General features: G+C 44.8%; 4 protein-coding genes across 6 annotated transcripts in view; 2 read left to right on the top strand and 2 right to left on the bottom strand.

Moving 5' to 3' along the window:
* The first annotated feature begins 15,082 nt into the window (after nt 1-15,082).
* LOC138651801 (guanylate-binding protein 1-like) lies at nt 15,083-48,974 on the top strand. Of its 3 annotated transcripts, none has more exons than XM_069742305.1 (11): nt 15,083-15,181; nt 23,406-23,650; nt 32,825-32,952; nt 33,070-33,179; nt 34,574-34,761; nt 41,157-41,399; nt 42,197-42,480; nt 44,139-44,351; nt 45,918-46,020; nt 46,364-46,557; nt 47,911-48,974. In XM_069742305.1, exons 2-11 carry the CDS (start codon nt 23,458-23,460, stop codon nt 48,025-48,027), a joined length of 1,773 nt encoding a protein of 590 aa, XP_069598406.1. In that variant the 5' UTR covers nt 15,083-15,181; nt 23,406-23,457; the 3' UTR covers nt 48,028-48,974. The 3 variants fall into 3 exon arrangements, with proteins under 3 accessions (XP_069598406.1, XP_069598407.1, XP_069598409.1); XM_069742306.1 differs by having other exon boundaries at nt 15,165-15,237; XM_069742308.1 differs by lacking the exon at nt 15,083-15,181 and adding an exon at nt 15,188-15,267.
* A 2,691-nt stretch (nt 48,975-51,665) lies between these two features.
* LOC138651417 (guanylate-binding protein 4-like) lies at nt 51,666-66,527 on the bottom strand. Its single transcript, XM_069741600.1, has 11 exons — nt 66,289-66,527; nt 63,176-63,360; nt 62,598-62,725; nt 62,073-62,182; nt 61,711-61,910; nt 59,769-60,011; nt 59,393-59,676; nt 58,697-58,909; nt 55,990-56,092; nt 53,257-53,450; nt 51,666-52,523 (listed from the first exon to the last, which is right to left on the bottom strand). Exons 2-11 carry the CDS (start codon nt 63,348-63,350, stop codon nt 52,347-52,349), a joined length of 1,827 nt encoding a protein of 608 aa, XP_069597701.1. The 5' UTR covers nt 63,351-63,360; nt 66,289-66,527; the 3' UTR covers nt 51,666-52,346.
* A 3,530-nt stretch (nt 66,528-70,057) lies between these two features.
* LOC138651942 (guanylate-binding protein 1-like) lies at nt 70,058-81,037 on the bottom strand. The gene is made up of 11 exons (XM_069742565.1): nt 80,956-81,037; nt 78,293-78,482; nt 77,484-77,611; nt 76,562-76,671; nt 75,343-75,542; nt 74,686-74,928; nt 74,321-74,604; nt 73,066-73,278; nt 72,819-72,921; nt 72,426-72,619; nt 70,058-71,698 (listed from the first exon to the last, which is right to left on the bottom strand). Exons 2-11 carry the CDS (start codon nt 78,465-78,467, stop codon nt 71,528-71,530), a joined length of 1,821 nt encoding a protein of 606 aa, XP_069598666.1. The 5' UTR covers nt 78,468-78,482; nt 80,956-81,037; the 3' UTR covers nt 70,058-71,527.
* Nucleotides 81,038-121,199: 40,162 nt separating this feature from the next.
* LOC138651071 (guanylate-binding protein 1-like) overlaps nt 121,200-126,972 on the top strand; it is a 17,512-nt gene continuing 11,739 nt past the window's right edge. Inside the window, exons 1-2 of the mRNA XM_069741042.1 lie at nt 121,200-121,303; nt 125,522-125,727. Coding sequence (XP_069597143.1) covers nt 125,535-125,727 — 193 coding nt within the window. The 5' untranslated portion in view covers nt 121,200-121,303; nt 125,522-125,534. The remainder of the gene's footprint in view (nt 121,304-125,521; nt 125,728-126,972) is intronic.

Genomic DNA, 126,972 nt, shown 5'->3' with positions numbered 1-126,972 from the left:
AATGTACAGAATATTCAAGATTTAGTGGTTCAGAATCCTATGTTAGAACCTAAAATTCCTATTCCTGAGTTATTTTCTGGAGATAGAACTAAGTTTTTGAATTTTAAAAATAATTGTAAACTATTTCTGGCTTTGAAACCCCGCTCCTCTGGTGACCCAGTTCAACAAGTTAAGATCATTATTTCTTTATTACGTGGCGACCCTCAAGACTGGGCATTTTCCCTTGCGCCAGGAGATCCTGCATTATGTAATATTGATGCGTTTTTCCTGGCGCTCGGATTGCTGTACTATGAAGCTAATTCAGTGGATCAGGCAGAGAAAAATTTGCTGGCCCTGTGTCAGGGTCAGGATGAGATAGAGATTTATTGTCAGAAGTTTAGAAAGTGGTCCGTGCTCACTCAATGGAATGAATGTGCGCTGGCAGCTATTTTCAGAAAGGGTCTCTCTGAAGCCCTTAAGGATGTCATGGTGGGATTTCCTATGCCTGCTGGTCTGAATGAGTCTATGTCTTTGGCCATTCAGATCAGTCGACGCTTGCGTGAGCATAAATCTGTGCACCATTTGGCGGTATTATCTGAGCATAAACCTGAGCCTATGCAGTGCGATAGGACTTTGACCAGAGCTGAAAGGTGTCACGATCGCCGATACTTACCTGTCCGGCCGGCGCGCTCCTAACGTCCCTTCTTCTTCTGGTCGGCTCGGCTTCTCTGCTTCTCGGCGCAGCTGCGGTCCACGCATGCGCCGTAGGGTCTCTTCCGCCGCTCTGCCTGCTGGGAGGTTGTGACCCGGTGGCTCCGCCTCCAATATGGCGGCGCCCACCGGGTATTTCTGCTCGGCGCTTCCTCAGGTAAGCGCCTGTGTATCTTCGCTGTAGCGTTCCTGCTAGCGCCAGCGTTGTGTTTGGGCCCATCCTTAGGATTACTCTCTGTGTTCCGTTTCTCCGGTTTCTCCCTGTTCCTCCGGTTATCCCCTGTTCCCTGTTCCTGCTGGTTTTTTGGTTTTGCCTTGTCCTTATATTGTGTTTTTCCTTTTCAGCTCTCTGCCTCGTCTCCCTCTGCGTTCCTGCTCCGCTGCTTCACCCAGTCGTCCCTTTGGCTCCGGCAGTTGTGGTACCATCCTCCTTGGGCCTGCTCCTAACGCTCCCTGTATAGGGGGCGCATCCATCAGGTTTGCTCGCCCTGGGGGGCTCTGGGACCGTGACCCAGAGGGTCCACTATTGGGTTTACTACGTCTCGTCGTCTCACCTCCGTGTAGCGTAATAGTATACACAGGCCATGGATCCCGCTGGAGCCTCGGCTGCTCAGAAAGAATTACTCTTTCTTCGTGAAAATCAGTCCCGTATGATGGCCTTCATGAAGTCTATGGACTCCCGTTTGTCCTCACTTCAGTCTTCCGATCCCGGGAATGCGTCTTTGTTGCTTAATTTGCAGCAAGAACTGGCGCAGCAGCGTGACACACAAACGCAAATTCTGTCTTATATGGCCGCGATAGATTCTCGCCTCCTCTCTCTGCATCTACTCCCGCTCCGGTCCCCGCTTCTCACGCACCACCTCGTCTGGCCAAACCCCCACGTTATAATGGAGACCCCAAATTATGTCGGGGTTTCTTAAATCAGTGCCGTCTCCATTTTGAGCTCTTGCCCTTACAATACCCCACCGATCGGGCTAAGATAGCTTTCATAATTTCCCATCTTGAGGGGGATGCGTTGGCGTGGGTAAATCCTCTCTGGGAGCGAGACGACCATCTGATGTCACACTTAGCCGATTTCTTTGAAACCTTCCGTCGAGTTTTCGACGAACCTGGTCGTCTGGCCTCTACTACCGAGTCTCTATTCAGTTTACAACAGGGGACTCTATCTGTGGGTCAGTACGCAATTCAGTTCCGCACATTATCGTCTGATCTTGGGTGGAATAATGAGGCCTTGGTAGGGGCATTTTGGCGGGGATTGTCCGGACGCATTAAGGATGAGTTGGCGGGTCGAGATACTCCTACCAATTTGGAGGATTTGATATCTCTGGCTACCCGTATTGACCTCCGATTTCAAGAGCGTGCGCGTGAGAGAAGGAATCCTCGTCCTTCCCTGCCATCTCGAAGACCACCTAGTCCCAGACCCAGAGCATCTACTATTGTACCGGCGCCAGAGCCGATGCAAGTGGACCGGCTCAAGATGTCTGAGCAACGGCGCCAGGAGAGGCGCACCCAAGGCTTGTGTTTCTACTGTGGTAGTGCTTCCCATCTCCTCCGTGCTTGCCCTGATCGTCCGGAAAACTCCTCCGCCTAGGTCAGGTAAGAGAGGCCTCCCTAGGTGCATGTGATACCTCTCAACCCCTTACGCTTTCCGTTTTACTTCATGTCTCTGGTAAACGCTATTCTTTGCTTGCCTACATTGACTCGGGTGCTGCCGGGAATTTTATTAGACAAGAGGAGGTTGTTAGATTTTCTGTTCCCGTTAGGACCCTAGAAAGTCCTCTTTTTCTTGCCTCGGTGGACGGTAAACCCCTGCAGGAGACTGTAACCCAAGTCACTCAGATAGTAGAGCTGCAAGTAGGGGTTTTACATAAGGAGAAAATTGCGTTTTACGTTTTAGCCAATATTTCTCATCCTGTTCTTTTAGGTTTACCCTGGTTGCGGACCCACGAGCCCGCATTTGATTGGCATAATGGCAATATTCTTTGTTGGGGGGATTCCTGTCGGACTCGGTGTCTGTCGTCAGTACGTCCTGTGGGTGACTCTTCCTCTTCCCTTGTTCTTTCTGGTCTGCCTTCTGTCTACTCATCTTTTTCTGATGTTTTCAATAAGAAGGAAGCGGAGTGTCTTCCCCCACATCGGCCTTACGACTGTCCCATAGACCTGGTTCCTGGTACCATGCCTCCGCGAGGAAGAATCTACCCTCTCTCCCCTGCAGAGACTCAAGCCATGTCGGAGTACGTTCAGGAGAATCTTGCCAAAGGTTTCATTCGAAAATCCTCTTCGCCTGCAGGAGCCGGTTTCTTTTTCGTCAAGAAAAAAGACGGCTCTCTTCGTCCATGTATTGATTATAGAGGTTTGAACAACATAACGGTGAAGAACAAATATCCATTGCCATTAATCTCTGAGCTCTTTGACCGTCTAAGAGGAGCACGAGTGTTCACTAAGCTGGATCTCCGTGGTGCATACAATCTGGTACGAATCCGCGCAGGAGATGAATGGAAGACCGCGTTTAACACTCGAGACGGCCATTATGAGTACTTGGTTATGCCTTTTGGACTCTGTAACGCTCCAGCTGTATTCCAGGAATTCGTAAATGACATCTTCAGAGATTGCCTGTATGTTAGTGTCGTGGTTTATCTAGACGACATTCTCATCTTCTCTCCGAACCTCTCCACTCATCGACGTGACGTCCGTCTGGTTTTACAACTTCTCCGTGAGAATCATCTTTTTGCCAAGATCGAAAAATGTGTTTTCGAACAGTTAAGTGTACCTTTCCTGGGATATATCGTTTCTGATGCCGGTCTAAGAATGGATCCAGCCAAAGTGTCTGCGGCTCTGGATTGGCCACGACCAGTAGGAGTGAAAGCCATTCAACGTTTCCTCGGCTTTGCCAATTACTATAGGCAATTCATCCCACATTTTTCATCTTTAACCAAGCCCATCTCGGCTCTTACTCGCAAAGGGATTGATTCCAACAACTGGTCTACAGAGTCGCAAAATGCATTTCTCACTTTGAAACAGAGATTTGCTGAAGCTCCGGTGCTTCATCGCCCTGATGTCAACAGACCCTTCGTTCTTGAAGTGGATGAATCTTCCTTGGGAGTCGGAGCAGTCCTCTTACAAAAGTCAGCCTCTGGACGTATCGTCACATGTGGTTTCTTCTCCAAGTCATTTTCGTCTTCGGAACGAAACTACTCCATCGGAGACAAGGAACTGTTAGCCATTAAGTTGGCCTTAGAAGAGTGGCGTTATCTCCTCGAGGGGGCTGTTCACCCCTTCACTATATTTACGGACCATAAGAATCTGGCCTATGTGCAGTCGGCCCAAAGACTTAATCCTCAACAAGCTAGATGGTCCCTGTTTTTTGGACGTTTTGACTTTGAACTCCATTTTCGTCCTGGTGACAAGAATGTCCGAGCTGATGCTCTCTCACGGTCCTTTCAGCCGTTGGATGAACTGGAGACTCCTGCACATATTATTGACCCTGCTAGGATCATTTCCGTTACTCCTTTAGAAGTAATCTCTTTACCTCCTGGGAAGACCTTCGTGGCAAGCGAGGACAGAAAGAAAGTACTACTCTGGGGTCATTCTTCCAAAATTGCTGGACATGCTGGAGTTAAGAAGACTCTTTCTCTTATTGCTCGCCACTATTGGTGGCCGTCCCTTCGTCTAGGTGTCCAAGATTTCGTCGCTTCGTGTCCTTCTTGTGCTAAAAACAAGGTTCCCCGGCAATTACCTTCTGGACTCTTACATCCGCTACCAGTACCTTCTACTCCTTGGAGTCATATCGCCATGGACTTTATCACGGATCTCCCTCGCTCTTTTAATTGCTCCGTTATCCTGGTGGTTGTCGATCGATTTTCCAAAATGGCTCACTTCATACCCTTATCTGGTTTGCCATCTGCTCCCGAACTGGCGAAGATCTTCATCCGCCATATCTTTCGACTTCACGGCTTCCCTCTTCATATTGTTTCGGATCGAGGAGTCCAGTTCACAGCTCGATTCTGGAGAGCTCTGTGTGGCTTAATGAAAATAACTCTAGATTTCTCCTCCGCTTATCATCCTCAGTCTAATGGCCAAGTGGAGCGCGTCAATCAAATTCTCACGTCCTATTTACGACATTTCTCCAATGCTCATCATAACGATTGGGTTTCCTTGCTTCCTTGGGCGGAATTTGCCTATAACAATCATCCTAATGAATCTTCTTCTAAATCTCCTTTCTTTGTGGTCTTTGGGCAACACCCTGGCATTCCTTTTCCCATTTCCAGCACTTCAGGCGTACCGGCGGCTGATTCTCTGTCCCTGGAGTTCTCCAAGATTTGGCTAGAGACTAATGAGTCACTTCTAAAAGCTACTGATCGTATGAAAAGGTTTGCAGATAAAAGACGACTTGATGCTCCCCCATATCTACCGGGGGATAAGGTTTGGCTCTCCTCTCGGTACATTAGGCTAAAAATCCCTTCTCATAAATTAGGTCCTCGCTACATTGGTCCTTTTGAAATTTCTAGCCGAATCAATGAGGTGGCATATAAGTTAAAATTACCGGCTTCTTTGCGTGTGCCTAATGCCTTTCATGTCTCGCTTCTTAAACCTGCTGTTTTCAATCGTTTTCACTCTTCGTCATCTTTTGTCCCATCCTTTTCCTCTTCCGACGATCAGTTCGAGGTGAGGGATATTTTAGCTCAAAATACAGTTAGGGGCCGAACGCTATTTCTAATTGACTGGAAGGGATTTGGTCCTGAGGAGAGATCATGGGAACCTCGAGAGAACATCAATGCGCCCCATATTTTAAAGAGGTTTCTTTCCAGCTCTAAAAGAAGGGGGAGTAAGAAAGGGGGTACTGTCACGATCGCCGATACTTACCTGTCCGGCCGGCGCGCTCCTAACGTCCCTTCTTCTTCTGGTCGGGTCGGCTTCTCTGCTTCTCGGCGCAGCTGCGGTCCGCGCATGCGCCGTAGGGTCTCTTCCGCCGCTCTGCCTGCTGGGAGGTTGTGACCCGGTGGCTCCGCCTCCAATATGGCGGCGCCCACCGGGTATTTCTGCTCGGCGCTTCCTCAGGTAAGCGCCTGTGTATCTTCGCTGTAGCGTTCCTGCTAGCGCCAGCGTTGTGTTTGGGTCCATCCTTAGGATTACTCTCTGTGTTCCGTTTCTCCGGTTTCTCCCTGTTCCTCCGGTTATCCCCTGTTCCCTTTTCCTGCTGGTTTTTTGGTTTTGCCTTGTCCTTATATTGTGTTTTTCCTTTTCAGCTCTCTGCCTCGTCTCCCTCTGCGTTCCTGCTCCGCTGCTTCACCCAGTTGTCCCTTTGGCTCCGGCAGTTGCGGTACCATCCTCCTTGGGCCTGCTCATAACGCTCCCTGTATAGGGGGCGCATCCATCAGGTTTGCTCGCCCTGGGGGGCTCTGGGACCGTGACCCAGAGGGTCCACTATTGGGTTTACTACGTCTCGTCGTCTCACCTCCGTGTAGCGTAATAAAAGGCAAGAACACAGACGTCAGAATGGGCTGTGTTTCTACTGTGGTGATTCCACTCATGCTATCTCCGATTGTCCTAAGCGCACTAAGCGGTTCGCTAGGTCTGCCACCATTGGTACGGTACAGTCGAAATTTCTTTTGTCCGTTACTTTGATCTGCTCTTTGTCTTCCTATTCTGTCATGGCATTTGTGGATTCAGGCGCTGCCCTGAATTTGATGGACTTGGAGTTTGCCAGGCGCTGTGGGTTTGTCTTGGAGCCCTTGCAGTGTCCTATTCCATTGAGAGGAATTGATGCTACGCCTTTGGCCAAGAATAAGCCTCAGTATTGGACCCAGCTGACCATGTGCATGGCTCCTGTGCACCAGGAGGATATTCGCTTTCTGGCGTTGCATAATCTGCATGATGTGGTCGTGTTGGGGTTGCCATGGCTACAAGTCCATAACCCAGTATTAGATTGGAAATCAATGTCTGTGTCCAGCTGGGGTTGTCAGGGGGTACATGGTGATGTTCCATTTCTGTCTATCTCGTCATCCACCCCTTCTGAGGTCCCAGAGTTCTTGTCTGATTACCGGGATGTATTCGATGAGCCCAAGTCCAATGCCCTACCTCCGCATAGGGATTGTGATTGAGCTATCGATTTGATTCCTGGTAGTAAGTTTCCTAAAGGTCGACTGTTTAATTTATCTGTACCTGAGCACGCCGCTATGCGGAGTTACGTGAAGGAGTCTTTGGAGAAGGGTCATATTCGCCCGTCATCGTCGCCATTGGGAGCAGGGTTCTTTTTTGTGGCCAAGAAGGATGGTTCGCTGAGACCTTGTATTGATTACCGCCTTCTAAATAAAATTACGGTCAAATTTCAGTACCCCTTGCCGCTGCTGTCTGATTTGTTTGCTCGGATTAAGGGGGCTAGTTGGTTCACCAAGATAGATCTTCGTGGTGCGTATAATCTTGTGCGTATTAAACGGGGCGATGAATGAAAAACAGCATTTAATACGCCCGAAGGCCATTTTGAGTACCTGGTTATGTCATTCGGGCTTTCTAATGCTCCATCAGTGTTTCAGTCCTTTATGCATGACATCTTCCGAGAGTACCTGGATAAATTCCTGATTGTATACTTGGATGATATTTTGGTCTTCTCGGATGATTGGGAGTCTCATGTGAAGCAGGTCAGAATGGTGTTCCAGGTCCTGCGTGCTAATTCTTTGTTTGTGAAGGGATCAAAGTGTCTCTTTGGTGTTCAGAAGGTTTCATTTTTGGGGTTCATTTTTTCTCCTTCTACTATCGAGATGGACCCTGTTAAAGTTCAGGCCATTTATGATTGGACTCAGCCAACATCTCTGAAGAGTCTGCAGAAGTTCCTGGGCTTTGCTAATTTTTATCGTCGCTTCATCAATAATTTTTCTAGTATTGCTAAACCGTTGACTGATTTAACCAAGAAGGGTGCTGATGTGGTCAATTGGTCTTCTGCTGCGGTGGAAGCTTTTCAGGAGTTGAAGCGTCGTTTTTCTTCTGCCCCTGTGTTGTGCCAACCAGATGTTTCGCTTCCGTTCCAGGTCGAGGTTGATGCTGCCGAAATTGGAGCAGGGGCTGTTTTGTCGCAGAGAGGTTCTGATTGCTCGGTGATGAAACCATGCGCCTTCTTTTCCAGGAAATTTTCGCCTGCTGAGCGAAATTATGATGTTGGCAATCGAGAGTTGCTAGCCATGAAGTGAGGAGTGGCCGAGGAGTGGCGTCATTGGCTTGAAGGAGCTAAGCATCGCGTGGTGGTCTTGACTGATCACAAAAACTTGACTTATCTCGAGTCTGCCAAACGGTTGAATCCTAGACAGGCTCGTTGGTCGCTGTTTTTCTCCCGTTTTGACTTTGTGGTTTCGTACCTTCCGGGCTCTAAAAATGTGAAGGCGGATGCCCTGTCTAGGAGTTTTGTGCCCGATTCTCCGGGTTTGCCTGAGCCGGCGGGTATTCTCAAAGAGGGGGTAATTTTGTCTGCCATCTCCCCTGATTTGCGGCGGGTGCTGCAAAAATTTCAGGCTGATAAACCTGACCGTTGCCCAGCGGAGAAACTGTTTGTCCCTGATAGGTGGACGAATAAAGTTGTCTCTGAGGTTCATTGTTCGGTGTTGGCTGGTCATCCTGGAATCTTTGGTACCAGAGATTTGGTGGCTAGATCCTTTTGGTGGCCGTCTCTGTCGCGGGATGTGCGTTCTTTTGTGCAGTCCTGTGGGATTTGTGCTCGGGCTAAGCCCTGCTGTTCTCGTGCCAGTGAGTTGCTTTTGCCCTTGCCGGTCCCGAAGAGGCCTTGGACACATATCTCTATGGATTTTATTTCGGATCTCCCCGTCTCTCAAAGAATGTCGGTCATTTGGGTGGTTTGTGATCGCTTCTCTAAGATGGTCCATTTGGTGCCCTTGTCTAAATTGCCTTCCTCCTCCGATTTGGTGCCATTGTTTTTCCAGCATGTGGTTCGTTTACATGGCATTCCAGAGAACATCGTTTCTGACAGAGGTTCGCAGTTTGTTTTGAGGTTTTGGCGAGCCTTTTGTGCTAGGATGGGCATTGATTTGTCTTTTTCCTCGGCTTTCCATCCTCAGACAAATGGCCAGACTGAACGAACCAATCAGACCTTGGAAACATATCTGAGATGTTTTGTTTCTGCTGATCAGGATGATTGGGTGTCCTTTTTGCCTTTGGCTGAGTTCGCCCTTAATAATCGAGCCAGCTCGGCTACTTTGGTTTCGCCGTTTTTCTGCAATTCTGGGTTCCACCCTCGTTTCTCTTCAGGGCAGGTTGAGTCTTCGGACTGTCCTGGTGTGGATACTGTGGTGGATAGGTTGCAGCAGATTTGGACTCATGTAGTGGACAATTTGACTTTGTCCCAGGAGAAGGCTCAATGTTTCGCTAACCGCAGGCGCTGTGTGGGTCCCCGACTTCGTGTTGGGGATTTGGTTTGGTTGTCATCTCATTATATTCCTATGAAGGTTTCCTCTCCTAAATTTAAGCCTCGTTTCATTGGTCCATATAGGATTTCTGAGGTTCTTAATCCTGTGTCTTTTCGTTTGACTCTTCCAGCTTCTTTTTCCATCCATAACGTGTTCCATAGGTCATTGTTGTGGAGATACGTGGCACCTGTGGTTCCATCTATTGATCCTCCTGCTCCGGTTTTGGTTGAAGGGGAATTGGAGTATATAGTGGAGAAGATTTTGGATTCTCGTGTTTCGAGACGGAAACTCCAGTATCTGGTTAAGTGGAAAGGTTATGGTCAGGAGGATAATTCCTGGGTCTTTGCCTCTGATGTCCATGCTGCCGATCTTGTTCGTGCCTTTCATGTGGCTCATCCTGGTCGGCCTGGCGGCTCTGGTGAGGGTTCGGTGACCCCTCCTCAAGGGGGGGGGGTACTGTTGTGAATTCTGTGGCCAAGCTCCCTCCTGTGGTCGTGAGTGGTACTTCGGCTGGTTCTGTCTATGAGCTTCCTTTGGTGGATGAGAGTGGTACTGCGACTTGAGTTTCCTTCCTCAGGTGATGAGGTTAAGTCGTTAGGTGCTGCTCTATTTAACTCCACCTGGTGCTTTGATCCTGGCCTCCAGTCAATGTTCTAGTATTGGTCTTGCTTCCTCCTGGATCGTTCCTGTGGCCTTTCTATCCTGCATAAGCTAAGTTCTGCTTGTGTTACTTTTGTTTGCTATATTTTTCTGTCCAGCTTGCTTAATTGGTTTTTCTTGCTTGCTGGAAGCTCTGAGACGCAGAGGGAGCACCTCCGTACCGTTAGTCGGTACGGAGGGTCTTTTTGCCCCTCTGCGTGGTTGTTTGTAGGTTATTGTGTTGACCGCAAAGCTATCTTTCCTATCCTCGGTCTATTCAGTAAGTCGGGCCTCACTTTGCTAAATCTATTTCATCTCTGTGTTTGTATTTTCATCTTTACTCACAGTCATTATATGTGGGGGGCTGCCTTTTCCTTTGGGGAATTTCTCTGAGGCAAGGTAGGCTTATTTTTCTATCTTCAGGGCTAGTTAGTTTCTCAGGCTGTGCCGAGTTGCATAGGGAGCGTTAGGCGCAATCCACGGCTACCTCTAGTGTGGTGTGATAGGATTAGGGATTGCGGTCAGCAGAGTTTCCACGTCTCAGAGCTTGTCCTATGTTTTGGTAATTGCACTTTGTGTGCTCTGAACTTCAAGGTCCATTGTGGTTCTGAATTACCTGTTCATAACACCAGAGTCCCACAGCACCCTCCTGAAGGTGCCGAGAACCTCCCGGAGTCCTGATGGTCCCGATGCTGGTAGAAGTTGGCGTTGCATCTCTTTCTGTCGGAGCGCGCGCTTTAGAAAATGGCCGCCACCTCACACAGATCCTGCCGTCCGCCCCGGGCCTCTTCAGCTCCCGACGCTCCAGATCCTCACAGCACCCTTCTATAGGAGCCAAGAACCTCCGGAAGTCCAGGGGTCCCAATACTGGTAAGTATACCTTGCTGGAAGGGGGTCTTATGTGCAGGATAAGATCAGGATTCCAGGAGCTCTCTCAAGACGCGTCCTCTCTCCTCTTCTACATAGCCACGCCCCAATAATTACATATTTGATGTACTAATATTGTAGAAGGTAAAAAATTGAGTAAAAGTTTTAAAAAAATACAATAAAAATATTAAAGTATAAGTCTTTAAAAATGCATGCTGAGTTTGACGAGCCAAAGGTGTGCACTACACTGGTTTCACATCGGCTTCGGATCTTCATTGCAATGTGAATTTGGCACACATGCAGCCATCCTGGCCTGTTGCGAACACTAAGCCCTGACGACACCATAACATCACATGAAGCCTTGTCACTAGGAATCACATAATGTCATGATGTCATGGGAGCCTGGTGTTCACCAGAAGCCCCAGTGTGCTGGCATTCAGGTACCTTTAAGAGCAAGAGTTTGAGTCTTATATCAAGGCAGCAGAGTCCAAACAGAGTGATCTATTTCAAATGTTTATTTCTTTAGCATCAATTACTGCATCAATGCGGCGTGGCATGGAGGCGATCAGCCTGTGGCACTGCTGAGGGGTTATGGAAGCCCAGGTTGCTTTGATAGCCACCTTCAGCTCATCTGCATTGTTGGGTCTGGTGTCTATCATCTTCCTCTTGACAATACCCCATAGATTCTCTATGGGGTTAAGGTCAGGCGAGTTTGCTGCCAATCAAGCACAGTGATACTGTTGACAGATGACATGGCTCCCCAAACCATCACTGATTGTAGAATCTTCACACCAGACCTCCAGCACCTTGGATTGTGGCCTCTCTACTCTTCCTCCAGACTCTGGGCCTTGATTTCCAAATGAAATGCAAACTTTCAGTGTGGGGTTACATTATGGATAGGGGCAGTGTGGAGTTACATTATCGAGAGGGGCGGTGTGGGGTTACATTATGGAGAGGAGCAGTGTGGGGGTGGCATTATAGAGAGGAGCAGTGTGGGGTTACATTATGGATAGGGGCAGTGTGGAGTTACATTATGGAGAGGGGCAGTGTGGGGTTACATTATGGAGAGGGGCAGTGTGGGGTTACATTATGGAGAGGGGCAGTGTGGGGTTACATTATGGAGAGGAGCAGAGTGGGGTTACATTATGGAGAGGGGCAGTGTGGGGTTACATTATGGAGAGGGGCAGTGTGGGGTTACATTATGGAGAGTTTTGGCAGAGTGGGGTTACATTATGGAGAGGAGCAGTGTGGCATTATGGAGAGGAGCAGCGTGGGGCTACATTATGGAGAGGAGCAGTGTGACATTATGGAGAGGAGCAGCATGGGGCTACATTATGGAGAGGAGCAGTGTGGGGTTACATTATGGATAGGGGCAGTGTGGAGTTACATTATGGAGAGGAGCAGTGTGACATTATGGAGAGGAGCAGTATGGGGTTACATTATGGATAGGGGCAGTGTGGAGTTACATTATGGAGAGGAGCAGTGTGGCATTATGGAGGTTAGCAGTGTGGGGTTACATTATGAAGAGGACCAGTGTGGGGTTACCTTATGGAGAGGGGCAGTGTGGGGTTACCTTATGGAGAGGGGCAGTGTGGGGTTACATTATGGAGAGAAGCAGAGTGTGGTTACATTATGGAGAAGAGCAGTGTGGAGAAACATTTTGGAGAGGGACGGTGTGGTGGAACATTATGCAGAAAGTGTGAGGGGGACATGTTGGACAAGGGCAATGTGTGTTGGAGAAGGGATATTATGGAGAGAGGCAACATGGGGAGCATATTATGGAGAGGTAAAGTGTGGGTAGGATATTACTTTGGAGATGGGCAGTTTGACGGGAAGGGTATTTTCTGCAGGAAACACAGTGATAGGAAATTATTTATTAAGGAGAATAGCATGGGAGACATTTTTATTTATGGGGCACTTTTATTTTTAAGGGCACCATGTTTGCATGTGCTGCTGAAGATGAAGAAGAGAGAAAGTCAGGAGAGATGAGCTCTGGACGTGAAATATGATCTCAAACTCTGTACTACATGAAGACAAAAGAGATGGGAATGACTTCAATCAGAGAATATGTCATCTATAAGGTACCTGAAAGTAAATGTTTATTTGTGATACTGCCTGCATCTCATCTGTGCTGTGCTGTGGTCCCTATATGGTTCGTAGTCTGATAATGGCTAGCAAAAGCAACTCCTAGTATCTCCTTACCATTGCTAAGGACATACTGGGAGTTATAGATTTATACGATACAATTGTATATGAGGCTGACCTGACATTGCAATTAATCGCTCTATTAAGCTTGGTGGTGTATTTGTGTACTGATGGTAGTTCTGCTCATATGTTCATGTATTGATGGTGGTTTTGACACTGCCTTTATGTACTGAGGGTGGTTCTGGCACTGCATTCATGTAGTGGTTTTGGTGCTGCATTCAAGAACTGACAGAGCTTCTGGCACTGTATTCATGTACTGACAGTGGTTCATGTGCTGCATTCATATGCTGAAATTGCTTCTAGTACTGCATTGATGTAGTGATGGTGGTGATTCTGATGCTGCATTCACGTACTGATGGTTGTTCTGGTACTGCCTTCATGAGCGGATGTTGGTTCTGATCTTGTACACATGTATCAATCCAAAAGTATTTCATGACTATGCTAAAGCTTAAAAATCCTCAAAATTTAGAGTTTTGAAATTATGAGGAGGATTTGGAGGTTTTCTGTAAGTAAGGAAGTACCCCTTTATATTTTCTGCAGCCCTTGGGATCGGATCAGGACAGCAATGTAGCTCTTGGACCAAAAAATGTTGTGAACCCCTAATCTAGACTATAAACCAGATCAATCTATATGAAGACCCCAAGTAAGACTCCTGTGGATACAAATTCCATATCAGACAATTTATATGCAGACCCTAGACCAGACCCCACTGTATACAGACCCCAACTCAGATCCCTGCGGATAAAGACTCCATACCAGGCTTCTTTTAGATAGACTCTTTTGTATACAGATTAGATCTTCCTGTATAGAGACCTCAAAGCAGAGCCCCCTGTATGCAAACCCCAGACCAAACTCGCTGCATACAGAACCCAGACCAGACCCCCCTGTAAACAGACCCCAGACCAGAGCAACCCTCTACCAATACAGCAAGACGAGAAAAAAAGTGATACAAAAACGACATTACATACGGCGCCCCAGGGTCCTGGTCGTCGCAGTGGTATTGCTTTCCTCTCGGGGAGAGTGATGCTACGTTTGGAGGCAATGAAGGATAACTGCATTGAGGTACCACAAACATGCAACACAGTTTACACTCCAGGCCACCAGGGGGAGCTTCTGCTCCTATTTATTAGGTCACTCCCCACATAGGTAAAACTGGTCGACTGTAGGGAAAGTTAGTTAGTTGCTGGCTGAGCTCAGCTGTTACTTGGTCCCTGACAGGGGTGGGATCCTGTCAGAGAATTAAGGAGAAAGGACACGGAACTGTGCATGCCCTCAGAGCTGCAGCTCCCAGAAAGAGACATCGAAGGCAGAATTGTATTGCAGCGAGCGTGCAAGGAAGTCGTAGCAAAGGAGAGGATACCAGAAGGGGACCGGCCCTACACAGGCTGCCTCCTTCTGAGGCGCAGAATCCCGGTAGCCGGAACACCCAGGGAGTAAGGACCTTTATGCTTTGCTCCAGAAACCGTCAGGACCGCTAATCTCACATTACCTGTCCGCCCTACACCCAAGAGGCATGGTGGCACCCTCTAGAGGCTGGGGAATGCTAGAGTCCCTATAAACCGCCTCAAACCACCAGTCATACGGGTTTGTCCTATCCTATATGGGGGACAGAGAGAGATAACATCTGTGAGGACCTTATGTGAAGCCATAGGCAGTAAGGAACTACAACTCTGCAGTGCAAAGGAAGGCTAATGATTTCCACCTGGACAAGGGGACTCTGGATTTTCCTCCAAACCGGCCGGACTCTGCCTGCCCTGTGATCTGGTGCCCTGGACTGTGGATGCTGAAGCCTTCAGTAAAGGTAAAGAGACTGCACCCTTGTGTCCTCGTTCTTCTCTGTGCCTCTCACCATCTACACACTGGGAAGCCCTGGGAATACACTTCACCTGTGGGAAGGTGTACCATCTAGCTGCCATAACATCACCCCAGCGGACCCCTTAAAGCAGCGTCAGTCACCCTGACCGAACACCACAGATGGCGTCACGAACACAAACTTTATCCCTTTAAAGACCTTTCCCTTTTACACATGGACGTCCCAGGGCCACGGACCGTGTCAGCCACCGTGACATCCCCCTGTGAACCCGCAGGACCCGATACCAAGTACCCCACGGCCCCATGGGGCAATCCATATACACCTGTCCAGTCTTTTATTACTACTTTTAACTGCTCCAGGCTTCCCGATTGTAAAGAAATTCTGGAATTTTCCACTGTGGTGAAACCTGTATTTAGTGTTATCGTCTCATCTGTTTCACTTTCATTGTGAGTCGCAAGATTATTTTCTTTCAGTTTTGAGTCACTGCTATAATAGGAAAATGCAACTAGACGAAAAGACAAACAACCGGAGGCCGGAGAGGGAGCTGTGCTGTACGGTGAGAACCCGGTACTCCGCCACCCGGTACTCCACCACCCGGTACTCCGCCACCCGGTACTCCGCCATCCGGTACTCCGCCACCCGGTACTCCGCCATCCTGTGCTGTGTCATGTGCTGTGTGGGAAGGAGATGATCACTCCCATCATCCTCACACTTACCCCAGCGATAAGGAATGCTTAGATAATCTAGGAAGCATTGCAGCAAGGAAAAAATACACTTCTTATTATTTAGACACTGTTACATGAGTGCTATATACTGTAGCACTGTTATTATGTGGGCACTGTTATATGGGTACTATATGGCACTGTTATTATGTGGGCACTGTTATATGGGGCTATATGGCACTGTTATTATGTGGGCACTGTTATATGGGTACTATATGGCACTGTTATTATGTGGGCACTGTTATATGGGGCTATATGGCACTGTTATTATGTGGGCACTGTTATATGGGGACTATATGGCACTGTTATTATGTGGGCACTGTTATATGGGGACTATGTGGCACTGTTATTATGTGGGCACTGTTATATGGGTGATGTATGGCACTGTTATTATGTGGGCACTGTTATATGGGGACTATATGGCACTGTTATTATGTGGGTACTGTTATATGGGTGCTATATGGCACTGTTATTATGTGGGCACTGTTATATGGGGACTATATGGCACTGTTATTATGTGGGTACTGTTATATGGGTGCTATATGGCACTGTTATTATGTGGGCACTGTTATATGGGGACTATATGGCACTGTTATTATGTGGGCACTGTTATATGGGTGCTATATGACACTGTTATTATGTGGGCACTGTTATATGGGGACTATATGGCACTGTTATTATGTGGGCACTGTTATATGGGTGCTGTATGGCACTGTTATTATGTGGGCACTGTTATATGGGTGCTATATGCCACTGTTATTATGTGGGCACTGTTATATGGGTGCTTTATGGCACTGTTATTATGTGGGCACTGTTATATGGGTGCTATATGGCACTGTTATTATGTGGGCACTGTTATTATGTGGGCACTGTTATATGTGCGCTATATGGCACTGATATTATGTGGGCACTGTTATATGGGTGCTATATGGCACTGTTATTATGTGGGCACTGTTATATGGGTGCTATATGCCACTGTTATTATGTGGGCACTGTTATTATGTGGGTACTGTTATAGGGGTGCTATATGGCAGTTATTATGTGGGCACTGTTATATGTGTGCTATATGGCACTGATATTATGTGGGCACTGTTATATGGGTGCTATATGGCACTGTTATTATGTGGGCACTGTTATATGGGTGCTATATGCCACTGTTATTATGTGGGCACTGTTATTATGTGGGTACTGTTATAGGGGTGCTATATGGCAGTTATTATGTGGGCACTGTTATATGGGTGCTATATGGCACTGATATTATGTGGGCACTGTTATATGGGTGCTATATGGCACTGTTATTATGTGGGCACTGTTATATGGGTGCTATATGCCACTGTTATTATGTGGGCACTGTTATTATGTGGGTACTGTTATAGGGGTGCTATATGGCAGTTATTATGTGGGCACTGTTATATGGGTGCTATATGGCACTGTTATTATGTGGGTACTGTTATATGGGTGCTATATGGCACTGATATTATGTGGGTACTGTTATATGGGTGCTATATGGCACTGTTATTATCTGGGCACTGTTATATAGGTGCTCTATGGCACTGTTATTATGTGGGCACTGTTATATGGGTGCTATATGGCACTGATATTATGTGGGTACTGTTATAGGGGTGCTGTATGGCACTGATATTATGTGGGCACTGTTATATGGGTGCTATATGGCACTGATATTATGTGGGTACTGTTATATGGGTGCTGTATGGCACTGTTATTATCTGGGCACTGTTATATAGGTGCTCTATGGCACTGTTATTATGTGGGCACTGTTATATGGGGGCTGTATGGCACTGATATTATGTGGGTACTGTTATATGGGTGCTGTATGGCACTGTTATTATGTGGGTACTGTTATATGGGTGCTATATGGCACTGTTATTATCTGGGCACTGTTATATAGGTGCTCTATGGCACTGTTATTATGTGGGTACTGTTATATGGGTGCTGTATGGCACTGATATTATGTGGGTACTGTTATATGGGTGCTATATGGCACTGTTATTATCTGGGCACTGTTATATAGGTGCTCTATGGCACTGTTATTATGTGGGCACTGTTATATGGGTGCTATATGGCACTGTTATTATGTGGGTACTGTTATATGGGTGCTGTATGGCACTGATATTATGTGGGTACTGTTATATGGGTGCTATATGGCACTGATATTATGTGGGTACTGTTATATGGGTGCTATATGGCACTGATATTATGTGGGCACTGTTATAGGGGTGCTGTATGGCACTGATATTATGTGGGCACTGTTATATGGGTGCTATATGGCACTGATATTATGTGGGTACTGTTATATGGGTGCTGTATGGCACTGTTATTATCTGGGCACTGTTATATAGGTGCTATATGGCACTGATATTATGTGGGTACTGTTATATGGGTGCTATATGGCACTGTTATTATCTGGGCACTGTTATATAGGTGCTCTATGGCACTGTTATTATGTGGGCACTGTTATATGGGTGCTATATGGCACTGATATTATGTGGGTACTGTTATAGGGGTGCTGTATGGCACTGATATTATGTGGGCACTGTTATATGGGTGCTATATGGCACTGATATTATGTGGGTACTGTTATATGGGTGCTGTATGGCACTGTTATTATCTGGGCACTGTTATATAGGTGCTCTATGGCACTGTTATTATGTGGGCACTGTTATATGGGGGCTGTATGGCACTGATATTATGTGGGTACTGTTATATGGGTGCTGTATGGCACTGTTATTATGTGGGTACTGTTATATGGGTGCTATATGGCACTGTTATTATCTGGGCACTGTTATATAGGTGCTCTATGGCACTGTTATTATGTGGGTACTGTTATATGGGTGCTGTATGGCACTGATATTATGTGGGTACTGTTATATGGGTGCTATATGGCACTGTTATTATCTGGGCACTGTTATATAGGTGCTCTATGGCACTGTTATTATGTGGGCACTGTTATATGGGTGCTATATGGCACTGATATTATGTGGGTACTGTTATATGGGTGCTATATGGCACTGTTATTATCTGGGCACTGTTATATAGGTGCTCTATGGCACTGTTATTATGTGGGCACTGTTATATGGGTGCTATATGGCACTGATATTATGTGGGCACTGTTATATGGGTGCTATATGGCACTGATATTATGTGGGCACTGTTATATGGGTGCTGTATGGCACTGTTATTATCTGGGCACTGTTATATAGGTGCTCTATGGCACTGTTATTATGTGGGCACTGTTATATGGGGGCTATATGGCACTGATATTATGTGGGTACTGTTATATGGGTGCTATATGGCACTGATATTATGTGGGTACTGTTATATGGGTGCTATATGGCACTGTTATTATGTGGGCACTGTTATATGGGTGCTGTATGGCACTGTTATTATCTGGGCACTGTTTGGTACTCTTTAACCTCTTCTCACCCTGCGCTCTAAGTGCATGTAGCAACTTTTCTAAACTCTATCTTTAGACACATGCACTGGAACATGTTCCTCTATAACCATGCCCATTTTATAAGCCACCACTATAACACGGTCCCCTCCCTCAATGTGCACTTTGCCCCCTAATAAGTCAGGATTAAAGTCAAATATCAACAGGAACAACAGCCAAGTGAAAAATTTTAACCCCTCAAGGGCACAGACAATTTTTGTTTTTACTCTTTGGTTTTTTTCTGTCCCTTATTCACTTTATTTCCATAGACAGCCAGATGAGGGCCTGTGTTTTGCAGGATTGATTCTAGTTTTGAATGACGCCATTCAGTTTACAAAGTATTGTACTGAAAAGTGTCAAACAAATTAAAAATGAGGCGAAACAGTAAAAAAAGTACTTCCGCCATTGTTGTGTGTGTGTGTGTGGGGGTGGGGGGGGGAGGGATTGGGGGGTGTGGGAGCGTGGAGTCATTTTTACATCATTAATTGTATGGTAAAAATGGCATGGCAACATAATTCTCAGGGTCAGTTTAATTACAGCGATAACAAACTTTTATGCTTTGCTTTTAAATTTTTTTTTCAATATTTACAAAAAAAAAATTTTTTTAGTTTTATGGCAGCAACAGGCCCCCGATTATCGTGACAAACCATTGGCACCCCACCACTACTTTAATGGGTGACCAAGGGCTGCCTCTCCAGGATTGTTCAACTTAAATGCCGCTGACAGAGATTGACTGCAGCATTTGATTGCTTGCAAAGCAGAGATCTGAGCTACCTCTGATTGCTACTTTTAGAGGGAAGTGCTGGCTGTATCATACTGTCATGTATGTACTGTCATGTACTCAGTTTGGGGATTTCATCCAATGACCTGTTGCTCCGTGGTCAGTTCCTCTGTCTGCTGAGCTATTTTTTTCCCTGTCCAAATGCTGATGGTTCCATTTGTCTTTGTTCCCCCTTGTTGATTTGATCCTCTCCAGGTTTTTCCCATTTTCCTGTTTTAGTATGCACCATTCTGGGTGTGGTTTTATATTCACTGCACTTCCTTGCTGGCTATACTGGACTTTGGTTTAGGAGTTCCAGCCGTTCAGCTAAGGGGTTTGCATTGCATGGTAAACACCAGTTGAATTTCTGCTGTGAGTCTGTATATATTCCTTCCCAGTTCCTCTTCCTTTCAGCTCTTTAGATTTCTGGGAGGTTATACTTGTTCCGTTTAATTTTGCCTCGCCTTAGATTCTCCTGTCTACTTTATATGAACGTGTTTTAATTTCCTCACGCGGGTTTTATATCTTCCTGCACACTTTCCTCTTCTCTTGTTGGCAGTGTGTTGAGGCCTCCACTCTGAGGTACGAGAAACCCCTCGATGGACTTTTAGGGAGCCAGTTCCGAGGTGGTGTTTTTGAGATGTGCTACTACAGTCTTTCTAGTCAGTTGGGGATGGGTGCGGCGTAGGAGGTAGTCTCTTTTTCCATTACCAGTGAGTGTGTGTTACATTTGTAGACTTTCAGAGATCGGGATGTTGTCACGGACAGGAGGCAGATCAAGAGTTAGCAAATTTATTAACAGTTGAAAACTCCATGCAGGGAGGAAATGGATATGGGAGGCAAAGGTTATAACAATATGGGTGTTGGAGGGGAGAACGGGGTAAAAAGGTGTTAGGCGTATGTTCAGGAAGGGGAAAGAAGAGTACAACTTGTCAGTCTGTCAGCTTCTTGATTGCAGCGTCTCGGTTTCCAATGGTGGCACCGACAACAGCGGCACGTGATGTCTCAGGGTTGTCCTAGATAGTCGGAGATCCGGTCCCTTGATGCAGAGTCTTTGTTACACTAGGCAGGTTCCCGTGCCCGCGGTTTCCTCGTACTAGTCTCAGTTCTTTATATGGTATCACCGGAGTGTGGCTCTGCTCCGCAGCACAGGCGGGCAAGGGATAGGCATATACTGGCGCAGTCACTGGTACAAGGCTAGGCTGCACGCACGCAGCAGTCACAGGTCCCACGTGTGAGTAACCTCCCGACATGGGCACGTGGAACGTAGGGAGAGTCGCTGTCTGATGTCCGCAAGCAGTGGACACAATTACCGGGATTGCACTAGGTGGGCCTACGTTTCCAAGATGCCCTGCTACAAAGGCCTGTACCTCACCCTGCTGCGTGCTCTGCCTTCCTGCCAGAACTCCTACTTTTCTCCCGCGCGCAGTCCTTTTGTCCTTTTTATCCCTGACCCGCCCCCTGCTGACAAGTGCAAAGGTCGGTCCCGGCCAGAAAGCTCTTCCCCGTGCAACAATGGTGACAGTCCCGACAGTTCTGGAACCGGCGCAAGAGAGGTACCCCCGAATCGGTTCATCTTCTTACACCTTCATAACCGATACAGCCAGCACCTGCCCTTTGCGGGGCAGGCTTATCTATACATTATTATTATTATTTATTTATATAGCACCATTGATTCCATGGTGCTGTACATGAGAAGGGGTTACATACAAGTTACAAATATCACATACAGTAAACAAACTAACAATGACGGACTGATACAGAGGGGCGAGGACCCTGCCCTTGCGGGCTTACATTCTACAGGATTATGGGGAAGGAGACAGTAGGTTGAGGGTTGCAGGAGCTCCGGTGTTGGTGAGGCGGTAGCTCCGGTGTTGGTGTCGGTGTTATACATTAGCATCCCCTATATGTGGACAGAAGGGGCTAACATTAATTATCATTAATTGCAGCTAGGTCCTTTATATAACCCCTTAGCTGCTGAGATCAATAGCAGCTGTAGCATCTAAAGTATTTAAAAGTACTTTTATTCCTCTATGCACGCCTACAAAATAATTGCTAGGTACCAAATCTCAGAATGTCAGAATTGATGGATTTTTTGGTGGGTCAAGCTCGTGGGAAGGGAAAGTTCCAAAATGAACTTAAAAGAAGATGTGTCTCCATAGCTGGAACCAGCAGAGAAATGATTTTTCCAAGTTTATAGGGGCTTAGTGTGCGGTGCCACAGGGAGAGGCCTAAAGAAGAGGGAGAATGAAAATAAATGGGAAGGAACGGTGTGGGAAAGGGAAAAGAAGCTGGATGACTAGAGAGTGATAAAAAATAGTAATAATGATAAATAAAGAGGAAGGATTGGATTATTATCATTTTTATTACTCTCTAGTTGTAATGACCAGAGGTCCGAATAAGATCCAGTGAGTCACAAACCAAGACCAAGGCAGAAATCTCCAACGGTATTTACGCAAAGGCAAAATAATCAAGGTAATATGGAGAATATTAAGGCAGATGCACCCCAAAGATACACTAGCTCAGCAGCAGCTGAAATCACTGTGCCACTCCAAGGTCTCCTGAGAACTGTATACTCCAACAGGCTAGTAAGAAATTTACCTAACAGGCAACTAAAAACAGGAACAAGTGTAAATTGAATGTAGTGTTATCAAGGGAGCCCCTGGAATGGCACACTGAGTATAACTTACACAACTCTAATATAAGATACACCTCTAAAGTAACAATTTAACACTCTGAGCAGAGATACCCGGGTATCTATAACTATGGTACCGTATCCTGAGATGGATTTCCTCTCAGGCAGGAATCCGCACAGGCTGCAGCCAGTCCATATCTTCAGCGCCAATAAGTTACAGCAAGCTCCTCTTGTCTTGTCGGCCGATGCCGAGCCCAAACGCCGGGGACTTAGTTAGTGGTCTCACGATGTTGTCTCTGCTTCTGTAGCTCCTAGGAATGCTTCCACGACAATCCGTCCGTCTCTGTATCAGCAGTCTGTCCAGACTTGTTTCTCCACTCAATGCACAGGGAATCCACAGACTTCCAAATTCGTACTGGGTTCTTAGTAAAGTCTCAGTCTTTTCTTAGATAAAGGGTTAACTCCTCTCCAGGAAACGTTAGCAACACAAGTCTCTCACAGAGTTAAACAAAAGGTTAGCTCTTCTCCAGGGGAACGTTAGCAACAAAAAGTCTCTCAAAACCTTCTTTTCCTCCAAAAACACTTGCAGTAAATCCACACACAGTCTCTTTTTAAGATCTCACAGCAGCTTCTCCCTTTGCTTCCCGCCTTTTCTCTCTCAGCTCTCACTTCCTAGTTTCACTTTACACACGAGACACTAGACCCCACCCCCCAGCACACATTGTCTCTGGGAGTTTTGCACGGTCTGTCTTCTGCTGCAACAGGCAAAAACCACAGGGTCCTAGTGCCCTCTCAGTGGGACTACAGTTCACCCTCTTACATAGTCATACAGATTCTTTCCCCTTTCCAAGATCGGGAAAAGAAAAAAAAATTAAAACATTGATTACGCTTTATCTAATTGGAAGGGGATATGGTCATTGTAGCCAATATATTGGTAGTGGGAAGTGAAAGCGCCCTAATACATTTTTTTTCCACCCAGGAGCTCTAGTAATCTAGTGCTTTACTGTATGACTTTTTTGATATTACATTATGTGGAGATTGTGCAACCAATGTGAGCAAAAAAAAGCTGCAGTGTAAAGCATCTGGATGAATAAAACAGAAATCTGTAAAAAAAGAGATTTCAGACCACCGCAGACCCCTATAGACAGTGCAGCTGAGCCGGAGTCTCTGAGAATCGCGATGTCCTATAATCATTATGTTTCTGTCTTATAGAAGTAGACGAAGTAGAAGAATAAGAAATAGAAGGAGAAGACCCCCACTGACGATGGCTCCGCTCCTTCCTATGTCGCGGCCGATCTGCCTGATAGAAAATGTTGATGGGAATACGCTGGTTCTCAATAAAGAAGCCGAGAAAATCCTTCTGGAAATCTCACAGCCGGTGGTGGTGATCGCAATCGTAGGAAAATACCGGACAGGAAAATCTTATCTGATGAACAAACTGGCCGGGAGCAGAACGGGTGAGTGATAAAGGCGAGCGCCAAACATGTCCTATGTATGAAAAATGTATGATCGGGGGTCCGGTCACTGATCGGGGGGAGCGCCGCTCATCCACAGAGGTCACATGTCCATGACCGACCACTGCTCCACTCATTGTCTATGGGAGACCGGTCATACATGGACATTGCTGCTCCACTGACACAGAAACATCGCACGAAATGTACTTATCATTATGTGTAAGGTGTGAAAAGATGTAATGTATGTATGTCAGCAGGTGGGAAGATGCAGTAACGGACCGGAGGCAGAGCAAGGGTTAACGTGGGGTTTAATTTAACAGAGGATACTCAGCGCAGGGAGAAGAGGAGGTAGGGTTGAATTAAGGAGGGGTTTTGTAACTTGGGAAAAACAGATGCAGGTAAACAAGACAAAGAGTTCAGAGATATTACACTTATCAGTCCGACGTCGTCCGAAGTTGGATTCCTGGATTCCAGCGGTGGCGCCAAGGCCGTGGCGCGTAAAGGTATCCGATGTAGTCCTGGAATAGGTGGCGTCCTGCATCGCGGCGGCGGTGATTCCTCGTGATCCTGATGGGGTCCTGGGTCCGGAAGGTGAAGAGCAGGCAGGGCTAAAGTCTTTAACCTCAGCAGAGGCTAGGGCTGCTCAGCGGTTAAATGCAGGCTGACCAGGAAACCGTTCACAGCGGGTCACCCGGCTTCCCTGCCGGTACGTGCGTGCGTCTAAGCTCTGACCGCGGATCTTGTCACTACCGGTCAGCGGTGTCAATGGTGTTGGCGGCGTCAGCGGTGTGACCAGACCTGGGGCATGCTTCTGTTGATAGTCTCTAGTCGTCGATCTGAGGCCCCTCGGGCTTAGGCCTGCTCCGTCTCGATGCTCAAAGGTCGGAGTGCTGACACTGATCTCCTGCGCACTGTACATTCCCGACAAGTCTGCTTGGTTTCCCGCTTGCCGTGGCTTTTTTAGCTTAGCTGCACCCCCAATCACTGAGTGCAAAGGTCGGTCCAGGGCATTAAGCTTTCCCTCGTGCAACATAGGTGACAGCCCCGACAGTTCTGGATCCGCCACGGAAAAGGTACTCCTGATCCAGTTCTTCTCCTTACATGTACACAGTGACTGCACCAGCAGAAAAGTGAGTGCAGCTCTGAAGTATAATACAGGATGTAACTCAGGATCAGTAATGTAATGTATGTACACAGTGACTGCACCAGCAGAATAGTGAGTGCAGCTCTGGAGTATTAATACAGGATGTAACTCAGGATCAGTAATGTAATGTATGTACACAGTGACTGCACCAGCAGAATAGTGAGTGCAGCTCTGGAGTATAATACAGGATGTAACTCTGGATCAATAATGTAATGTATGTACACAGTGACAGCACCAGCAGAATAGTGAGTGCAGCTCTGGAGTATAATACAGGATGTAACTCAGGATCAGTAATGTAATGTATGTACACAGTGACTGCACCAGCAGAATAGTGAGTGCAGCTCTGGGGTATAATACAGGATGCAACTCAGGATCAGTAATGTAATGTATGTACACAGTGACTGCACCAGCAGAATAGTGAGTGCAGCTCTGGGGTATAATACAGGATGCAACTCAGGATCAGTAATGTAATGTATGTACACAGTGACCGCACCAGCAGAATAGTGAGCGCAGCTCTGGGGTATAATACAGGATATAACTCAGGATCAGTAATGTAATGTATGTACACAGTGACTGCACCAGCAGAATAGTGAGTGCAGCTCTGGGGTATAATACAGGAGGTAACTCAGGATCAGTAATGTAATGTATGTACACAGTGACCGCACCAGCAGAACAGTGAGTGCAGCTCTGGGGTATAATGCAGGATGTAACTCAGGATCAGTAATGTAATGTATGTACACAGTGACTGCACCAGCAGAATAGTGAGTGCAGCTCTGGAGTATAATACAGGATGTAACTCAGGATCAGTAATGTAATGTATGTACACAGTGACTGCACCAGCAGAATAGTGAGTGCAGCTCTGGGGTATAATACAGGATGTAACTCAGGATCAGTAATATAATGTATGTACACAGTGACTGCACCAGCAGAATAGTGAGTGCAGCTCTGGGGTATAATACAGGATGTAACTCAGGATCAGTAATGTAATGTATGTACACAGTGACTGCACCAGCAGAATAGTGAGTGCACCTCTGGGGTATAATACAGGATGTAACTCAGGATCAGTAATGTAATGTATGTACACAGTGACTGCACCAGCAGAATAGTGAGTGCAGCTCTGGAGTATAATACAGGATGTAACTCAGGATCAGTAATGTATGTACACAGTGACAGCACCAGCAGAATAGTGAGTGCAGCTCTGGGGTATAATGCAGGATGTAAGTCAGGATCAGTAATGTAATGTATGTACACAGTGACTGCACCAGCAGAATAGTGAGTGCAGCTCTGGAGTATAATACAGGATGTAACTCAGGATCAGTAATGTATGTACACAGTGACAGCACCAGCAGAATAGTGAGTGCAGCTCTGGAGTATAATACAGGATGTAACTCAGGATCAGTAATGTAATGTATGTACACAGTGACTGCACCAGCAGAATAGTGAGTGCAGCTCTGGGGTATAATACAGGATGTAACTCGGGATCAGTAATGTAATGTATGTACACAGTGACTGCACCAGCAGAATAGTGAGTGCAGCTCTGGGGTATAATGCAGGGTGTAACTCAGGATCAGTAATGTAATGTATGTACACAGTGACTGCACCAGCAGAATAGTGAGTGCAGCTCTGGGGTATAATACAGGAGGTAACTCAGGATCAGTAATGTAATGTATTTTTTTTTTGATTTAAATAGATTTTTATTAACAATATAAGAAAAAAAAGAACAACAGAATGCCATTTACATTGCATTATATCAGATACACATTTTCTTACTTTAATAAACCCCAACATTACCCCAACTACCCCCCTCCCCCATAAGACAGCTCAGTCTCAATCTCCACCCCATCGAGGCATTATCTGCCTCATGTAATTTATCCTCTTCCAGGTCTTAGGAGACACGACGCCTATACTCCTCAATCCAAATCAAGCCAAGGAGACCATATTTTATTAAAGAGTTCTATTTTCCCCCTTTTACTGTACACCCCCTTTTCCAATTTTAGACCATGTTGAACATATTGGAGAAATTCCCTTCTCACAGGTGGTTCCGCGTTTATCCAGTTTCGTGCTATTACTTTCCTGGCCATGTAGAGTAGCCTAGCGATTGCAATCTTCCAAGTATTGTCAACTCCAATTTCTTCCACATATCCCAGCACACATACTATCGGGTCTCTAACAACTCTGCACTTATATGCTGCTTCAACCCGGCTCAAAACCACCACCCAAAAGGCAGCCAGTCTCGGACACGTCCACATCATGTGATATATTCCTGCCTTCTCACTCGCACACCTCGGACACCCAGAATTGGCACGCAATCCCGCTTTGTATAACACTTCCGGAGATTTATATACCCTATGCAAAATGTATAGCTGCGAGAGCCTATATGGTTCACTCAAGGACAGTCGCGGAACCCACTCCATCACCGATTCCCAGGTTTCATTTTCCATCGGCCCCACTTCTCTCTCCCACTTAGCTCTCGCCTTTATAGGGAAATCTAGCAGAAATGTGTGCATAAGGTCCTTATACAGAGTGGAAATAACTCCCCTTGTAGTACCCTCACCACACACATACTCCAACACTATATCATCTTGAACCCTGATATCAGCCTTCTTATTCTGAGCTCTAAAGGCATGTCTCATCTGCGCATACTGATATTCCCCTGTGGATCGCAAACCAAATTCTTCCTGCAATTGGGAAAAGGACTTCAGCTCCTGCTGCTGGATTATCTGGTGAACAAAGCAAATTCCCTTATTCTGCCATTCCATCAATCCTCCCAGGGCCTCAAAATCCTTTAAGTTGTGGTTAGACCATATCGGTGTGAATTTAGTCAACCCTGTAACCCCACGAATCTGCCTTAGTCTATTCCATAATTTACGAATCAGGAACAGGGTTGGGTATATTTTCCCCAGCGCGCCCAATGAGCCATCCTCCAAACACCTGGCCATCGGTCGTCGGTCCGTCACCTCTTCCAATAGCTGTTGTACTGCACTGGATGACGCCCCTCGCGCCCAGCCCTTCAAATGCTGGCTCTGGGCCGCAAGGAAGTATATTTCCGGGTTGGGCAAAGCCAAACCACCATCTTCCTTGGGTCGTTGAAGCGTCTCCAAGCTAATACGTGGATATTGTCTACCCCATATCAAACTTCTAAAGAGGGCATTAATCTGCCTGAACTTCCCCCGAGGGATCCAAATTGGTGCGTTATGCAGAACATAAAGAATTTTGGGCATAAGGACCATTTTAATAAGGTTTACCCTACCGACGACCGATAGATGTAGCTTATTCCAGGCGTCTACCTTTGCCTTGAGTACCCCCATAACAGGAGTCAAATTTCTTTGCAGAAACTCCGCCACCGGCACCGAAATCCATATTCCAAGATATTTAAATTGGGAAACCACCTTCAGCCTCTCATCCCCAACATCCTCACTCACATTCTCTCCTACGTCATCCACTCTAAAAAGAACCGTCTTATCCCAATTAATTGTTAGTCCCGACACAGTACCAAATCTCTCAACAATTTCAACGGCCCCTCTTAGTGAATTGTCTGGATCCTCCAGGAACAGCAAAACATCATCCGCATATAACGCTATTTTTTCCTCTACTTTGCCATACCTAAACCCAGGGACCCCATCCGACTGCCGAATCTTAGCAGCAAGAGGTTCTACAGCCAACGCGAACAGGAGGGGTGACAGCGGGCATCCCTGCCTAGTACCCCTAGCCAGCCCTATAGGACGAGATAGCTCCCCATTTACTCTAATTCTGGCGGATGGTAATGAGTACAACAGCTGTATCCAGGCCACAAACTGCGGGCCAAACCCCATACATTCCAGCACCTGCCAGAGGTACCCCCATTCGACGCTGTCAAACGCCTTGTGTGCATCTAGCGATACAATCACTCTTCGACCACAGTTATCAGACTCTACCTGCAAATTTACATATAACCTCCGCAAATTGATCGCCGTTGATCTATCCGGCATAAAGCCAGATTGGTCCGAATGCACCAGACTCGCAATAACACTAGAGAGGCGGAGAGCCAACACCTTGGCCAGAAGCTTGACATCAATTGTTAGTAAAGAAATTGGGCGGTACGACTCCGGTTTCCCCAAGTCCTTATCCTCCTTTGGAATGACCACTATTATGGCCTCTCTCATAGAGGCTGGCAAGCGCCCACAAGACCTAGCTTCCTCCAATACCATTTTTAATCTAGGAATCAACACTTCTGCCAACCCTTTATAGATCTCAGCGGGTAACCCATCGACCCCAGGCGCCTTCCCATTGGCCATAGACATCAATGCCCGACTCAATTCCTCCTCAGTGATAGGGGCCTCAAGGCTCTCCCTATCTGCCTCACTCAGTCTCGGCAAATCCAGACCTTCCAAGAAAGTCAGTGCATCCTCGACCGATTCACCAACCCGAGAGGAATACAAATCTGCATAGAAGTCCGCAAAGGCTCTCAAAATTTCAGGTGTTTCCGTTATTTTACCTCCACTAGCAGAATCCAAAGAGTGTATATATGAAGAACCTCTCTGAGCAGCAGCCACTACCGACAGCATATGTCCCACTGTTTCTCCCTCCTGATAGAACAATACCCTTTGGAAATCTCGTTTCCTCTCAGCTTTACCTAGCAGAATTTTTTCCAAATGATTTTGTGCGTTTTTCATTCTTTTCTCTGCCTCAGGGGTTCCCAGTGTGGCCATCCCATCCTCTGCTTCCTTCAACTCCTCAACTGCCGCTTTTTCTACCTCTCTCGTCCTCCGCTTACACCTACTAATGTCCCTAAACAGTAGTCCCCTCAGGTACGCCTTCATTGCATCCCAAATTGTAAGAGCGTCGGCGCTTCCATCATTTAAGAGAAAGAATTCCGCCACCTCCCGTCCTATACTTTCCAACTCAATACTCTGTAACCAATTAGGATGAATCTTCCATTCTCTCCCACTTAGCGAGCGAGCCCCCTCCAATCTAACCTCTACTTCAATTGGACTATGGTCCGACAAGGCCCTTGGCAGATATCTCACCTCCCCAACCAGTGTGTCCAAGATCCTGTTACCCAGAGCCATATCGATTCTAGAGAGTGTGGCATGTGCCGGTGAATAACATGAGTACCCTCTCTCCCCCACATGTCTAACCCTCCACAGATCAATCAAACCTATCTCCTGTATATAGGTGCCAAATGTTGTTATGTGTCCCTCCGACCTATTCTGAGTATTTTTATTTTTATCCCAATATTCATCACAGATGTTATTTAGATCTCCGATAATTATTAACGGTGTCGGTCCCCATTTTTCCACTCGCTCCATTACTTCTCTAATCTTCCTGCTAGAGTAGGGAGGCGGAATATACATCGTGGCAACACACAGCATCACTCCATACATTATACACCGTAATAGTACATACTGTCCCTCCACGTCCACATATACCTTCACCTCCTCATACTGAACTCCCGCTGGAACCAAGATTGAGACTCCTCTTGCATACGTGGAGAAGGTAGAATGATATCCCCTCTGGATCCATCGTCTATTCAAAACATCCACTTTTTCCCTTACCAAATGCGTCTCCAGCAAGCATATCATTGAGGCCCTTTGGTCTCTTGCATATTGCAAACACGCAGCACGTCTAGATTTCTCCCCTAGGCCTCTCACATTCCAGCACAAAATCTTAAAACGGGTCCCCATCACTTGGCTCATCTTCACTATAAGTATCATCAATTTTGAGCTCAGGCTGTCTAACTACCCTCCCCCCCCCCCCTCCCAACTCCCCCTCCCACCCTTCCCCCCTCACATCTAACCATTCCACCTCTTTCCAAGAGTGGGGCATCATCGCCCATAGCGAACACTCCGTTTGGCATTACCTTCCCAACCCTCCTCCCACCACTGTACATAGCAGGATTTCAGACATTTTGAAAAATAACGTTCTCAAAACATTTTAACTTAGAATTATTTGCACACACAAGAAGCCTGCATACACTTAAAATATGCCGCATACCCTTCCTCCCCCTTTCCCAGCAACCATTACACCATCCCTTTAACTTAATACAATCCAGCTCCCTTCTTCACCACCCATACCCCCTGGTTTGTCAATCACATGACTCTTTTCCAACTGACAGATAAGTAAACAACTTCAGACTCTTCCCCCAGTTTCAGTCTCCTTTTCCTTTAAGCTTTTTAGCATTAATATCGATCCACTGGGTAGCGTCCTCCGGCTTCTGGAAAAAATGAATTTTATCAAACGCCACCACCCTCAGTCTTGCTGGGAACATCATGGAATACTGCACACCCAATTCCCTCAGCCGTCTCTTGATACCCGTGAACATCATCCGTTGTCTCTGCACCAGAGTAGAATAGTCCGGGTAGATAGCAATCTTCTGGCCTTCAACTGTCAGATCCGTCATGTCTCTGGCCTTCCTCAGTATAATGTCTCTGTCTCTATAGTTTAGAATTTTGGCGAGCATGGTACGGGGATTCGCTCCAGGGACAGGTGGTTTCGGCGGGACCCTATGCGCTCTTTCTACCGCGAACACTTTTGTTAGCGCCATATCTCCAAATGTCTCTAACAGCCATTTTTCAATATATTCCGTTGGATTCCTCCCTTCAGCTTTTTCAGGGATGCCCACTATGCGAATATTATTTCTTCTGGACCTGTTCTCAAGGTCCTCATTTTTCGCAGCCAATTCAGCTATTGCTTGAGTGAACTTTTTCTCTGCTTTTTGCAGCTGCACTATATGATCTTCTGCAGTGCTCACTCTCTCCTCTACCTCCCCCACACGTTTGTCAATCTTCTGCATGGCTGCGTTTATCTGGGCTGTGTCCCCCTTAACCTCCTGTATCTGTATGGTCAGAGATTGTTTACATGAAGAGACTAGCGCAAAAACGTCTCTTAGGGTAGGCTCAGCTTCTGGCGCCATTTCCTCGGGTCCCCCTTCTGCCACCGCCATTTTACTCTCCTTTCTCCCCTGTTGTACCTCATGTTCTCCTGCTGGGCTCTCCTCCTCCTCCTCCTCTTCGGTATCAGCTCCGGCTCCCTCCTCTGCGGCCTCCGCTCTCGCAAACTGCTGGAGCTTTGCCGCTACCTCCATGCGCTTTCTGCATGCGGCGTTCTCCTTGTCTGCCTTTTCCCTCAAGTCGGCGCCATCTTGGATTGCGCCTGCATCCCCGGCTCCCGCGTCCTTCTGCCGTCTCCTGGTCATGTTCGTCGGTTCCATCGCTACCGAACAGCACCGCCGGCCTCTCCAAGTCTCCCCGCAGCCAGTAAGCCCCCGCAGGGACCAAACAGCAGCGGCTCTGCAGGATTTTACAATATACAGCGGCGGGAGCTCACAGCCGCACGTCCGCTCACATGGACTCTCAGGCCACGCCCCCAGTAATGTAATGTATGTACACAGTGACTGCACCAGCAGAATAGTGAGTGCAGCTCTGGAGTATAATACAGGATGTAACTCAGGATAAATAATGTAATGTGTGTACACAATGACTGCACCAGCAGAATAGTGAGTGCAGCTCTGGGGTATAATACAGGATGTAACTCAGGATCAGTAATGTAATGTATGTACACAGTGACTGCACCAGCAGAATAGTGAGTGCAGCTCTGGAGTATAATACAGGAGGTAACTCAGGATCAATAATGTAATGTATGTACACAGTGACTGCACCAGCAGAATAGTGAGTGCAGCTCTGGGGTTTAATACAGGATGTAACTCAGGATCAGTAATGTAATGTGTGTACACAATGACTGCACCAGCAGAATAGTGAGTGCAGCTCTGGGGTATAATACAGGATGTAACTCAGGATCAGTAATGTAATGTATGTACACAGTGACTGCACCAGAAGAATAGTGAGCGCAGCTCTGGAGTATAATACAGGATGTAACTCAGGATCAGTAATGTAATGTATGTACACAGTGACCGCACCAGCAGAATAGTGAGTGCAGCTCTGGTGTATAATACAGGAGGTAACTTAGGATCAGTAATAGTAACAATATTAGAGATTAGCCATTTATTTGCTCTTTTGTGCTACAGAAATAAATTGTTTGGTTGTAAATGTCTCCAGGTTTTGCTCTGGGATCCAGCATCCAGTCGAAGACTAAAGGGATTTGGATGTGGTGCGTTCCTCACCCTCAGAAATCCGGACAGACACTTGTCCTCCTGGACACTGAGGGTCTCGGTGATGTGGAAAAGGTGAGTTACAGCCTCTGTCTCGTCTCCTATCGGTCAGACATTGATCAGTCTCTTGTCTCCTCCGTCCCTCTCCGGTGTTGTGGATCTGCAGTAATCTTTTCCTCTTTTCCTCTTCAGGGCGACTGTAAGAACGATGCCTGGATCTTCTCCTTGGCCGTCATGTTGAGCAGCTCCTTGGTGTTTAACAGTTTGGGGACGATTGACCAGCAGTCTATGGAGCAGCTGCAGTATCCAAAATACACTTCTTCAAAAACCTTTTTATTTACATTAAAAGATGGCTTGTCATCTTCTCCCCTGGTGTAAATGCCGCTGTTCTCCTGAATCCGGCGATTTTTTTTTTCTTTTCTTCATGCCCATCTCAATTTTTGAGATATGACCTCCTCTCTATGTAATTCTAGTTCTTTAAGCCAACTGGGCGTAGTTCTCAAAAACGCACCCACAGAAGAGTTGAGGATCACATCTACTTGGCTAGGAAAACTATTTTTATAGAGGGAAGTGAAGGCCATATCTCTGGGACGGAGAGGCACAGGAACAAGAGAAAAATATCGTCTTTTTCAGGAAAACGGCAGCATTTCCACTGGGTTAAAAAAAATACATTTCAAGGTGGACATATATAGATTATTTTTGCATTTATCAATAGCCGATGTGAATATATTAAAACTTATAATATAATGTTATGGGAAATTCTCATCTTCCAGCAGCTGAAATTCCCCTTTCTCTGTATGGATATTCTTAACAAAGGTTAAGCTCAGCTGCTCCATGGGATCTATAGTGAGTGACAATCCATATCTAATATGATCCTGCACTGTGCTGGGCTGTCAGGATTTTGATCGACAGCCCTACTGCTCAATCTGGTCTAGCCTACAGACATTTTCCCAGGTGTTTAATTATTTGCAACCTATTTATCTGGGTTGTTGTGTGCAGTCCTGTGTCAGTTGTAGCTTTGTTTAGTTAGGTGTGCCCTTGCTCTGTGTCTGACTTCTTCATCTTGTTGCTGACCTCAGATTTGCTTACACTATTTGTGTGTTATCCCTTCCGCTTTTGACGCTCTCTGACTTCAGGTATCTGATCCCGGACTTGGCCTCTGACTATCCATTTGTTGTACTCTCTTGTATTGACGTACCCTCCTGGCATTTGACCCCGGACTGTTTTCTGACCACTCCTTTGACTCCTGACTACCCTGTCTCACTGCTTACCCCTGAGTAGTGAGTGAGATGCACATTTGTCTATACATAGTAAATCAAGTGTATCGGGCCAACTAGTGCTCATAAAAGAGGATGGGGGCCCACTGGGGGGATTCATCTGTCCCCCTGTGGGCCAGTACAAGCCTGTAGGTGGGGAAGAGATGGATGGAGTGTAATATGCAGACCCTCTGTCCTCCTCCCAGCACGTTCTTTTTTTGCCAATTTCAACGCGACCCTTCCATGTGTCTTACGAGCCCCATTCACACACGGCAGGTTTAAAATCATGTTGCAAAACTTGCAATGAATTTTCATTGCACATTCCAGCCTACTCAATAGAAAAGCTGAAATCCGTGGATGAAAAAAATTGGGGCAAAATTAGCATTTTTTTAATAACTCTACCACCGATTTACATTTTCCATAACCCCAACGTCACCCAGTTACGTCACTGAACTGACAAAACTGATCAAGCTGAAATCGTCTACTGAGGAAGACAACACCGGGGAATATAAGAGATATTTCCCATCGTTTACCTGGTGCGTCCGAGACTTTACTCTGTTACTGGAGAAGAATGGAAAAATGATATCAGAAGATGAATATCTGATGTCTTCTCTGGAGCTCAAGAAAGGTGATAAATTTGGACGACTTTGTTTTAGACTAGTGCGGTTGGGGAAAGAACGGGATTTTTTTTTACTAAAAGAAATACATCCGTAAAATCACACTAGACTGATAATGCTAGCAACTTTTACTTCTGTTATTTTTTAGTAATTTCTGGATTCACTTACAATTCTGAGAATTGAATTAGACAAGTTGTGCAACTTTTATTGTCACATTGATATCTGCAAAGATTTCCCAGCCTCATAAAGACTATTTTATTGCTCCTTCACTTTCTATATTAAATGTTAAAGGGGTTGTCCAACACTGGGTAAGCCCTTGCTACAGGGTCCAGGGAAGTAAAATAAATTATATTTACCTCTTGAACAAGCTCTCCTCTTCTCCAGTTAACTCTGAGTCCCCGAATTGTCAACATCTGGATGGGGCATCACAGCCACTGGTTGGCTAGAGTGCCAGTCCAGGAGGTAAATATCATATTTTTTTAATTCCACCCACTAAACCCATTAATGAAGGATCATCGTCCATCATCCTTGGTGGCAGTGGTGATAATCATCTCTGCACTGATGCAATGAAGGCAGGAGACAGCATTACCTTTACACATCTGTTGTGAATTCTGTGGCTGAGTTCACTCCTGTGGTCACAAGTGGTATTGCAGTCTCTGGGCTTCCTCCCTCAGATGTTTTGGTGAGCTCGTTGGCTGCCTTGCTATTTAGCTCCACCTGAGTCTGTCTTCCTTGCTCCTTGTCAATGTTCAGTGTTGGATCTGAGCTACTGCATCTTTCCTTGGGCCTGCTGCTCTGCTAGATAAGTGCTTCTAGTTTGTTTTCTGTTTTTTCTGTCCAGCTTGCTATTAACTTTTGCTGGAAGCTCTGAGAAGCAAAGGGGTGCACCGCCGTGCTGTTAGTTCGGCACGGTGGGTCTTTTTGCCCCTTTGCGTGGTTTTCGTTTTAGGGTTTTTTGTAGACTGCATAGTTCTCTTTGCTATCCTCGCTCTGTCTAGAATATCGGGCCTCACTTTGCTGAATCTATTTCATTCCTACGTTTGTCTTTTCATCTTGCTAACAGTCATTATATGTGGGGGGCTGCCTATTCCTTTGGGGTATTTCTCTGAGGTAAGTCAGGCTTGTATTTCTATCTTCAGGCTAGTCAGCTCCTCAGGCAGTGCCGAGTTGCATAGGTAGTGATAGGCGCAATCCACTGCTGCTAATAGTTGTGTGAGGATAGTTCAGGTACTGCAGTCTACAGAGATTCCACGTCTCAGAGCTCGTCCTATTGTTTTTGGTTATTGCCAGATCTCTGTATGTGCGCTGATTACTGCACGCTGTGTTGCCTGATTGCCAGCCATAACAGTACAAGGAGCCAACCAATGATTCCCAATAGAGGGAAAAAAGAAATCCTGACATCATTTTTTTTTTCTTAGCTCTGTCTTCAGTCTTTTTTTCCCCCTAGACATTAGAGTGCTTCAGGACACAGCTGTGGACATGGATATTCAGGCTCTGTGCTCCTCAATGGATAATCTCGTTGTAAATGTACAAAAGATTCAAGATACTATTGATCAGAAATCGATGCTAGAACCAAGAATTCCGATTCCTGATTTGTTTTTTGGTGACAGAACTAAGTTCCTGAGCTTCAGAAATAATTGTAAGCTATTTTTGGCCTTGAAACCTCATTCTTCTGGTAATCCTATTCAACAGGTTTTGATTATTATTTCTTTTTTGCGCGGCGACCCACAGGACTGGGCGTTTTCTCTTGCACCAGGAGATTCTGCATTGAGTAATGTTGATGCATTTTTCCAGGCGCTGGGATTGCTTTACGATGAGCCTAATTCAGTGGATCAGGCTGAGAAAAATCTGCTGGCTTTATGCCAGGGTCAGGATGATGTAGAAGTATATTGTCAGAAATTTAGGAAGTGGTCAGTACTCACTCTGTGGAATGAATCTGCACTAGCGGCTTTGTTCAGAAAGGGTCTCTCTGAAGCTCTTAAGGATGTAATGGTGGGATTTCCTATGCCTGCTGGTTTGAATGAGTCTATGTCCTTGGCCATTCAGATCGGTCGTCGCTTGCGCGAGCGTAAATCTGTGCACCATCTGGCGGTATTGTCTGAGAGTAAACCTGAGCCTATGCAGTGCGACAGGACTATGACTAAAGTAGAACGGCAAGAACACAGACGTCTGAACAGACTGTGTTTCTATTGTGGTGATTCTACTCATGCTATTTCTAATTGTCCTAAACGCACTAGGCGGTTCGATAGCTCTGCCGTTATTGGTACTGTACAGTCCAAATTCCTTTTGTCCATTACCTTAATGTGCTCTTTGTCATCGTATTCTGTCATGGCGTTTGTGGATTCAGGCGCTGCCCTGAATCTGATGGATTTGGATTATGCTAAACGTTGTGGATTTTTCTTGGAGCCTTTGCGGTGTCCTATTCCGTTGAGAGGAATTGATGCTACACCTTTGGCCAAGAATAAGCCTCAGTACTGGGCCCAGCTGACCATGTGCATGGCTCCTGCACATCAGGAAGTTATTCGCTTTCTGGTACTGCATAATTTGCATGATGTGGTCGTGTTGGGGTTGCCATGGCTACAAACCCATAATCCAGTATTGGATTGGAACTCTATGTCGGTAACCAGCTGGGGTTGTCAGGGAGTACATGGTGATGTTCCATTTTTGTCTATTTCGTCATCCATTCCTTCTGACATCCCAGAGTTCTTGTCGGACTTTCAGGATGTATTTGAAGAGTCCAAGTCTGATGCCCTACCTCCGCATAGGAATTGTAATTGTGCTATCGATTTGATTCCTGGTAGTAAATTCCCTAAGGGTCGTTTATTTAATTTGTCCGTACCTGAACACACCGCTATGCGCAGTTATGTGAAGGAGTCCCTGGAGAAGGGACATATTCGCCCATCGTCGTCACCATTGGGAGCAGGGTTCTTTTTTGTAGCCAAGAAGGATGGTTCGCTAAGACCGTGTATTGATTACCGCCTTCTTAATAAGATCACTGTTAAGTTTCAGTATCCCTTGCCATTGATTTCTGACTTGTTTGCTCGGATTAAGGGGGCTAGTTGGTTTACTAAGATTGATCTTCGTGGTGCGTATAATCTGGTGAGAATCAGGCAGGGAGATGAATGGAAAACGGCATTTAATACGCCCGAGGGTCATTTTGAGTATCTGGTGATGCCCTTCGGACTTGCCAATGCTCCATCTGTTTTTCAGTCTTTTATGCATGACATTTTCCGTGAGTATCTGGATAAATTCTTGATTGTTTACTTGGATGACATTTTGATCTTCTCAGATGATTGGGAGTCTCATGTGAAGCAAGTCAGAATGGTTTTCCAGGTACTGCGTGCTAATTCCTTGTTCGTGAAGGGATCAAAGTGTCTCTTCGGTGTGCAGAAAGTTTCATTTTTGGGGTTCATCTTTTCCCCTTCTACTATCGAGATGGATCCGGTTAAGGTTCAGGCCATCCAGGATTGGACTCAGCCGACATCTCTAAAAAGTCTGCAGAAATTCCTGGGCTTTGCTAATTTTTATCGTCACTTCATCTGTAATTTTTCTAGCATTGCCAGACCATTGACCGATTTGACCAAGAAGGGTGCTGATTTGGTTAATTGGTCTTCTGCTGCCGTGGAAGCTTTTCAGGAGTTGAAGCGTCGTTTTTGCTGTGCCCCTGTGTTGTGTCAACCTGATGTTTCTCTTCCGTTCCAGGTCGAGGTTGATGCTTCTGAGATTGGTGCAGGGGCGGTTTTGTCACAGAGAGGTTCTGGTTGCTCAGTGTTCAAACCATGTGCTTTCTTTTCCAGGAAATTTTCTGCTGCTGAGCGTAATTATGATGTGGGCAACCGAGAGTTGCTGGCCATGAAGTGGGCATTCGAGGAGTGGCGTCATTGGCTTGAGGGTGCTAAGCATCGCGTGGTGGTTTTGACTGATCATAAGAACCTTACTTATCTTGAGTCTGCCAAGCGCTTGAATCCTAGACAGGCCCGTTGGTCGTTATTTTTTGCTCGTTTTGATTTTGTGATTTCATACCTTCCGGGCTCTAAAAATGTGAAGGCGGATGCTCTGTCTAGGAGTTTTGTGCCCGACTCTCCGGGGTTATCTGAGCCGGCGAGTATCCTCAAGGAAGGAGTCATTGTGTCTGCCATCTCCCCTGATTTGCGGAGAGTGTTGCAGAAATTTCAGGCTAATAAACCTGATCGTTGTCCGGCCGAGAAACTGTTCGTCCCTGATAGGTGGACTAGTAAAGTTATCTCTGAACTTCATTGTTCGGTGCTGGCCGGTCATCCAGGAATCTTTGGTACCAGGGAGTTGGTTGCTAGATCCTTCTGGTGGCCATCTCTGTCACGGGATGTGCGTGCTTTTGTGCAGTCCTGTGGAATTTGTGCTAGGGCTAAGCCCTGCTGTTCACGTGCCAGTGGGTTGCTTTTGCCCTTGCCGGTCCCGAAGAGGCCTTGGACACATATTTCGATGGATTTCATTTCTGACCTTCCCGTTTCTCAAAAAATGTCGGTCATTTGGGTGGTCTGTGATCGCTTTTCTAAAATGGTCCATCTGGTGCCCTTGGTTAAATTGCCTTCCTCCTCTGATTTGGTGCCTTTGTTCTTCCAGCATGTGGTTCGTTTACATGGCATTCCTGAGAATATTGTTTCTGACAGAGGTTCCCAGTTTGTCTCGAGGTTCTGGCGAGCCTTTTGTGGTAGGATGGGCATTGACCTATCTTTCTCCTCGGCCTTCCATCCTCAGACTAATGGCCAGACCGAACGAACCAATCAGACCTTGGAAACATATCTGAGATGTTTTGTTTCCGCTGACCAGGATGATTGGGTGTCATTTTTGCCGTTGGCTGAGTTCGCCCTTAATAATCGGGCCAGCTCGGCTACCTTGGTCTCTCCATTTTTCTGCAATTCTGGGTTCCATCCTCGTTTCTCTTCAGGACAGGTTGAGTCTTCGGACTGTCCTGGTGTGGATTCTGTGGTGGACAGGTTGCAGCAGATCTGGACTCAGGTAGTGGACAATTTGACCTTGTCCCAGGAGAAGGCTCAGCTTTTCGCTAATCGCAGACGCCGTGTGGGACCCCGACTTCGTGTTGGGGATCTGGTTTGGTTATCTTCTCGTCATATTCCTATGAAGGTTTCCTCTCCTAAATTTAAACCTCGTTTTATTGGTCCGTATAGGATTTCTGAGATTCTCAATCCGGTGTCTTTTCGTCTGACCCTCCCAGACTCCTTTTCCATACATAATGTATTCCATAGGTCGTTGTTGAGGAGATACGTGGCACCTATGGTTCCATCTGTGGAGCCTCCTGCCCCTGTTTTGGTGGAGGGGGAATTGGAGTCTATTGTGGAGAAGATTTTGGATTCTCGTGTCTCTAGACGGAAACTCCAGTATCTGGTCAAATGGAAGGGTTATGCTCAGGAAGATAATTCCTGGGTTTTTGCCTCTGATGTCCATGCCCCAGATCTTGTTCGTGCCTTTCATGTGGCTCATCCTGGTCGGCCTGGGGGTTCTGGTGAGGGTTCGGTGACCCCTCCTCAAGGGGGGGGTACTGTTGTGAATTCTGTGGCTGAGTTCACTTCTGTGGTCACAAGTGGTATTGCAGTCTCTGGGCTTCCTCCCTCAGGTGTTTTGGTGAGCTCGTTGGCTGCCTTGCTATTTAGCTCCACCTGAGTCTGTCTTCCTTGCTCCTTGTCAATTTTCCAGTGTTGGATCTGAGCTACTGCATCTTTCCTTGGGCCTGCTGCTCTGCTAGATAAGTGCTTCTAGTTTGTTTTCTGTTTTTTCTGTCCAGCTTGCTATTAACTTTTGCTGGAAGCTCTGAGAAGCAAAGGGGTGCACCGCCGTGCTGTTAGTTCGGCACGGTGGGTCTTTTTGCCCCTTTACGTGGTTTTCGTTTTAGGGTTTTTTGTAGACTGCATAGTTCTCTTTGCTATCCTCGCTCTGTCTAGAATATCGGGCCTCACTTTGCTGAATCTATTTCATTCCTACGTTTGTCTTTTCGTCTTGCTAACAGTCATTATATGTGGGGGGCTGCCTATTCCTTTGGGGTATTTCTCTGAGGTAAGTCAGGCTTGTATTTCTATCTTCAGGCTAGTCAGCTCCTCAGGCAGTGCCGAGTTGCATAGGTAGTGATAGGCGCAATCCACTGCTGCTTATAGTTGTGTGAGGATAGATCAGGTACTGCAGTCTACAGAGATTCCACGTCTCAGAGCTCGTCCTATTGTTTTTGGTTATTGCCAGATCTCTGTATGTGCGCTGATTACTGCACGCTGTGTTGCCTGATTGCCAGCCATAACACACATCTGTGGTCAAGCAAGAAGTCAAGTTCATAAAGCCCAAAAAACTTGTCAACAGTCTTCACATTTTTCCTGGCTTCACTTAATCTATATCAACACTTCTTATTTATGTCTTCAAGGCACTGACAAAAAAATTAAGGATTATAATTTACCCCGCGAGTGCATTCTGCACTTTTTCCACACACACAAATGTTTTGTATTTGACCGACCAGCATCAAAGTCAAAACTTCAGAAACTAGAAGAATTAGAAGAAAGTGAATTGGAAGAAGAGTTTGTGGAACAGGCTACAAGATTCTACAGTTACATGATACATCACAGTCGTGTTAAATCCCTGGCTGGAGGAGCTGAAGTAACTGGGAGAAGTAGGTACCATTGTATGTTATGAATAAATAAGGACACCCTTCTTTACTTACAGACAATTTGATCTTATTGGCTAATGTGATAAATGGACAATCAGAAAATCTTTGGATTTAAAAATGAGATCGTTTTACACTCGAAAAATTCCTCCAAAGTGCCGGCCATGAGGTGTCTCGCTTTGGTCTAACTTATAGTTCACTGCCTGTTGTAAAGTGTAATCTGTTTCTGGAAGCAAAAATGCCACAATAGATTGCGGGAACTGAGGACGGGTCTTTATTTCTCTACAGAAAGTGGGGTGGGTCTTTATCTCTGTAAAGAAAGTGAGGGAGAGTCTTTGTCTGTTTATAAAAAGTGTCGGCGGGTCTTTGTGTCTCTAAAGAAAGTTTGTGGGGGTCTTAGTTTCTCTACAGGAAGTGTTGGTGGGTCTTTGTCTCTCTACAGGAAGTGTGGGTGGGTCTTTGTCTATGTACAGGAAGTTTGGATGGGTCTTTGTCTTTCTACAGGAAGTGGGGATGGGTCTTTGTCTCTCTACAGGAAGTGGAGGTATGTCTTTGTCTCTGTCCAGGGTCTTTGTCTGTTTATAGAAAATGGTGTTGGATATTGTGTCTCTACAGAAAGTGTGAGTGGGTCTTTGTCTCTGTACAGAAAGTGAGGGAGGGTATCAAACCGAAAATGCAGAGAAGGAGAAACAAATTATGTATACAAATACATTTTCACATTCACAACAGGCTTTAAAGTTATAGAAAACCTAACACGATGGTCACATAATGCCAAATGTCTGAATTTGTTTGGTATCTTTCAGTGTTGGCCGTTCTCACAGCCTCGTATGTGTCTGCAATTCAGAGCGGAACAGTCCCCTGCATGGACAACGCGGTCCTGGCTCTGGCAGAGATCGAAAATACCGGAGCTATACAAGACGCAATGTCCAAATATCAATGTGAGATGGAAAAACGTGTTCTGAAATTTCCAACGGAGACACAACAAGAGTTCCTGAACATGCACATGGAATGTGAGAAAGAGGCCATTACTGTCTTCATGGGACGTTCCCTCAATGACAAGAATCAAAAATATCAACGGAAGCTCAAGGTGAGTTACTAGATTAAGAAGTAAAGCCTCCCTTGAACCGATAAGAATAACTTACCTGGAACTCCAGGCTCCATCGTTGAAGACTGATGACTGCAAGACATTCTGTGTATGTCTTTTTCCCTCTCCTCTCACAGTCATTATTTGTGGGGGCTAATCTATCCTTTGGGGATTTTCTCTGAGGCAAGATAGCTTTCCTGTTTCTATCTTTAGGGGTAGTTAGCTCTTAGGCTGTGACGAGATGCCTAGGGAGAGTTAGGAGCATCCCACGGCTACTTCTAGTGTTGTGTTGAGCTTAGGGACTGCGGTCAGTACAGTTACCACGTCCTTCAGAGCTCGTTCCATGTTGCTCCTAAACCACCAGATCATAACACATCTCCTATATAAACTGAGTCCTAGCTAGCACTTATTGTCACAGGTAGCTTTTGCTGCATGGAGGTTGTTGGTGATTATTATTGAAGAAGGCGTTTGGTGGATTTATCTGTGACTGTTGCTAGGTTTTGAGCGTGTGATAATTCCCCTTCTTCTACATTGACATTAACCCCATTCTCCACTCCCTGATGTTTACCTCTGTTTTTGTGTGTATACTTGTATCTTTGATATTTTCTTTTATCCCTTTCCTATTATCTTTTTAGTCTGGTTGATGAATTACGATACACTACTACTCCCCTCTTCCCTGGGTGGGGGAAGGGTACAGACTAAAGGTGGGTTTAGGAGCTAAGGCAAGGAATGTGGCCCTGGCATCTTCACCATCAGAAGTTATCCGGGGAGCAGGGCAAGCTAGGAGGCATCTAGCATTAGGGACAGGGAAGGGGTCTCTGGTCCTGTTAACCCGACAACAAAGCCGTGACAAATTGCTTGATGTTATTATGTAATGGGACCTTCCAAATCTGTCCTGAAAGTGGTTGTCATGGGAAAGATGAATTGGAAATGTTGGATTTGCAGTAACTGATCCTCTTCTTCTTTCCCCAAATTGATTCCTGTGTGTGAAGGAGTCAGGAGGCATAGCTGTTGGCCAACCGCCATCAAATGTGTATGGGTCTTTTATCTTCTGCACACGTCTATGATTTTTCCTGGCTCCACTATTCTTTGCCTAACCCAAGCTTTTTTGTTTACTCTAGATTACATTATTGTATACTACATGTTCTTTGTCCTTTGTTTGACCATCAGCCTGGTCTTGTCAGTTTGTGAAAGTCGCAAACACTTTGTCCTAGATGATCTGGATATATATGATTGAAAAATTAAAACCAACAAATCCAGCTCTTAAGTCCTCGAAGCACATTAGATGAATAATAGCCAAACCCAACAATTTTGGCATCACTGTCCAACCATCTGATGTGTTTGGGAGCCCTCACAATCCTCTCAGAAGGATCTGGTATTTGGAATTTCAATGCCCGATCCTTTTGGTTTCAGGAGAGATTATCTGATTCCAGAAGTGTTTGGCCGCAGCGTTCTACTCTTCCCTTTGAAAATGCATGAACACTTGGCCAAACAATGAACTCGCGTATGAGGAAGTCAGGAGGGATAGCTGTCTGCTGAATCACCCGCTAGCTCATGTGACTCCCAGGTTTACTTTCTCCTTGTCATTTATAACATTATTACAGTTTTCGAGATGATTATGGAGAACTTCATCATATCTTCACCATTTCTTTTTTTACCAGGAGCTAATTGATAATAAAGCAAATGAATATTCCACAAAGAATGAAAAGGCTTCAAGAGATTGCTGCCGAAATCTTCTCCAGGAGCTCAGTGCCACTATGCAGAATGACCTATTGGCGGGAAAATATTCCGTACCTGGAGGACACAAACTGTATTTAATGGAGAAGCTTAATGTTATGGAACGGTACAACACAAGACCTGGGAAAGGTATAAAGGTGAGTTTCGCAAAAAATATAAAGGAAAAAAAGTATAAAAATATCTGGCAGCACAAATGACATGTGGTGTTTTTTTTTTTGGGGCCATGTTGTGAATTCCGCTCTTGGGCTCCCTCCGGTGGTTGTTAGTAGCATTTTTGTGAGTTCTGCTCTTTGGCTCCCTCCTGTGGTTTTGAGTGGTATGGCTGCTTCTTGGATTTAGCTTCAGCAGCTGTTTTCACTGATCGTCTTTCTGGCTCGGCTATATTAGTCTGGCCTTATCCCTCATTCAATGCCAGTTGTCAATTGTTCCTGCCTGGAGTCATTGCTCTTAGGACTTTCCTGACACTCTGACCAGTTCATCAAAGCTAAGTCCTTGCTTGTCCTTTTGCGGTTCTCTTGTTGTGGACTTTGTTGTTCAGCACTTTCTTTGTTTTTGTTCATTTGTCCAGCTTTTCAGTATGGATCTATTCAGTTAAGCTGGAAGCTCTGGGCAGCAGAGTTTGCCCTCCACACCTTTAGTCAGGTGTGGAGATTTTTGCATTTCTCTGCGGTGGACTTTTTCTAGTTTTTTTTTACTGACTGCACAGCGTTCTGTTCTGTACTATTTCTATTTAGCTAGAAGTGGCCTCCTGTGCTAAATCTTGTTTTATACTACGTATGTCATTTCCTTCTCCTCTCACAGTCATTATTTGTGGGGGGCTAATCTATCCTTTGGGGATTTTCTCTGAGGCAAGATAGTTTTCCTGCTTCTATCTGTAGGGGTAGTTAGCTCTTAGGCTGTGACGAGATGCCTAGGCCGAGTTAGGAGCATTCCAGGGCTACTTCTAGTGTTTGTTGAGCTTAGGGACTGCGGTCAGTATAGTTGCCACCTGCTCAGAGCTAGACGTATATCGCTCCTTAATCACCAGATCATAACAGGGCCATAACTATTAGGGTATGCTAATGGCCATCCTTCATCTGATCTGAGAGGACCTTTCAGCAGTAGAACTTTTACGTTTGACTTACTGTTTTGAGGGAAATTACTAATTTGAAAAAGCAAAGAAAAAAAAAAACCTGACACATCGTAACCCAGGGCCTTCCACCAAGATAGCATCTTTCCAGTTTTGGAGTGAAAAAAACATCTTAGTCTTATTTGCTGTCCAGTGACCTCTTGTAGTCCATACAGATCTCCATATAAGCATGTAAATAGTATTGGTTACCACCACACAAGGGTCTACAGTATATAAGTAGGGTCAGACAGGCTTGGGGAACACTTTGTAGTATACCATGATGGGGTTAAACACTTATTTAGTGGGAAATATGAAGGATTGCCAAATAAATGACTCCAAAGTGAAATTTGGGATATATATGGAACTTGCTCTGCTGTTTTTGGAGCTACTTCAGAAGTGAACGGAGAGACAAGTCCAAGTTCAAGAGATAGGTCAGATTCTAAAAGATGTGACCTTCTTCCATAAAATACCAAATTAGGTCCCATTCATGTCTAAGATAAGAATACTCCTTAAATTGCCATCTTATACCTCTTTATGTATTTATGCAAGTTAACCCCCTCACCCGTGTAATCAATTTCACTTTTCGCTACCAAAGGCTCTTGAAGTGATGCAGGAGTTTATCAATGAGAATAAGGACATTGAAGCTGCCATCGTTCAAGCAGATGAGACCCTGACTGACAAGGAGAGACAGCTAGCAGGTGAGACATGAGCAGTCGTAGTGACACCTACAAATGTCATAGACGTTGACTCAATTCTTCACTCACGATGTTTCTGAAACCAAATACTGGGCAAATTATAACATTATTGGGTAACCGTTTCCTGCCAAATTTAAAAAAAAGTGGGTGGCCAGGATCGGGGAAAAGCTGCAAGACCCAATTGACTTGGTTGGAGAATTGAAAACAGTGAAGAGGCCTCATTGGTAAGTCAACCATAAAGGTCCTTCATTATCATGATTGGTTGGATTACCGGAACTGTGATCTACTGTCTGATATGTAATTAGTAATACCAACTGTTAATCACACACCTGTTTCTCTTTTTTAGAGGAACGTGCTCAAGCCGAAAATGCGGAGAGGGAAAAACAAATTATGGAGCAAAATAATAAAAATCTGCAACAACGCATGGAAGATCAAGAAAGAAGTTTTGAGCAGCATAAAGCAATGCTCATGGAGAAGATGGAACAAGACAGAAAGATGATGGCTCAGCAAAACGAATTGGTCATATCTCAGAAGCTCAAGGTAGAGTATTACAAAGCCCGGCTGGATTTCCCCCAAATTGTCCGTTCTGGTGCATGTGATTCATGAAATGGGAATTATTTTGCATTATCTCTCTGATGGTGGCCAATGGGTCTGAAATGATGTTCATAATCCAGATTTATCAAAATTTTACTAGCGTATCAAGTTGCTTACCCAGAAAGTCTTTCTGGTGGTTCCTCATGGTTCTTCCACCAAAAATCTCAGCAATGACTTTGAAGCTTCCTCGAGAGAGATCCAACAATGTCTGTAAGACTACTGGAAAAAGTTGAAGCTTCTGTTAGATGTAAAATTGGGGTAACAGGAGTCGTTACAAACAATTGTTAGATATCATCTCAATTTATCAGCATTTTTATTGTTTCCGGACCACTCGTAGACTTTCAATGTCTGGGCTGTCCAGGTTCCCATTCTTCAGTGACATTTTAAAACCTCACTGCATAGGAGCTCAGGCAACCCTGTAGCTGCAGGAGTCAAAGACAGCCGGAGTCCCCGTAGAGAAGGCAGAGACGATTTATTACCGTCTGTGCCTTCCGCATCGCTTCATACACAATAATAAACAAGATCTGAGTATTTAGTAAAGAAAGCACTGAAGACGCTTCCTCCTCCATACACAGAAGTGTATAGTGAAGGCGCAGGAGCTCCACTGGGTAACAGGAGATACACACAGCTCTGCAATGCAGCTAATAGGCTGGATGTCCCCTGTAACTGGGGCTAATATACAACTCCCAGTTACAGGGGAAATAAGATGAAAATGAAAATATTTCAATGTCCCCCACTCCCACACACACACAAAGGTCTTTATTACATTATGGGGGGGTGGGTGAGCAATGCGCAAAATAAATGAAAAATAAGGAAATAAAATATAACATGTAAAAAATAAATAAATAAAAAAGTGTCATTGCCAATCCAAATTACTGTTACCAGTCTTGCTTCTGTAAAAGAAAGTATCCAATATATAAAAATATTTTTTACAGAGCGGGCAACAAATTTTTAAATGTATTTTTGTGGTGATAAAAAACACATGGAATGGGAAAAACAGACATTTATTTCCCTTATTTTTCCACCAATATCGACAGATATGAGCAAAGAAAAAAAGAGACTATGACAGTGACACAAATGGAGCCCACAAAAAGACACAAAAAACCTTGCATATCTATACCTGAAAAAAAAAAATTACATCTCTTTAAATTGCATGTATGTCAAAAAAAAAAGATGTGCCTCATCTCAAATGGGGGTTAATTGTCCCAGTCCTGAACTGGTTAAGTAGTCATGGTTTTAATTTTTTTTGTGTTGATAAATCTTTACCTCTTCTTACTTTTGTTTTTGTGTCCATTTTAGGAACAAGAAATAATGATGAAGCAAGGGTTTAATGACAAAATGTCAGCCCTGGAAAACGAAATTCGACACTTACGGGAACAGAACAGATCAGAACCCGGAATATGTATTATAATTTAATTTTATTAAAAAAAAGTGAATTAAAACAAACCTATCACCTGTTTTTTCCAATATAAACTAAAGCGATCACCCTGAACTGCTCTATTCGCTGAGACTCTCTTACCTGCACAGTTGAGCTAAAGGCAAATCACAGTCTTGTACTGCGCATGCGCCGGCACCGACCACTTCTGGGTTAGTAAGTGCCTGCGCATTATAAGACTTTGCTCTGTCCTTAGTAGGAGCTGGTACAATCACTTGAAGTTCCCTTTGTAGAAGATAAATATATTGAAACAGTAGAAGTCCTCTACTCTGGACCCCATAATCATTGTTGGTTCTTCGACAAAATGGAGACTGGTCCCTCCATCCTGCACAGCTAGAAGATCAGGGGATTGTCTGAATGTTCCTTCCAGGACAAAGATTGATGCACTTGGCACCTGTCCACACTGCCGAAAGTACCAATACCTGGTTTACAAACAACAGTATCACTGTGCTTGATTGGCAGCAAACTCACCTGATCTTAACCCCATAAAAAATCTATGGAGTATTGTCAAGAGGAAGATGAGACCCCAGACCCAACAATGCAGACAAACTGAAGGCTGCTATCAAAGCAACCTGGGCTTCCATAGCCTCTCAGCAGCGCCACAGGCTGATCGCCTCCATGCCACGCCGCATTGATGCAGTAACTGATACAAAAGGAGCCCCGACCAAGTATTGAGTGCATTTACTGAACATACATTTCAGTAGGACAACATTTCAGATTTTTAAAAAAAATTTCAAGCTGGTGTTATAAAGTATTGTAATTTACTGAGATAATGACTTTTGGGTTTTCATTGGCTGTAAGCCATAATCATCAACATTAACAGAAATAAACACGTGAAATAGATCACTCTGTGTGTAATGACTCTATATAATATAGGAGTTTCAATTTTTGTGTTGAAGAACTGAAATAAATTAACTTTTTGATGATATTCTAATTTATTGAGATGCACTTGTATGTGCGCATGTCTGTGCATGTGTGCATGTCTGCGGATGTGCGCATGTCTGCATAAAATGTACATGGCTGTGTATGTGTGCACGTTTACATGTCTATGTATGTTCAGATGTCTGCATAAAATGTGCATGGCTGTGCATAAGGGTACATGTCTGTGTATGTGTGCATGTCTACATAAAATGTACATGGCTGTGTCTGTGTGTGCATGTCTGTGTATGTGTGCATGTCTGCATATGTGTGTACATGAGGGTGCAGGAATGGCTTTGCCCTCTCTGGTCTGTGTTTAGTCTCACACAGAGCGGCATATACAGAGCCTCCAGTTGTGCTGCTTGTAATCCAATATTGAAACACCCAACTCTTACCTGAAAATTTAAATGGGAATCGTGGACATGGGCCACTTCCAAGATCCGGACTGGAGGGAGAGATCCGTCCCACTACTTTCCTACAGATCTCTCCAAAAATAAAAGCCCACGTCAAGTTCGCCTAAGTCTGACTTGGTCGAATAGCTTGACAAACTCCACACTCTATAATTTTACGTTGTAACCACAGCTGTGGCTGTGATTACAATGCTCTCCAGTGGGTTCAGTATGTTTTCTATGCACATCCTGGGGGTCACATAACAACCCTCATATATGACTCCCCTCACTGCCTCACAGTGTTCATGTCTACGTATGTGTGCACGTCTGTGTATGTTTGCATGTCTGTGTATGTTTGCATGTCTGTGTATGTGTGTACATTTCTGCGTACTGTATATGTGCATGCCTGCGTATGTGTCTGTGTATCTGGAATAGTATGTATTTTTGTAAGATGCGTGTATGTAATAGTGCATTGTGGTGTGGAACAACATTCATATATTTAACGCACATTTACTATAACGACTCCTTGCACCGATCCTCTGACAAGAAGTGAGTGGCGGCAAGAATAATAAAACTTAATTTTCTCCCTGTAGCCAACACTTTCCAGTAAGTCGTCTAACCTGGTTTTAAACGTTATTTACCTGCAGAATAACTCTATATCTAAAGATAAAAACCATTTGTCGAGGTGACAAGTTACCTTTAAAAGGTGTCCGGTACTCTTGTAGGTTTTCACTTTGACTCCTAACATTGTCTAATGTAGTATAAGGATTCTGCTCCTTCTGCAATTTGTATTGAGTCAGTCACGTGCCAACTGCTTTCTTTTCTGCTTTTCTCATTGTTTCAATTGAGACAAGCAGAAGAAAAAGAGGTTGGCACATCATTTTAATTAGGCAAACATTATATTGGGCGGTGACGTGTCAAGTGCAGAGTGTGAAAACAGCCTAATCCTGTCACAGTATCCTAAAAATCTTGCACTGTATGTGATATGCAAGTGGGACCCCGACCTAACATGCAATTTTCAATCCACAAACTTTTTATGGTGACATCATGTTCTGTTTCCATATCTCTGTAGTATGCTTCAGTTTGCTCCTGTATCTATGCAGTAAGCTCAGTTCTGGTACTGTATCTATGTAGTAAGCTCAGTTCTGGTACTGTATCTATGTAGTAAGCTTGGTTCTGTTCCCATATCTATGAATCATCCAAAAGTGATTCAGTTCAATTCATAGTCCAAAAATGAAAGAGGTTTGGCACAACTGCAAAACCAAGACGTAGCTGTCCACCTGAACTGACATCCCAAGCAAAGAGAGCACTAATTAAGAGAAGCAGCTAAGAAGCCCATGGTCACTCTGGAGGAGCTGCATAGATCTGTAGCTAAGGTGGGAAAATCTGTCCTGTCCACAGGACAACTATTGGTCATGTACTCCACAAATTTGGCCTTTATAGAAGTGTGGCAAGGAGAAAGCCATTTTTTAAAGCAGTTTTCAGAAAGTTATGTAGGGGACACAGCGAATATGTAGAAGAAGGTGCCCTGGTCAAATGAGACCAAATTTGAACTTATTTTTACGTAAATGTAAAATGTTATGTGTGGTGGAAATATAATACTGCACATCACCCTGAAAACACCATCCACACCATCACACATGGTGGTGGCAGCATAATGCTGTGGGGAGGCTTTTCTTCAGCAGTAACAGGGAAGCTGGTCAGAGTTGTTGGGCAGATGGATGGAGCTAAAGATAGGAAAATCCTATAGGAAAACCTTGAGACTGGGGCATAGGTTCACCTTCCAGCAGGACAATGACCCTAAACTTTGTGCTAGAGCTACAATGGATGGTTTAGATCAAAGCATATTCATAAGTGTGTAAATGGCCCAGTCACAGTTCTGATCTAATCTGTAGCAAGAGTTGGAAATTGCTGTTCACAGACGCCAAAATCCAATCTCACTGAACTAGAACTAGTTTGCAAAGAAGAAGGGGCAAAAATGGCACCTCTAGATGTGCAAAGCTGGTTGAGACAGACCCTCAAAAGATTTGCAGCAGTAATTGCAGCAAAATGTGATCCTACAAAGTATTGACTCAGGGGGCTGAAAACAAATGCACGTCTCAATTTTCAGATTTATATTTGTAAAATATTTAGAGTATCATTCCTTTACACTTCACAAATCCTTGCTACTGTGTGTTGGTACATCAGATAAAATCCCCAAAAAATAAATTTAAGTTTGTGGGAGTAACGTGAAAAATGTGGAAAAGTTCATGGAGTATGAATATTTTTTCAAGGTATTGTATGTTATAATAATTCACAAATATTAGCAGAGATGTAAAGAAAACAACTTTATTTTAGTGTAACAGCATGTTTATAGCCTTTTTATTTCAATCCTGTACTGAGATCTTCATCAGTCATTGGGTCTCGATCCCACAGTAGATCCATCAGAACACGGAATTTACGAGTAAAAAGGATCCCAGTGATACATACACTCGCCTAAAAATATTAAGATCTGAGATAAACTTTTTTTTTAAACTAAGTGAGTCCAAAAATCTGTACTACAAAATGTACCCTTACATGGTTTGGACCTCACTTTCTTCCTCATGTACAGCCACAAATAATGAAGCTTCGGTTCCGAGATGGAATTTACAACATATTTACGGCATGTGCTCATTTTTTCAAAGGAACCCAACAATTTTTTTTCAAGGAGAAAACGCTTTAGGAAACTTTTGTGATTTTTTTTTTGGTTATTTCCTAAACGTTTTTCCTATGTTTTTTTTTTTAAAGAGTTTTACCATGGTTGTTGTGTTTTTTTGTTTTTAGCTGTTTTGTTTTCAGTCCATCGAATAATGTGATTTTGTTTATGTAAAATGTATGGAAATTTAGCTCTGCTTTCGAAAATAGAAATGTTGATGCGTCTAATGATATAACTCAACGATTAATTAGCACTGAATTAGGGCAATACAAATGTAATACTTTTCCAAGGTAGATATTGATTTTAAATAATGCATTGCTTAGAAAAAACCGGTTTTCCTTAATACATCTCCTACTGCACCAGGTAAAATCCCGGTTATTATGTCTCCGAGAAAAGTTGATGGTTTTTTCTTGGTGTCTTCTTTCAACCTCCTAATGTCATCCTCCATCATTTCAGCTTTCTTTTTAAAACCTTCTTCCAGCATTGTTTTTTGTTCCTGCAAAGAACACATTGGATTAATTCCTTCTGAGAATTCATTGCTAAAAAACCCTCTGCCCTGTCCTGGGTATGATGCACACCCCAGCCAGCATCATCCAATGGCAGGTTTTGGCATTGTCCAGAAGATTTGCCACCTCTTTCAGGCATCTGGAGGTCAGAAGATTTGCAAAATCCTTTAGGAGTCTGGAGGCCAGAAGATTTTCCAACTCCTTCAGGAGATTTACCAACTCCTTCAGGAGTTAGGAGGCCAGAAGATTTACCAACTCTTTTAGGCATCTGGAGGCCTTAAGATTTGCCAACTCCTTCAGGAGTTAGGAGGCCTGAAGATTTGCCAACTATTTCAGGAGCCTGGAGGCCACAAGATTTGCCAATTCCTTCAGGAGCCTGGAGGCCAGAAGATTTACCAACTCTTTCAGGCATCTGGAGGCCATAAGATTTGCCAACTCCTTCAGGAGTTAGAAGGCCTGAAGATTTGGCAACTATTTCAGGAGCCTGGAGGCCACAAGATTTGCCAACTCCTTCAGGCATCTGGAGGCCAGAAGATTTGCCACCTCCTTCAAGAGTCTGATGGCAACTCTTTCAGGAGCCTGGAGGCAAGAAGATTTGGCAACTTTTCCAGGAATCTGTGATATCTCTGCGTTTTTCAGGAGAAAGAAGGACATTCCAGGAAAGTTCTCAGGTATCAGATTAACGATGGGAGCTTTTTTGAAACCTAAATTGTGATGGATTACCTTTAGTTTCTCTTTTATCATCCATTCGTTTTCTTTCCTCATATTCTCCTGTTCTGCAATCATTTTCTTTTCCAGCATTTCCACATGCATCTTATAAGTTTCCTTGTCATTCTCCTGTTTCTTCTGCAGCTCCATGTTGTTTTTTTCCAGGATCTCCTTCTCTCGTGCTGCAACTTCTGCCTGCTTTCTCTGCTCTGTTGAAATAAATAGATTTATCTATATAATTCACTGATAATCTAATAATAATATTGGATTACTAATAATACCCTCATGGTGGTCCAGCGCTGAGTCTCTGCTGCTGCCCTGGTCTTATTAATTAGCTGCAATGCTTACATCACGTGCTCAACACCGCAGCCAATCAGTGAGCTTAGTGGCTCTGAGTGCTCATGGGCAGCACCGCTGAGATCAGTGATTGGCTGCAGCGCTGTCTACATTGCAGTGAATAAATGACAATGTAACAGCAGCGGAGGATTAGCATAGGAACCAGGAAGGGTGAGTAAAGCAAGTTTGTTTCTTTATGCAACAAATGGAATATATCAGATGACGATTTCTTAAAGGGGATGGCCCTTTAACCATCAACCTGCCTGGGTCATTTAACCTGGCTCAGATATGATGCCACCAGAGAATTCAGGTTGCTGTGGTTCACTACTACCACGGCCTGTTTCTCAAAGTTCAGCCTCATGCCAGCCTCCTGACGAAGAACGGCGAAACGCGCGTTGAGGCGGCAGGCTGGGGTCCAGGTCTTCCACCACATGTAAGCTATATGATGGCACATGCACCTTATGTTTAATTTATGTAGTTCTGCACCTTTCTGTATCTCTGCATTATGGCACTAAGGTTCCCGTGCACTAGCACCTTATTTTTTCTATGGGACAACTCGTGCAATAGTTTTTCAACATATCACCTTCAATATGATATTAAGTGACTGCTTGTAGCCTTATTGCACAGAGATTCCGATGCACATGCACTTTATATGTTTTTATTGGGACAAGCTGTGCAATAGGTTTCAATATATAATTCCATTTTTTGATACCGATTTAGAATTTCTATTAATAGCTGTCTCATTTGTAGGCCTCTATATATTGGCACCTTTTATAAGATAATTTGTGTAATATTGCACTTGGTATTTTTGATCAGTTGTTCTATAACATTGATTAATTATGGTCCCTATGAGAGAGCCTATATTATAATATTTGGATTTATTGATGATAATTTGCAGATAATGAATATTCTACATATTGTGCATAACTTATTTAGCTTTACATTGTGACTGAATTCCCCCTTTACCCTGCTTGGTTAGCGATACTCTGACGAATGATATTAACATTATGTTTTGTGTTGAATAAAGTAATTAATCTTGCAAAAAAAATACTCTGGACCTCATCTCTTTTGTACTAAGAGGTTTTTTCTGTATTACTCATGCCAAACTTAGCCATGCTACTGTTGAGTCAAATCTGTTATACTGCTGCTAGCCTAGCTCTCCATTGGACTCTGCGGCAAACTAAGCTCTGTTATTGCTAAGTCATATCTGCTTTACTGCTACCAGCTCTACATTGGACTCTGTGACAAACTAAGCTCTTTTATTGCTAAGTCATATCTGCTTTACTGCTACCAGCTCTCCATTGGACTCTGCGACAAACTAAGCTCTGTTATTGCTAAGTCATATCTGCTTTACTACTACCAGCTCTCCATTGGACTCTGCGACAAACTAAGCTCTGTCATTGCTAAGTCATATCTGTTTTACTACTAGCCTAGCTCTCCATTGGACTCTGCGACAAACTAAGCTCTTTTATTGCTAAGTCATATCTGCTTTACTGCTACCAGCTCTACATTGGACTCTGCGGCAAACTAAGCTCTGTTATTGCTAAGTCATATCTGCTTTACTGCTACCAGCTCTACATTGGACTCTGCGACAAACTAAGCTCTGTTATTGCTAAGTCATATCTGCTTTAATACTACCAGCTCTCCATTGGACTCTGCGACAAACTAAGCTCTGCTATTGCTAAGTCATATCTGCTTTACTACTACCAGCTCTCCATTGGACTCTGCGACAAACTAAGCTCTGTCATTGCTAAGTCATATTTGTTTTACTACTAGCCTAGCTCTCCATTGGACTCTGCGACAAACTAAGCTCTGTTATTGCTAAGTCATATCTGCTTTACTACTACCAGCTCTCCATTGGACTCTGTGACAAACTAAGCTCTGTTATTGCTAAGTCATATCTGTTTTACTACTACCAGCTCTCCATTGGACTCTGCGACAAACTAAGCTCTGTTATTGCTATGTCATATCTGCTTTACTGCTACCAGCTCTACATTGGACTCTGTGACAAAATAAGCTCTGCTGCTGCTGATTCAACTCTTTTATTCTGCTACCAGCTCTGCATTGAACTCTGTGACAAACCCAGCTCTGCTTTCACATAGTCAACCCTATTACTTCTGCTCTGGATTTTCTGACAAACTATGCGCTTCTATATCACTGTCAGTTCACTAGTTTCTCCTCACTAAGTCTCTTTTAGTCCATTTTGCTGCTCCTATCACCATTCTGCCACTGCTGCTCCTGTTGTCCCAACCGGATCCCCCAGCTGCATTAACGTCATCTGTCCGTGCTTCATTACAACGGCTCATCCGGACTAGGGTTATTTAAGAATCCACTTCAACAGGTGAAGGACGGCATATAATGGGGCCCAGTAGATTAGAAAGTCCAGAACTTTCAGGTAATCTAAAATCCTACCAGCTAACTTTTTTTCTTTTTCCTCCAGAGTCTTGTCAGCCTGCAAGATGGTGGATTCGGTATGTTCCATTTCTTTAAGAAACTCCTGCAAGACCTCCAGATACTGTGAAGAAATTCAATAGTAATACTATTATACAATAGGAATACAATACAAAAGAAATACTTAATATTATCAACGATAATTACTAAGGATAAACAAAGGAAACAAGTAAATTTTGCACTGCTACACATGTATACACTAGTGAATTTGTGAAATTAAAAACCCCAATTGCTTACCAAGCATGAAGTTTTAACAGCTTATCATTGTCCCCAATCTCTTCCTTTTCCTGTCCTGATCTGGCGGTACATCACTTCAATGACACTCTTAGAAGCACCCTTGACCAAGTAGCTCCCCTCACCCTCAGGACCTCCAAACACAGAATAAAACAGCCCTGGCTCACATCGCAAACCCGATTTCTCCAGCGATCCTCTAGGTGTGCTGAACGCTTATGGAGGAAAACACGCACACCAGAAGACTTCATACACTTCAAATTTATGTTAAGGACCTATAACTTTGCCCTTCACTTCGCTAAACAGACCTACTTTACCACTCTGATCTCCTCACTATCCAACAACCCCAAGAAACTTTTTGACACCTTTCACTCCCTCCTCAGGCCAAAAGCACAAGCCCCTATCACAGATATTTGTGCTGGTGACCTGGCCTCCCACTTTATAGAGAAAATAGACAATATCCGTCAGGAAATCCGCTCCCAACAACTAAGTTCAGTGACTCCCATCCCTCCCCTCATTGCCCCTGGCTCACTCTCCACATTCGATCCCATCACAGAAGAAGAAGTCTCCAAGCTCCTCTCCTCTTCTCGTCCGACTACATGCACTACCGACCCCATTCCCTCACATCTCCTCCAGTCTCTCTCTCCAGTTGTCACAAGTCACCTAACTACAATCTTTAATCTCTCCCTCTCCTCTGGCATTTTCCCCTCCTCCTTCAAACACTCTATCATTACTCCATTACTAAAGAAACCCACCCTCGACCCATCCTGCACAAACAACTACAGACCGGTCTCCAATCTCCCCTTCATCTCTAAACTCTTGGAGCGCCTGATATACTCCCGCCTTACCCGTTACCTCTCCACTCACTCCCTCCTAGACCCTTCACAGTCCGGTTTCCGCCCCCTACATTCGACAGAAACTGCACTCATCAAAGTGACCAATGACCTTCTGACAGCAAAACGTAATGGTGACCACTCTCTGCTCATTCTTCTCGACCTTTCTGCAGCTTTTGACACTGTTGACCACCCTCTCCTGCTCTCTAGGCTCCAGTCACTAGGCATTAAGGACACTGCTCTCTCCTGGTTCTCCTCCTATCTTTCCGACCGCTCCTTCAGTGTTCTGTTCTCTGGCTCCACTTCATCTCCTCTTCCTCTCACTGTTGGGGTACCTCAGGGCTCAGTCCTTGGCCCCCTTCTGTTCTCTCTCTACACGGCCCCAATTGGACAGACCATCAGCAGATTTGGCTTTCAGTACCATCTTTATGCCGACGACACACAACTATATACGTCATCCCCTGACCTTACCCCCGCTGTACTACAGAATGCCACTGACTGTCTGTCCGCAGTCTCCAACATCATGTCCGCTCTCTATCTGAAACTCAACCTCTCCAAAACTGAACTTCTTCTGCTCCCACCATCTACTAACCTCCCTAAATCTGACATTTCCCTCTCCGTGGGTGGCACCATAACAACACCCCGGCAGCAGGCGCGCTGTCTGGGTGTTATGTTTGACTCCGATCTCTCCTTCACCTCCCATATACAATCTCTTGCCCGCTCGTGCCGCTTACACCTAAAGAACATCTCTAGAATCCGCCCTTTTCTCACCATGGAGACAGCTAAAACCCTCACGGTCGCCCTGATCCACTCCCGCCTGGACTACTGTAACGCTCTATTAATTGGCCTCCCCCTCACTCGACTTTCCCCTCTCCAGTCCATCCTTAATGCAGCAGCCAGGGTCGTCCATCTGGCTAATCGTTACTCGGACGCGTCCGCTCTTCGCCAGTCGTTACACTGGCTGCCCATTCATTACAGGATACAATTCAAAGTACTTGTTCTCACCCACAAAGCTCTCCACAGTGCGGCACCCCCTTACATCTCCTCCCTCATTTCTGTCTATCAGCCTAACAGACCACTGCGCTCTGCAAATGACTTTCGGCTAACCTCTGCACTAATCCGTACCTCCCACTCCCGACTCCAAGACTTCTCCCGTGCTGCGCCAATCCTCTGGAATGCTCTACCCCAAGATATTAGGACCATCCATAATTTGCATAGTTTTAGGCGCTCGCTCAAAACACATTTGTTCAGAGCGGCCTATCACGTTCACTAATCAAAGTTATGTTATGTTTGTGTGTAGCCCATTCACTATCCCCATCTATTCCCCAACCCCTGAAGATGGCTGGACCATGATTGTAAATACATCATTGTAAATACACACCTGTACTTTGTATCTCCCCCACCTCATTGTAGATTGTAAGCTCTCACGAGCAGGGTCGTCTTATTTTGCTTTAATTATTGTATTGTTAACGTTGTTACTTATGACTTTTGTGTTTGAAACTGTTAAACTGTAAAGCGCTGCGGAATATGTTGGCGCTATATAAATAAAGATTATTATTATTATTATTATTAACAGCACAATGGTCCAAAGCAGTTCTACGTACCTTCATCCCTTTCCCTCTAGCCTTCAGATAATTAACCTCCAATGTTTTCTTCTCTTCAGTGAATAATTTATATCCGCCGGCCACCGAAAACTTGCCGTCATTTATTGCCTTTTTCATTCCAGCACTTAACTCCTCTAGTAAGGCTTTGCACTTCCTCACGGATGCCTCTTCATTTTGACTTATATATGCTGCCTTTTTCCTTTCCAATTCCTCCTGCAAAAGAAAAACAGGAAATAAAAAGTCCAATCAATAAATGAACGATCCATAAATGGTAAAAGAATCGTTCTTCGCGGCCTCGAAAGCCGAGCTGGAGACAGACAAGGTAAGAGCACCGAAGAACAAAATGCATCTGTAAATGTAATAATAGAAAATTGGGCAGAAGAGGTAGAAAATAGTGCCCCAGTAAACCCAGAGCTTACTAAATTACAGAGCTAGAGCTTGGAGTAAAACCAAATTGACCTTCCATGAGGACAAGGGTACCTGGCGTACCGAGTGACTGATAGTAAGTGAAGTTCAAAGACTGTCAGTACTTCTGGTCATTTTTCTCCCTGGTTATATCATTTTAAAAACTATCCAGGTATCTATTGTATGTAATGTAATAATAATGTAGTAGAACATTTTGCAGTGATACTGTTTGTGGGAGGTCTCAAACCCTAATCTGTTGTCGATCAAGCTTTTTTATATAACTTTACTTACAGCAAGCTTTCCCTGGTATTCTTGATTTTCATCCTTGAAGGAAAGATTCATAAAGACGTTCAGTGCTTCTGACTGACAAGCCTTGTGCAGGTTTAGGAACTCATCACAGGTCTCAGTTGGAAATTTGCTTGTATTTTGACTCATCATCTCGTCATACTTAGATGAAGCTTCTACTATGGCTCGAGAGTTCTCAAGTTTGGTCAGGGCAAGAACCGCATTTTCTAAAGAAGGAATTGAACCACTACGAATTGCCTCTACGTAGGAGACTGCAAGGTCCCCAAGACCTAAAGATAAAGAGGAGTGAGAGTGAGACCATTACGAGTTGGACGATCACACAGAGAAATGAGGAAAGCCATCCCATACAGTGAGGACCTACCTCTCCCGGTAATCTTGTACCCCCCTGATAGGGATTTAACTTGACTGTTTCTATAAATGTAGTCACAGAATTTTTTTGTCTGTTCTACAAAGGAAGCATCTAGCTGAGTTTCTTCAATGTTATCCAGGTTCTGGAGAACTGTTTTAGGTGCCGGCCGATCAAACACAAAACATTTGTGTGAATGGAAGTAATGGAGGAGACACTCCCGGGGAAGGTTGTAGTTTTGTACTGCAGGACTCAAGCCTAAAAAAAAATTAAAAGATTTGATTGATATCCGCACATTAATATATATACCATCAGGTTTGGGGGTGACGCTCTAGAAGTGGATATATGTAGCAGTCACGCCCCTATTAGAGATGAATAAGGACGTCACCCCCGTCACCCTGCAACTGTTGACTTAAAGGTAAAAAGTATTATATAAGTACAAATTCTATATAATGTGATATTACTGTTAAGTAATCGTCAATGTACTGTAATAATTTTAGTAGGCAGTTGTTAGCGTTTCCTCTGGCTCTATATGATTCACACTGGGAAGAGCGAACAATAAGCAGGAGTGAAGGGTCATAGAAGAAGAATTAGATTTTTCTACAAAGTTCATTAGATTTTTGTAATCGTTAGTGAAGAAGAAATGAACTGAAGAGAGCAAGGCTGCAAAGAGTGTGTGTGTGTGATGGAAGGAAGAACAGAGATAGCAAGTATGTAATGGAATCTGCTATTTGGCTGTGGATCTAGGATATGAATGGCAACTTCTGAGGACCAAAATAGGGAGACTGGAGACAAGAGAAACGAGTCAACTCCATTGGTATGGAGATGGACATCTATAAGGTAGTCGTGGGTTAGGGGGGACCCTAAGACAGCAGGCAATGGGGGACAGAGTCTACATGTAAGCCGTGCATTGGAAATGGGATGCAACAGAAGAGCAGGAGGAAATTCTTAAAGCTGGAGTGTCAAAGCCAGCTAAGCTTTACAGAACAAACAATGCTGAGTACATTTGGAAAGTTGGCTCTGATCTCACATCTCCCAAGACACCCTACTGATTCAGTGTCTTTAACCAAGCAATATCACATGAATCTGATATAGAAAAAAAAGATACTTAACCTAAAGTTTCATAAGAAATTGATGTTTTTAAACAGGTGTTGAAAATGTCCACCGTTCGCATCCAAGCACGTCTGCACGCACCATTCCATATTGTTCAATGTATTCAGCAGGACGTCTGGGGTCATAGCCTGGATTTCTCTCAGAGCGCCTGAATGTTCGTGGCTTGTTACTATACACCTAACCTTTCAAATGGCCCCGAAATAAAAAAAATATGGCCGTGTTAAATCAGGCAATCTTGGTGGCCACGGTACCATGGAGATTACGATGTCATCAAAGAAAGCTTCAATACATGGTTTGGACTGCAGTTTTCGTCCTCCAAACTTCTTTAACAACTCCCTTGGGCACCTCTTTAAGGAGTTTTAAGAGTTTTCCAATAAATTTTCACAATAAGAACACACTCAGCCAAACTGTATCTGTACATCGTCAACAAATGAAGAAGGAATTTGGCAGAAGTCAAGTACAAGCACCACACATAAAGCAAGTCTATCTCGTAGTGGAGACGATCGGCGGGACGACACGTTAGAGATACCACTCAGCAAGAGGACTTTTCTAGTCATTGTCATTGAGATTAATTGCTCTCTCTCTTCTCATGGACCAAAGTAAATACAGTCCAAAATTCAGTACGGAAGACCGTCTCTTTTAGAACTTACAGCAATTTTTCCAGGTAAAGTAGCGCGTGAATCACCCTGTATTTACCGGTACAAGGATTAGGCAACATAGCACTGACTGGACAGTATCATTATACATTCACATCCCATTGACAAGCGGGAAACTCCCAGTTGTTAATTTATAAACCAGCACAACACAGAGTTCCAAGAAAAGTATAATCTATAAAAATTTGTACCTTTCTTTAACCTCAAGGCATTTTTCAGATACTCATCCTCGGTGATGTCCTTTCCATCAATTTTCAGCTCTAGGCTAAAATCTCGAACACACCACACAAATGACGGGAATGTTCTCTTGAACTCTGACGAGTCGTCTTCCAAATCTGCCTCCAGCTCGGATGATTTTATTTTTATCTTCTCGGTAAGTTCTGTGACATAACTACGAGAAGTTAAGGAATTATTTATATGTCAGCTGAAGAAAGGGGTTATCATTCATTTTATAAAAGTTCAAAGGAAAAAAATGACCCCCAAAAAAGTTTTCCAAACTGGGTTTTAGATTCTGTTCATATGGAAAAAGTTATAGAGCTCGTGTGAAGGATACTGAAGTTGGTCCATGGCCTGTTGGTCAATTGTCCCTACACTGTTAAATACCAGGCTGCTGCTAAGAAGAACAGCGAGGGCGAAAATCCAGGAATCGTTTTGGCTGTTTCCCTGAAAAAAAAAAACAAGAAAAGTTTTTGATATTCAATCCCCAATAACAGGTTTAGAACTCAAGAATCCAAAAGTGCAGAATAGGTAAAGATTTCTGGTCTTCAAAGCCAATCCTCTCTCCCATTAGTAGATACACCATTCATAAGGTATGGATAAGAAGGTTCTGCATGGTGGCTCATAGAAGGTGATCTCCAATGGAGAACCTTCTTCTAAAGTAGATGAGTTGTCCATTTTTGGACAGACTCTTTAACTTGTATATATGGCCAATAAAAGAGATGGGACAGGTGACATTCTGAAAAACAAGAGAAAACTTTGGTGTACATAGAGTGAATCTGGTATCGGAACACATGAATGTCCAAACTCTACCTATATAGAGGGTCAACTTTAGGTCTACAATGGTTTAGGTTCCACTGACCTTCTCCACATCACCCAGTCCTTCTGTATCTATCAGCACCAGGGTTTGCTCCTTGTTAAAAGGGTGAGGGACACACCACATCCAGATACCTTTAGTCATGGACTGGACTGTCGATCCTAAGGAAAAGCCTGTATGGACAGACACATGATGGTATAAGGAATGGGTTGTGAAAAAACAGACTGAAGGCATAATGACGAGTAATGATGTCCATGAATGGAAAAAGAAATGATATGGTATGAGAATGGAGGAGAAAAATGGCAGATACTTCCTACAAAGCCATAATGTCCTTCTTATGAGTTTGGAGGCCCCTGTGTATAGGGTTCTCTCCATCTGATATATGGTTGCCAAAATGGATCCAATATTCATAACAGAGTACCTCCACATACAGTATTAAATGTCATGGAGAGAAGGAAGAGGCCAAATTCTGTTCCTCATACACAAGAATTGTCACTCCATCTACCAAAAGATTGTGACTTTCAATTGATGTCAAATTGTCAATGCATGACCATCGGATATTGACGTGAACTGGGAATGTTGCTCTATATACTTATTTCTGGCCCCTGTCATACTTCTCTTACCATTTTTTCTTCCTGCCAGTCTGTTCATCAGATAAGACTTCCCAGTACGATATTTCCCAACTATGGCGACAACAACTACCTTCTGAGTTATGCCGGATAAAGTTTGTAGAGCATCCTGATTAACTTGGATTGTTCCATCTTCGTGGTTCTCTATCAAACACACTGGACGATTCATATTGGAAAGTCTGTAAATGATAAAAATATAAAATAAAATATCCTGTACTGATCCTGAGTCACATCGTGTATTATGCTGCTGAGCTGCACTCATTATTCTGCTGGTGCAGTCACTGCGAAAAATACATTACATTACTGATCCTGAGTTACATCTTGTATTATTCTCCAGAGCTGCACTCACTATTCTGCTGGTGAAGTCACTGTGTACATACATTACATTACTGATCCTGAGTTACATCCTGTATTATCCTCCAGAGCTGCACTCACTATTCTGCTGGTGCAGTCACTGTGTACATACATTACATTACTGATCCTGAGTTACATCCTGTATTATCCTCCAGAACTGCACTCACTATTCTGCTGGTGAAGTCACTGTGTACATACATTACATTACTGATCCTGAGTTACATCCTGTATTGTACTCCAGAGCTGCACTCTCTATTCTGCTGGTGCAGTCACTGTGTACATACATTACATTACTGATCCTGAGTTACATCCTGTATTATCCTCCAGAGCTGCACTCACTATTCTGCTGGTGCAGTCACTGTGTACATACATTACATTACTGTTCCTGAGTTACATCCTGTATTATACCCCAGAGCTGCACTCACTATTCTGCTGGTGCAGTCACTGCGAAAATACATTACATTACTGATCCTGAGTTACATCTTGTATTATTCTCCAGAGCTGCACTCACTATTCTGCTGGTGAAGTCACTGTGTACATACATTACATTACTGATCCTGAGTTACATCCTGTATTATCCTCCAGAGCTGCACTCACTATTCTGCTAGTGCAGTCACTGTGTACATACATTACATTACTGATCCTGAGTTACATCCTGTATTATACCCCAGAGCTGCACTCACTATTCTGCTGGTGCAGTCACTGCGAAAATACATTACATTACTGATCCTGAGTTACATCTTGTATTATTCTCCAGAGCTGCACTCACTATTCTGCTGGTGAAGTCACTGTGTACATACATTACATTACTGATCCTGAGTTACATCCTGTATTATCCTCCAGAGCTGCACTCACTATTCTGCTGGTGCAGTCACTGTGTACATACATTACATTACTGTTCCTGAGTTACATCCTGTATTATACCCCAGAGCTGCACTCACTATTCTGCTGGTGCAGTCACTGTGTACATGCATTACATTACTGATCCTGAGTCATATCCTGTATTTTACCCCAGAGCTGCACTCACTATTCTGCTGGTGCAGTCACTGTGTACAAACATTACATTACTGATCCTGAGTTACACCCTGTATTATACTCCAGAGCTGCACTTACTACTCACTATTCTGCTGGTGCAGTCACTGTGTACATACATTACATTACTGATCCTGAGTTACATCCTGTATTATACTCCAGAGCTGCGCTCACTATTCTGCTGGTGCAGTCACTGTGTACATACATTACATAACTGATCCTGATTTACCTCCTGTATTATATCCCAGAGCTGCACTCACTATTCTGCTGGTGCAGTCTCTGTGTACATACATTACATTACTGATCCTGAGTTACATCCTGTATTATACTCCAGAGCTGCACTCACTATTCTGCTGGTGCAGTCAGTGTGTACATACATTACATTACTGATCCTGAGTTACATCCTGTATTATACTCCAGAGCTGCACTCACTATTCTGCTGGTGCAGTCACTGTGTTAATACATTACATTACTGATCCTGAGTTACATCCTGTATTATACCCCAGAGCTGCACTCACTATTCTGCTGGTGCAGTCACTGTGTACATACATTACATTACTGATCCTGATTTACATCCTGTATTATACCCCAGAGCTGCACTCACTATTCTGCTGGTGCAGTCTCTGTGTACATACATTACATTACTGATCCTGAGTTACATCCTGTATTATACTCCAGAGCTGCACTCACTATTCTGCTGGTGCAGTCACTGTGTTAATACATTACATTACTGATCCTGAGTTACATCCTGTATTATACCCCAGAGCTGCACTCACTATTCTGCTGGTGCAGTCACTGTGTACATACATTACAGTACTTATCCTGAGTTACATCCTGTATTATACCCCAGAGCTGCACTCACTATTCTGCTGGTGCAGTCACTGTGTACATACATTACATTACTGATCCTGAGTTACATCCTGTATTATACTCCAGAGCTGCACTCACTATTCTGCTGGCATTACAAACACTACATTACTTATATATGGATCTTTGGTTGTACTCTGTATTTTACTTCACAGCGGCATTTACAATTCTGATGCTGCATACTTGTTATCATACGCATATATTAATAATATATATTAATATATATAATATAATAATAGTTCGCTATTACACGGTTCTGTATTGCACTAGTGAGAACTGCGCTGCAAAACCTGGAGGAATTTTTTTGTAATTGTTGCAGTTTGTTTTGCAAGAAGAAGAGATTTTCCGCTGCTGATATGAGGCCTAAAGAATCAGCGCCTCACTGTGGCTGCAGGTGTAATAGCAGCTTCATAGCTCAGCTCCTACATGGCAGAAGAACAGTTCATGTTTCCTATATCACAGAACAACAAATCCGGAATGTGGGTCACTTCTAGGACCCTACTCCATGAGCAGGGGTGCGGGTTCTTACATTTCCGACTGGTGCCCTCGTAGGGTGAGATCCTCATCGGATCGATGGTTATGTCTGTCATTAAACAACCCCTTTAAGTCTCTATCATTTATCATCTCTATATTTATGTTCATGTTAAGGGTTTCCTAATTCACATTTATGTTACAAGAAGCTAAATGCAAGAGTTCCACCCTACATTAAATTTAAGCTAAAGAGAAAGAAAGAAAGAAAGAAAGAAAGAAAGAAAGAAAGAAAAAAGAAACAAAGATTTCACTGCACTCAATATTTTTAGTTTGTAGTTTATGAACAAACAATATAAAATAACACTTGATACAATCCTTCTTACCTTCCAGAGATCCGCCTCAGTCTGTGCCCAGAATTCAATGTGATCGTCGCACGTTACTCTCTTATTTATATGCTGAAAATGAAAGTAAAAGTATCGAGAAGCCTCAAAATCTGAAACTACGTGAAATAAATAAATATTATAGCTGTGTTCAATTAAAAAGAAGGAAAGACAAGCAGGCTTGGAGGGAGGAGAAAGACAGAAGGAAAAGCGTAAGAGAATGAGGAAGGAAGGAAAGAGGGAGGGACGGAGGGAGGAGAGAAAGAAAATGATAACAAGAAAAGAAGGTAGAAGAGAAAGAAAAGCATAGAAGGAAGGGAGGGACACAGGAGAGAGGGAGGGGTAGGGAGAGAGAAGAAAGAGAGATAAAAACAAGAAAAAGAAAACAGGTCTAAAAAGAGAGAACAAAGAGGAGGAAAAGGAAGGAAAGAGAGAAAGAAGGAAAAGAAAGAGAGGAGGGAAGGAAAGAGAGGGACAGATGCAAGAGAGAGAAAGACAAAATAAAAAAAACTAAAAATAAGGAAGGACAAAAAGAGAGAATGAAGGAGAGAAAGAAAGAAAAGGATAGAAGGGAGTGACAAAGGATAGGGAAATAACAAGAAAAAGAAGGCAGGGAAAAAAAGAAATAACAAAGGAAAGAAAAGGAAAATGAAGGAAAGAGGGAGGACTGGAGGAGAGGGAGAGAGAATAAAAAAAGATAAAACAAGAAAAAAAAGGAAGGACAAGGAAAAGAAGGAAAGAAGAAAGGGGAAGGAATGAAGAAAAGAAAAAGGAGGGAGGGATGTAGGAGAGTGGGAGGGAGAGGAGAAAAAGAAATAGAAAGAAGATAAAGGCAAGAAAAGGAAGGTAAAAAGAAGAGATAGATGGAAAAGGAAAGTTGGACGGGGGAGGAAGGAAAGAGTGTAAAGAGAGAGGAATGGATGGAGAAGAGATAAAGAGAAAGGAGATAGAGAGATAAAGAAAAAAAAAAGAAAAAAAGAAGAAAAGAAGAAAGGTAAAAAAGAGGAGGAAGGAAAGAAAGCGAGAAATGGAGGAGTGAGAGGTAGAGAGACAAATAAAAAATGATAAAACAATAAAAAGAAGAAAGAACAATAAAGGGAAAACGAAGGAGAGAAAAGGAAAAGGAAGGAAGGAACATTTTCTGCAAAAACTGAGTACAAGCATAGCAGAAGTGACACTGTTTTGAAGGAGAGGGATGGTTGTTGGCAGATATGCAACAGATACAGACTTATTTATGTGCAGGAGCAGTTCACACTTTTCTGACAGTAGATGGTGATGTTGTTACTGTTAAATGCTTAGATGACTGTAATGCATATACTTGTTGTACTTTGTTTCACTTTCTCTCTGGTAAAAGGTCCTTCAGACTTCCTGTTATGCTGTATTAAGGAGCTGATGCATGTACCTCATGTTCTGTGTAGATAAAAGTTGAATTACCCCATGTAATCTACTCTCACAAGTTTCTTCTGTGACCAAACTATGCAACAGTAAGGCGGAGGAATCCTTGGAAGCACCAGGACCATTTTTATAAAAGAGACTGGTGCAATTCTGTGAAATATGTGTAGGCGAGGAAAGCTGTGATAGGGGGTAGCCTTCCTGATGTAGTGGGCTCAGGCAAGAATCATCCAAATATTTGTTAACAACGTAACACTTTGGAAGACTTAAGGTGTGGTGGGACCATGGAGCACCATGTGCTCGGTACTGGCGAAATATATGTGGTTTCTGAAATCATATGTAAAAAACAAATACATGCAACTAAATTGCCTACAGAAACCTTATGTCCCCAGACACATTAATATCGATCATATTGACTGGACCAGTTGATCATCTAGTATGTATGGGGGTTGAGAGACAGATGATATTGGGGGAGAGAAGGATCAATAACTTGGAATTGCAATGGCCGATCTTTTTGCTCTCCCTGTAGCTAAAAATTTCTGTGTATGGAAGATACACCTCTATTGGGAGCTCTGATGCTTTCACACTATCCTAAGTCAGCAAGAAAAGGCTGCTGCATTCTCTGCCTCAGCTTTTAGGCAGGTTTTGACTGTTCCTCCATATCGTAGGGCTACACCACGTGATGTGATAACTACAAGGCATTATGGGGAACCTCGCGTGGCTGAACAAGAGATCATGTCTGTCTTCTGTGACTGATGCAATCTCCTGCAATGTGTACAAAGGCGATCGGCAACTTGAATTTGACTCGAAGTCAATTCACTTCAAATTGATTCAATCGTCTCTAGTATGGGGGTCTTAGTCACATATGTGTTCGTTGAGTTTACGTGCTCCAAGGCCATGACCATGTGTTGGCATCAGAATGTCTTTTTTCAAAACCAGCCAACCATCTGATGTGTATGGGGGACCTCCCTTCTCTTTGCCAAAAAAGAAAAGGATCCTGTAGTTAGAATTTCAACAGCTTAATTTGGATAAGCCGAATCCCAAGCAGTCTGTCAATGTCTTTCTCCTCTCTCCCCAGTAAGAACACATAATGCTCGGCTGAGTTGACAGCTCATGCATATGGAGAAGCTGGACTGATGCATGGGCAGACATAGCGCCAGTTCAACCGGCTGCACCGGGGTCCGGAGGCTCCAGGAGGCCCCTGCAGGGCGGCTAATAATGAGGGCAATCTGGCCAGTTTATTCCGGCCCCGAGGCTCCGGGGGGGCCCTGGCCAGATTGCCCTCACGTGCGGCGGGCAGGTAGCAATCCCTGCAGCTTTGCTGCCTGTAAGAGAAAATGGTAGCGGAGCGGAGCTGCAGGGAATTTATCCATCCTGCTTCCTGCCCTCGCTTCCTCTCTCACACATCAGCGGCTGAATTACATCATCATTCCGCTGCGCCTGTGCGAGACAGGAAGCTGCCAGCTATGATGTGGCTTCAGGATATTGTGCGCAGAGGTGAGGCGTGTGTGTGTCTGTGTGTATGCAGAGAGATGAACGGTGCTGTGTGTGTCTGGCAATGATTGGGCTGACAGAGAGGGCAATGATGGGGGTGATGGGGCAGAAGGCAATGATTGGGTTGACGGACAGGGCAATGATTGGGGTGGTGGGGGAGAGGAAATGATGGAGGTGGTGATTGGGCAATAATGGAAGTGGTAGGGAGGAGGACATGATGGAGGTGGTGTAATAGGCAATGATGGGGTGGTGGGGGAAAAGACAATGATGATGGCAGTGGAAAGGACAATAATAGGGGTGGTGGGGAGGAGGCAATGATGGAGGTGGTGGAATGAGCAAAAATGGGGTGGTGGGAGAAAGCAATAATGGAGGTGGCGGAGAGGGCAATCATGGGGGTGGGGGAGAGGGCGATAATGGGATGCGGGGGGGAGGAGGACAATGAGGGGTGTGGGGGAGTGGGAGGAAGGGGGATTTATAATGGATTTAGGAACAGGGGGAGGTGGAGGAAGACGTTATTATCGATTATTATGTCTAACACAGTCCCTTAGTATAAAAGTGTACTCACTTATGTATAGTACAGTCCCTAAGTGTATGTGTATATATATATATATATTTATATATGTATATACTGTATACATGTAGCTTTGTCACCTTAAAAAGAGGGGGGCCCAGACATATTTCCTGCACAGGGGCAACAAGCTGTCTGTGTCTGCCCCTCCCTGGACTGATGAACATTTAGATTACAGTGATCTCATATTTATGGTCATCTTTATTGGTGCAACCTCAGGTTTTGGGCCTACAGCTTACAATGATTATATTGCTCCCGCTAATATATGTACATATGTCATAATTTATTACTTAATAATATATTAAACACAAAAACGTCTCTGAACAAAACAATTTTTATTTATTATCGTACAAAGAAATCCAGGAAGAAAAAGGGAACATAACACTGTAAATGTGGGAAATGCCATGGCAGTGGGCAAATATTCGGTGATCTATATACTATTTGTCCTTCTACATGTTGTGAATTGTTCAGTTTATAAAAGCTATGAAGGCCTATCCCAGAGATAATGGGATCACTGTGAGTTTGCATAGCAACAGTCCATGTAGGCCTTCCTTAGCAACGGTGGATCTTTGCCATCCTGAGAAATTCTCGGAGTGACTCTTGGAGTGACCCTTGTATATGATTATTACCAGGCAATCATCGATCTCTGTTTCCTTGGAGGTGCGCTTAGACCCCCAAGTAAAGTTTATCGGAATCCCGCAAGCAAAATGGCAGCTCTAATCTCACATTAGAATAGTTAAAAAAAATAGTAAGGAAAACAAAAGGCAGAAATATAATGCTACAGCCCCAAATTTTCCAAAACAATTCTGAACGTGTGTCAGCAAAAATGTGTGAAGTTTATGTAAAGCGCACCCAAAAGTGGTCAATTTTGGCTAGCCCTTGGAGCAGGACTTAAAGGGCTTTGTTGACTTTTGAGGACTTTTTTTCAGACTTAAATGCATGTAATCCTGGTTAAAAATAATTTTTACAATCAGTTTGCATTAAAATATTGAACCTTTTGCCTTCTATAGCCTCTGCGTTGCACTGTCTAGCTGATATATGACCACAGACCCAGGGTGGACATAACATTGGCACAATCTGAGCAGCTACACAGGGGCCCAAAGAGGTAAAGGGACCCACTTCCACCTCCAAAGTAGTGGAATTGAGCATTATGATGAGTGAATGGACTGCAAAGGGTCCATATATTTTTTGTTGCACACAAACCCTCTTCTGTATAGGTCCACTTCAGCACAGACCACATCAAAGTTGTTGGAGGAAGGACAATGAAACCCAATTGCAAAAAATGATTTTTATCCCCAAATATATACATTTAAAAAAACAACAACAAAAAAACACTTTAACCTTTAACCTCTTTCCGACATCGGGCATAATAGTAGAAAAGCTGACATGTGCCTCTAACAGCCGCGGGTGGAATCACAATCCACCCTTGGCTGTTAACTCGTTAGCAGTCGCTGTCAAACGCAGCGGCATTTAACTCGCGATTCTGGGAAGGGCACCGGAAATGGTATAATTAGAAATGTCAGCTCGGCACGCAAATAATAAGCCCTCACCCAACCCGAGAAGAAAGGGAGCAAAAAATCAAAATGCAAAACCAAAAACACCTCTGGTAGTTAAGGGGTTAAATGTCCCTCTCTTACCTATGGTAATGTTGTATGACCAGCTGCTACTGGTGGTGTAAACACTGTTAGTATACTATTTTTCTAGATGCTAACACTTTTCCATAATTGTGTAATTCTTGTTAATACTGCTTAATAATCTGATTATGGCATACATTTAAAGACAAAGCTCCTATAGAAGAACTTTTTTAACAATTTTCCCTAAAGTTCCAGGCAAGAATGTCGTGATGATTTCATCCATTAATGATATGGGTTGTCTGTTCTCCTCTCGCAATCGGCCAATCTCATCCTCCAGCATTTGACATTGCGTTTTGAACCCTCCTTTCATCATTTCTTCTTGTTCCTGCAGAGAAGAATAAAACCAAATAGTCCAGTAATTGAAGTTATCAAGATTTCTGCTCATATCTTGGTCCAGTTTTTGGCCCATAACAACTGTTCAAGTTTATGGTTGGTGTACACTTGTTTTTGGTCCTCTTCTTCTCGATTTTCAGGTCAGCTGCTAAATTGGTTGTAAACAATGACAACTCACTCACGACTACCAGAATTGTGCTCAGACCAGTTGTCAATGCCCTTCCATCCACTCCAAAGAACAAAAGTCGTAGATGTACAAAGAGCAAAAAAATCAGCAGCTTCATTCCTCAGTAGAACATAGTATGGTGCTAATATCAAATTTGATCACTAGAGTTGGTGAAAATTGGTTAGTAGAATCTGGTCCAGTGGCCAACTCTGTAATCTATGACCTATGGACAGGAGCCAGGAGAACCTCCTCTCACATTTGGCCTCCTTGCATCCGCACCTCCGCTTTTGATTAGCCGGCGTAGTGTGACACATATGTGATGACACGCCAGGTCGACTAATCAAAAGAAGAGCCGCAGATTCCGTTAGGTGTCAGGCAGTCCTCAGGGGTCACAGATCAGTGACATGGCGGTTGGATCGAATTCTGCATATCGATTTGCACCATCTCTACTTTTCACCATGTCAGGGCATCTGGTCGAACTTAGAAAAACAGAAACATTGGTAGATGAACAACAATTCCAGACCACTCATGGAAAAAAAATGTGACCCTTTACCTTAAGTTTCTCTTTTATCAGCCATTCGTTCTCTTCCTTTATCTTCTCCCTTTCTTCACTTATTTTCTTTTCCAGCATTTTCATGTGCATGTCATAACTTTCCCGTTCACTCGCCAGGTTCTTCTCCAACTCCATGTTCGTCCTTTCCAGGATCTCCTTTGCTCGCGATGCAGCTTCTGCCTGTGATTTTTGCTCTGTAGAAATAGATGGACATTGACATTTTTAGATTTCTGTGGGTTATTTATGTGTACTCCATTGTTGCTGTTTATATACTTTATGTTCCCACTGAGTTGATGGCATCTTCTGAAATTTCGCAAAAGATAAATGATGAATTGGTTGTTATAATGAGAGGTCTTCAGTGGTTGGAGTTAGTATTTGCTTTATAAGTCTTACCAGCCAGCCTCTTTTCTTTTTCTTCCAGAGTTTTATCTGCTATCAGGATGGTGGATTCCACACTCTCCTTTTCTTTGAGGAACTGTTGCAAAACTTCCAGAGACTATAATGAAATCAGATATTGATATAGATAACTTATTGATTGATCTATGGCTTAACCCAAAGCTTTGACTATGAATCTGCCTGAAACGCGTTAGGATAGATATTGGCTTTTAAGATGTGTTGAACAGGTTACTTATTCCCTTACCTTCACTCCCTTTCCTTTGGCTCTTAGATAATTGGCTTCCAATGTCTTCTTCTCATCAGTGAATAGCTTATATCCACCAGGCACAGAATACTTCCCTTCCCTTATTCCTTTCTCCATTTCAGCGCTTAGCTCTTGCAGCAAGGTTCTGGACTTTATCTCCGATGCTTGTTCATTTTGCTGCTGATATATTGCCTTTTTAATAACCAACTCATCCTATGAGAGAATAACATTAAAAAATACAATATAAATTGGATATTTAGGCTTCCTGTATTTTGTGCTACTTGGCCTAAATGTTCAAATGCTAGTTTGCATGTAAGAGGGGCAAACGTTAGTCTGGTTGCCCATGTGCATGTTTTCACTTTATTGGTATTAATACTGTAATATTAAATAGCTGTCGCCAGAATAATCTTTGCAACTGAAATCAGAATTATACATAGGGCTGCTTCCAGGAAGTAAGACAGTGTGTGGCCAAGCACATGGTTGATGTACCATTGTTACTGAGCAGAAAAAGGAACTAAGACGTAAGCCAAAGTCGCGGAGCAGGGGCCTAAGAAAAGAGCAGCTTTACAGTGTTCAATCAGAGTCAGGTATCAGAGTCAGGTATCAGAGTCAGGTATCAGAATCAGGTATCAGAATCAGGTATCAGAGTCAGGTGTCAGAATCAGGTATCAAAGTCAGGTATCAGAATCAGGTATCAGAGTCAGGCATCAGAGTCAGGCATCAGAGTCAGGCATCAGAGTCAGGCATCAGAGTCAGGTATCAGATAGAGTATTTCTGATGTTTGACTTTGATATATGATCATGTCCTAAAGTAAACACTGTACAGCTTCAATGGACTCGGTAAAGAGTCTCAGAGACGCATGCCCCAAGAGAAGGAATATTGTGGGCTGATAAGTTGATCATTTGGGACTCGATAATTTCATAGGTGGGGAGTGTTGTAATGCTGATGTCATGTGCCATAATGTTGGAGTGTGCTGTGCCAAAAATAAGAGTGTAGTCATCAGGGATTGGTTTTGGCTTTGAGAAAAGGAGGTTAAATCCTGCGTGGTACCTAGAGAATTTGTGGCTGGCCTCTGTAGAAGATGGTTGTGGGTTAACACATCCTTGAACTCATAGTTCCTGTATTAAGTCAAAACTGAAAAGTTCCATATCATGCGACAAAAGTCCCACGAAGTGACTCAGTGTCCAAAAAGTAAAATTTGTCAATCAAGTTAGCTGGAAATGATGTTATGCCTTTATTGTGTTATTTTACTTACTATTAGCTTGTACTGGTATTCATGATTTTCATCTTTGAAGGAAAGTTTCATAAAGTCACTCAGGGCTTCTGCGTGACATTCCTTGTCCAGGTTCAGAAGTTCATCTTGTGTCTCAGTTGGGAATTTGCTTACATGTTGACTCATCAGCTCGTCGTATTTGGATAAAGCTTCATGAACGGCTCGGGAGTTCTCAATTTTTGCCAACGCAAGAACGGCATTTTCCATAGATGGAATGGAACCGCTACGAATTGACTCTACGTAGGAAACTGCGACATCTCCAAGACCTAAAAGGGTTTGAATAAGAGCTATTAATTGCGGAAATTATGTACAGAAAGGCTAAGTCATATTATAAAGTAAGGACTTACTTCTTCCGGTCATTGTGTACCCGCCTGATAGGGATTTAACTGGACTTTTCTCGTAAATGAATTGACAGAATCGCTTTGTCTGTTGTACAAAAGCATGATCCAGCTGAGACTCCGCCACGTTATCCAGGTTCTGGAGATCAATCTTTGATGCCGGCCGATCAAACACAAAACATTTGTGTGAATGGAAGTAATGGAGGATACACTCCCGGGGAAGGTTGTAATTTCGCACTGCTACGCTCATGCCTAGAAGTAGATTGATTGTCTCATAAATAACATATGTCACCTATCCACAGGATAGATAATAAAAGTATGATCATTGTGGGTCCAGTTGCTGAATTCCGTACAAATCCCAAGAAGAGAAAGGGAGAGGTAAAAAATGCTTTGAGTGAACAAAGCATTACTGAGCATGTGCAAGCACTGCTCCTTCATCTACTCTGTCTTAGCTGGCCAAGTGTTTGCACATGCTCAGTACCACTTTATTTACAGAAGTTACTCTGGACCCCGAGAGTTTCAGCTATCGCACATTTTTCATCTATTTTTAAGGCATTTGAAGCAAATCGATAGCGATAGCAATCTGCAGAATTTTGAATGCAGCTCTGGAGATGAATACAAAAGTTCACTTCACAAGGATTAACATTTACAGATTAATGTTTGTACCTGTCTTTAGCTTCAAGGCATTCTTCAGGTACTCGTCCTCGGTAATGTTCATTCCGTTGAGTTCCAGTTTTAGATTGAAATCTCGGACGCACCATACAAATGATGGGAAAAATCTCTTGAACTCTCCGGAATCATCATGAAATTCTGATTGCTGCTCGCTCGCTTTCACTTTTATTTTCTCAGTAAGTTCTGTGACATAACTAGGAGAAGTTAAGGAGTAATATATATATGGATAACAAATATCTGTCACGTCTCCTCTGGGACCTGGTCTGGTGGCATCTGCTTCTCTCACCAGGCGCTGCAATATTTATTCTACGGGAGGCACTGGTGATGGAGAAGACGTCAGGACCAGAACTTCTGGGCAGTGCAAGCTCTGTCAAGCCACTGAGACTACGATGGCTAGAACCTGTGGTGCTGTCCGGTCTGGCAGTATGTGGGTGTATGTGCTGCTCACCTGGAGTTACCAGCTCTCTGCAATTGAACAATGCCGCACTCTATTGAAACTCTCGACTTCTGCTAGTAGCTGTCAGATATAGTTTATCTGGTTCAGTTCCTGCTTGCTTGACTATTCTGCTGTTGTCTAATCTTGCCCCATTCCCTGACCATTCTTTTGCATTCTGATTTTGTACCTTGACTGTCCTTCTGTGACCCAACTGTTCAAAATGTATCTACCCTGACATTTGATTTTACAGGGGAATCGGGAGCAGCATAAACCTTAGCAGGTAAGTTGATGCCACCAAATTTGGAGGATTCACCCCTGTGCTTTAAATAATTGAGGTCAAACTGTTTTTTTGGCCCTAAGCTACTTCTCTTAACTTCTCCACGCATGTATGTGCTTACAATGTGGAGAAGGGAGTAAGCAACTTCTGGCGGTGGATTATCCCCATCAAAAACAAAGTGATTGAGAATTTAAATTCATGTGATCCTTCTCTCCCCCAACATCATCTGTAAGAGAAGAGTCAGAAGGCATACATAATGATAAGATGATCGTTCGGTCCCTCGAAGTTGGAGGACTTGGTCAACTTTGACCTAATCTGTATGTGCATGTCCAGCGTAACAACGTGAACAATTTGTCATGGGGGGGTTGAAGTATTCATCTTTAGGGCTGACTATATGTATGTCTGTAAGGTGGAGCCATGATGACTCCGTATCGGGGGGGTTTAATGCACCAGATACTTCCAATACAGTAGATTTCCCATTAAGGTCTCGGAAAGGATACTGGAGTTGGTCCATGGCCTGCTGGTCAATTGTGCCTACACTGTTAAATACCAGGGTGCTGCTGAGTAGAACAGTGAGGGCAAAAATCCAGGAATCGTTCTGGCTGTTTCCCTGAAATTAAAAAAAAAAGGGATTTCTCAGGTTAATTAAAAGGGAACCTGTCATTGGATTCATGCTGCTCGAACCATTGGAGCCCGGTATATTTTGGTATGAAACGTGGTCTGAGACAACAAAGTATGAAACAAGACAATAGGGAGAGATATAATCAGTCCAGTCCTCGGATGGCTTCTCCCTGCTCCAGTTGATAGACCTCTATGTGCTCACATGGGACAGACCTTTCTATCGACTAGTGCGTGGACGCGAGAAGCCGGACTAGACTTGTCCTCTGCCTATAGTCCTGGCATCTCTTCAGACTATGTTTTGTTTTCAAAGCACTAAAGAATAGTTAGGATTATGACTCAACCATTTTATTTACACAGCTCCGTAGACCTAGTTCCTCAATGACTGCAGACTACAAACAAACTCAATCCCATAGGTTGGCTTTTTGAGGGCAGAGTTCAAATGTTGATAGGAATGTTGTCCCCGACTCTTCCCTTATCTACCGAATGCAGTTGGAGCACAGTGGAGTCACATCTGACTACAGGATCAGGGTTTGTTTGTAGTCTGTTACCATGGTGACACATAGAACTATGGATGCAAATGTATACTGCATCAGGTAACATATGTGGGTATCTATATCTGCATTTTTGTGTTTATTTTGGACCCAGACGCCCAATTATACAGCAGAATAAGTATTCATAGAGGCCTCTGTTGAGTTTGTTATGAATGTCTGGAGAAAGAGCTCGGAGCTGCTCTTGGCCGGGATCCCAGAGATTCCTATATATGGATCTGATAACTCCGGCTGCAGAAATGTTTACACTGACCTTCTCCACGTCGCCCAGTCCTTCTGTATCCAGCAGCACCAGGGTGTGGTCACGTTTCGCAGGGTGAGGGACGCACCACATCCAGATACCTTTAGTCATGGACTGGATTGTAGATCCCAAGGAAAAGCCTGAAGGGGAAAAGCAAAATTCTTATGGATTTTATACAGTAGAGAGTACAAACAAGACATATGGTCATATTCAGTGTGGGCCTAAAATACAACGCAGTTCTAGGAAGAAAAGACCCATTTGAAGGTCACTTCAATTCCAGTGGTGAAACGCGTCGGTAATCATTTTTTTCCAATAGCCCAACTCTCTTTATAACATCACCGCCCTACTTTCCTCTTCTCCGCTCAACAAATGTAAGTTTGTCACATGTTCTCACGTAGCATAAACGCTCCCCTTTTCTTCCCAATCACATTTTTTTAACAGTCCAAGCAAAGTGGATGGGATTTCTTAACCATTTAGTCCCATTGTGTTTTTTAAGGGAGCAATTGAACCGGGTGGTTTTTTTTGGACGGTTTTTTTTTTCAGTATAGGCTTTTATGGGGAGCCTGGGAAAAAATGCATTTGCAGTTTTCAGTTTAATCTTTTCTATTTTTCTACGAGCCCCTGAGACATTCCAGGAAAATGAGTAAGTGTACAAATATATACTGTGAATAATTCTTGGAATTTTTCAACCATATATTAATGGCTCATACACATTTTATAAAAGTAGTCCTAACCCAGCATTTTGGGCAGATCGACCAACCATCTAATGTGTATGGGAGTCTTGTGACTCTCCCCAGACAGAAAATGATGGGGAGTCTTACCATTATTATGTCCCGCCAGCTTGTTCATCAGATAAGACTTCCCGGTACGGTATTTCCCAACTATGCCCACAACAACCACCTTCTGGGTAAAGCGGGATAAAATGTTTAAGGCTTCTTGATTAACTTGGATTGTTCCATCGTCATGGTTCTCTATTAGACACACTGGGTACTCCATTTTTTTTTTATAACTCTGTGAATTAAAAAATAAAAAGTTAGAAATGTTACTTCCACTGTGGGCATTGTGAGGTTATGCCTACTTAGAAAATGCACTACTCTTGAGCTCTGGCTGTGTCTGGTACTTTATTTCGAGGCACAAGATTGCTGAATTAATAAACCATCATGTGCGGGGAAAGATGCGGGCTCGGCGTGTAAGCTTGCATCAAAGGCAAGAATATGACATAAATGTATGTCATATGTCATGAAGGGGTTGAAGAGATCTATCACCAGGTCACAAGTGGCCATATATTTGTTCTTTTATTATTACCACTGCTGCCCTGAGTATACCATTATTTACTTTAAATCCGATATACGGTTGCAGAGATATCGCCCTTTTTATTTAGTGCTAATTTTAATATTTTTTTTTACCAAAGGTGTGGTGCTTACACGGTAATAATGCAGAACAGTCTAAAGTCATGCTCTCTTGGTGAAACTGCCCTAACTAAAGTGACCAATGACCTACTAACCGCTAAGAGCAAGCGACACTACTCTGTCCTCCTCCTCCTGGACCTGTCTTCTACCTTTGACACTGTGGACCACTCCCTTCTGCTACAAATTCTCTCATCTCTTGGCATCACAGACTTGGCCCTATCCTGGATCTCATCATATCTGACAGACCGAACATTCAGTGTCTTCCTCCCCCTCACCACCTCCTCACTTCGCCCCTTGTCAGTCGGTGTTCCTCAAGGCTCTGTTCTAGGACCCCTACTCTTCTCCATCTACACTTTCGGCCTGGGACAGCTCATAGAATCCCATGATTTGCAGTACCATCTCTACACCGATGACACACAGATCTACCTATCCGGTCCTGACCTCACCTCCTTACTTACCAAAATCCCGCACTGTCTGTCTGCTATTTCAGCCTTTTTTCTGCTCCTTTTCTAAAACTGAACACAGAATTCATAATCTTTCCCCCATCTCACTCTAATCCTCCACCAGACCTATCCATCAATGTCAATGGCTGCTCACTTTCCTCAGTCCCACACGCCCGGTGCCTCGGGGTGATCCTCGACTCTGCCCTCTCTTTCAAGCCACATATCCAAGCTCTTGCCTCCTCCTGCCACCTCAAACTCAAAATTATTTCCCAGATCCGCACATTCCTTGACCGGGACACCACAAAAACCCTAGTGCATGCCCTTATCATCTCCCGCCTTGACTACTGCAACCTCCTACTCTCTGGCCTCCCCTCTAGCACTCTGGCACCACTCCAATCCATTCTACACTCTGCTGCCCGACTAATCCACCTGTCCCCCCGCTATTCACCGGCCTCTCCCCTATGCCAAGCCCTTTACTGGCTTCCTATCGCCCAGAGACTCCACTTCAACATCCTCACAATGACATACAAAGCCATCCACAACCTGTCTCCTCCATACATCTGTGACATGGTCTCCCATTACTTACCAACACGCAACCCCCGATCCTCTCAAGATCTCCTTCTCTACTCCCCTGTCATCTCTTCTTCTTCCCCCATACTCTGGAACTCTCTACCCCAACACATCAGACTCTCGCCTACCATAGAAACCTTAAAAAGAACCTGAAGACTCACCTCTTCCGACAAGCCTACAGCCTGCAGTGATCCTCAACCTAGTGAACTGCCGCACAACCAGCTCTACCCTCTCCTAGTGTATCCTCACCCATCCCCTGCAGATTGTGAGCCCTCGTGGGCAGGGTCCTCTCTCCTATTAGTGCCTTGTTTTTTGCTCATGTTTAATGTATTTGTCTACATTGCCCCGTATTCACATGTAAAGCACCATGGAATAAATGGTGCTATATAAATGTATAATAATAATAATAATAATAATAATAATATAGACCATAAAAATGACCAATAAATTTAAAATAAAATCAAGTATCTCTGCAACTGTATTGCGGATAAAAAAAAAAAAAAACCTTAGCATTGCAAAAAAAATAGCAAAAACTGTCCACTCTTGTCCTGGTCAAATACCTTCTTTAAAATGTATTGAATTTACTCCTATTTTTTACTTTCTAAGGTTTATTTCTTTCTAATTTTTTCCAAATTTTGCACCTTTTTTTGAAGTCTATTTTCTACTTATTCATCATTTTTTTTTCCCTCTGTCCACCATTGCGGAAAATCTGTTTGTTTTTTTTAAAAGTTACGATTTTTCATTTGCGACTTTTTTTCAAGAGTTGTAAACTTTTTGTGCAAGTGTACTCCAGTCTTTTACCAGGAGAAACTAATATGCCGTCCCCTACGGACGAGCTGCAATGTCAGGCACTTGGCACAAAACTCCGACTCTTATCTCTCCAGCATGGCTTCCTGAGCTAATCCGGGTCACACTGACTCAGGACTATGGATACAATCCTTTTCTCTACCCGTCAAGCTGCTAAATCCTCATCTATATTTTGAATATATTAAATTATATATTAATATGGAACTTTTTCGAAAAACAAAAAAAACTGCAGAAAAGTAATAAAACCCCTCTTACCGTGCAGAGAAGATCCTCCCGTCCGTGCTCCCTGCTCGGCTCTCACTGCAATTCTTTCTTCCTCTCTATTATATTATGAAAACTGAAAGTAAAAGTAGAAAATATTCCATTTTCTCCCCTCCCCCGTCACATAGACAGAAAGAGAATTGGTATTTTATTCTAGGAATACTGTATATAGCTGCTTTGTTCCAAAAACAGCGCCACACATGTGCACAGTTTGTGTCAGGTATTGCAGTTCCCATTAATAGACAGGAGCATAGCAAGGATCGGGGGGGTCCTGGGTGACTAAAAATCCCCCCTTTTCCCTGTCCTCCTATCTCTACTGCATACTTCTATCACTAGTGCCGTTCTGACCCCGTCTTGCTGAATGTTTTGAGTTTTCATTGCAAAAAGTCGCATAGTCCATTAAATTGATGAAGAATTTGTGCAAAAATTTTAGGAATGTATAAAATCACTCCAGGTGACTAGTATACATGTGCACAAGAATTTACTCCACAATTTCCGTTTTTTTTTTTGGTTTACGTTTTTTCCCTTGCCTTATTCCAAGAGCCATATCTTTAAAATGTTTCCATCCACATAGTCGTATGAGGACTTCTTGTTGTGAAAGATGAGTTGTACTTTTGAAGGACACCATTTATTTTATCATGTGATGTGCTGGAAAACGGAAAAAAAATCCATGGAAATTGCAAAGAAAAAGTGCAATTCCACAATTGTTTTCTTTGTTTTTTTTATTTATCATGTTCACTATATGGTAAAGCTGACCTGGCGATATGATTCTCCAGGTCAGTACGAGTACGCAGATACCAAACATGTCTATTTTTTGTTGTTGTTTTTTTAGGTGGTGAAAATGTTTTTGAAAATTTGTGAAAAATTCAAATTTCACTTGTTTTGCCGTTTTTCAGAGACCTGTAGCATTTTACATTTTTGGTTGATGGGGCTGGGTGAGGGCTTAGCTTTTGCACCCGGAGCTGACATTTTTATTTATACCATTTTGGGGTGGATTCGATGTTTTGATCGCCTTTTATTGCATTTTATTACAGTGTTGCGGCGGCTGAAAAAGGCTGAAAAACGTAATTCTGGTATTTCATTTTTTTTTCTCATGCCGTTTACTGATAAGATTCATTAATTTTTATATTTTACGGACATCGCGATACCAAATATGTGTATTTTTTTATTTTTTTATTTTGAATGGGGAAAAAGGTGGGTGATTTGAACTTTTAACTTTTTTTATTTTTTCATATTTGTATTTTTTTTTTTACTGGATTTAAAAGTCCCCTTAGGGGACTTGAACCTGTAATCATTCAATTGCTGTGAAAATCACGGTCTGTTATGAACACTGGTTACTGGCTCTCACAGGAGTACCATTATGCCAAACATGGAGGTCTTAGGTAGCTGTCATGGCAACCCATCGGCGCCCCACGCTCATGTCATAGGTGCCACAATGGGCACATGGAATGATGCGCCCCCTGACGGCACGCATTGAATGCTGTTGTCAGAGATTGATAGGTTACCAATCACAAACGGAGCTTCGATTGACCAGCGACTGTTAGAGGGAGATGACGGCTAAATAACAGCCACAATCTGATGGGTTCCGAGCCCACATCAAAGTCAGGAACCTGACCTATCATCACGTCAAAAGTGGCCACTTACTGCCTTTATTTTCTTCCTGATGCTCCACTGTGAGTTTTTTTTTTTTTTTTTAAATCCACCATATGATTCCAGAGATATGGTCCTTTTTTACATAGTGCTAATTTTTATAGTCTTTAAAAGGGGGCGGTGCTTACATGGGAATAATGCAAAGCAGATTTAAGACACACCCCTGAGGATCCTGTGATCCACGTTTCCTTTGGTAATGACCATAAAAATAGTACTAAATAAACAGCCAATATTTTTTTAACTGTATAGCTTAGTTAAAAAAAAAATAGATCAGTCAAGACAGCAGTAGGAAGAAAATCAGAGCAACAGCTGGTCACTTTTAGTTAGGTGACAGGTCCTCTAAATAATTAATTTTATTTTTTTTTGCCGCCCTTCTGATTACTTCAATCGGACAGTGCCGAGCCAGAGCGATAAAATATTGTGCAAGTTTTGAGTTTTAATATAAATGTATTGAACACCTGCCAGGGCCGTGGGGTACTCGGTACCGGGTCCGGTACTTAAAGGGGATGTCAAGGTGGCGGCGACCCTGTCCGTAATCCTGGGTACCCAGGTAAAAGGGAATGTCTGTGTTCGTGACGCCACCTGTGGTTCTCGGTCAGAGGTCCTCTGGGGTGATGTTATGGCAGTTAAGATAGTATAACTTCCCACAGGTGAAGTTGGGTCCCCAGGGCTCCTGGTGTGTAGATGGAGATGGTGGGTAGTGTAGAAAGAAACGAAGGACACAGGTTTGCAGTCTCTTTACCTAGTTTGCTGGAGACTTCAGGCAGCCACAGTCCAGGGCACCAGATCACAGGTACAGGCAGGGTCCGGCCGGCTTGGAAGCGAGTTCAGAGTCCCCTTTACCAGGTGGAGTTAAAAGCCTTCCTACTAGCACTGTGGTGTAGTCCCTTGCTGCCTGTGGCTTCTGTCAAGGTCCTCACTGTTCTCTCTGTCCTACTTAGGTGGGACACTAACCCGTATGACAGGTGGCTCGAGCCTTTTTACAGAGTCTCTATCACGACCCAGGCTCTATGCGCCACTGTGTCTCGTTGTGTTAGGGCGGGTGTTGTGAATTCTGTGGTCAAGCTCCCTCCTGTGGTCATGAGTGGTACTTTGGCTGGTTCTGTCTATGAGCTTCCTTTGGTGGATGTGAGTGGGGCTGCGGCTTCTGAGTTTCCTTCCTCAGGTGACGAGGTTAAGTCGTTAGGTGCTGCTCTATTTAACTCCACCTAGTTCTTTGTTCCTGGCCTCCAGTCAATGTTCCAGTATTGGTCTTGCTTTCTCCTGGATCTTTCTTGTGGCCTGTCTGCCCTGCATAAGCTAAGTTTTGCTTGTGTTACTTTGTTTGCTATATTTTCTGTCCAGCTTGCTATATTGGTTTTTCTTGTTTGCTGGAAGCTCTGAGACGCAGAGGGAGCACCTCCGTACCGTTAGTCGGTGCGGAGGGTCTTTTTGCCCCCTCTGCGTGGTTGTTTGTAGGTTTTTGTGCTGACCGCAAAGCTATCTTTCCTATCCTTGGTCTATTCAGTAAATCGGGCCTCACTTTGCTAAATTCTATTTCATCTCTGTGTTTGTATTTTCATCTTAACTCACAGTCATTATATGTGGGGGCTGCCTTTTCCTTTGGGGAATTTCTCTGAGGCAAGGTAGGCTTATTTTTCTATCCTCAGGGCTAGCTAGTTTCTCAGGCTGTGCCCGAGGCGCCTAGGTCTGGTCAGGAGCGCTCCACGGCTACCTCTAGTGTTGTATGATAGGATTAGGGATTGCGGTCAGCAGAGTTCCCACGTCTCAGAGCTCGTCCTATGTTAGTAACTATCAGGTCACTTTGTGTGCTCTTAACCACTAGGTCCATTGTGGTTCTGAATCACCTGTTCATAACAGTACTGGAGGACAAAAGTACTAATGCTTCTCAATAGAGGGAAAAGAAAAGTTCTGAGACCATTTTTTTTTCTCTGTACTGTGTTTTGTCTTTCTTTTCCCCTAGACATTTGGGTGGTTCAGGGCACAGGTGTAGTGATGGACATTAAAGATCTGTCTTCTTGTGTGGATCATCTCACTGCAAGAGTACAAAATATTCAAGACTTTGTGGTTCAGAATTCTATGTTAGAGCCAAGAATTACTATTCCTGATTTGTTTTCTGGAGATAGAGCTAAGTTTCTGAGTTTTAAGAATAATTGTAAACTGTTTCTGGCTTTGAAACCCCGCTCCTCTGGTAACCCAGTTCAACAAGTTAAGATCATTATTTCTTTATTACGTGGCGACCCTCAAGACTGGGCATTTTCCCTTGCGCCAGGAGATCCTGCATTATGTAATATTGATGCGTTTTTTCTGGCGCTCGGATTGCTGTAGGATGAACCTAATTCAGTGGATCAGGCAGAGAAAAATTTGCTGGCTCTGTGTCAGGGTCAGGATGAGGTAGAGATATATTGTCAGAAGTTTAGAAAGTGGTCTGTGCTCACTCAATGGAATGAATGTGCGCTGGCAGCAATTTTCAGAAAAGGTCTCTCTGAAGCCCTTAAGGATGTCATGGTGGGATTTCCTATGCCTGCTGGTCTGAATGAGTCTATGTCTTTGGCCATTCAGATCGGTCGACGCTTGCGTGAGCGTAAAACTGTGCACCATTTGGCGGTATTATCTGAGCATGGACCTGAGCCTATGCAGTGCGATAGGACTTTGACCAGAGCTGAACGGCAAGAACACAGACGTCAGAATGGGCTGTGTTTTTACTGTGGTAATTCCACTCATGCTATCTCCGATTGTCCTAAGCGCACTAAGCGGTTCGCTAGGTCTGCCACCATTGGTACGGTACAGTCGAAATTTCTTTTGTCCGTTACTTTGATCTGCTCTTTGTCATCCTATTCTGTCATGGCATTTGTGGATTCAGGCGCTGCCCTGAATTTGATGGACTTGGAGTATGCTAGGCGCTGTGGGTTTTTCTTGGAGCCCTTGCAGTATCCTATTCCATTGAGAGCAATTGATGCCACGCCTTTGGCCAAGAATAAGCCTCAGTACTGGACCCAGCTGACCATGTGCATGGCTCCTGCGCATCAGGAGGATATTCGCTTTTTGGTGTTGCATAATTTGCATGATGTGGTCGTGTTGGGGTTGCCATGGCTACAAGTCCATAACCCAGTATTGGATTGGAAATCAATGTCTGTGTCCAGCTGGGGTTGTCAGGGGGTACATGGTGATGTTCCATTTCTGTCTATTTCATCATCCACCCCTTCTGAGGTCCCAGAGTTCTTGTCGGATTACCGGGATGTATTTGATGAGCCAAAGTCCAGTGCCCTACCTCCGCATAGGGATTGTGATTGTGCTATCGATTTGATTCCTGATAGTAAGTTTCCTAAAGGTCGACTGTTTAATTTGTCTGTGCCTGAGCACGCCGCTATGCGGAGTTGCGTAAAGGAATCCTTGGAGAAGGGTCATAGTCGCCCGTCGTCGTCGCCATTGGGAGCAGGGTTCTTTTTTGTGGCCAAGAAGGATGGTTCGCTGAGACCTTGTATTGATTACCGCCTTCTAAATAAAATCACGGTCAAATTTCAGTACCCCTTGCCGCTGCTGTCTGATTTGTTTGCTCGGATTAAGGGGGCTAGTTGGTTCACCAAGATAGATCTTCGTGGTGCGTATAATCTTGTGCGTATTAAACAGGGCGATGAATGGAAAACAGCATTTAATACGCCCGAGGGCCATTTTGAGTACCTGGTTATGCCATTCGGGCTTTCTAATGCTCCATCAGTGTTTCAGTCCTTTATGCATGACATCTTCCGAGAGTACCTGGATAAATTCCTGATTGTATACTTGGATGATATTTTGGTCTTCTCGGATGATTGGGAGTCTCACGTGAAGCAGGTCAGAATGGTGTTCCAGGTCCTGCGTGCGAATTCTTTGTTTGTGAAGGGGTCAAAGTGTCTCTTTGGTGTTCAGAAGGTTTCATTTTTGGGTTTCATTTTTTCCCCTTCTACTATCGAGATGGTCCCTGTTAAAGTTCAGGCCATTTATGATTGGACTCAGCCGACATCTCTGAAGAGTCTGCAAAAGTTCCTGGGCTTTGCTAATTTTTATCGTCGCTTCATCAATAATTTTTCTAGTATTGCTAAACCGTTGACTGATTTGACCAAGAAGGGTGCTGATGTGGTCAATTGGTCTTCTGCTGCGGTGGAAGCTTTTCAGGAGTTGAAGCGTCGTTTTTCTTCTGCCCCTGTGTTGTGCCAACCAGATGTTTCTCTTCCGTTCCAGGTCGAGGTTGATGCTTCCGAAATTGGAGCAGGGGCTGTTTTGTCGCAGAGAGGTTCTGATTGCTCGGTGATGAAACCATGCACCTTCTTTCCAGGAAATTTTCGCCTGCTGAGCGAAATTATGATGTTGGCAATCGAGAGTTGCTAGCCATGAAGTGAGGAGTGGCCGAGGAGTGGCGTCATTGGCTTGAAGGAGCTAAGCATCGCGTGGTGGTCTTGACTGATCACAAGAACTTGACTTATCTCGAGTCTGCCAAACGGTTGAATCCTAGACAGGCTCGTTGGTCGCTGTTTTTCTCCCGTTTTGACTTTGTGGTTTCGTACCTTCCGGGCTCCAAAAATGTGAAGGCGGATGCCCTGTCTAGGAGTTTTGTGCCCGACTCTCCGGGTTTGTCTGAGCCGGCGGGTATTCTCAAAGAGGGGGTAATTTTGTCTGCCATCTCCCCTGATTTGCGGCGGGTGCTGCAAAAATTTCAGGCTAATAGACCTGACCGTTGCCCAGCGGAGAAACTGTTTGTCTCTGATAAATGGACGAGTAGAGTTATCTCTGAGGTTCATTGTTCGGTGTTGGCTGTTCATCCTGGAATCTTTGGTACCAGAGATTTGGTGGCTAGATCCTTCTGGTGGCCGTCTCTGTCGCGGGATGTGCGTTCGTTTGTGCAGTCCTGTGGGATTTGTGCTCGGGCTAAGCCCTGCTGTTCTCGTGCCAGTGGGTTGCTTTTGCCCTTGCCAGTCCCGAAGAGGCCCTGGACACATATCTCTATGGATTTTATTTCGGATCTCCCCGTCTCTCAGAAAATGTCGGTCATTTGGGTTGTTTGTGATCGCTTCTCTAAGATAGTCCATTTGGTACCCTTGTCTAAATTGCCTTCCTCCTCTGATTTGGTGCCATTGTTCTTCCAGCATGTGGTTCGTTTACATGGCATTCCGTAGAACATCGTTTCTGACAGAGGTTCCCAGTTTGTTTCGAGGTTTTGGCGAGCCTTTTGTGCTAGGATGGGCATTGATTTGTCTTTTTCCTCGGCTTTCCATCCTCAGACAAATGGCCAGACTGAACGAACCAATCAGACCTTGGAAACATATCTGAGATGTTTTGTTTCTGCCGATCAGGATGATTGGGTGTCCTTTTTGCCTTTGGCTGAGTTCGCCCTTAATAATCGGGCCAGCTCGGCTACTTTGGTTTAGCCGTTTTTCTGCAATTCTGGTTTCCATCCTCGTTTCTCTTCAGGGCAGGTTGAGTCTTCTGACTGTCCTGGTGTGGATACTGTGGTGGATAGGTTGCAGCAGATTTGGACTCATGTGGTGGACAATTTGACATTGTCTCAGGAGAAGGCTCAACGTTTCGCTAACCGCAGGCGCTGTGTGGGTCCCCGACTTCGTGTTGGGGATTTGGTTTGTTGTCATCTCGTTATGTTCCTATGAAAGTTTCCTCTCCTAAGTTTAAGCCTCGTTTCATTGGTCCATATAGGATTTCTGAGGTTCTTAATCCTGTGTCTTTTCGTTTGACCCTTCCAGCTTCTTTTTCCATCCATAATGTATTCCATAGGTCATTGTTGCGGAGATACGTGGCACCTGTGGTTCCATCCGTTGATCCTCCTGCCCCGGTTTTGGTTGAGGGGGAGTTGGAGTATATAGTGGAGAAGATTTTGGATTCTCGTATTTCGAGACGGAAACTCCAGTACCTGGTTAAGTGGAAGGGTTATGGTCAGGAAGATAATTCCTGGGTCTTTGCCTCTGATGTTCATGCTGCCGATCTGGTTCGTGCCTTTCATTTGGCTCATCCTGGTCGGCCTGGGGGCTCTGGTGAGGGTTCGGTGACCCCTCCTCAAGGGGGGGGGTACTGTTGTGAATTCTGTGGTCAAGCTCCCTCCTGTGGTCATGAGTGGTACTTCGGCTGGTTCTGTCTATGAGCTTCCTTTGGTGGATGTGAGTGGGGCTGCGGCTTCTGAGTTTCCTTCCTCAGGTGACGAGGTTAAGTCGTTAGGTGCTGCTCTATTTAACTCCACCTAGTTCTTTGTTCCTGGCCTCCAGTCAATGTTCCAGTATTGGTCTTGCTTTCTCCTGGATCGTTCTTGTGGCCTGTCTGCCCTGCATAAGCTAAGTTTTGTTTGTGTTACTTTGTTTGCTATATTTTCTGTCCAGCTTGCTATATTGCTTTTTTCTTGTTTGCTGGAAGCTCTGAGACGCAGAGGGAGCACCTCCGTACCGTTAGTCGGTGCGGAGGGTCTTTTTGCCCCCTCTGCGTGGTTGTTTGTAGGTTTTTGTGCTGACCGCAAAGCTATCTTTCCTATCCTCGGTCTATTCAGTAAATCGGGCCTCACTTTGCTAAAATCTATTTCATCTCTGTGTTTGTATTTTCATCTTAACTCACAGTCATTATATGTGGGGGGCTGCCTTTTCCTTTGGGGAATTTCTCTGAGGCAAGGTAGGCTTATTTTTCAATCCTCAGGGCTAGCTAGTTTCTCAGGCTGTGCCCGAGGCGCCTAGGTCTGGTCAGGAGCGCTCCACGGCTACCTCTAGTGTTGTATGATAGGATTAGGGATTGCGGTCAGCAGAGTTCCCACGTCTCAGAGCTCGTCCTATGTTAGTAACTATCAGGTCACTTTGTGTGCTTTTAACCACTAGGTCCATTGTGGTTCTGAATCACCTGTTCATAACAGGCGGGAAGGTGACGTGTAGTCCAGCTGTCCTGCCAGTTTCTGCTGTAAGTCTTGGCGTCCCTCACAACCTCGGTCTTCCGGCTACCGGTGTCTGTGCTCTGTAGGGCGGTAGGCCTGTTGCAGCTGTCCTCCCCAGTTCTCACTCTCCTGCGCTTCACTTCTCCTACACGCTCTCTACAAATCGTTCGGATTTCTCTTTCTCTCTCTTTCCAGGAGCTGCTTCAATTCTCGTGGCTGCACAGCCCCTCTGCTCCCTTCTCCTTTGTCTCTCTGACAGGAACTGACTACTACTACTCAGCTACTGCTTAGTTTCGCTACCGAGAGGGGTGACCTTGAGAAGGGGTCATGACCACCATGGTGTGTGCTGCATCACACTGTGAAGGAGACCAAGAGGCTTAGTCAATAAGTCTCACACGACATGGTGACGTGAGTCACATCATAGTGCAGGGCCGGACTGGGACTGAAAGTCAGCCATTAAATTAAATAGATAAATGTGTGCACAGCTCGTGGAGTGTGGTGCCCAGGTAGGTTCCAACACCTTAGTAATATGAAATGAAACCTGGCACTCAACTTGTACGTGAAATGCTTTCACGTATAAGTTGAGTGAAAGTCAGCCATGGCATTTGAAAGCCCACCTCAAGTGTGGTGATTGAGAAATATGTTCATGCCCTTGGGGGTTATGACTTATTCGGATGTATATCACATTTTCAAAATAAAAATTGCTGTAAATGGAGCACCCCCAGACGCAGAGCCGCGGGTTACTCGGTACCGGTCCTCTCTGGCTCAGTTCTAGGGTTGTCACGGTGGCTGGACCCGGTCCGTGACCCTGCTAAGGGCGTCCAATAAAAGGTGATACAAGTCTGTCAAGGTTTCGTGACTCCACCTGTGGTATTCGGTCAGGGTGACTGACGCTGCTCGGGGTTCACAGGGGTGATGTGATGGCAGCTAGATGGGATACCTTCCCACAGGTGAAGTATGTCCCCAGGGCTTCTGTTATGACTGGCAATCAGGCAACACAGCGTGCAGTAATCAGCGCACATACAGAGATCTGGCAATAACCCAAAACAATAGGACGAGCTCTGAGACGTGGAATCTCTGTAGACTGCAGTACCTGATCTATCCTCACACAACTGGAAGCAGCAGTGGATTGCGCCTATCAACTACCTATGCAACTCGGCACTGCCTGAGGAGCTGACTAGCCTGAAGATAGAAATACAAGCCTGACTTACCTCAGAGAAATACCCCAAAGGAATAGGCAGCCCCCACATATAATGACTGTTAGCAAGATGAAAAGACAAACGTAGGAATGAAATAGATTCAGCAAAGTGAGGCCCGATATTCTAGACAGAGCGAGGATAGCAAAGAGAACTATGCAGTCTACAAAAAACCCTAAAACGAAAACCACGCAAAGGGGCAAAAAGACCCACCGTGCCGAACTAACAGCACGGCGGTGCACCCCTTTGCTTCTCAGAGCTTCCAGCAAAAGATAATAACAAGCTGGACAGAAAAAACAGAAAACAAACTAGAAGCACTTATCTAGCAGAGCAGCAGGCCCAAGGAAAGATGCAGTAGCTCAGATCCAACACTGGAACATTGACAAGGAGCAAGGAAGACAGACTCAGGTGGAGCTAAATAGCAAGGCAGCCAACGAGCTCACCAAAACACCTGAGGGAGGAAGCCCAGAGACTGCAATACCACTTGTGACCACAGAAGTGAACTCTGCCACAGAATTCACAACAGTACCCCCCCCTTGAGGAGGGGTCACCGAACCCTCACCAGAACCCCCAGGCCGACCAGGATGAGCCACATGAAAGGCACGAACAAGATCTGGGGCATGGACATCAGAGGCAAAAACCCAGGAATTATCTTCCTGAGCATAACCCTTCCATTTGACCAGATACTGGAGTTTCCGTCTAGAGACACGAGAATCCAAAATCTTCTCCACAATATACTCCAATTCCCCCTCCACCAAAACAGGGGCAGGAGGCTCCACAGATGGAACCATAGGTGCCACGTATCTCCTCAACAACGACCTATGGAATACATTATGTATGGAAAAGGAGTCTGGGAGGGTCAGACGAAAAGACACCGGATTGAGAATCTCAGAAATCCTATACGGACCAATAAAACGAGGTTTAAATTTAGGAGAGGAAACCTTCATAGGTATATGACGAGAAGATAACCAAACCAGATCCCCAACACGAAGTCGGGGTCCCACACGGCGTCTGCGATTAGCGAAAAGCTGAGCCTTCTCCTGGGACAAGGTCAAATTGTCCACTACCTGAGTCCAGATCTGCTGCAACCTGTCCACCACATAATCCACACCAGGACAGTCCGAAGACTCAACCTGTCCTGAAGAGAAACGAGGATGGAACCCAGAATTGCAGAAAAATGGAGAGACCAAGGTAGCCGAGCTGGCCCGATTATTAAGGGCGAACTCAGCCAACGGCAAAAATGACACCCAATCATCCTGGTCAGCGGAAACAAAACATCTCAGATATGTTTCCAAGGTCTGATTGGTTCGTTCGGTCTGGCCATTAGTCTGAGGATGGAAGGCCGAGGAAAAAGATAGGTCAATGGCCATCCTACCACAAAAGGCTCGCCAGAACCTCGAGACAAACTGGGAACCTCTGTCAGAAACAATATTCTCAGGAATGCCATGTAAACGAACCACATGCTGGAAGAACAAAGGCACCAAATCAGAGGAGGAAGGCAATTTAACCAAGGGCACCAGATGGACCATTTTAGAAAAGCGATCACAGACCACCCAAATGACAGACATCTTTTGAGAAACGGGAAGGTCAGAAATGAAATCCATCGAAATATGTGTCCAAGGCCTCTTCGGGACCGGCAAGGGCAAAAGCAACCCACTGGCACGTGAACAGCAGGGCTTAGCCCTAGCACAAATTCCACAGGACTGCACAAAAGCACGCACATCCCGTGACAGAGATGGCCACCAGAAGGATCTAGCAACCAACTCCCTGGTACCAAAGATTCCTGGATGACCGGCCAGCACCGAACAATGAAGTTCAGAGATAACTTTACTAGTCCACCTATCAGGGACGAACAGTTTCTCGGCCGGACAACGATCAGGTTTATTAGCCTGAAATTTCTGCAACACTCTCCGCAAATCAGGGGAGATGGCAGACACAATGACTCCTTCCTTGAGGATACTCGCCGGCTCAGATAACCCCGGAGAGTCGGGCACAAAACTCCTAGACAGAGCATCCGCCTTCACATTTTTAGAGCCCGGAAGGTATGAAATCACAAAATCAAAACGAGCAAAAAATAACGACCAACGGGCCTGTCTAGGATTCAAGCGCTTGGCAGACTCAAGATAAGTAAGGTTCTTATGATCAGTCAAAACCACCACGCGATGCTTAGCACCCTCAAGCCAATGACGCCACTCCTCGAATGCCCACTTCATGGCCAGCAACTCTCGGTTGCCCACATCATAATTACGCTCAGCAGCAGAAAATTTCCTGGAAAAGAAAGCACATGGTTTGAACACTGAGCAACCAGAACCTCTCTGTGACAAAACCGCCCCTGCACCAATCTCAGAAGCATCAACCTCGACCTGGAACGGAAGAGAAACATCAGGTTGACACAACACAGGGGCACAGCAAAAACGACGCTTCAACTCCTGAAAAGCTTCCACGGCAGCAGAAGACCAATTAACCAAATCAGCACCCTTCTTGGTCAAATCGGTCAATGGTCTGGCAATGCTAGAAAAATTACAGATGAAGCGACGATAAAAATTAGCAAAGCCCAGGAATTTCTGCAAACTTTTTAGAGATGTCGGCTGAGTCCAATCCTGGATGGCCTGAACCTTAACCGGATCCATCTCGATAGTAGAAGGGGAAAAGATGAACCCCAAAAATGAAACTTTCTGCACACCGAAGAGACACTTTGATCCCTTCACGAACAAGGAATTAGCACGCAGTACCTGGAAAACCATTCTGACTTGCTTCACATGAGACTCCCAATCATCTGAGAAGATCAAAATGTCATCCAAGTAAACAATCAAGAATTTATCCAGATACTCACGGAAAATGTCATGCATAAAAGACTGAAAAACAGATGGAGCATTGGCAAGTCCGAACGGCATCACCAGATACTCAAAATGACCCTCGGGCGTATTAAATGCCGTTTTCCATTCATCTCCCTGCCTGATTCTCACCAGATTATACGCACCACGAAGATCAATCTTAGTAAACCAACTAGCCCCCTTAATCCGAGCAAACAAGTCAGAAATCAATGGCAAGGGATACTGAAACTTAACAGTGATCTTATTAAGAAGGCGGTAATCAATACACGGTCTTAGCGAACCATCCTTCTTGGCTACAAAAAAGAACCCTGCTCCCAATGGTGACGACGATGGGCGAATATGTCCCTTCTCCAGGGACTCCTTCACATAACTGCGCATAGCGGTGTGTTCAGGTACGGACAAATTAAATAAACGACCCTTAGGGAATTTACTACCAGGAATCAAATCGATAGCACAATCACAATTCCTATGCGGAGGAAGGGCATCAGACTTGGACTCTTCAAATACATCCTGAAAGTCCGACAAGAACTCTGGGATGTCAGAAGGAATGGATGACGAAATAGACAAAAATGGAACATCACCATGTACTCCCTGACAACCCCAGCTGGTTACCGACATAGAGTTCCAATCCAATACTGGATTATGGGTTTGTAGCCATGGCAACCCCAACACGACCACATCATGCAAATTATGCAGTACCAAAAAGCGAATAACTTCCTGATGTGCAGGAGCCATGCACATGGTCAGCTGGGCCCAGTACTGAGGCTTATTCTTGGCCAGAGGTGTAGCATCAATTCCTCTCAACGGAATAGGACACCGCAAAGGCTCCAAGAAAAATCCACAACGTTTAGCATAATCCAAATCCATCAGATTCAGGGCAGCGCCTGAATCCACAAACGCCATGACAGAATATGATGACAAAGAGCACATTAAGGTAATGGACAAAAGGAATTTGGACTGTACAGTACCAATAACGGCAGAGCTATCGAACCGCCTAGTGCGTTTAGGACAATTAGAAATAGCATGAGTAGAATCACCACAATAGAAACACAGTCTGTTCAGACGTCTGTGTTCGTGCCGTTCTACTTTAGTCATAGTCCTGTCGCACTGCATAGGCTCAGGCTTACTCTCAGACAATACCGCCAGATGGTGCACAGATTTACGCTCGCGCAAGCGACGACCGATCTGAATGGCCAAGGACATAGACTCATTCAAACCAGCAGGCATAGGAAATCCCACCATTACATCCTTAAGAGCTTCAGAGAGACCCTTTCTGAACAAAGCCGCTAGTGCAGATTCATTCCACAGAGTAAGTACTGACCATTTTCTAAATTTCTGACAATATACTTCTACATCATCCTGACCCTGGCATAAAGCCAGCAGATTTTTCTCAGCTTGATCCACTGAATTAGGCTCATCGTAAAGCAATCCCAGCGCCTGGAAAAATGCATCAACATTACTCAATGCAGAATCTCCTGGTGCAAGAGAAAACGCCCAGTCCTGTGGGTCGCCGCGCAAAAAAGAAATAATAATCAAAACCTGTTGAATAGGATTACCAGAAGAATGAGGTTTCAAGGCCAAAAATAGCTTACAATTATTTCTGAAGCTCAGGAACTTAGTTCTGTCACCAAAAAACAAATCAGGAATCGGAATTCTTGGTTCTAGCATCGATTTCTGATCAATAGTATCTTGAATCTTTTGTACATTTACAACGAGATTATCCATTGAGGAGCACAGAGCCTGAATATCCATGTCCACAGCTGTGTCCTGAAGCACTCTAATGTCTAGGGGAAAAAAAAGACTGAAGACAGAGCTAAGAAAAAAAAATGATGTCAGGATTTCTTTTTTCCCTCTATTGGAAATCATTGAAAGGTCTCCTTGTACTGTTATGGCTGGCAATCAGGCAACACAGCGTGCAGTAATCAGCGCACATACAGAGATCTGGCAATAACCCAAAGGAATAGGCAGCCCCCCACATATAATGACTGTTAGCAAGATGAAAAGACAAACGTAGGAATGAAATAGATTCAGCAAAGTGAGGCCCGATATTCTAGACAGAGCGAGGATAGCAAAGAGAACTATGCAGTCTACAAAAAACCCTAAAACGAAAACCACGCAAAGGGGCAAAAAGACCCACCGTGCCGAACTAACAGCACGGCGGTGCACCCCTTTGCTTCTCAGAGCTTCCAGCAAAAGATAATAACAAGCTGGACAGAAAAAACAGAAAACAAACTAGAAGCACTTATCTAGCAGAGCAGCAGGCCCAAGGAAAGATGCAGTAGCTCAGATCCAACACTGGAACATTGACAAGGAGCAAGGAAGACAGACTCAGGTGGAGCTAAATAGCAAGGCAGCCAACGAGCTCACCAAAACACCTGAGGGAGGAAGCCCAGAGACTGCAATACCACTTGTGACCACAGAAGTGAACTCTGCCACAGAATTCACAACAGGCTTCCCAGTGGTGTAGGTGGCGATGGTGTGAGGTGCAGTCAATAACGAGGACACAGGGTTGCAGTCTCTTTACCTCTTTACTGGTGACTTCAGGATCCAGAGCACAGTTAACAGGGCTATCAGAGACCGGCCGGTCCGAAGGCACATCCAGAGTTCTCTTTGCAGGTGGAAATCGTTGCCTACCACTAGCGCCTGTGTGTTATAGTGCTTCCCTGCTGAGCATTCGGGATAGTCCTCAAAACTTCTGTTCTCGTTCTTTCTCGTTCTTTCTAGTTCTTTCTATTCTCCGCCCCCCAGGTTTGTTATGGCTAGGACGCACCCATTTGACGGGTAGGCTCGGAGCTCTTCCGGGACCCTAGAGACGCCCCTCTGCACGCGTCCCTATGTCTGCTTAGGTGATGTAAGGTAGACAGCCAACCTATAATTAACTGTCCTGCGGTATTTGATGTAAGGCATAAAGTCAGTTAGTTCCTCGGTGTTCCGGGCACCGGCTACGCGCCTCACTAGGATGTTGCTGTTCTCCGGGCACGACTCCTACTGGCTCTCCTTTGTGCTTGATCTCGTTTCTCACTGTCCACAATATCCTTTGCTTCGTGTCCTTTCTTTGGATGCCGCCGCAGATAGTGCAGGCGCGGTTCCGTAACGTTCTATCCTTGTCGCTAGGTGCCTGCCAGGTTCCCACGCCTGACAGGGACCCCCCTGAATCTTCCCCCCGCAACACCCCCTGCCACAGGATGTTGCCTGAACAAAACCCAGTCAGCTTCTGTCTACCTTCCTATCCAACCCCTAGTTTTACCAGTGTGAGGAGTGGCCTAATAAATAAAACCCTTTGCTCCCCCTAGTGGCCGGAGTGTGAAGTGTAATGTGTGCTGGTGATACCTGGTCAGATGAACTCCTTCAGTGCGATCAGACGTACCATCACTCCCCTTAGTGGCAGAGCGACATTACTGCAACGACCAGGTCTCTGGGTAAACTGCACAAACTGCAGTTTATCATCTGCAGACAAAGCTGAATTGACGTAATGTAAAATATAAACTTCCATCTGGACTGTTCAATGTGTCTTCTCCTCCCGCCTCGGCCCATCGGCCGGTCTCCGGTGTTTGAATGGCAGGTCACAAATGTGAATCTGCACATGAGCCACCCACAATAATGATGGCACTGATGCGAAATTTCAAGACGGAAGCAGGTCACTGTAAAAGATGTGACATGTTATTCAAATAACGGAGGCAGGGAGAGGGACCAGGAAAAAAGGAGAAGACCAAGCGGACAGTTCGGTCCCTGTGCACTGAAAGCTTTCATTATTATGAAACGCTTGTCCATTAGGTAAAATTGTTTTTAAGTTTGCATAACCAGTCCAAAATTGGGCTGTTTCCCATTGTTCCTGACCAGGCACATTTTCGTCTTTTTTACGTCCATGTAGTGTAAAAAGGACTCGCGCTTCCGAGAACGAAGTCAGTCTAGGCGCACTGAACGATGGAGTGAAGATTGCTCGGTGCATACTGTTTAGCATGGTCTGACTGTGTGAAGAGGCTGATAGGTAAACATTTACCAATTGGCGGTTGTTTATCGCTGGGGTCGATCCGTGTAAGCACACCATTAGCCAATCATATCCAAATTTTGTGCACATGACAGGACTGTTTTCGAGATCACCTAAACTTGCACCTTCTAGACAGACTGGGTATAGATAATGAACATGCTGACTAACCAAGTCAGCTTCATCTCCTCTTTCATCCTTCATGTGCCTACCTTGAATGGAAAGAAAACAAGATCACGTGGGAGAAGGGTTCCCTGTACTGCAGAAGATATCAGGAATCACCAAATGGTAGAGCGGGCTGGTGCAGTTACAGGCCTATCTGGCAATTGCCAGCATTCCCTGCCATAGCGTCATGATGTTGTGGGCCCTAGTAAGCATCAGACGTGCCAAGGAGGCCAGGAACGGAAGTGAAAACCGGCTGCCAAGGAAGACAAGACTGGATGACAAACTAGGGCAGTGCTGGTTTTTCATCTCTAGTTCACAAAGTTAGCATTTTATAATTGAGAACATTGTACGTAGTTCCTGGCAGCTCTAAAAAATGGCCAGTCTATATGGTTACCAGATCCCAGTGGTTGCCCTGGCCTTCACGTTTCAACCCCTGTACAGTGATCTAATATTACACTGGGAATCCTTGAATGGGACCATAGGGTCAGCTGTTGTTCGGTGGTGCAGGCTGGCAGGAATGGTCAGGGAGATGGGTCAAAATTAAGAGGGCAAACAAGGTATTAAAAGAGGTCAGGTAAGAGAAAGGACAATAAACAAGCAGGGGTCAAAGACAGGAAATTTCACTAGAAAACCAGAGCTGGAAAGCAGGGTGGGTGAACCAGGCAAGGAGATCTGTGTCTGGCAGCTTCCAGCAGTACTTTGGGAGCTTTTGCAGGGAGTGGTGCTGTCAAATTCGCAAAAAGGGAGCTGATTACTACAACTGACAGCACACACACACATACTGCTAAACTGCATGGCACCAATAGCTCCATTCACACTAGCCATAGGAGGGACAAAGCCTGCGCTACCCAGAACTTCTGGTCCTGACGTCTCTGCCAACACTAGTGCCGCTAGAAGAATGAAGATGGCAACACATCTGGTAAAAGATGCAGACTTCGCATGCCTTGGAGGAGATGTGACACTTTCTTCTGTAAGTCAACTTTCCTCCTCTGTTCAAACCTGTTACCACTTAAAGAGGACTTATCACTTGCTCAAAATAAATGAGTTAAAACACGGTGAAAATCCTGGAGCTTCCCTGATTCCCACGCTTTTTTCCATTTTGTTCTGCATTGCTCCATTGCAGAGATATTCACATGTGTTGCTTTTGGAGACCAGTATGTGAAATCTCCTTTTCCAGAACAACTTTCTTCAAAGCTTTCTCTGTGGGCGTCCTTCCCCTCTCTCATTCAGACCCTTCCAATCACAGTTCGGTAGCTGATCTAGAAGTCTAGTAGTCGCATACACTATCGAGCTGTGAATGGTAGCATTATGCCCCCAGAGAACACTCCGAAGAAACACCCAGTTGCACTGCAAGTAGAAATTTCACATATTGCACTCCAGAAGTAACAAGTGTCAATATCTCTACAACAGTGCGATGCAACACAAAATAGAAAAGAGCATCAGAATTAGAGTAGCTCAGGTGTTTCTAAATTTATTTCAGCAAGTAACAGATCCTCTTTAAAGGGACTGTTTAATCCTTAGGCTTTTGCCTCCTAGTACGCAAAATCCACACGTACCATTGCTAATAGCTGTCTGCTTTGTTTTCTCTAACCAATCCATCCAACGAAGGCTAGTGTATCCATAACATTTAAAAGGACTGCCATGCATAGTCTCTGAGACCCCTTAAAATCCACTTTTGACAATTAGTGATGGTCACAGATGACCTCTTCCTCTACCTGCACAGTGACCTCTGCACAGGCCCCAGAGCATGTCTGCAACACTCTCCTACAGAATTCAATGTGTCATTTTAGGACAAAAAGAATTCTAACGCACAAGAAAATCTAAACGCAGCATTAAGAATGAACAGTCAGGTGATACAAATCATACCTCCTCCACCCCCGCAGAAACTGAACAGGAACTACACTGTCCACTGGCTAATAGAAGAAGTTCCTGAACAGAGGAACCACTCTCCATGAATACAGCCACCCTTTTAACAACATGAGCTAAAAAAAACACTCAAAAAGAACTTTTTGTCTTTTTGCATTGTGTTTGTAAAATCCTTTGTATCGTAGACCGAGAATTCTTTACAAGAAATAAATTAGGAGACTACAAGTTGGAAATTGTGGGAGTATTTCTAGAAATTCCGATGTATTCTCGTGTTAGTATTTTAGCCAGAGAATCCTCTTGCTTGGGAACTCCTTACTCTAAACAATACTGGGGGGTTGGAACATCCTGTATCCTGGTACTTTAAGCTCCTTCAACTTTTAGACCTCGTGAGATCCTACAAAGTATCTTACTCTCGCCTTCTTTTCTTGACATAAGACAGATTGTAAGTTACGTAAAACATGTTTACTGTCTCCTACATCACCCGGGGTCTCCAATCAGAGTCCGCCACATTATCCATCTCAGCTCTTAACCTTTCAGCAGCAAAAAACTTTCAAATTTATAAAAAAATAATTCAGAGAAAAGATAGCTATTAGAAGGCTCAATTTAATAATCACACCTTAAAACAAATATATGATGCGTTCTAGTAATGCCCAAATAACAGTCCTATACTCTGCACCATTTTAGACCTGAGAGGTGCCTAGGGGGCAGCGGTCTCAGGAATTCCCGGGACTTCTGGTTCCGCGAGGGATGAGGGTTTAAGTAAACCCAACCCAAAAGGGAGTGTTCTTGGGTTAGTCAGGGGCGGGTTCCTGGAAGAGAACAGGTGACTATTTGGGACATAGGACTTGACCATCCTGGGAATTGTTGGTAACTATCATGGTGCCCAATTAATACAACCATGCAGAGCTAAAATAAAGGCCACACAGTGGGTCCAGGTAACATGTTCGCATAGTGTTGATACAAAGAGCCCAAACTACTCTACGATATAAATTAATTATCGAAGAGCAAATTAATTCTTAGGACCCAGGTCCAGCATCCACGTCAGTACTCTGTGACTGCCTTCTACCTGCCTGCCTTCCCCACTCTTCTTTTGATTAACATCACACAAGACGGAAAATGGTTTTCTTTCTGCAACAAAAGAGTCCATTCTACTAACAGAAGCCAAAAGTTTTCCCTTTTGGCCTCGTTCTGGCTCGTATTTTTTCTACATTCAGTTTTTTTTATTGTATAGGAAAAGTGCACTGCAAAAAAAAATGTGTATCATATTTTTACAATTGATCCCTATAGAGGAAGGATGCCTAGGCATCCATCCTGACTTTGGCCACTGTCGGTCCCACACATCTTAATGATGTGCACAATTGCAGTTTGTACCTGACCTTAGCGTCACTGCTGCTGGAGATGGATTGCACTTGGCAACAGGCAGTGGGCAGCAAGTTATACAGAAGGTGAACACTTAGTAGCCGGGATTTTTCTATCTGGAAAATAAAGTGTTGAGCACCAGATGTTCCTAAAGCTGGTCATACATATTTCAGAACTGTCAGCCAAACTGTTGTTCAGCCGACCACTCTCTATCTTGATCTTCCATACACAGAAACGTTCAGCTCGGCTGGGTGCTCCTTTGTTCCAATGATGGAACGATCTTGAGTGACTTTTCTCCAAAAACATACAACAATTGCATTCCATCCTCCAAATCTTTATGTTCCTCAACACAATCTGTCAGGGGACAGTTGTGAGACTGCCATATACATTAGAAAGTTGCCCAATAGCACCGAAATCAGTGGCTTCAGATGATTTTTAGCTAATGCATATAGGGTCTGGTGACCATTTGAGAATGTGTCCTAATCATGTGATGGATACACAGCTGTATTGGGTGGTATATATGTAGGATGGTTATAAGATCTGTCAGAAACAAGCACCTGTGTGATCATTGCATGAACTTTGCTGAACCTGGAAAGTAGCTTTTTGAAGTGCTAAAACCTCGCTTTCTGCACCCCCAGGACTGTGACATGGAGGAAGAATGTCAGGGTTAACTAAGGTCACACGTGAAATTTTATATTTTGTGTGGGGTTAGGAAGAGGGGTGCAATATTTCATTTATTTTGGGGGGCATAAACAGCACTACATATATACAGTTAGTTTTCTGATCAACGTTGAAGTCTTTTTGGCCTTGAAAAGAAAGACCTCCCACAAACTGCTCCCACAAGGCCGAAATCTTCAATTGTCTACAATGTCTTGTGATGAAATATTAAGATTTTTCTTAACTGGAACTAAAGAGATGAATCCTCCCCCTGATAAACTATAGCCCATAGCATTATCCTCCTCCACCAAACTGTACAGTTGGCACCATGAAATCAGGTGGGTAATGTCCTCCTGACATTCACCAAACCCAGACTGGTCTATCGGACGCCAGATATAGAAGTGTGATCTGACAAGGTGAAACATGGACATGGGACGGCCACAAGACAAGGGGTACAGCCAGAGGCGTAGCTAGGGTTTTGGTCCAGGGGTGGCGAAGCTTCTGAGTGGGCCCCTAACCAGGTAACCTTGATTACAACTCGGTGACGCCTGTTATGAAAGGCAATTCAGAATCACAATGGACATGGAGGTCAGAGCACATACAGTGAACTGACAATAACCCAAAATAATAGAACGAGCTCTGAGACGTGGGAACTCTGCAGATCGCAATCCCTAAGCCTATCAAACCACACTAAAGGTAGCCGTGGAGCGCTCCTGACCAGAACCTAGGCGCCTCGTCACAGCCTGAGAAACTAGCTAATCCTGAAGATAGAAAAATAAGCCTACCTTGCCTCAGAGAAATTCCCCAAAGGAAAAGGCAGCCCCCCACATATAATGACTGTGAGTAAGATGAAAACACAAACATAGAGATGAAACAGATTTAGCAAAGTGAGGCCCGACTAGCTGAACAGAACGAGGATAGGGAAGATAACTTTGCGGTCAGCACAAAAACCTATAAAAAACCACGCAGAGGGGACAAAAAGACCCTCCGCACCGACTAACGGTACGGAGGTGGTCCCTCTGCGTCTCAGAGCTTCCAGCAGGCGAGAAAAACCAATAAAGCAAGCTGGACAGAAAAATAGCAACAAAATAACATAAGCAAAACTTAGCTTTGCAGAGCAGCAGGCCACAGGAATGATCCAGGGAAAAAAACAAGTCCCACACTGAAACATTGACAGGAAGCATAGATCAAAGCATCAGGTGGAGTTAAGTAGAGAAGAAGCTAACGAGCTCACCAGATCACCTGAGGGAGGAAACTCAGAAGCTGCAGTACCACTTTCCTCCACAAACGGAAGATCCCAGAGAGAATCAGCCGAAGTACCACTTGTGACCACAGGAGTGAACTCTGCCACAGAATTCACAACAGACGCCCCCTAATAGTGGAGGAGAACCTCAGCTGTTACTGAAGATAATCTCTATATAATGACCAACATGGATATTACCGCCATATGGTCAGTGGTAGATACCAGTCCTACAGAACATAGATCACAGCACAGTTACAGATAATGACTTACCGCTGACGTTCTTTATGATGGAGTCGTCACTTTTCCCGTCTTTTCCATCTGGCCCAGACCGACATGACAACTTCTTCCAGCAATGACTTGGCTGCAGAGAATACAACAAAGACACATTTCACTTCTCACATTCCAGCCCCATGACCATCTATTCCCAACCTGCACAAACTCCTCATCCTGCTGATACCCCAATACTGAGCCGCTGCTGCCGTATGTGTCCCTATTACTGCACCTGATACCCCAATACTGAGCCGCTGCTGCCGTATGTGTCCCTATTACTGCCCCTGATACCCCAATACTGAGCCGCTGCTGCCGTATGTGTCCCTATTACTGCCCCTGATACCCCAATACTGAGCCGCTGCTGCCGTATGTGTCCCTATTACTGCACCTGATACCCCAATACTGAGCAGCTGCTGCCGTATGTGTCCCTATTACGGCACCTGATACCCCAATACTGAGCCGCTGCTGCCGTATGTGTCCCTATTACTGCACCCGATTGTTGTGAATTCTGTTGTCAAGCTCCCTTCTGTGGTCATGAATGGTACTTCGGCTGGTTCTGTCCATGGGCTTCCTCTGGTGGTGGTGAGTGGGGCTGCAGCTTCTGAGGTTCCTTCCACAGGTGACGAGGTTAATTCGTTAGCTGGCTGCTCTATTTAACTCCACCTAGATCATTGCTCCATGCCACCTGTCAATGTTCCAGTATTGGTCTAGTTCACTCCTGGATCGTTCTTGTGACCTGTCTTCCCAGCAGAAGCTAAGTTCCTGCTTGTTTTTCTCTGGTTTGCTATTTTTCTGTCCAGCTTGCTATTTTGATTGTTGTCTTGCTTGCTGGAAGCTCTGGGACGCAGAGGGAGCGCCTCCGCACCGTGAGTCGGTGTGGAGGGTCTTTTTGCGCCCTCTGCGTGGTCTTTTTGTAGTTTTTTGTGCTGACCGCAAAGCTACCTTTCCTATCCTCTGTCTGTTCAGTAAGTCGGGCCTCACTTTGCTAAATCTATTTCATCTCTGTGTTTGTAATTTTCATCTTTACTCACAGTCATTATATGTGGGGGGCTGCCTTTTCCTTTGGGGAATTTCTCTGAGGCAAGGTAGGCTTTATTTTTCTATCTTTAGGGCTAGCTAGTTCCTTAGGCTGTGACGAGGCGCCTAGGGAGCGTCAGGAGCGCTCCACGGCTATTTCTAGTGTGTGTGATAGGTTTAGGGATTGCGGTCAGCAGAGTTCCCACGTCTCAGAGCTCATCCTATATTATCAGTAACTATCAGGTCATTCCGTGTGCTCTTAACCACCAGGTCCATTATTGTCCTGACCACCAGGTCATAACAGTACAGGTGGCCCAAAGTTTTTCCATTGGTAGATGTCATCATTATCATTCACACCGTAAACCTGACCGAAACCGGCATCCACCTGCCTCAACCGCCCATCGATCACGATGCATAGACGATCTGCGGAGAAAAGTGGTGAGAGAGACCAAGAAAAGCAAGTATCATGAAGATGGCTACGATAACGTTACAGGATGGAATTTACTATTTATGCAGTTGTCAGTTTCTCAGCTGATGATCTTTAGATATAAAAACTGTAGGACAAAATTTAGCTGCAACTCTTTTTTTTTTCATCTTCTATCAATGGGGGTCCAATCATTGGGGCCTCATGATTTCCATAAAGAAGGAGACGGGGCTCCTTCCTACAATAGATCTGTGCTCCATATCTGAGTTTCTTCTGAGCACAGGGGCAATTACTACCTCTACAACTCCTATAGTTATACCCCCGGCTCTGAGCAGCAAGGTCCTGCACAACTTTGTGGGAAAAAATAAAGTGAACCCAATACTCCATATATAACGATTTAATGTTAAAAACTGACTATTTTTGTAATGTACATCAATTAAAAAAGCCCTATTTTTAATTAAAGGGACCCATAACACAGTTTTCTCAAAACATTCGACATAGGATAGGAAAATATTAGATCAAATATGAAACCTGAAGAAAATTACTAAATAAAATATAAGACTACGAGACTAGTTAATATAAAAAAATATTAAATATTAACCCTTCTATATCAAAACCAAGAAGAAATAACGAGACGTTTGTCCATAGGTGACATCTGCAGTTCTCCTAGTAATTGCACAGAGGTTACCTGCAGCAGTGGCAGCTCCGATGCTCAGCAGTAATACACCGAGGATCTGGATCATGATGACTCCTTGTGTGATGTGATCTACTGCTGATTCTGCCCCTTTTATAAGCCGCCTGAACTCCTCCTCAGGTCACTTATCAATTTTGGAAATGGGATGATTCCTCACTCCACCTTAAAAAAAACCAAAACGATTATTTGTGGCATACTGGATACTGCTTCAAATCTGCAAGGAAACATCAAGCAGCGTGTGCATGAATTTTCGGAAATCTCGTTTACTTTATTGGTACTGTAAAATGCGGCAATTTTTGTTTTGTGCTTCAAAAATACGGAAAAAAAAATTGTTGGAGAAATGCAAAGTGTGAAAATACTTTTAGGCCACGTTTACTTCTGAAAACTTTCAGACTCTGCTGGCTCCATGTGTAGCTCCGTATGCCCGTCCTCCCCATCTGTAAATTGGACCAGACTTGAGCATGCTGCGATTTTTTTTTTCACATGGTCCTCTGTATTTATAACCCATGTTGACTGTCATAAGAATTAAAAAACTAGATTTCTGCGAGAACGGTATACATGCCAAAAATACGTTCCACAAGAACGATATACTTGCACAAGCTAAAAATACGTTCCACAAGGACGGTACATAAGCCAATAATACGTTCTACGAGGACGGCATACAAGCCAATAATACATTCCACAAGGACGATATAGAAGACCAAAAATACGTTCCGCAAGGACGGTATACAAGCCAATAATGCATACCATGAGGACGGTATACAAGTCAAAAATAAGTTCTGCAAGGATGGTATGCAAGCCAAAAATACGTTCCACGAGGATGTTATGCAAACCAAAAATACATTCCACGAGGATGGTATAAAATCCAAAAATACGTTCTACGAGGACAGTATGCAAGCCAAAAACACGTTCTACGTTCTGTGAGGACGGTATACATTTGTCCGAACGTATCCTAATAGCCTGACCTGAAATATGATATATATATTTAGTGAAGTTGTGATTTCACTGTAGGAGTCAGGTATAAGCACCTAATTAAAAGTGCCAATTTTCTGCCCGGCCGCTGCCCACGTATCTCATGAAACCCATGGCCCATGTGTTTCTTGAATGGCCTCCTTTCAGCTGCCTTCTCTGGAATATAGCTGACAAGAGGCTGCAGCTGGAGGCCCCATATGCCATAAAGCACAGGATAGCCGTCCTGACTCCTGACTTGTGCCTGGGCTCAGCTAGCCTCCTTCTCATCGGTTGTCAGCTCTGGGTCCCTTCTAGGGGTCGGCTGTCTGCATGGTGCTTCATACTCCTACCTCCTAAATGTAGCCTTAGTCCTCCCTGTATTCCACCTGGGGGCTTACCATCATAAAAAATAATCATAGGCAATTAAGTCCCCTCCCCCCTTTAGCACTAGGTCCATCCTCTTAGAAAAACACCTATTTGTGATCTATTTGTAGTGGGGTAAGCAGAAATCTAAACTCATGCAGCACCTCTCCAAAGTCTTAGCGATGAATAGTCTCTGCAGTCGTCTCTGCTCCTGCAGTGATGAGACATTGCGGCTGGAGACCTCTTATTTTTGTTAATCCTGGACCTGCCCTCCTTACTCTGTCCACAGGTCCACCCCCAGGGAGCAGCAGCCTGTTTCTATCCCTTCTTGTGCTCAGTTACTCCATTGAGGTCCAGTGGGCATGGTAGATCATATCTGTCCTCAGCGACCTTCTCCCAGTCTATCAACAGGGCTTCTTCCCAGTGATAGTCGTCTGAGAGCCGTTGGGAACAAAGACACTAGTCCGGACACCATTAAGTGGTTTCCAGGAGAAGCAAATGATCAAAGTGATCCAGATCTTCCGAGCGGCCTCCTACAGAGGTTTTTAGGACCTGCAGGGTGTATTGGACCAGAAGGTCATCCCTAGCTGTTCCAACCAACCTTTTACAACTCAATCTTTTTCTAAATAATTTGCATGTTCCTATTTGTTGATTTTTGTCCCCCTCTATTATTTCAGTTCTCATGTTTTTCTGGTAAACATAAGTGACTCGCCCACCAGGGCAGTGGGGATACTTGGTACCAGGTCCGGTGGCAGTTAATGGGGTGGTCATGGTGGCAGCGACCCAGTCCATGGCCCTGGGCGTGCAAGTAGATGGGAAAAGGTCTTAAAAGGGGTTTCGAATAAAGTTTATATTTGTGACGTCACCTGTGGTTCTCGGTTTTCGGTTGCTGATTAATAAATGGAGGACACAGGGTTGCAGTCTTTACCTGGTTTACTGTTGTTGTAGTAAGCCTCAGTCCAGAGTACCGGCAAAAGGTGCAAAAGGAGTCCAGGCAGCCTGAAGACAGGTGGAAACCCCTCTGACAGTTCAGTTTGGGAGCCTCCCACTATGCACTGGGCTATTAGTCCCTTGCTGCCTGTAGTGTCCTGACAAGGTCCTCGTTCTCTCCTGTCCTGGGACAGTACCTGCACAGCAGGCATCATGAGCCATTCCTCTGGGGTCTCGGCACACGTTGATTCTGGGCTCTATCAGCTGCTGTATCTCAGGTATTATGTGGGCAGGTTACTTTCAGCTCTCTGCCCTCCGGTTCTGCTGTGGGACTTGCAGTTCCACACAGCCTCGGGCTCCTGGTGCCCGGTGTTAGGTGTCGAGTTCCCGCCGCTGCACAGGGGGAATCTCGAACCATGTCCACTGCGGTCTCCCATTCTCCTCCAGCCACAGTGGAACCTACTCAGCAGAGATGTCGATCCCAGCGCCTGGCTCAAGCGGATACAGTGCGCTTGGGTACTGCTACCTTTCCAGGCTCTGCATTTGTAGCCCGAACTGTTCAGCAGCGAGCAGGCGTTTCAGGGACTAAGTCCTGCTTTTCCCACACTGAGCATGCCCACGGGACAACCTCCCATTGGAGGTCAGGGGTAACAAGCTCAGGTCCTGTTGCGGCTCCTATTGGAACATCAGGAAGATCCGGGAGCACTACTGCTATAAAAGGTTCGCATGGCCGCTCGGCCATGCGCTAGTGTAAACTTATTAACTTGTGTGTGTATGAATGCCTGTTGATGGATGAAAGCTCCGAATCATTCCCATCCCTAGTGCTGTTGCCTTCTCGCGAATGGTAGATCTACCTAGCCCGACAGTGCTATCCTGCACAATTGCACAAGTTGCTGAATTCAGTTAGCAGCATCCACCAGAGCGGCGCTGCATCCACTCATGTGCAGTAAATATCCACTGTAGTTTCCCTGGAACCGCAGTAGAAAAAACAAGCACAGTCACAGGAGTGCTGAGATGAAGGTTGAACTTCCACCTGATGAAGACGGGGTACCGTTGAAACGCATTGTGGTTTACACCAATATTTTATGTCCTGGCTTCATTTCAGCGCTCTTGTGACCATGCTTGTTTTTTCAAGTTTCGTTTGTTCCTTCTCGAAGCTGCACGGCTGGAGCTGCGTTGAATCCTGCTTTCCCTTTTCAATTCCCTTGCTGTCCTCACAGCGCTCCTAAGAGACCGCTATTTTCCTTACATATATAAAGAATGCAAGGCATAGTTGTAACCTGAGAGCCGGTGTCCAATAAAGCGTTCATTGGGATACCGTTGATCACGATGGGGAGGACTGGTCATCCTCTGATGTACTTGGCTCGCCAGCTTTGTGGGCCTGGTCGTCCTATTCCTAGGGGTTGGCACACTGCCCCAGGGGTCGCTCATTTAAATGGCAGAACCTTGCGATGTGTCCTGCCTGGTTGCAACGGCGGCAGATGGGTCATCCATCCCGATGATATTGGTCGTTGTCTCTTCCTCTGGTGGGTGGGATCCTCTTCTGTCGTCGCCAGAGGACGTCCTCCCAACTGGAAGCCAGCTGGATTTTCTCTTTTGGGGATTCCTGCAGGGACAGCATGGTTTTGGCTAGTGCAGCTACGCTTTTAGTCAGTTCCTGGATCTGGAGGTGCAGTCCTGCTGAGGGATCATCCAGGATCTGTGCGTCGGCCTCAACGGGGGCCTGATGAAAAGATGCCACCCCCTGGTGGTACGTGATTGTGGAACGCCTAGGGGGCACTGTGCGGCTGGGCGGTGGTTCATGTAGCACCCGGATGGCTCTGTCTTTAAAGGGAACCTGTCACCCCGTTTTTTGAGATTGAGATATAAATACTGTTAAATAGGGCCTGTGCTGTGTGTTACTATGGTGTATGTAGTGTACCCTGATTCCCCATGTATGCCGAGAAATACATTACCAAAGTCGGCGTTTTCGCCTGTCAATCAGGCTGGTCTGGTCAGGTGGGCGTGTTCACAGCGTTCTTTTCTTCCCCAGGTTTCCGTTGGTGGCGTAGTGGTGTGCGCATGTCCAAGGTCCGGATTCCCTGTGCCCACGTGAAGACACAGCGCGCAATCTGCGCTGTCATTCCTTTCATCGGTGCGGGCGGCCATCTTCCTGGGGCCGCGCGTGCGCAGATGTAGTGCTCTGCTGCACGGGGCTTCAGGAAAATGGCCGCGGGATGCCGCGCGTGCGCAGAAGAGATCGCGGCGGCCATTTTCCCAAAGCCGAGATGCAAACTCGATTGATTGACAGGCGAAAACGCCGACTTTGGTAATGTATTTCTCGGCATACATGGGGAATCAGGGTACACTACATACACCATAGTAACGCACAGCACAGGCCCTATTTAACAGTATTTATATCTCAATCTCAAAAAACGGGGTGACAGGTTCCCTTTAAAATGTGCAAAGTCCAGGTCAGGGTTTTGCAAGGCCAGGATGCGCAGCTGTGTCCTGTGGGTGCTGGACAGGAGTCCCTCGATGAATTGCTCCTTTAATAGCTTGTCCCCATCCTGCATGCAGTTAGGGTCAGCCTGTTTAATGGCCCGTAGTGCCTTGTAAGGAGGTTGCTGTCCCTGCTCCTTACCTGGAACCACTTAGTCAGACAGCTGGCTTGTCGGGGGGGGGGGGGAAGACTTTCTGCTCTGGACACTAGGGACCATGTGACGCCTGGGGCAGGGAGGAAGAGACAGAGGTGTGGTCAGAAAAGTGCGGGAGAGCAGAGCGCGCCAGAGAGAGGGGACAGCTGCACAGAGAGAGGGCAGGCTGCAGCATCGCGCTCCCCATGACAGAGTGCTCCCCGTGAGGGCACTAAGGCTGGAGTGAGAGTGGGGACTTGGAAGCCTCCATAATCTGAGAAGACTCTTCCCCTGACAGTGACTCTAGTGCAGCCCTGGTGACCACAGTGACAAGCAAAGATCCCTGAGTGTGATAAGTAACTGCCCAGTGTGTGTGTGTCATTACTACAGAGAAGCTGCCAGGCTTACAGAGACTCCTGCAGCAGTGACTAACGAGACTGTGCTACTTCCCGGTTTCAGTTTTACTTTGAGAAGAACAGGCTGCAGAGACTTAACCCCAGAGTTTCCAGGAAACAGAGAAGAGACTTATATTCCCTGGTCTCCGCAGTATCAGTACAGAGACTGTGATTCTTGGTGAGAGACTTAACAGTACGGAGCCCCTGATTCTTGGCTGTGCTGTAAAAGCTAAAGACTGCATCTTGTGAGTACATGAAAGTGGACTCTGCTGGTGACTGTACCCACGCTGGAATTAGGACCCTCCAGTCAGGACCTCCCTGGACTGATAAGTCACAAGAACACTCGTTAACCCTTTTGTTCTCGCTTAACTGTTTACTGTTTGATTTACCTCTATTAACCCCCTGTTTACTCCCTGCGAGGAGAATCTTACGCCTGTTAATAAATTCCCCTCAACAGTTGGTCTGTCTGTTCCGTGGTGACATACGCAACCCTGCACTCTATTACAGCCTCCTGGAGATTAAGAGCATAGTCCCATATGCTATCCTGTGCTCTTTGTTTGCACCCGAAAAACCTCATTTTGATTTCTGCAGCGGTGTGGGTGTCAAAAGTGGTTTTAAGTTTGACAAATATCTGCTTAACAGTTTCTTTTTCCATATCCGGCCACGATTTCACTTCTCTTTGTGCTGCGCCAATTAGTTGGCAAGTTAGAATGTTGACCTTTTGATCTTCTGTCAAGGTATATACACTTCAAATAGGCTGCAGAGCCTTTCTTCAAAGTCACTCAACGTATAGGACTCCCCTGAATATTGTGGCAGCCAGGCAGCTCCTGGTATAAATGGCATGGATAAGGGCATTATAGGAGCTGTTACTGGGGCCTGGGGGCATCATGGGGCCTGCGACTGTGTCCGCCGCAAGTTCTCCTCCCGGTTTGGACATGTCCCTTTCCCCCTTGCTAACCTTGCAGGGCTGACATCTTGCCACCGGAGTCTGCAGTGATCCCTCCTGTGTGCGGTAAGTCGCTCCTTCCGGGGCTCCCTGGCAACAATGACAGCAGTTACTCTCGATAACACCGACTAAGAGTATACAGACGTAGACAAAACTAAAAGTTAAATGCGAGCACAGTACAATGTGATTAACCCTTTCTATGCATATATCAATAAAACATCAGTGTAAGGCCAGTATTTTAGTAATCACCTATTCGGAGCAGTTTTCGAAATGTCTCTTACAGAAGAGGCCTTTTCTCCTAAGTAACTGGACCTCTATAAAGCTATTTATATATGTGCATATGTGTTCAGATTTAAGATGGTAGCAGTACATCCTGAAACTTGAGTTAGAAGGGTCCTTGCTGGGCTGAGTCCCGAATAATCAGAAATGCCATCTTGAAGCTCTTAGGGAATGCCAATCTCTCCAACACAGGGCTTCAATAAGTCATTAGTGAAAGAAACACCGTCCTGAAGCTCATAGGGAATGCCAATCTCTCTAACACAGGGCTTTCCTATGTACTTAGAGTTGAGGTCTCACATGGCCAGATATTATACACCAGAGGGGAAGTGAGGGACCGGATGTTATACACTGGGGAGCGAGGCGCAAGATGTTATACACCCGAGGGGGCGAGCGGTCGGATGTTATACACCGGGGGAGGCAAGGGAGTTTATGTTATACACTGGAGCTGATGGGGCCGGATGTTATACACTGTAGGCCATGGGGCCAGATGTTACACACTGGAGGCGATGGGGCCGGATGTTATTCACCGGAGGCGATGGGGCCGGATGTTATTCACCGGAGGCGATGGGGCCGGATGTTATACACCGGAGGCGATGGGTCCGGATCTTATACACCGGAGGCGATGGGTCTGGATCTTATACACTGGAGGCGATGGGTCTGGATCTTATACACCGGAGACGATGGGTCCGGATCTTATACACCGGAGGCGATGGGGCCGGATCTTATACACTGCGAGAGGCAATGGGTGTTGTGAATTCTGTGGCAGAGCTCCCTCCTGTGGTCACAAGTGGTACTTCGGCTGGTTCTCTCTGTGAGCTTCCGTTGGTGGAGGAAAGTGGTACTGCGGCTTCTGAGTTTCCTTCCTCAGGTGATGTGGTGAAGTCGTTAGGTGCTTCTCTATTTAACTCCACCTAGTGCTTTGATCCTGGCTTCCAGTCAATGTTCTAGTATTGGACCTGTTTCCTCCTGGATTGTTCCTGTGGCCTGCTGCTCTGCATAGCTAAGTTCCTCTTTGCTATTGTTTGCTGTTTTATTCTGTCCAGCTTGTCAATTTGTTTTTTTTCTGCTTGCTGGAAGCTCTGGGACGCAGAGGGTGTACCTCCGTGCCGTTAGTTCGGTACGGAGGGTCTTTTTGCCCCCTTTGCGTGGTTTTTGCAGGGTTTTGTGTTGACCGCAAAGTTACCTTTCCTATCCTCGCTCTGTTCAGAAAGTTGGGCCTCACTTTGCTGAATCTATTTCATCTCTACGTTTGTCTTTTCATCTTAACTCACAGTCATTATATGTGGGGGCTGCCTTTTCCTTTGGGGTATTTCTCTGAGGCAAGGTAAGCTTATTTTCTATCTTCAGGCTAGCTAGTTTCTCAGGCCGTGCCGAGTTGCATAGGCAGCGTTAGGCGCAATCCACGGCTGCCTTTAGTGTGGCTGGAGAGGATTAGGGATTGCGGTCAACAGAGTTCCCACGTCTCAGAGCTCGTTCTTGTTTTTTGGGTTATTGCCAGGTCACTGTATGTGCGCTGACCTCTATGTCCATTGTGGTACTGAATTACCTTTCATAACAAATGGGGTCACATGTCATGCACCGTGAGCTTCCAGAGGATTGTCCAGAATGTAAAAAACAGCGCCACCCCTGTCTTTGTGTGATAGTGCAGCTTGGCTCCAATGAAGGGAAGGGGGCTGAGCTGCAGTATGAACACGACCTCGTGGTATTTTTGGAGGAAAGTAGCCATGTTTTTCAAGGACCTCTTGCACATGCACAGCACATGACCACTAAAGCTAGAGAATGGCTACAGGCACGGACCACCAGAGCAGTGGTGCTGGAGCAGTGAACGATTTGAGGCTCAGTAATGCTTTATAACATTTCTGACAAATCCCACAATAACCCTTTTCATTTTATGACTGGGGGATTTTAGAAAAAAAATGAAGTTCTGACTTCTTTAAAGATCAGAGAAATAATCCGCAAACAATAACAGACCTTGTAGCGAGCGAGGACGTTATAATCAGGGGGACGAGGGTTCAGTTTGATTTTTTTTTTCGCCTACTCACAATGAAAGTGAAAGCCGTTAGGCCAGTATTTTAGTAATCACCTATTCGGAGCAGTTTTCGAAATGTCTCTTACAGAAGAGGCCTTTTCTCCTAAGTAACGACCTCTATAAAGCTATTTATATATGTGCATATATGTTCAGATTTAAGATGGTAGCAGTACATCCTGAAACTTGAGTTAGAAGGGTCGTTGCTGGGCTGAGTCCCGAATAATCAGAAACGCCATCTTGAAGCTCTTAGGGAATGCCGATCTCTCCAACACAAGGCTTCAATAAGTCATTAGTGAAAGAAACACCGTCCTGAAACTCATAGGGAATGCCAATCTCTCTAACACAGGGCTTTCCTATGTCCTTAGAGTTGAAGTCTCACATGGCCAGATATTATACACCAGGAGGGCAGTGAGGGACCGGATGTTATACACTGGGGAGCGACGGGCAAGATTTTATACACCTGAGGGAGCGAGCGGTCAGATGTTATACACCGGGGGAGGCAAGGGAGTTTATGTTATACACTGGAGCTGATGGGGCCGGATGTTATAGACTGTAGGTGATGGGGCCAGATGTTACACACTGGAGGCGATGGGGCCAGATGTTATACACCGGAGGCGATGGGGCCGGATGTTATACACCGGAGGCGATGGGGCCGGATGTTATACACCGGAGGCGATGGGGCCGGATGTTATACACCGGAGGCGATGGGGCCGGATGTTATACACCAGAGGCGATGGGGCCGGATGTTATACACCGGAGGCGATGGGGCCGGATGTTATACACCGGAAGCGATGGGGCCGGATGTTATACACCGGAGGCGATGGGGCCGGATGCTATACACCGGAGGAGATGGGGCCAGATGTTATACACCGGAGGAGATGGGGCCGGATATTATACACCGCGGGAGGCAATGGGGTCACATGTCATGCACCGTGAGCTTTTAGAGGATTGTCCAGAATGTAATAAACAGCGCCACCCCTGTCCTTGTGTGATAGTGCAGCTTGGCTCCAATGAAGGGAAGGCGGCTGAGCTGCAGTATGAACACGACCTCGTGGTATTTTTGGAAGAAAGCAGCCATGTTTTTCAAGGACCTCTTGCACATGCACAGCACATGACCACTAAAGCTAGAGAATGGCTACAGGCACGGACCACCAGTGCAGTGGTGCTGGAGCGGTGAACGATTTGAGGCTCATTAATGCTTATAACATTTCTGACAAATCCCATAATAACCCTTTTCATTTTATGACCGGGGAATTTTAGAATAAAAATGAAGTTCTGACTTCTTTAAAGATTAGAGAAATAATCCGCAAACAATTGCAGACCTTCTAGAGAGCGAGGACATTATAGTCCGGGGGACGAGGGTTCAGTTTGATTTTTTTTTTCGCCTACTCAATGAAAGTGAAAGCCGTTAGAGAAGCACGTAGACATTTCCTGGAAACTGGGAGTCTACTGGAAATAGCACAGATATCACAAACATGTGAATCTCTCAGATTAAAACCCTTCAGTGCTCAGCAATGTGGAAAATTCACATGCAAAGTGATTGGAGACTGGTTTCTTTAACTGTTTTCTGACCCTTTATTTTTCTCTTTTGCTTTCATTATTTCCACTTTTTCCGTCATCCCTAACTTTAACATTTCTCGGAACAAAAATAAATAAATGTTAACTCATTTTTATTTTTCCATTTTTCATTCAAGAGCCATGATTTTATTATTATTTTATTATGCGAGTCTTCATGGCCAAGCAGCTGCATGCAGCCTGACATCACCGAGCACAATGCCGACCGTCAGATATAGTGGTGTAAAACAGTCACCGTTGGACTTTGGGGATGAAACTTCTGTTTAATGTCTGTATACAAATCCCTTTTTACACTACCCAATGTTTTGGATTTTTTTAAGACTCATACTTCTGTCGATGTGACGTGAGTGCCATAGCCAACACCAGATGCAGGGTCTTGCTGGTGGACCTGGGAAAGGTGATAATAGGTCTTTCAAAAAAAATAATAATACTGCAGCCAGGGTAGAAACTTAATTGAATTAACTACGTCATTATGTAATTTTTCCATTTTCTCCTTATATTTTTCTAATTAATAATCAATGCCGAAGATTTCCAGGTCACACACGTGGTCCATCTGTCAACTGCACTAGAGTGGGACACACAGAGCCGGTGAAGTGACGTCTGTTCGCTCCATTGTGGAGCCTCTGGGGACAAATGAGGTTACAACGCTTAATTGAGGATAAAACTAATGATCTTTGGCGATTAAACCTGTCTGGAAACCTCATAAATGTGATTAGGATTGGCCACGGCTGACTCAAGTTCCGGAATCTTGGCTAATGATTTATTGGCCATGCTTGTAGACCTGAAGACACAAAAGAGCACAGTGAGGTCAAAAATACTCTGTTGTAAAAAAAAAATCACAGTAATAAGCAAGTGCTAGTCAAAAGATGGAAAAAACAGGGTATTTAGTTGATACTTTTTTTGCAAAAAATGTATACTAAGCTGCTCCACCAATCGTCAAGGTATACCCATACAGAGCAAAAAAAGTATCAACTAAATACCCTGTTTTTTCCAGCGTTTGACTAGCACTTGCTTATTACTGTGATTTTTTTTTTTACAACAGAATATTTTTGACCTCACTGTGCTGTTTTGTGTCTTCAAGTTTCTTGGTGGTGTGTGAACAGGTTTCTACAGACTCGTTCAATGTGCAAGTAGCCCATGTGTTTCTGGTTCTATAATTGTTCTCTTGTTTCTACAAGACTGGGGAGTCCATCACTCCTTATGGGTCATTTGCATCAAAGCTGTTCCATCCAGCATGTCCACATGGGTATTCCTTCTCTGAACCCTGCTTATACAGGTACTATACAGATGATCAGGTTTTTAAATACATCAGGTAGGGATTATATACATTAGGTAGGACTGCTCTATATGGGTATACTTTGACGATTGGTGGAGCAGCTTAGTATACATTTTTTTTGCAAAAAAACGTATGAACTAAATACCCTGTTTTTTCCATCTTTTAACTAGTACTTGCTTATTACTGTGATTTTTTTTCTACAACAGAGTGTTTTTGACCTCACTGTGCTCTTTTGTGTCTTCAAGTTTCTTGGTGGTGTGTGAACAGGTTCCTACAGACTTTTTCAATGTGCAAGTAGCCCATGTGTTTCTGGTTCTATGCTTGTAGACCTGTAGTATTTGGATTGGGCCCAAAACCTAAGGATGAATTTGGCACTAGTCACTGAAAGTTGCATAATCACCGACCCACCCATACAGCAGCCCATTGGTGGTCCTTGGTAAATTTGCAGTAGAAAGTCCTGCAAGAAAACAAAAACCCACAGGCTTCCCATATAGTCATCTGAACCTTGTCATGTGGGAAGGGGGAGATGAATAATGGGACACCCATCAGTATTAATGGAAGGAAAGGTGGTTGGAGGCCATGTCTTAACAGGCTGAATGACAAATTCTGCTGCCGGGAGGGAGTTTGATGTTGGACAGCGAGATGACCCGAGTATAGACTTGGAGTAAGCACGTATGGCTGCCTGAATAACTGGAGATGGTTGAGCTTCATATCTTTCTGCTCATTAGATCAGGCTGTTCCGGGGACGCGGTTACAGCAGCCACTCTCTATACATAGAGTAGACTGAACCCACACCGGGACCACACCCATGACAAAAAGACCGAGTGCTCCTGGGAAGAATAAAGTTAATTTCTTCCCAGCAGTGCAGGTCTGAGTGCCGGCTCTGGGCAGGGTCAAACTACTCTTAACCTGCAGATTAATACAATATCTGCAGGTTAATAGCATTTTTTCGCATGACAGGTTCCCTTTAAGGGTGACTAAGATGGAAGACATAGGGGACTTCAACATGGCCCAGGCTACCATTACATGCGGGAGTCAGGGAACGTGCACACTGGAAATTGCTCCATTTTAGTAGCATTGAAAGCACATTTAAATGGTTAAACAGCAGTGATCGGAGAAAGCTCTGGTCGCTGCTGTTATAAGGCAGATGCAAATCCACTGGCACTCAGATCCCAAAATACAATGGATGCAGCACGACCTTCAATAAAGCTTAGAAAGATACTTCATCCATGCCCAAGGTGTGCAACAGTTTGGCTCGAACACTTAAAGTAGGCTCAGTGTTACAGTCGGAAAAAAAAAGTTATGTTTCTTGGAAGAAAGGGATGAAAAAAAAATGAAAGTGAAAAAATTAAAAATGTTGGAAGGGGTTAACGAAAACAACTAGCAAGAAAAATCATGCACTAGTCTGCTGTAAGAAGGTGGAGGTGTTACCCATTTTCCCCCTTGAAGACATGCATCTTGTTGCAATGCATTATGACATTTGAATGATTAATAATCTGTATTGATAGTGATAGTCTTGGATATAACAAAACCTAAGTAGCTTATAGGGTTAAAAGTTGGGATTAGCCCAGGGTGGGAAGGGATAACGTGAAGGGACAGTGGTGAAGTTCCTGTCAGGAGTCAGATAGGGCCTAGCTTACAACTAGAGCAGACCTCCGGTCTGATTAATCAGCAGAGCTGCATGAATTGGATGTCAATAAAAGTGAGAGGAGACCGAGGCAAGAGATAGAGTGATCTGGAGTAGAGAAAAGAAAAAGTGTTAGAAGGAATTAGTGATTCTCCTGAGACGAGTTCTTGGCCAGGAAGCCTTGTGGGATGGTAGATAGTTATCTGACAGTCAAAGGATGGAGCAGCTCTGAGAAGGAAACTGGGACTAAGAGAGAGAGAGTGTCCCTTGCAGTAGCGTCCTTCCCCACCAGTGCACTAGCCAGGGTTAAGTGAGGTGACAGCTTGGGACCAGGTTTGTGACGTTGGCGGAGGGGAAGGACCCGCATAGGGCGTTAGGGGAGCTTAGGGATAGGCACAAGCTGAGTTATAAAGGTGACCCATCCCTCATTCCCTACTATTAGGGCCTTCCTCCCCTTTTCCCATACCATTGTTGGTACTTTCTGTGCCATCCACTGGACCGACCCTTGGGACGTGGAACCACTGGTTGAGATATAGGACTCTCGCTTACCAGTTAGTGGTGCTGTTGATGGGGACTAGGGAAGCTCCCAAAGTGCTGTGCTGGGTGGCAGTGAAGCTGCAGAGAGAGAACAGAGAGTGAAGTGACCTCAGGAAGTGTATGAAGAGGTCATATGTTCTAAGAGAAATGCCCACAAAGTGTTGAACCCGCTATCTACTGTACATACATCCCCATAGGTTATTGATAGTAAAATACAGTTTATTTTTCAGTGGTCTCCCTCATTGAACTCTAGAAGATAAGGTCTTGGCCAGCCAAGGTCAATGGCATCATGTGGTCTGCAAGAGAGTAACACTCTCACAGGTAAATTCCACACACCGAGCCAGGACCTTCAAATCCCTGTAGCGTGATGGGGCTTGGAAGACAAGTACCTTGCCCAGAGCTACCGCCCTGTGCCATGTTATGTTTGGTGTAGTCGGCAGGATCGAGTCTCAGAACAGAAAGAACGAAGGGATACGGAGAAGACTTGAGTTGCATGGAAGTTGGCAACCATGATGTGGTTTAAGATGGTGCCGAGCATGGACTTTAAAATGACTGTTAGTGGCAAAGCACAAGAAGGACCCATTGTGGGTGTAGAGGACATGAAAGGGCGCAAAGAACCGACCAGTCCTCCAGAGGTCCCACCTCTAGAAGGGAGTGTCCTAAGGTGAGACACCAGCTTACAGTGAGGAATGCCTGCCCGAAGAGGGTTGACATCCCCAACCAGGACCTTTATTTTCCTGTAGCGTGACGGGGCTTGGAAGAAAAGTACCTCGCCCACAGCTACCGACCTGTGCCATGTTACGTTTAGTGTAGTTGGCAGCATCGAGTCTCGAAACAGAAAGAGCGAAAGAATGCGGAGATGACTCGAGTTTCATGAAAGTTGTCAACCATGATGTGGTTTAAGATGATGCCGATCATGGACTTTAAAATGACGGCTAGTGGCCCAGCATGAGAAGGACCCATTGTGTATGTAGAGGACATGAAAGGGTACAAAGAACCAACCAGTCCTCTAGAAGTTCCACCTCTAGAAGGGAGTGTCCTAAAGAGAGACACCAGCTTACCATGAGCAATGCCTGCCCAAAGAGGGTCCACATCCCCAGCCAGGACCTCCATTTTCATGTAGCGTGCTAGGGCGTGTAAGACTAGTAGTAGTACCTTGCTCTGCACCATGTTACATTGCAATCTGCCTTTGGATACAACTTTTCACATGGCTGAACAAAGAGGCCTTAGCCGGAGATTCCTGCCGACGGCTGCTCTGTGTTGTTTCCAGTAAGTTCCCTGTTTCCAGTAAATGTCTCACATCTTCTCTACCTACTTTTACTTTCATTGTAAAAGAATGCAAAATAAAAAAAGACTCAATGTGAACATTCGCCTCCTGGCCCTCGTGGCTACACATTCTCTGCTGATTATTTCTCTGATCTTTAGAGAAGTAAAAGCTTCTTTTTTTTAGCTCCAAATCCCCAACACAGACATAAAATTCAAAGGTTTTTTGTGGGATTTTACAAAATATTCTTTATGTTAGTGAATGTTGTAAAATAAAAAACTAAGCATTATTTACTAATAAATCCCCTGCCACCCCAGTACCACAGATCTGGTGGTCCGCACAACGTCTTAATCATTGAATTCAGGATTTTCATTGAGTCCTATTGCCCCCAGTGTAAAATATTCAGCCCCTCCCAGGGGCAATGCACCCAGAAACAGAGTATACATGTCCATAGAGATACACTGGATATATAATGCATTTCTAAAGATATTTTTCTGCTCGTTTTCTACAGGTCTACTTCTGTGTAGTTTGGAAACCTGTTTCCGTATCCTCTGCAGTGTGAAGCTTGGCAACGGAGCCTGGAGCTAAGTTACTTGTTTATTTACCTTATCTGTCTCGTGCTTGTCAATATCCCGTGTTTGTACCATCTGCAGTGGTGAGGCTAGCGTCCTTCCCCCACCAGTGCACTAGCCAGGGTTAAGTGAGGTGACAGCTTGGGACCAGGTTCGTGACGTTGGGGGGGGAGGACCCGCATAGGGCGTTAAGGGAGCTTAGGGATAGGCACAAGCTGAGTTATAATGGTGACTCATCCCTCATTCCCTACTATTAGGGCCTTCCTCCCCCTTTTCCCATATCATTGTTGGTGCTAGCTGTGCCGTCCACTGGACCGACCCTTGTGGTCATGAAAATTGGCCACAGAGACATATATATCTCCTCTAAGAAAAAGGACGTGGAACCACAGGTTGAGATATAGGACTCTCGCTTACCAGTTAGTGGTGCTGTTGATGGGGACTAGGGAAGCTCCCAAAGTGCTGTGCTGGGTGGCAGTGAAGCTGCAGAGAGAGAACAGAGAGTGAAGTGACCTCAGGAAGTGTATGAAGATGTCATATGTTCTAAGAGAAATGCCCACAAAGTGTTGAACCCGCTATCTACTGTACATACATCCCCATAGGTTATTGATAGTAAAATACAGTTTATTTTTCAGTGGTCTCCCTCATTGAACTCTACAAGATAAGGTCTTGGCCAGCCAAGGTTTATGGCATTATGTGGTCTGGTCTGCAAGAGAGTAACACCCTCACAGGTAAATTCCACACACCGAGCCAGGACCTTCATTTCCCTGTAGCGTGACGGGGCTTGGAAGACAAGTACCTTGCCCACAGCTACCGCCCTGTGCCATGTTACGTTTGGTGTAGTCGGCAGGATCGAGTCTCAGAACAAAAAGAACAAAGGGATACGGAGAAGACACGAGTTGCATGGAAGTTGGCAACCATGATGTGGTTTAAGATGGTGCCGCGCATGGACTTTAAAATGACTGTTAGTGGCACAGCACAAGAAGGACCCATTGGGTGTAGAGGACATGAGAGGGCGCAAAGAACCGACCAGTCCTCCAGAGGTTCCACCTCTAGAAGGGAGTGTCCTAAAGAGAGACACCAGCTTACAGTGAGGAATGCCTGCCCGAAGAGGGTCCACATCCCCAACCAGGACCTTCATTTTCATGTAGCGTGCTAGGGCGTGTAAGACTAGTAGTAGTACCTTGCCCTGCGCTACTACTAATAAATCCCCCGCCACCCCTGTACCACAGATCTGGTGGTCCGCACAACGTCTTAATCATTGAATTCAGGATTTTCATTCAGTCCTATTGCCCCCAGTGTAGAACATTCAGCCCCTCCCAAGGGGCAATGCACCCAGAAACAGAGTATACATGTCCATAGAGATACACTGGATATATAAATGCATTTCTAAAGATATTTTTCTGCTCGTTTTCTACAGGTGTCTGCACCAAAATATGCAATACCAATCTCCTCCGGTTACTATGTGTTTGCTGCATTTCTTTTATGCCTTTTCCCCCTTATTTGATGGTTTTTTGGTGCAGATATGAAGCAGAGTTTTCAACGCTTTTTTAATAGAAAAGAAAAGCTTTGATTCTGAGTTTTAAACTGCAGCAGACGTTTTTTTCAGAAGAAACCTACAGAGAAAAAAAGCACCAAAACCACAGAGATCAACAGAGTCTTCAGACCACAGAGGGCGGAGATTTCATGGAATCACCTCCATTTTTCTTGGAAATTTAGACCTTGTTCACATGTAGCCTAAATGCTGAGTATATTCTGCTGCTTGTTTTACGAGATCTGCCCCTCTTTCTATTGTTTAAAAGTTGGGTGGTGTGTAGCTTGTACTCCATATGCACCCCCACATATAGCCTGCACCCCATATGCTCCCCCAAATATAGTCTGCACCCCATATATAACTTGCACCCCATATGCACCCCCACATATAACTTGCACCCCATATGCACCCCCACATATAGCCTGCACCGCATATGCACCCCCATATATAGCCTGCACCCCATATGCACCCCCACATATAGTCTGCACCCCATATGCTCCCCCACATATAGTCTGCACCCCATATGCACCCCCACATATAGCCTGCACCCCATATGCTTCCCCACATATAGTCTGCACCCCATATGCACCCCCACATATAGCCTGCACCCCATATGCTCCCCCACATATAGTCTGCACCCCATATGCAACCCCACATATAGCCTGCACCCCATATGCTCCCCCACATATAGCCTGCACCCCATATGCTCCCCCACATATAGTCTGCACCCCATATGCACCCCCACATATAGTCTGCACCCCATATGCACCCCCACATATAGCCTGCACCCCATATGCTCCCCCACATATAGTCTGCACCCCATATGCACCCCCACATATAGCCTGCACCCCATATGCACCCCCACATATAGCCTGCACCCCATATGCACCCCCACATATAGCCTGCACCCCCACATATAGCCTGCACCCCATATGCACCCCCACATATAGCCTGCACCCCATATGCACCCCCACATATAGCCTGCACCCTATATGCACCCCCACATATAGCCTGCACCCCCACATATAGCCTGCACCCCATATGCACCCCCACATATAGCCTGCACCCCATATGCTCCCCCACATATAGTCTGCACCCCCACATATAGCCTGCACCCCATATGCACCCCCACATATAGCCTGCACCCCCACATATAGCCTGCACCCCATATGCACCCCCACATATAGCCTGCACCCCCACATATAGCCAGCACCCCATATGCACCCCACATATAGCCTGCACCCCCACATATAGCCTGCACCCCATATGCACCCCCACATATAGCCTGCACTCCATATGCACCCCACATATAGCCTGCACCCCCATATGCACCCCCACATATAGCCTGCACCCCATATGCACCCCCACATATAGCGTGCACCCCAAATGCACACCCACATATAGCCTGCACCCCCACATATAACTTGCACCTCATATGCACCCCCACATATAGCCTGCACCCCATATGTTCCCCCACATATAGCCTGCACCCCATATGCTCCCCCACATATAGCCTGCACCCCATATGCACCCCACATATAGCCTGCACCCCATATGCTCCCCCACATATAGCCTGCACCCCATATGCTCCCCCACATATAGCCTGCACCCCATATACACCCCCACATATAGCCTGCACCCCATATGCACCCCCACATATAGCCTGCACCCCATATGCACCCTTTACCTCACGTACCTCCTCACACAGCCTGCGATCCCATGATGTACCCCTGTTCCCCAATTACCTGTTGCCAGTGCCTCCTCCTTCCCAGGAAAACCCTTAATCACTTGTAATCTTTAGTATGGCTCCACCTATAAGTCACATGGGCGTGGTGTAATCACTGGTCCTTCCATTGAGGCAGGGAGCTGATCGGCGCTCTTCTGCCCATGCACGCTCAAAAAAAATAAAGACGGCGGTTTTCCTCCCACTAAAGGTAAGAAAAGGGGGGAAGTTGAAAAAAAATTGTTTGTATTTTTAAAATCTTCCTTCATAGTGGCACCGCCATATACAACCTGCCGCCCTAGGCACCTGCCCCAGGTTCCTAAGGAAAAATACGGCCCTGGGTGTAATTGAATTCAATTTGAATTTTACAAAAATCGGCATTCGGGGAAACACAGAATATTTGTAATTTGGGTCCATGCAGAGTCAGCACAATGACAATTATTGGCCATCTTTCTTTTTTCAAACCATATTAAAGCCAAAAGTCACAGTCCAGCACGAGCGGCGATGATCCTAGATGAGTGATGGTTAAGGGCAGAGTGATTTCCCCCAGATCTTGTATTTCTTATGCTTCGGAATCTGGAGAGATCCCAGAGAACTTACATTTTTGCAAAGGATAATTTCTCTGTAAGTCCAGTTTTTAGGAACTATCCGAAAACACACAGAGCAACTTTTGCACTTTTTTTTTTTTTTTTTTTTTTTAAACCTACTTGATTGCCTTTTATACACATGAAGACTCCCACAATCCTTTGCAGTATTAACTATTTAATGTCGGTGGGGCTGTAGCTTGGCCTCCTACAAGGTGAGAGCAGACACATTGGCTGTGGTTGGGGCCAGTGAAGGTAATGGAGTGTGATACACAGTGACACTGGTATTTACGCATATTGGTGTAAATATTTTACTTTTGCGTTGATACATTGTTTCCAGCTAAATAAAAAAATGGGGAGGCTGGCTGCTGGGGGAGGGGGGACTGGTTTTGTTAATAAAAAAAATAACTCGAATTGTTTTTGGGGGCTCAGCATTCAGTAAATGTGGTAAAAATGAACCTGACTACATGATTCAGATCAGCCCAACTATCTCTAAGCCAAATTTTACAAATTGTAAAACTTTCAAAAACTCTAAAAAACAAAAAAAAAACTCTATAGTCTTTTTGTTTTGAGGCTTTAAAAAAAAAAAAAAAAAAAAAGTTATTTTCTAATTTGAAAAAAAAAATTAAGAAAAAATTGCCATTCCGTGAGGCCAAGTTTTCCTTCTTTGTGTTGCAAGCTGTAGTTTTATTAATCTGATTTAAAAATAAAAAAATAAAAATTATATATATATATATATATATATATATATATATATATATATATATATATATATATATATATATATATATATATATAATTTTTTTTTTTTTTTTTTCTGTAATTTACAATAATGGATAGAATGTGATCAGAAAATAGAGTTTTGGAATGTAATAATGAAAACTAGAAACAAATCCCTACAGCATTCTTAAGGCTGAATTTGCACGTTTTGACAGGTGTTTTGCTTGTGTGTTTTTTTTTTTTTTTTTTTTAGTTTTTTTTTTTTAATTTCTGCTGACCAAACCTGAGCCGGTGGAGAAATTTCAGACTACCGCAGATCCCCCTATAGACAGTGCAGTGGAGCCGGAGATCGTGATGTCCCGTAATGGCTGTCCTTCCTCTTCTGTAGAACCCCACTGACGATGGCCCCGCTCCTTCCTATGCCGCGGCCGATCTGCCTGATAGAAAATGTTGACGGGAATACGCTGGTTCTCAATAAAGAAGCCGAGAAAATCCTTCTGGAAATCTCACAGCCGGTGGTGGTGATCGCAATCGTAGGAAAATACCGGACAGGAAAATCTTATCTGATGAACAAACTGGCCGGGAGCAGAACGGGTGAGTGATAAAGGCGAGCGCCAAACATGTCCTATGTATGGAGAATGTATGATCGGGGGTCCGGTCACTGATCGGGGGGGAGCGCCACTCATCCACAGAGGTCACATGTCCATGACCGACCACTGCTCCACTCATTGTCTATAGGAGACCGGTCATACATGGACATTACTGCTCCACTGACCCGGGAACATGTCCTGTTATCTGCAGGAAGAGCGCCGGTAAGTAACAAACGGCGCCATTCACTGTCCTGTACTGAAATTCCCTCTACACCAGGATCAGTAAATATTTACATCTGTTACTTACCAGCGAAAACAGGGAATGATATTATCACATCATCTGCAGCAGCAGCGAGAGCTCCCAGAAATATCACACTAATGTATAGTTATGTACATACATTACTGATCCTGAGTTACCTCCTGTATTATACTCCAGAGCTGCACTCACTATTCTGCTGGTACAGTCACTGTGTACATACATTACATTACTGATCCTGAGTTACATCCTGTATTATACCCCAGAGCTGCACTCACTATTCTGCTGGTGCAGTCAGTGTGTACATACATTACATTACTGATCCTGAGTTACATCCTGTATTATACTCCAGAGCAGCGCTCACTATTCTGCTGGTGCAGTCACTGTGTACATACATTACTGATCCTGAGTTACATCCTGTATTATACTCCAGAGCTGCACTCACTATTCTGCTGGTGCAGTCACTGTGTACATATATTACATTACTGATCCTGAGTTACATCCTGTATTATACTCCAGAGCTGCACTCACTATTCTGCTGGTGCAGTCACTGTGTACATACATTACTGATCCTGAGTTACATCCTGTATTATACTCCAGAGCTGCACTCACTATTCTGCTGGTGCAGTCACTGTGTACATACATTACATTACTGATCCTGAGTTACACCCTGTATTATACTCCAGAGCTGCACTCACTATTCTGCTGGTGTAGTCACTGTGTACATACATTACATTACTGATCCTGAGTTACCTCCTGTATTATACTCCAGAGCTGCACTCACTATTCTGCTGGTGCAGTCACTGTGTACATACATTGCATTACTGATCCTGAGTTACATCCTGTGTTATACCCCAGAGCTGCACTCACTATTCTGCTGGTGTAGTCACTGTGTACATACATTACATTACTGAACCTGAGTTACATCCTGTATTATACTCCAGAGCTGCACTCACTATTCTGCTGGTGAACATAAATGGTTTTATCATTTGT

This window comes from Ranitomeya imitator, chromosome 10, assembly GCF_032444005.1.
Source record: "Ranitomeya imitator isolate aRanImi1 chromosome 10, aRanImi1.pri, whole genome shotgun sequence".
NCBI classification, from domain to species: Eukaryota; Metazoa; Chordata; class Amphibia; order Anura; family Dendrobatidae; genus Ranitomeya; species Ranitomeya imitator.
Note: the sequence above shows the minus strand (reverse complement) of the source record. Positions and strands in the feature narration are given on the sequence as shown.

Bases quoted from the DNA above. Each gene is read 5' to 3' on its own strand.
- LOC138651417 (XM_069741600.1), bottom strand. From the start codon at position 63,350: ATGAATCGTCCAGTGTGTTTGATAGAGAACCACGAAGATGGAACAATC. The intron at 62,726-63,175 runs GTAAGAGAAGTA...CTGTCCATACAG, and splicing joins ACTGGCAGGAAGAAAAAATG to GCTTTTCCTTAGGATCGACA. The intron at 61,911-62,072 runs GTATCCTTCACA...AACTTCTCGTAG, and splicing joins CAGGCCATGGACCAACTTCA to TTATGTCACAGAACTTACCG.
- LOC138651942 (XM_069742565.1), bottom strand. From the start codon at position 78,467: ATGGAGTACCCAGTGTGTCTAATAGAGAACCATGACGATGGAACAATC. The intron at 75,543-76,561 runs GTATCCTTTCCG...AACTTCTCCTAG, and splicing joins CAGGCCATGGACCAACTCCA to TTATGTCACAGAACTTACTG. The intron at 74,605-74,685 runs GTAAGTCCTTAC...AAACCCTTTTAG, and splicing joins GTACACAATGACCGGAAGAA to GTCTTGGAGATGTCGCAGTT.
- LOC138651801 (XM_069742305.1), top strand. From the start codon at position 23,458: ATGGCTCCGCTCCTTCCTATGTCGCGGCCGATCTGCCTGATAGAAAAT. The intron at 41,400-42,196 runs GTAGGTACCATT...GGTATCTTTCAG, and splicing joins AGCTGAAGTAACTGGGAGAA to TGTTGGCCGTTCTCACAGCC. The intron at 42,481-44,138 runs GTGAGTTACTAG...TTTTTTTACCAG, and splicing joins AATATCAACGGAAGCTCAAG to GAGCTAATTGATAATAAAGC.